The sequence below is a fragment of the Mytilus trossulus genome, unplaced genomic scaffold (assembly GCF_036588685.1).
Source record: "Mytilus trossulus isolate FHL-02 unplaced genomic scaffold, PNRI_Mtr1.1.1.hap1 h1tg000024l__unscaffolded, whole genome shotgun sequence".
Lineage (NCBI taxonomy): Eukaryota > Metazoa > Mollusca > Bivalvia > Mytilida > Mytilidae > Mytilus > Mytilus trossulus.
In genome coordinates, this window is record NW_026963290.1 from 7,667,607 (window position 1) to 7,811,785 (window position 144,179).

The following is a 144,179-nucleotide window of genomic DNA, read 5'->3' on the forward strand; positions in this document are numbered from 1 at the left end:
TGGCCCCATAACAAATATATACTAGTTCAGTGAGAATGAACGCCATACTAATTTCCAAATTATACACAAGAAACTAAAATTAAAAATATACAAGACTAACAAAGGCCAGAGGCTCCTGACTTGGGACAGGCGCAAAAATGCGGCGGGGTTAAACATGTTTATGAGATCTCAACCCCCCCTATACCTCTAGCCAATGTAGAAAAGTAAATGCATAACAATACGCACATTTAAAATTCAATTCAAGAGAAGTCCGAGTCTGATGTCAGAAGATGTAACCATAGAAAATAAACAAATGACAATAATACATAAATAACAACAGACTACTAGCAGTTAACCTACATGCCAGCTCCAGACTTCAGTTAAACTGATTGAAAGATTATGATTTCATCATATGAATATCAGGCACAATTCTTCCCGTTAGGGGTTTAGTATCACACCGTCATAACATATATGAGAAGAACATAACCCGTGTCATGCCAACAACTGGTTTTTGAATATATGTGTTTATTTCCGATGCAAAGACCCTATAAGTGAATCAATATTAACGCCAAAATAAGCAATCTTTAATGACCTGACAACAGTATCGTAATATTAAAACACTTTCAATCTCTTCAATGATGCACATATTGTTACTAAAACATTTACTATGACAATACTGTGTTACAATTTGCAATTGGCATCTTTGACCTAGATACCACAACGTTCATGCTGGCTGTTTAAAACCCCTCCCTCTGAAATATCACATTGCCAGTCGTTTGTTTACTAACAAAAAAGAAGGTCCATGGAAAAGCCTACACAAACACTCTACACTTATACACATCGGACATATACACTATCTTAATTGTTCTAATCAGAGTCGAAATAATTGAAGCAATCTATACTTTATTATAGTTTTAACATGGGTAGGCATTATATTCGTGTTATTTTAGCCCTCACTATCACTGTGACAAAAATAATCACGTATATATTGCTTACTTCTTTTTATTTTTAGCCATGGCGTTGTCAGTTTATTTTCTACTTTTGAGTTTGACTGTATCTAGTAAAGTTCGCCTATCTTTTAAAACTACAATAAAGTATAGCATCCATCAATTATTTCTTAAATAAAGACCCTGTTACAACGACGATTTTAGATGTATATTGTACAGCACCCGTACCACCCCCCCCCCTCAAAAAAAAAATCAAAAATCAAATACCACTTATTTGTTTACGCTTTGTAAACAAAGCCGTGATCTCATTAGTATTAAACATGTTTGACACATGCGCACACTTTTCTGTTTATTTTCTTTTTATATTCATTGTTCATTATTCTTATTAAATATATACATTTAAGAAACTTATATAAACTTTGACTTCATATTGGTAATCAAACAACATATATTTACCCGGTTTTTAGTTTTTAAACTTTTAAAATATGAAAATTAAATGTACAAACTCCACGGGAAGGAATTGGGAGCAACAAAGCATTTTTTTAGGTATTTTCGTACGCTTCGACCTTTTAAAATACGGTACATATTCTACTAGAATCGAAATAATTTGTCTATGTCATGCTCTATGCTCATTTGAATATTAACATGCATTATATTTGAACACATTGAACATCTCGCTAACGCTCAGTGTAAAATATCGACAAATATAATGACTACCTATGTTAAAATGAGAATATAGCATGGATCAAAGGAATTATTTTTAAACAAACTACTCCAAAACTAACAACACCCATAACATACTTGAGTCAAATTGTGCAATATTAAAGAAATACGTAGTTAACGATGCTATAATCTAGTGAATCGATTATAAAGACTAATGGACTTAACAGATAAGAATTGAAACGCACGAATTCTAATAGAAACGATACATGGTACGTTGATAGGGTATATGTATGTATCTCCGGCCTTGCAAATTCGCAAAATGTTACGAATCGGGAATAGGATACAATCGGTCGAGAAGCCAACAAAATTTGTCTCTAGTAGGCATTCTTCCTCAGAGCTCTGCCGGACAATTTTGTGTGTAGGAAACTCAACTTACTATATAAGAATCAATAGTGATTACATTGTTGACCGCTGTACCCCTTTGTTTAACATTTGTACATATAATGACTTTTTGTTTTGTTCACAAATTGTGGTCAATGTATTGAAATTTTATTCGACTGTCTTACACTTGGAAGGTTCAGTTATCTATCAAACCAGGTTTATTTCATCATTTTCTACATAATAAATGCCTTACCAATTTAGGCATATATAAATTGCAAAAGTTGTATACTGGTGTTCAAAAGTCCTAAATCGATTGAAAGAAGACAAACCTGAGTTAAAACCGAGGGAAAACATCAACCATAAGCGGAAAACAAAGGTACAACAGGAACACCGAAGTGCAATAAAAACAAAGCAAGCACACATAGAAACAAACTATTTGATAAAAACTGCTACAATCCCGTACAAGACATTTTAAGAACAAATGGTAGGTTGAACCTGGTTTAATGGTATGTCAAACCTTTCAATTTATGACATCGTAATTTGTTTCTCGGTTTAATGAGAACATTACGTGACATAAATACTGCACACACACGTTAGAACATCATAACAGAAAAACGCACAAACCAATGATATAATAGTCAACACCAAATGGAAACCAAAGAACAACAATGAACATATTTTATCAACGAAAAACACCACATGATATTTAAAAAAACCCAGGGACGCGCTTACGTAACTAACATTCATCTAAATGAACCGAATCTACAACAAAAAGATAAAAAAATAAATACATGAATGTTGGATGTACAAAACAACAAGACACACCTTACAGCAATTCACATTCACACTCGTTATAACAGTAATATTGGGGAATATGACAATGATGGTATTGATTAAGGACTTTCCTTTTTGAATTTTTCTCCGAGTTCAAATTTTTTTATGATTTTACCTTTTATTGAAAGGCAATTTTATGAATATTTGACAAACAATGATACGACATAAAACATATGACAGTTATATTCCACTCGTTTGACGTGTTTCAGCTTTGGACTTTGCCGTTTGATTAGGGACTTTTCGATTCGAATTTTCTTAGTGTTTGATAAAACTGTTATTTTTCTATACACTGATATTCAGACAATAAAAGAATGAAAAATTCTGATGGATTAACATAGACTCCAAACGGATGTGTCGAGAGGATAAGCGTCTCTTGTTGAGCTACTCCATGCTTAAGTTGTATACAGTAGTTTACCGTTAACAGATATGTTCGTGTCTATATTATTAAACCATATAGTATCGGTCTTCATATAGGTACACAAATAGTAAAGTCTAGATTGTTATAATCCCAAAAAATTGACATTTTTACCAACATAACAAGAATATTACAATGTTATTTTCAACATACTAATGACGAATACATGGTTTGTCTGACTAAGTTTCTACAAATCTGTGCACTAACTATTTACAAAAAAATCGCTGTAATGTCTAAAATGTATAATGTTAAACTTCTTGCAAATATTTTTTGGGGAATGGTATGGTAAAGTTTTTAATTTTTATGTTTTGAAAACTTAAAATGTTGCTAGCTAATATAGGTGTGTCTTTATTCGTTCTTTTGTAAACATTAATTTATCAATCATGCATTAAGCTATCCACGAAGACAAAATGTCCAAAGATTATGTTTTGTGTTCTTTTCTAGAAAGTGATTGCTATAAAATCTATGAAAAGTTTTTATAATGGATTGTCAGTAATATTGCAGGCGGTTAGTTGATATAAAACAAACCAGTGATTTTGGATAATTGAATAATTCCATTATAGAACTGTTGATAAGAATTATTTTACGTATGGTCTTATTGAATATCCCGTTTTTTTCATCAGTTTTTCAGTTTTTCAGTTTTGATAAAGTTTTCTCTGAGTGAGTGGATTGTTTGGTTCCTGCAATGCTTCTACCCAAAACTATTTTTACTCGGTTTGAAAAGAATCTGTCCTGTTTTAATACATTTGACATGGCTAAATTGCTATTAAATATTACAACTTGAATTGATTTATGTGTGTGTGTGTTTTGTTTTTTTCAATATTCAACATTGAAGACCAGATTATTTTTCTTTGCAGCTGAAAGTAAACACAGGTTGATAATTATTTTGGAGATCATGCAACCTCGGTTGTTGTAGAAAAAGAAGATGTGGTATGGGTGCCAGTATGACCCTTATCCCTCCCAGTCACAATCTATAAAAAAGGAAACAATAAGCTGTATTTGGCAAAACTTTTAGGAATGTTGGTCCCCATCGCTGTTCAACGTCGTAATTTATTTGGCCTTTTTAACTTTTTCGGATTCGATTGTCACTGATGAGTCTTTTGTAGACGAAACGCGCGTCTGGCGTAGATACCAAATTTAATCCTGGTAGCTATGATGAGTTTATCCTATAAAATGGATAAAAAGTACGCCCCTCAACACGCAGCCTTCGCTACCGAATAGTAAGATAGAAAGAGTGGAATACGTTGGTAGTATTTAAACCGATGCTGTTAAAGAAATAATTCCTTCATGTCATTCTCAGTGCTCATTTTAACATGGGTAGGCATTATATTTGTCGATATTTTACACTGAGGTGTAAAATGTGGTAAAATATAATGGCTTCCAATGTTAAAATGAGCATAGAGCATGACATGAAGGAATTGTTTCGATAATAATAGGAAAAATATAGTATTTTTATAAGTCGAAGCGTACGAAATTACCGTAAAAATGTTTGGCTGTTCCTGTTTCCTCCTCGAGGAGTCTGTGCTTTGCATTTTATATTTGATAAGTTTAAAAACTACGAGCAGGATAAATATATGTTGTTTCATAAAAATATATTATAAAAGAATATGTTAGCTGCCTAAATGTATATATTTTAAAGCATAACGATGGAAATAACGTTAATTTAAACAGTAAGTTTGTGCGCATATGTCAAACATATTTTGTGCTCATTAGAACACGGCTTCGTTTACAAACGTAATAAGGACGTCATATTAGAATTAATCCTGTTGGTCTTTCCAATTCAAAACCGAGTATGAACATGATTTGACTTATTATCTGAACAGAAACAGTTTAATTTTTATGATTAATGTTGTTTATCAGTTATAAAATATAATTCGTATTTAATATAACAACTACTTTATTTTTTCAAAATGTTTTGTATTATGCGAGTCACGTGCATGGGGTACTCAAATTATATTATTTAACTATAACGAAGAAGAGCTATAGCTAATTTCCCATTAGAATAGTAAATTTTATTGAAATAATTAAATAAAACAAGCTCATTAATTTATAACCGTATTTGGAGGCTGGACTTGCATTCAATATCTATCAAACTGACATATTGATTATACGTGCACGTGGTACAGGAATATTATCATCTGATGGATCAAATCTGCGTCACCTGGCCGTTTCATTTGACAAGAGCAGACGACAGGTTTCGACAGAAGAATTTGAAATTTAATATACAAGGTATATTTGAATGGCAATATTCAATGAAACATTATTTTCATCTGACTTGTGAAAACGTACGGTATATGGATTAACAATAATTCGTTTACCTTTGCATAGGTAAATAATTTTTCATGGGAATGGTGTATACTGGAAGGAAATACCTTAAAGTATAATTTTTAATGGATTTTAACTATGTAATAGTGCAATATAATCATGCCAGGGTGACAGACAGACTGCAGGTGGACATTTACACCTGAATATGTCACTTCTTCGGACATTTCTATTCCTGACAATTTCCGGAAGTCCCTTGATAACAGGTAGGTTTTTCTTTTACAATGAAATCAATTATTCAAGAATTCTTTTATTATGCTCTAGTAATGTGCATGTATAATTAAAGCTTTTATTTATAAATTATCATATGTAAATAAACAACTTGTTTTACATAACTGCTACTGGCTCATTACACAGAACAACAACTTATTTGAGAGTAAGATTGTTTTTTTCTAGTATATTTCTAGAATTACCTCTGATTTTATTCTGTAACACGAATAGTAATAAATTTGTCCTTATTGATACTTGAACACTTTTTGAGGACTTTTTGAATGTTTTACCTGTTCAGACAAAATTAACACCTGTAATTGTGTTTTAACCTGCACTTATTTTTTGTTATAATCATAGGATCAGATTCAAAATCACGAATACATTTTGTAATAGGCTGTAATTTTCATACCTATTAACTACATTCCTTATTGTACGAGAGGAAGTCAAATGGAAACTGATTCATACAATATCTTGAATGAACTATTATATCTTATAATTTTAAAAGTTATTTCTGAAAAGGCAAACATGCAAGATTGATTCAGATAAGACAAAATGCACCTAATGTTACTGCTCTTTACATTTGAAAACTAAAATTGCACCAAAATCTTCTTCAAACTGTATAGTAGTTGTTTATTAATTGTTCTGTTTATTGATATTGTATGATTTTTTCTATTAGTATGGATTCCCTATGTTTAAAATTTGCATCGGAGTTCAGCATTTTTGTAATACTGTTTTTGTCATACACATACAAGTTTGTTTAATATTCAGTTGTCAGTTATCGAATTTGTTTTTAGAATTAGTTTATAATTTGAAAAATTAAAAGATATTAAAGGAATTTGCGCTTTGTTCTGTTTTTAATCACATTTGTAACACCCATTTTTAACTAATGCTTGGATTTGGGAACGTAGGCATCAAAGCAAAACCTATTTTTACTTTTGATTTATAAGAAAAATAAAACATAAATGCAAAGTGGTTGAGGTATAAAAAGTATTTAGATATCAATGATATGATTGAATTAATGAAATTTTGTTAAAACACGTGAAAAAGCATTAACATTAAAAAGCAATAAATTAATAAAAATAAAAATTCTATCCTCTAACTTACAATTGATTATTTACCATATGAATTATACACACAAAGAAATCAAGGATCAATTTACTTAACTGAACTATCTGATTCACAAACTATTCTATATTGAAACCAAGATTCACAGCTATAGTAAAATTATAATATGAAATCTTATCCGTAATGTAATACTGCATATTTTAATGAATTGACATTTTTAGCGCAAAGAATGACATATGTTATAGGTAAATAGATTAATGAAACAGATTTTAATGCGCATGACAAATCATTTTTGGATTTTCTTTCATCCGATACGTTTGAGAAACCAAGTATACAAATCGTTTAGAAATCATCAAAATCAAAATGATTCTAACCCCGCCAAATTTCCTAGCATGTAATTCAGAAGTAATCGTTTGTCACTGAATATCATACTTTGTCAGTTTGATGTTTGTACATAATGTTCTCGTTGGACTGTTTAACATTGTTTGGTGCTCTTGGACATTCAATATACTGGACCTAGAACATAAGATTATGACAATTACTGCTCAATTAAGGTTATACGTTCATTTGGATTGAGACCAGTAAAATGCTAGTATTGCCGACCATATTCTCCAGCAAACAAAATATTTTAGAACTTCACAAACGTTGAGTTGTTAAGATACTAATTAAATATCAAGATAAAGGAGAGTTTGTGAACAAATAAACAAAAGCTGCATAATAAAATATACAGCTTTTCAAACACGTTCAAGTTGAACTATGAGCTTTTACTCACCAATTATACCCTTGCATTAAATATTTGATAAGAAAACAGAAAGTTAGTGTGTAATGGATGCGGAATTGCATCACACAGTATATAGCATCTCTGATTTATGAATCCAATCTTAAGCCCCAGCCCCCCCCCTCCCCCCCCCCAAAAAAAGAAGAAAAAATAAACGCCAATTTTCATTAAACGGACAGACGGTCGGAAATAAAAATAAATATACGATCTGAAGCGTTTCATTGACACAAATTTAGAACAAAACGCTTCTTCATACCCAAGTTGTAAATCAAAATGCTTTTGGAAAACACATATTTTAAGATTTTTATCGCACTTTGGGATTTTAATCTTAACAAGAACACACGATAACTCGGACCGCCAACCACTCTGTCCGTGATAACTCGAATTGAATTTAAACCGCCTAATTATTCTGTAAATTTTATTTAAGCACATATAAATACAGAATCAAACTGCACACTCATAAATATAGCATTTACAGTTCACCGTAATTTATACAATAGAACGTAAATTTGTCTTCAAGGTTGGATAATCATATTTCATTTTTATTTATAAAATGTGCTGTATGTTTCTAATTAAAACTTAAAAAGCATCTGAAAATCAAAATTAGTTGTTCGGATACTGTTTCTTCGATGTATAGAATAATGGTATGAGTAGGTTAAACTTGCATGAATATCTCATCAACTGACATAAAACTTGTAAATCGAAAATTTATCTTTCTATTCAGTTTTTAAGTTATTCAAATGTTAAGCAAACAGATAATTTAAATAACCTTTAATACGTGGGCTTATTTTTTAATAAAAATCTCCTGCTGGCAATATCACTCGTAGCAAAGAATACATTCAATTTTCAACTACATTTTAACCGTCCTCATGACGGGAGAAAGTCGACCTCTTTGAAATAACCATTGTTGGCGATACAATGGAACTGTAATTTAACAAATCGATAGCCTTAGAATGTTTAAAATATATTGTACCTGTCTTATATATATATTTTTTTGCATTACTTTCAAAGGAATGGAAAATATTTCAATAACAATGATAGAAAGTTTTTGCCTTTTCGTCAAAACATGTATGACATAATTTTGACTTTGTGACAAAAAGGGTTGTAAGATGAATGAATATTTACAAGTACAGCATATTAAATCCGATGCATGTAATTTACATGACTTAGAAATTCAAAAGATATTCGATGGGAAATATTCCAAATTGTTGTGTTTGATTCGTAATTCTGGATTTATTTCATCAGGAACGCATATAGCTTAAAGTTTGGAATCCATTGATGGGGAATTAAATGAATGGGAACCTTAGTAAACATTCTACTGTTCCTGAGATCAAATTTGACTAAGGAATTTGTCTTATTTTTTTCTTAAAAATAATTACAAAAGTAATCAACTGAAAATCAATTAAGTTTAACATCATTAAATAGTTTGGATCCGTGTTGTTTATTCTTTAATGTTCTGTCTTGTGTCATTTGTACTATTGTTTGTCTATTTGTCTTTTTCATTTTTAGCCATGGCGTTGTCAGTTTGTTTTAGATGTATGAGTTTGACTCTTCCTTTGGTATCTTTCGTCCCTCTTTTATGCATACAAGAATGTATTTTTTTTATCGTCCTTTTTTTTTTTTACATATTATAATATCAAGCAAGGTATTGAATACAATTTAACATATAAAGGACATGTATCAAACAACTATTTATTCATCCCTTTTTCTCGGATGAAATATCTTTATTTTTGTTTTAAATGCAATTCATTGTCTCTATTGTTCGTTGTTTACCTCTTATAGTTGACGTGACTCTTGAGTGGTGGTCTGTTTTCCAGATCCGTGTGTCTCAATCGATTGATGACTTTTGAACAGGGTATACTACTGCTGCCTTTATTCATTTGTTAACGCATTGTTCTTTTAGCGGAATAAATCACCATCCTTGTTTATTTTTGCCAGAATGAAAGTAATTTATATTGAACTAAAACAAGGAGGAGAGAGGACAAACTGTGCATGATAAAAAAAAATCTATGTATAATAAAGGCCTAGGGTAAGAGACAATAGCGTTTGTATGTTTTTGAACCAGTTAGTATAAAATCATCGATGTTATAATACTTATAACCCCTAGTTTTTGGTGGGTTCGTGTTGTTTATTCTATAGTTTTCTATGTTGTGTCGTGTGTACTATTGTTTGTCTGTTTGTCTTTTTCATTTTTAGCCATGGCGTTGTCAGTTAATTTAGATTTATGAATTTGACTGTCTCTTTGGTATCTTTCGTCCCTCTTTTAGAACTCCAGGTTCACTGTTTGTCTCTACAAGACTTATTAAAACAGTTGCAATGCAATATCGAGTCTTGATTTCAAAACATGTGTTTTGTTTACTATTTGTATCTTGATTGGTGTTTTTGGCCATGTCATTGTCAGTAGTCTACATTTGTTAAGACTTGATATAAAATGTCAATCATTCAAATTAGAAATGAATAGCAAAATCAGTGCTAATCAATTATACTCAAATGATTAATGCCACTATAGGAAAAGGCATGAAAATGCTTTCAAAGTCTACAAATCCTAAAATGTAAAATCACAAAAATTCTAAACACCGAGTAAAATTCAAAACGGAAAGTCCCTAAACAAAATGAAAAGCTCAAACACATCAGACAAATGGATAACAGTTGTCATATTCCTAAAATGGAACCGGCATTTTCTTTAACAGATTACTATAATATATTGGAGTTTTTACCCTTGAACAAAATACTTGCATCAGTGACGTGCATTGGGATGCTTATGTATTGGCCTATGTAAAGTTTTATTATCAAATATGTTTTAGAATTACTTCATTAATAAAAATAACTCCGATACGCATCAATTACTATGACCGTCTATCATATTTCTGAACAGCTTGAAAGTAGTCCAAAACTGGCTTAAAGTATGTTGATGTATTGGTAGGCGAAATCTGGTACCTGTTTGTATATTTTGCATTAAAAAATTGATAAAAAAAAGGTATATCAAACTTTTCGGACAGATTTTTCATATGTTATTCAATTAACCTCGTTATTATTCATACCTTTCCTTGTTAAATGTTACTTAAGATGTTGGAAATAAAAAAAATATTTTGTCGACGTTAAATGTAATTGCATTTATGGTACATTTACTATTCTCCAAAAGACCATATTCTATTTAAGTTGATAGATCATCATCTCAGTATGACCTCTTTTAATTTACCTTTCCTGACGACATCGGGCCCTCAGTACAGTCATACCTCTAGCTAAGATAGGATTATATGGACAAACTATAATTTCGTTTCTTCTTTGTGACGATTTATTAACTACAAATTACTTCTTAAAAAAAGGTTCTAAATAAAATATATTTTCATCAAATTTAGTCCTTTTTTCTCTCTATAGAGGACATTTTCAAGACAGAAGATCAGAAAACAAAAGTGCAATATAAACATAGATACAATTAATTAGATGTAAAATGCAAACAAACAGAAATTTATTTAATATGTGTTCTACTCGTTATGGTATGGTATGATCAAATATCAAATCCTGAATTCTTTCTTGTAAAATAAACATACTTTGTGGAATGCTTTTTTGTAAATCGATCTTGCACATGGACTCGGGGAAGAGTGGTAAATAAGATGATTAACATTATTATCATTCGCACCACTTTTACAACATGCATAAGCAAAGGGTCAATTTCGATAAGAAAAAGTTTAAAACATACTCGATATTTGAGATGTCTGAACAGGAAACGAGTAGTTTATAAGTTGTTTTTGTTTAAGTAAAAGTTTATTGTCAAACCATGGTGCGGCTGAATATTGTCGTTTTGATGACAAGCTATGGTTGTTAATGAAACATTAGAACTGAGGCATTACACATAATTCTTAATAACAATATTCACCATGATTATCAAGTTAGATTGATTTAAGTGGTAAATTTGTTCAATTCACAGTTATCGAGACACAATCATAATACTAAAACCTTTATTTATCGTTAACATTTGTTTACTGATTAAAACTTAAAAGTCTCAAAGACATAAATTTTGGGAATTTTGAAAATGATGATATGGACTATTTTTGTATATTTAATACTCAATATAGCAAAATTTGTATCAAACCCGTATATAAAGAGACATCTTTATTACTTTTAATAACTATTATTATATATATGATTAAATATATTAACACCACACTGTTATCGATTTCAACTTTATCAAAATGACTAACCCATGTCGACAGTAGTTTACCTATGCAGGTATAGGGAATATACCAAATAACAAAAATACCAAACTACGAGAAAAATTTGAAACACAAAGTCCCTAATCAAATGGCAAATTAAAACCTCGAGCACATCAAACAAATGGAGAACAACTGTCATATTTCTGAATTGGTAAAGACATTTTCTTCTGTAGAATTCGATAGATTAAACCTGGTTGAATTCAGAAAATGACATTATTCGAAGCTCGACATTCCGGAAGAAGTGTATCTAATACATCAATACAACATAGGACTGGATCAAAGCAATGCTCAGGCAATCAATAACCATGCACATTAAAACAATACGATATAAGCAAAACGAATCACATGATTGCTGAGTCTGTCATTAAATGCAACTGTACATACGTGCAAATCATCAAAGTTGTCTCAATTTTTATAATGCAATTATATTCAACTACAAAATTAAATTAAAGAAAACTTAAATCAAATGTTTGACTCATTAAAAATCCATTTACCATAAAATAGAAATCAAATATTTAGGGCAAATAGAAATCATTAAGAATTTGTATTTTTGTCATAAAAGTACGTGGTTACAAAGAATTATACTGCACATCAAGCCTTTATACATTTATAAATCTATAATGATGCACTGATTTGCAGGATCAAAGCACGGTAGGAAATTAACAAAACGAATTACAATTATTTACAGTGTACATATACATTTGTTATTAGTTGACAACCTTACCTACAAAATCAATTTTCAAACAAAAAGCAAAACCACACATGAATCTTTTATCCCCAAAATGATCAAAGCATAGTAATAAGTAGAAAAAAAACTCAATCATAAAAAATCGTAATCAGTTTGATCGCTCATCTACAAATAAACTTTCCTTTTCATATTTATATTTCAAATTTCACCCCTGAGAATGTTTAATATAGCATTAAATAAACCTTTTAAAAAATCTCATAAAAATGATAGCCTTTTTCTTAAGTTATGAACAATTACTTTGATGAAATTGTCAAAAGAACCCAATTAAGTTCTAAAAAATATATCATTATTACAAAACCTGTAATGGCAACAAAATGTGAATTGTCATAAGCCTAAAGTCACAAACATTTGAAGACGCTTTACTTTTTCTCACAAACTTTGATTTTTAACATACCCAAAGAACGTACCATTGATGACATATTTTTTTTTTACAGATTTTAACACATTGTTAATAAACATTATATACATAACACATTTAATTTGCATTTTTATTGCGATATTTACCGTTTAAAAGTGGGTGTATTTCCTACAACGGAGGGTTATCATGATCGCTAAATCACATACTTTCAGTTTATCATTTTATTCTTCTTGATCTTAGATTGCATTGTCCAGTGGGCAACTCTAGCTTTTAAATAGTTGATTTAATGTTTGATTCCTACTACCCGACTGTACCAATTTAAATTTATTACATGAAAACCAGTCGTGCAGAGTGAAAATCAGTCAAACTCTGTGACGGAATATTACTGTTTAGTTACTGATATGCGAAGTATAAATCCCATTTATTCAGGTATATCAATAAAACAAAAGACGGTATTAATGAAAGATGTCCAGTCTTTCAGTTCATAGGTAGTGAACACAAATCAATAAGGTGGTTGAAAAAAAGTTATATCTGTGACTATATACATTCAGCCTTAGGTTAAGACGAACCAGTCAATAATTGTGCCAATCGTCGAGTTATAACAATGATTAATTTATACCATAAACACGTTTTATTGTTGATTTTAGTATTAAAGAAGCAATTTATTCCATCGCACTATTGCCGATTGGGTTTAGGTGGATTCTAGAATCAACACTTACAGAAGTGCACTCACGAAACCCTCTAGTGAGGAAAAAACCCTATCAGAAATCGATCGCAATCGACTTGGCTAAGTAGGTTGTGATCAATATTAATTCATCTTATGAAAAGATTTTACCACATGTTTAATTTCTAAACACATATTTGATTATTGGCTGTACACTGCTGAAGATATTATGATAGTTACTGCCGGAAGTATTTTTGAATATGGGAGAAGGAATTGCCACCTGGATACCGGATGCATCTTTGTACTTGCTATGTAGACTTATGACAAAGATTCGTTTGTGCATTAGGCTCGTGGATTTAGATTTGAAATTTTCTATTGTGTGTATTGTTTGTTCAGAACAAACATAGATTTGAAACACTGTTTACTATATATTCGTTTGATATGTTTGATATGTATACACCAAGATTACAGTTTACTTGCACAATGAGGTTGCAGTTTACAAACACTGAGCTAAGCTCACTTTAGTTGTTTTGCTTCCATATTAATCAATTTACTCCATATACCAATGCCTAAGTACTGATTAAATACCACTATGCTCCTTTTTATTCTATTATATTTCATTCATGTACAATCTACGACGGATGCGACATGTGAAGCATGATCTGTTTACCCTTACGGAACACCTGAGATAACCCCCAGTTTTTGTGTGGGGTTCGTGTTTATTTTTCTATGTTGTGTATGTTTGTCGTTTTCATTTTCAGTCCAGGGCGTTGTCATTTTGTTTTTTATCTATGAGTTTGAATGTCCCTCTGGTATCTTTCGTCCATCTTTTGTTTTCATCTAAAGGTTCTAAACTGTGTGCCTTGAATGTTGGTTCAGCCATTATTAAAGATATGAATACCACCAATTATTCAAACCATTGGGTTTTGATTGAATCATTGAATAATGTTATAGATAATTTTTATCTTGACTGTAAACAATCAATAATTAAGTGCCAATGATAAATCAGAATGGACAGTAATCTGTTAATAAGATTATTACCTGCCTAGCAACTATATTGACCACTCGATCTATTAAAATTATGGCATACATAACCATATGGTATTACCATTTTTATCTTTTAAGACATTATAAAATTCATATCACATTTTTTACCATTACAATTATGTAGAAATGATTACGTATTTTTTGTAAAGTGTTCGGTATGCAACTAAATCAACAGTAATAATGCAGCTGTGTCCGCTAAAAACAACATTGTGCAACATTGCTGGCATTAGAAGCGATTATTTGTTTTTATATTAAGATTCGCTAAACAATAAAAAGATTGTTGCATACATATTGATAAATGTCATCACCCATAGAGTATTGATGTCAATATTCTATCTAGGACACTATTTATCGATATAAGTGATTGCAATCTTTCTTATAATTAAACAACTTCTCTATTGTGAATGAGGCAGATTATGAATTGAATGAAAAAACGATATGATCAGTTTTGAACTTGTTAGAATTACCCAAGAATATTGTTTAAGGTAAATTGATATTACGTTTAGTTCTAACTTTGGTAAGTCATGGACGCATACTGACACTTATTTTCAGAGTTAAATACAACAATGCAGATTTTGGTCTTTTTTGGCAACTCTAGTTGCATAACTCTTTGTAATTCATTGATGATAACTATCAGTCGGGAAGAGAAAAAAAACTGCTACTTTTTTTAAAAAGTGAAGACTCGCTTTAAATAAATTTAAAAAAAATAAATTTATTCATAATATGAGAATAAAGAATTGCGATATGCTTGCTGGTGAGACCATTATCATCAAAGACACAAACATGACATAGATGTAAACAGATAAAATAAACCGTACAACTTCAAATAAAGAGCAAAATTCATACTATGTATAGTTCGTTAAAGGAACCCCAGCATGTAATGATATGAAACAATCTAAATGAGAAAGTCCTGAATATATCGCACTTACATGTATCATAAATAACGTTTTTGTCTTTTCTTTTTGTTGTTGTGAATAGAAGAAATTGAATATGTTCCGACATTGTCTAATATAAATTGAAAAATCTAAATTTTTGTCGCCTTTAATTCAACACAAAAATAAAAGTGAGAACTTATATATTTCAATTCTCATTTTTCATTTAAAAACTACAAATAATGCTTAAGAAGATGTTTCCATTCCTATTTCTAATGTTATAAGATGTGTTGATTACATATTCTACCTTAATTTCCGTTTAACGGAAACTTTGTAAGGTCTCACGAGATTAACTTCCTTGTAGACAACTATATCATTATTGGCATCCGTTGAAAGTCACATTTATATGTCTCTGTATTCCTGAGCTGCTTTGCACTGTAAATGAGAAAGATGAGGGTGGGGATTATTAATGTCAAGGTGACGATAATTACACGTTGTTTGAAATATGCTAGAAAATGTGATAAAAATTTAAAAAAAAGCACTTTCTAATTTCTTTTTACCTCTATGCGCTTTTCTGGTTTTATTTCAATCATGACCGCACACATAAGAGCCTAGATATGTAGGAACATAATTGTTGAAGAGCCTTAATAATTACCTAAAATAATCTTATAATAGCCAAATCAATCTAAGGTTAACTTTGCTTGAGGGAGTTGAAATCTTAGTTACTTTATATTTTCTAAACTAAACTGACAATTTAAGAAAAATTGGACTCTAATAAATGTTTTATGGAAAGTTAAAAAATGTTGTAATATCCAGTGTCCGAGAACTCATATGCGTTCTTTTCTAAATGTACGGTATATACACATAAATACAATATCCAGTCTTTCTGGTTATATTTATATAAAGTCCTGTCAATCGATCTTCAATTGAAGACCTGTTGGTGACCTTCTGCTGTTGTTTTTTATTTGGTCGGGTTGTTGTCTCTTTGACATATTCCCCACTTCCATTCTCAATTCTATCCAATGAATACGTTTACGAAGAAATGCATCAGTCATGATTTGGACACAGGCACTTTCCCCTAAAATGAGAATTTGGAAAACCTATTGAATAACAGCTAGCAAAACCTTCTACTAATATGACAGTAGCGCCAGGTCTATCGATACTGTATCAAACAATCATAAAAAGTCAAACAAACGTTGAGAGAACTCTTGTGATAATGAAGTCTATGTTTTATCGTGCCATGAGCATAATCGTATTACAAGTGAATTGAAACAAATGCAATACTGCTGACTGTACATAAAGGTATGATGTAGGGGAAGGGATATAGTTTAAACAGCTACGTTTTAACTTTTTACTTTGGAATTTAAAGTTCAAAGTGTTGAATGGTTTAAATTAAACTTTTTATAGACGTGTTATTGATATTTGACAAATTAGGTAGAAATTAATAGGATTAAAGTGCCTACCACAGTGAGAAGATTATCTTGATGGAGTGGTGATTGATTGATGGTCTACTTACTTTAAGATATCTTGTCGCTGAGTGTATAATCGAATAGGAAGTATTTTAATGAGTTCGTCGACAAAACTTGAACCACTATATTAAGAATAAAACTTAACGTTGCAAGGTAGAGTAGACTCGAAAAAGTGTGTCGACCGTTGTGAATACAAAATACAAAAATAAACACACAAAATTGTTAGACTGTTTTTAATTTGATAATTTCCTTTCGTTTTTGATGCGTTTTGTTATTTGATTTTGCCATGTGATTATGGACTTTCCTAATTGATTTTCCTCTGAGTTCAGTATTTTTGTGAATTTACTCTTTCAAAACTATTAAACTTCAAACTATCAAGATAATTTTGAGTTGATGAAAATTCATTGAAAATGATGACAAAAAAGGTGACATGAAATACTGAAAGCACGACTAACATTAAAAAAACCTCTAGAATATAAAGCTCTCATGTTAACCTGGTACTGGTGGGCAAATATTTACATAGCTACGATTACAAAAAGGAGGGTCAATATGTCTGTTTAAGTAGAAATTACTAATGTGTCCAGATATGTCAATTGATCTTGAATCAGTGGCTTTACAAATATGTTTTATGGATATATTCATCAAAGTGTATAAGGTCAAGTCAATACCTGATTTTTGTTATCCATATGGTCAAAACTCTGGTTGTAACCTTAAATAATTAATACAATCATACATGTAAATCAAAGATTATTGGGATTACAAATAGAAGCATTATAAAATATGAAAATCAAAATGGCCGAAAGAAAACTTAAAGAAAGTCTTAAACAAGATATGACTTTTATGTTTTATGATGCAAGCAGGGAAATTTACCTATGCATGTTGAGTGTATATTATTCATTATAAATGCCCCCTTATAAGTAAAATATAAATCAGAAAAGTAATAAGATTGTCCACAATAAGGAAAATATATCACCTACACATCCCTTTTCAGATCGATATTGATTTCACAGGGCCATAATTATAAATCATAAATCCAGAATAAAAACGTTTCCTCGGGCAAAAAATAAAATGCATCGACTAAACTGTTATCGTGATTGGGATGAAGTACATATAGTTTTCACATCTGTTGCACATGAGAAATATATATTGCTATAAAATGTTATGACAAACTATATCAGATATCAGATATAGATTCAAGGCATTACCACTTTGAAACATATGTACAGTTCGTTTGTTTGAACTAGCTATTATAGCACTGTTTGAACTATTCAATTATCAAAAGATTTTTCTTTTGTGTAGATAATGAATTGGTCGTGCAATGTGCTGTTACACCACTGTCCCAATTACCAATTAAGGGAATACTGAAAGAGTTGAACGCACGAACACATCGTAACTCCCGGGACATTCTGTTTATGCCAGTCCCAAGTTGGGAGGCTGTAATTCATTGATTGTCTACGTTCGCCTACTGTCATTTTTATTTTAGTTATTGTCTTGTACATAAATAAGGTTCTTGGTTTTTCGTTTGAATTGTTTTACATTGTGTAATGTCGGGGCCTTTTATATCTTGCCATCCGAAATGGGTCAGGCTCATTGTTGAAGTTCATACAGTGAGCTATAGTTGCTGACATCTTTGTCATTTGATCTCTAGGAGATATTTTTTTCAATTGCAATTATATCACATCTCTATAATTTTGGGATTGGTTCTTGTTAGTCATATAAGTTTAAATTAATTAATCAAAAAACAACTCTTTTCAAAAGGTATAAATCGATTTCTCCAACTAATGATTTAACTGTTTCGGATCGTTTCTTCTTTCGTGTTTTGAACAGCGGTATACTACTGTTGCCTTTATGTGTTACCGTTTTATGTGTGTATGTGTATTATTCTTTTTATTAATTTGTAATAAAAAGAGAAAGACTAGATATGATTGTGAGGAAGCTTGCTCGCGAAAATTTATTTTTGTGCAAAATATTTTATGTTAGTGATATTAAGAATGTCATCATAAAATATGGAATTTCCCAGTTATTCTATAATAGAACTATTTTTTTGTAAATTGCGGAGTTTATTATATATTAATCTATTAGTCACACAGATTGAATCATTACACTTATTAGTTGCACAATAATAGTTATAGGTTTCTGTGATTAGTTTAACGGACATCTGTTGCCAAAGGACCGACTTCATTACACAAATTTACTTTTGTAATTATAAATAATGGAGACCGATTAATTCGTCTTGACATGTAGTTTGATGCAGTAAATGAACCAATTATCAGAGATTATTGCAGTGGTCAAGCCTTTAATAGTTGTAGATATAAATACTAAAGTGAGCTTTTATTTTTAACCAGCTCACTGATTACTCGGTGTAGATTAAAAAGGGGGAGAGGAAGATATCATGGGGACAATCAAAACTCTAAGTCAATGACGAAACAAAACCCTCAATAGAAAACAGAAGTGGGTTATAATTTATCTCATACATTAAGAATTTTTAAGCATTTAACCAAGGGCAAATTATACTCTTATTTGAATATTAGAAATACATTCTATCAATACCAACATTATGGTTTCATTTCAAATAGAATAATTATATATATTTTGAATACTATTAATGAAGACAAGTATGGTAGTGACAAACTAACAAAGTAATGATATTTATATTTATCGTCTTTCTACAGGATGGGCTACGACACAATCACCAGAAAACAGGTTACAAGGACCAATATTCCTCTCAGAACCTCCTAGCTCTCTAGTTTTTGCAAATACCCATGGTGCTCTGGTTCCCTGTACGGCGTATGGAAAACCTGCACCTGCATTAGATTGGATAAAGGACGATGGGTCTGCTGTGGATGATGTTCCTGGATTACTCAAAGTTCTCTCTAATAACACCCTGCAGTTCTATTCTTTTGATGATGCAAGCTTTCAGGACAACGTTCATACACAAACTTACCGATGTCTGGCCACGAACGTTGCTGGTTCCGTTATAAGTAGACCTATGCAAGTTAAATCAGGTAAGTAAAGAAAAGAAAACATTTCTATTCCTGACTACCTTTCATTTCAAATATAGTTAATGCATTCTGTTTACCCTGTTGACATCGGTATAGAAAATACATATATGCATACATTTTTATCATAAAAAAGGGCATGTAGAAACTCATGAGTATGTCAGCTGTTTTCCATTCGATTAATGTGTTTTTTTGCCATCTGTTAACGGACTTTCCGTTTTGAGTTTTCCTTCGATTTCAGTATTTGTGTTACCTACGTTTGAAGCTTAATAGATTAATCGGACCTTTGATATGTCTTGCAAATTTGCCCACACACACCATGCTGGTCTACTTTTGTGACGGTTACCCTTTTCTTGATAACAGACAACAATGCTATTGCTATTAGATGATTACATTCAACGTATTGTTGAAAATGAATATGCTAGTATTGATTTACACTAAAAAATATGCTTATTTTATTTTGAATTTAAAAGCAACATCAATTTGACATATTTATAGCCTCCAGTGAAGAAAAAGATGTTATGGATATAATTAATCGTGACAGAAATATCTAATTTTGCATTATCTAAAAAAAAAATCTTTATAAAAAAAACCTGTTGTTTTTTAAATTGAAAATGAATTCGGTCGATTCGAAAGCACATTGAATAACAAGATTTATTAAGTACATTTTATAGTATAAAATCAAACATCTGTTAAAAGTTTTTCCTTGATACATGGAAGCAAAATTTTTTTTTTTTTTAATATGGCACTAACAAAACAATAAAAGTCTGAAATGAGAACGAAAAAATAAACCGGAGATTGACTTTACGTAATACATGGTAAATGCATGTAACCTTACCAAACAATAAATCTTTAAAAGGAGTTGGAGTGGGAAGTCCTACTGCTCAGCTCAGCTCACCCTGTGAAAAATGTAAATTATCTAGATTCGGTAGAATTTTATCAATTTGGCATTGTTTATTTAGTTCAATTTTAACTAATATGGTGCAGATGATTTTTATTTGACCTCATATAAAATACAATTTAACTTTATTTCCTTTCGTTAGCAGAGCATAAAATTTAAACGTTTGAACTCATTATGATATACCAAAAATGATGTTGATCGTAATAGCCTACAACGATTTTCACCCTTTTCATTCCATATTAAAGAGATTTTTTAATGCAAAAGAGCAATAACATTTATTACATTAAGATTTGTGTGATTGCATGCATGTTATTTCTAATTGTTATTCTACTCTATTTCCTGTATGTAATGGATTTTTCTATTAAACACCATTTTGCTTTTTATTAGTAATGTTTTCTCAAGCCAGTTACACTTGCTTATGTTGTTCCTAATCTTTCAAACGTTTCCTGATAACAGTAAGAAAAACGAAAAGAAGTAAAATGCAAATTCCAATTATGTTTATATTTAATCTGTCCAACGATCCATCGCAAAATCTTGAACATGAAATTGTATCTGTACACTTTATTAAACACTATTTGCGAGTTGCATGTTGTGGTTTCGCTGATAGTGTTTCTGTGAATGTTATACATTGTCTTAGTTTCTTTAATCTTGAACGGTTTAATGGATTAAGTATGTTTTACATTAATGACATATGATCATTTTAACTGACACGTGTCATAACGGAAACTGTTAGAACTTGAATTACTTAATGCGAGTTTTTCGCTTCCGGTTTTTTCGGAGTAAAACGCTACTGAAAATTTATTGCTCAGTTTGTTTGAAGTATTGATTGATAGTTCGTATTTCAAATTACGATTAATATATTGAAGTTCACAATTTTCCTCTCATTTCATCATAATTGTATGAATATTTACATAATTTTATTTCCAATGCAATTTTGACATTGACAGAAAATTCTAATAAATCCCTCACAGGAAACTGGTTTTTGAAAAAACACACAATCGATGTCGTAGCAACATTAATTAAATGAGTTATTAGTTAGTGGAGGTAATTCTAATATTTAAGTACCTTAGCTAAGTACTCATTTTATTCATTATTGTTTTCATAATTCAGTCTCATTTTCTGTTACGAAATAAACCCATTAAATCTTGATAAACTATGTAAATTGCACACGGCGTTGACTGGTACAAAGAATCAAAGGAATTCAGAATGAGTATTGTGGTAATTCCTGTTATGGTATAAAAAATCGGTTTAATCATAAAAAAATTAAAACTTAGCTTGAAGATTTTTTTTATCGTGTACCTCTGTTCTTTGACGGTTTGAATATATAAAATTAAATTAAATCATCATAAGAGCATGAAGATATAAAGTATGTTTGTTTGCATTCTTCTGTGTTGATATCTAGTTTTTCTAGTTGGGTTAAAGACATACAGTACATTTTAAACCGATAAAGATTCAAAGTTTATCTTGAGTTAATTCAGAAACTTGATGAACCAGGGTATATCAAAGAACGTCTCGTCTTTTTTCTAAAAATGTTCAACGGAAGGTACCATAAATATTCCGTATCAACTAAAAAAAAACCCAAAAAAATACATGATGGTTTTGATGTATAGAGTCTGCGTACTGACGTTGTTTATCACATTAATAACGTGTTATATTGTTCTTTTCTCTAACTCTATGGAAATTTATCCCTTTCCGAACCCATTGTATAAAAAAATTTAATCAACGTGTGGTTGCTGGTGATCTCAAAAGATCATTGGATGATTTTGAGGGTCATGACCTTTTTAGCTAACTGAATGAATCAAAATACGATAACAGGTGTTAATGAAATTGACAACTTCGTGCAATGTGAAAGGCACTCGAAGGGGATTTTCGGTTAACGAAAAAAGAAAATGTCTTTTTAATCATTAGAGAAACAGATTCTTACATAGTTACTCGTGGATTAGGCGGCTCGGACTTTAAAATTGATAATTTAACTATCTCGATTGGATAAATCCGATAATCCACTGGTATCAATGTAAGAATCTATATTTATTTGTCTTTGTTCTATCATTAATATTACGTTTACTGTTAAGTTTTGTACGTGTGACTTTTTGTTTCTTTGGTACATATGACGTAGCTCTGTACTTTTAAAGATCCCGCCATTATGTCATTGTACTATTTTAATGCCATTACGGTATAATTCTATTAAAATTTTGAAAATACTTTAAACAAAAACAAAATTATATCTCTTTCTGTCTGACGTCAAACACTCGACTCTACACTAGAGTTAATGCGAAATGTATTACTCGAATAGTGGTATTAACCATATGTGGATTTTTAAAAACTATAAAGAACTTGTTAAATGTTGGTCTTTTTCTGAAAAAAAGTCCTATCAAAACTTTTGATTTTTCAACCCTGTATACCACCATTCCCCATATAAAATTATAATTTTGAAAATACTTAATAAAATTATTTTATATTTCTTAGTTTAAACATATTTTATTTGCTGAATTAAAGCAAAATGGATTAGACACAAGTAAATCATACTATGAAGTCTTCTCCATAAACTTATATTTCTTCTTGTGTGACGTTTACATTCTGACGTCAAACACGCGACTCTTCTTTAGCGTTGATGTGAACCTTGTCATTCAGTCACATGACTTCAAATATTTGAATCCTTTATGGGATGATTTTAAATAAGTTTATAAGTGAGCAATGAATGTATTTGTTAAATTTGATAGTTGCTATTTGAGCTTTAGTTAAATATTTGATCGTTTTGTTCTTATTGAGATTGTGAAACAGTGATGACTGCTGTACCCCTTTTTGGATAGTTTTACTTATTATGTCTGTTTTGTTCACGGATCGTTGTAAACACAATAGTATGTGATGCCCTTGTCATACAAGTGAGAGGTTTAGCTATTAAACCAGGTTCAATCTACCATTTCTACATTTGAAAATGCCTGTACTAAGTCAGGAATGTGACAGTTGTTTTCCATTCGTTTAATGTTTGCCATTTGTTTAGGAACTTTCCGTTTTGAATTTTCCTCGGCGTTCAGTATTTTTGTGATTTTACATTTTGCTTTTGATTTCGTATCTAACAATTCATAGTTATTTTGACTTAATTTCAAATAAAGTTTCAGAAATTTCATGTAAAACTATACCTTATTCTAACTAGTACACTGCGATTTTTTTTAACATACCGCAAATTGCATATTAGAGCGCACTTGTTAGTGTAATCGGAAATTTACTAGTACAAACACATGCAAACCTGGTATGTGAAACAGGACAAATATTCCCTAATATTTTAACTTCATTTAAACAAGGATTCTAAAGGGATTCACATCTTTTATTTGATACCAAAATATATTATTTTTTGACGAAATTACAGCTATGGAGCATATTTCTTCAAAATATGTTCTTCGGTCCGTGCCCAAATTAGTGGTTCTACATAAACTGTAGAAATTATTTATTATACAACAAATTTAATTGCTGTATCAGAAGACGATTATTGTTAAAACAACAAAATTGACACTACATTATTGAGATCATGATTTTTCTAGTTCAAACTATATAAAATTGAGAATGGAAATGGGGAATGTGTCAAAGAGACAACAACCCGACCAAATAAAAACAAAAACAACAGCAGAAGGTCACCATCAGGTCTTCAATGTAGCGAGAAATTCCCGCACCCGGAGGCGTCCTTCAGCTGGCCCCTAAACAAATATATACTAGTTCAGTGATAATGAACGCCATACTAATTTCCAAATTGTACACAAAAAACTAAAATTAAAATAATACAAGACTAATAAATACCTATCTATCTTTTTACAGTTGTTATCCATTCGTTTGATATGTTTGAGCTTTTTATTTTGTCATTTGATAAGGGACTTTCCGTTTTGAATTTTCATCGGCGTTCAGTATTTTTGTGATTTTACATTTTGCTTTTGATTTCGTATCTAACAATTCATAGTTATTTTGACTTAATTTCAAATAAAGTTTCAGAAATTTCATGTAAAACTATACCTTATTCTAACTAGTACACTGCGATTTTTTTTAACATACCGCAAATTGCATATTAGAGCGCACTTGTTAGTGTAATCGGAAATTTACTAGTACAAACACATGCAAACCTGGTATGTGAAACAGGACAAATATTCCCTAATATTTTAACTTCATTTAAACAAGGATTCTAAAGGGATTCACATCTTTTATTTGATACCAAAATATATTATTTTTTGACGAAATTACAGCTATGGAGCATATTTCTTCAAAATATGTTCTTCGGTCCGTGCCCAAATTAGTGGTTCTACATAAACTGTAGAAATTATTTATTATACAACAAATTTAATTGCTGTATCAGAAGACGATTATTGTTAAAACAACAAAATTGACACTACATTATTGAGATCATGATTTTTCTAGTTCAAACTATATAAAATTGAGAATGGAAATGGGGAATGTGTCAAAGAGACAACAACCCGACCAAATAAAAACAAAAACAACAGCAGAAGGTCACCATCAGGTCTTCAATGTAGCGAGAAATTCCCGCACCCGGAGGCGTCCTTCAGCTGGCCCCTAAACAAATATATACTAGTTCAGTGATAATGAACGCCATACTAATTTCCAAATTGTACACAAAAAACTAAAATTAAAATAATACAAGACTAATAAATACCTATCTATCTTTTTACAGTTGTTATCCATTCGTTTGATATGTTTGAGCTTTTTATTTTGTCATTTGATAAGGGACTTTCCGTTTTGAATTTTCATCGGCGTTCAGTATTTATGTACATTTTCTTCATATATAACATTCTACTTTCTAGTTCTAATCGATGACTACAAGACATACAATCTACAATTGACGGATGTTTGGGCTATGAAGGGAAGCACAGCAACGTTTAAATGTGTCATCAATCCTTCTTATGTAAAAGAATACATCAAAGTAGTCGGCTGGACACAAGGAACCAAACCAATTGTACCAGGTATGTACCGTATTGTCTTAGTTAATTAATTTACATAAGTGCTTGCAAATTAATGGGGGGGGGGGGGGATAATCCTCAATCATTACTTCACGATTAATTTTGTGCTAAGTTTGTTTTCGCTAAGAGGTACCATTGACTTTCTTCTTTAAGAATTAGTTTTTACAATTATCTTCCTGTTTATGTTTTTTTACATTCTTTAATCACGTTTACCCCCTCACACTGGCGCTGTGCAGTGGTTGAAGTTTTATCGAATGGTATTATAGTTAAGGTCACGTCTACGGACAAATATCGGCGATTAAGAGGACCGAAAAACATTTATTCAATAGTAGTACATTAATGATAACTTTGTTTAAATAAATACTTTTCTTAAAAAAAAAGTTCTTTACTTGTTCTGTTGTAATAATCAACCATACAAGAGTATAAACGCAGCAAACTTTAAAAAAAAATTCAGTGTTTCAGTCAACTTTCACAAGTATCCATTGAAGTGATTTATAAGTGTTCTTTATTGATATTTAAAGAGTTGCAATTCTAAATACTTAGTGAGTTAGCATGAAAAGGATTATGATTTATTTAAGGTGAACGAGTCAGCTTTTTTCCTGATGGAAAGCTACAAATCCGAGATGTTAGAGATGAAGATAGATACACAACATACAGATGTATAGCACGTAATATACTTACCAAAAAGGAAAAAGTCAGCTCATTTGCATATTTACATGTTCATGGTGAGTTTACATGTTCATGGTTAGTTTACATGTTCATGGTTAGTTTACATGTTCATGATGAGTTTATATGCACATGCGACTGCATCAAGTCGAGACTCTGACAGTCTATTATTCCTTTTTTCCCATTGACATCTAAACGTTTCTCCATTTTTACCTTTGATGAGTTTTTATATTTATTCTAGATTTGATAGTTTGCCATATCATATTAGCGGTTTAGAATTTTAACAACTTTCAATTACCAGTATAGATCATTACTTTATTTCATAAGAATGAGACCTCCAGAGAATTATAAGGGAAAGACGCACGGTTTTACCTCAAAAGGCTTATATAATAGATATATGAATTAATAGATGATTAACTAATTAGATTGGCACAAATATTTCCATTTTAAAACATACATGGTCATCATACGGTCATGTGTATTAATGATAGTATTTGACTTCATTTTATTTTACTGTACTGTGATATTAATGATATCGCTTTTGGTATCGTTGGAAATATCTACATAATTACAAATCGGATATCTTTATTTCAGAACCACCTGCTGGTGGGTCTGCAGCTGAAGTTGATGACTATTCTAAGGTTGTGTCAGTAGGACATGGATCATCAGCAGAATTAGCCTGTGTTGGTCGTGGGAATCCACTACCTACCTATAGATGGAGTTTCCAGGGAAAAGATCTGAGTATTAATAATGTCGTATATGGCCAGAGAGGTGGAAATCTTTTCATCAAAAATGCACAAACAGTAAACAGTGGCGATTATACATGCAATATTTCCAACACACATGGATCAGTAATTGTCAAGACTCAGCTTGTTGTCACATGTAATAGTTACTTAGTAATATAAAGTTAGCATGATCACATTCGATTTTTCAAGGAATACGTTGTTTAAAAATAATTTAAAGATGTTTATTTGTATTTTAGTACTATTTTAATTAGCTTTGATATATTCCAAAATGTATCGTATTTACTTAGCCTGCGATATCAAATTAATATGTGTTTTTAATAATGCAAGTCTATTGTATCATAAATTAGTTGCTTAATGTCTTCAGTGTGTACTGACAATTTATGAACAAAAATGTGAACCAATATAAACAAGATGTTGTGTTTACTTACAGTACCACTGGCGGTGAAGATTGATCCGCCGAATCAAATAGTAGACTCTGGACAACCTGCAATGTTCAACTGTTCTGTGGAAGGCTATCCAATCAAATCGATCAAATGGTTTAAAAATGGTCATCCATTTGTCAAGGAAAATAGAATGACTATACAGGATGACACTTATTTAACCATCAATGACGTCAATAGAATGGATCAGGCTATGTACCAATGTGTTATAACAAACGATAAAGATGGAGCTCAGGGAACAGCTCAACTGTTACTAGGTGGTGAGTACAATGCAAATAAATTTACATCATGTAATGTTAATGTACGAGTAATAAAAGCGTGTTCTTTAAAGACTTCAATTTCTTACAATGAGTTAAACCTGTGCATCGTTTCATTTCATATTAGGTTGGCGAACTTGTAGTGTTATTTTTAGCATTCTATCCACAGAAATAGTGTATAAACTAAAACGGCATACCAATGCGCCGATCGCTAACAGACTTAAAAGTCCATATATTTCGTGTGTGAGTGCATCCCCCGAGTTTACACATAATTAACATATAAAAATATAAAAAAAACTAGGTTTAATCCCACAACAATATAAACGAAATTCTATATTGTAAATCAACTGGAATAATGAACTTTTGATACTTTAAAAACTTGTCAAGTGAAAAAAAATGAAGCTATCAAAGTGGGCTTTATAGTCTTCTTAACGAGTTATTTTATTCTTGTAGCTGCTCATCCAGCATTTGTTGACTTATTTGCTGATCAGTATGTTCAAATCGGACAGAAAACTTCGATTAAGTGTAACGCAGCTGGGAATCCAACCCCTAATGTATCATGGACTTTAGATGGTCAATCCCTACCACGTGACAACGAATTAAAGGAAGGGAGTTTTATGAACGGCCTTGGTGAAGTTATAAGCTATGTGAACATAAGCAGTGTTGATATCAAGTATGGTGGAGAGTACACCTGTAAAGTGTCTAACGAAGTGGGAACGATTTCACATTCGAGCAAACTCAATGTTTATGGTTCGTATTTCTGATATTTGAATTAAGAGAGAACTATCTGTTTTCCCCACTTATAATGGTATTCTTATTCCTATACCATGATCAACATACAAGTATTATACCATATATATATGATTATATAACAGTCAACCAGGAAAACTATTCAAACATTAAGTACAAGTCTGAAATTGACTTAATTTACAATATTTGCTTCCAGCACAACCGATAATTTCTTTATTTTCAAGAAATATACTTATCCTGATATCTATGATAAGTTTGTATGATACATCAAACACATATACCAATACTATATTGTAATGTCGTATCACTACAGGAACTGGTGGATGAATGCAAGTTCGTTCCACAGGGCATCACAAAAGAGATGCCTATCCGCTAACATGATCATACTTTGATATTCATAATATATCTAGTAACCATAAGGTTGCAATATTCTGTTGAATTCCAATGTTATCTGTGCAATGAAATGATAAACTTTAGCTGGTTAAGGCATACTTTGTTTATAACATTGCGTTATATCTCTTGTTTATTAATATTTTTCACATTATTTATATATCGAGCACCTCTAACAAAATATTTGTTGACATGTGCATACGGTGCTTAAACATTGCATCGGTGTCCTGTAAATTTGCGTTTACTGAGTAGTTTTAGATTAACAATCATAAAATCGAGTAGACAAATCAAACCACATCTTCCTCTCGTTAATAAAACAATCAGTCAGAGTCTGGGTATTATTTGAAGAAATGTGAATAAAAAATCACTGCAATGTTACGGAAAATTTATAGTTGCTTTTTGTTACTAAAAACGGTAGAAGTGTTTTTAGACCAGGCATTGCACCCAAAGTTGTAGTATGTGCTGTCTGTGGTGTTCACATAATTTATATTTGTCAGTTAATAAAAGGAATTGTGTGCGTTACCGAATTGCTTTCAGAGCTCTCATTGTACCCAATGAAGTAGTTAACACTATTTGATGACTCTGCTGTTTTGATTTGACAATGAGCAAACTAAAAGGAGACATTTTTATCACTACGAAAGTATCAAGTGTGTGTTTAGATCAAATTGACTTAACCCAGTGAAGAAAACCCTCGAGAGTACACTCAGTCAACGATGAGAAGGGTTTATATTGATTAAATAGAAATTAAATTACATTTTAGAGAGTTTAGATGTGATTAATTTTAGCGAAACTGTAATAAATCTGTCGGAAGAAACATTTAAAATGATAACATTAAAATGAAATTAAATTGATTTTAACACAAACGTTTAAAAAGGAAATGTGTAATTAGATAAACTTCAATATGTAATTGTTAAAATAATCTTATATTGTAATGTGGCGACTAATCTTCTATTTTCAAAATAAACTTAACATTACCATTATACATCTTGATAAGTTAATCTGCTTGTTATTTTATCGAATTATTTTCCTATTTATTGTATTAATGTTCAAACAGATCTTGAGCGATTCTAGTAACTCGAGCTAATTATATTGATAAAATTGATTACGAACATCATTAATGTCATAATTTCTCTCAGATGGCTGCTTTGGTTTCAAGTGTAATTTCAAATTAAAGATAAGCCTAATTGAAATTGATAGCATGGAAAGATAATTCCATCTTATTTTTTTTTATAAAATCCGATACTAGTCATTGCAGTATGTAATTTATCTTCATGATCCATTTTCACTAAGTATACAGCAACAATTGCGTATCTTTGGATGGTAAATGTTTTTTTTTCGAAGATGTAAACAGATCATTTTGAATCATGTTAACACTCACAAGTGATGGAACAGAAAGAGACATTGTATAACACTAACTGTGAAAGAGGGCAACTACAATTTTGTGTAGCTGAAGCAACAATTCTATGAATATACTTATTTGCCTTTATTTTTTGTGAAAAGTAATATTGTTTTATTCTTACCATGCTTTTAGTCATATTTTGTTAGATTTTATCAAATATATTCTTATGGTATCTGTTTAGTTTAGTAATTGAACACCAAAAAAACAAAGTATAAAATACTAATTACAGGTAGGCTATTTATTTGTTAAGATGAAAAAAAATCGTGTATATGTACAACATATATAGACTATGAATATTTAAACTGAAACTGAAATTAATTATAAGGAAACATATTGTGTTTTTTACAGGCATTCCCTGGGTTAGACCGATGAAGAACATTACTGCCACAGCTAATCAACCATTGAGTATCACATGTTACGTTGCTGGTTATCCCGTATCTTCTGTAATATGGTCTAAAGGTATGTTAGTATTTACCAAAGCAAGAGTTAAGTTACTGGTAAGTTGATCCTATGACATGGACTTATCTTGAATTTTCCTCTTGCATTATATCTATTGTAATTAAAGTGTCATCAGTTATGATATTCACAGTTATGCTTTTCATCTTTAAAAGGGTATATCTTGAAATGCAATAAATACGAAAACAATATACATAACATATAGAAATTATATTGCGGATGTCATAGAATACATAAAATCAGTTACCGAAAAAGGGGAATATAAGGTTAACAAATGGTAATGTTGTTAAATGATTAATTTATTTTAAACGACATTAGTATTTTAAAAACATTTTTTCCATTTTCATTTAAGATAAATGTCTTTTTGGAGAACCAAAGATGAAGTGTTTAAACAACAGTGTGTATTCAACACACCTTTCGGGTTAAATTCATTTCACATAGATAAATCATGTGTCAAGATAAAGTATTATTTAACCTTGTTGCATTCGTTAACATTATTGTATTGCTTCTTCAGGAAGAAATTTCAATACTTTCAACACTGATGTAATTAATCAATACAAACGGACATTAATGTATATAATATATTTTGTCTTGTTTTGGTCAGAACAACAATAATATAATCAGGTATTGATGAAAAGGGGGGTCGGTCATAAAACTTAATCTTAGATTAATTGTATACAACGGAATGCATGAAATGAGCAAACAACATTTTAAAATCAGCGACATGTCTGAAGGATTATCACGGCACCCTGGATAAGACAAAAACAAAACATTACGTAAATCAAAATTGTGTAGTATTCTAACATTCAGTTACATTCAAATACAAATTTGACAACAATATAACGGGAAACAATTTGAATATAACTTATTCTTAAATGAGTGCGATTTAGTTAGTGGACAGTATACGCATCTGAAGATACACATGTATCAGCCGACACGGTATTCAAATATTAAGTCTTGTACACATTGGCAATATTCACAGACTATTTCATAAAATGTTATAATTTAATCATTGATTTCATCTTTTAGATGGTACGGCTTTACCACATAACCATTTACAACACATTGTTGGTGGGACACTTACAATTGATAAAGTTCAGAAACGACAAGATTCTGGAAAATATGTTTGTACGGCAAAAAATTCTAATGGCCAAGGATCAAATCAATCTGTTAATATCAATGTAGTCGGTAAGTTCCTCATCTGTATATTCATTTTAACAGCCTTTTTTTATATTTCTGATTGTATACTTTGTTTTCCTGCTTCATTAAAGTGAAATCTATGCAAGAATGAGCATCAGATGTATTAAATGCTCTCAAGTTCAATGGCATTTACATAATGCAATAATTTTATATCAGACATGGTCTTTGATTTGCTATGAACACAGTGACAGTTTAAAAAATTGGTACTACATGCTGATGAAAAGCGACATCATTATCAATGTCTTATTTTAACATCTCTACCGACCTAAACGAAACATAAATCAAAGAAGCCGGTCTTGAAAACAGGCACTCAGATAGGTAATCTTATCCAGCCTGTTACGTCTTTGTGTATGATTTTACATAGCTGCTCATATTTTATATATCCAGACATCGTAAGCAATGAAACCGAATATACTGTGGATTCAATAGTATTTGTTGAATACCAATTTTCATGGATTTCGTTGGTACAGGTGAACCACGAAATTTAATGTTTAACGAATTGATAGTTACTATTGGCTTGTATGCAAACTTAAGGCAAAACCACGAAATTAAATATCCACGAACAGTCGGAAGTTTTCCTTCATGAACGTCGATTGGCACCCACAAAATAATTGAATCCACAGTTCTGATAGCAACAAATCAAATAGCAAAATAATGTCTAGAATATAGCTAGTTACACATTGTATCACCTGGTATCAATTTAAGAATCTACAAATGCCTAGAATATAATTAGTTTTATATTTATTTTAAAGAACCTCCAATGATTGATCCATTTACTTTTCCTGTCAAGAAACAAGGTGACAGAATTGTTATTTCATGCGTAGTTAGTAGTGGTGACCAACCCATAAAAATCAAATGGACAAAAGATGGTCATGTTATTCCACCAGATATGGGCATAAAAATTCAGGTGAATGATATAGATAATTATTACTAAAAAATCATAGTGATTTGTGAATTCTTAGTTTCAGTTTTTGTACAATGCCATAAGTTTTATAATTTTCATACAACTATATATATATATATATATAAAGATTCACAAAGAGGGAATACAAAGATATACATTCTTAGAAAAGAGGGACGAAAGATACAAAAGGGACAGTCAAACTCATAAATCTAAAACAAACTGACAACGCCATGGCTAAAAATGAAAAAGACAAACAGACAATAGTACTCATGACACAACATAGAAAACCTAAGAACAAACAACACGAACCCCACCAAAAACTAGGGGTGATATCATGTGCTCCGGAAGGGTAAGCAGATCCTGCTCCACATGTGGCACCCGTGTTGTTGCTTTTGTGATATCAAATCCGGTAAAAAGTCTAATTCTGTATGTCACATTCATGAAAGGGAAGGAAACATACGTTTGTCAAAATTTGTTTTTCAATATGTCAAACTTTCATCAATCATTTGAAAAATTAAATGAAAACAATAAAATAAAATATATTCACTTGCATATCTATTGATTATATTCATAATTTAAATGATGATTTCAGCTGTTAGATTCCTACACCAGTATGTTCATTATTGGTGACGCCAGTACCAAGCATACCGGAAATTATACATGTCAAGCTAGTAACCCAGCATCTACGGTGACATATACATCTTTACTGCAGGTGGATGGTATGTCATTTATTTTTATGAAAAATATTTGTTTTCATTTTGTTATTTGATAATATTTCTCACAGGACAAAAATGTTCTATGATGAGTTTGCAAGATGACACCAAATTGTTTTCATATTTTTCATACAACACTTTGATTTTTTTGACTTCGTAATTAATTCATGTGTACTATTGAACTTAGAAAATTGTATGATATAAAATATGATAAACATTAGGTATATTGTATTAATAGTAAATATATGATATCTTAATAGTTGCATCAATACATTTCAATTATCTAATATCATAGATGCTATCAATTCATCTTACAAATCAATTTAAATAATTATTTATACATCAAAATAGAAGATCACATAAAATTTAACATAATTCATTTCCTTAGAAGAATGAGAACTGAATTATTGATTATTCAAACACGATAAAAAGAATTTCCACTAACACTGGACAGTACAACACTAATATCAAACCTTGGTTTGTTTATTTTTTACTAGTAAATGAATTTCGAATCTTAAATGGTCACGTATATCCACATCTAACGTCTGAACGTTGTTTATGAACTTCTTTTGTAATAAGGAAGTTCATAACGACATAATGGTTATTATGATCAGATTTCAATATAACGGAATTGTCCAATCTTAATTCATATATATGGTATATCTCTATCTTATAAATAAAGTACAAAGTACACCACTGGTTGTAAACAATGTCCCTTAGAGCTACAACTATTACGCTAAGGTTCACCCCTGTATTATAAGTTGTAAAGGAAACCAGGGGGTTTGATTAGAAAAGTATGATTAAAATTCATCATATTTATATTACCAATTTTTGTTTCAGTTCCACCAACGTGGATAAACGAACCTGAAGATTCTTTTGTTATTTTGAAGAAAAATGTGATCCTTGATTGTCTTACTAATGGAATCCCATCACCAAAGATTTTGTGGAAGAAAGCTTTAGGTATATATAAAACGACAAACATAGCATATACTGTAATTTTTTGTGGTGAAAGATGACTAACTCGAATGTTTTAGATGCATATTCACCTATTACTCATTATGAAGTCATTACGGCTTTGCCACCTGCGTTTATGATGCTGTGATAATTTGACTCATCAAGACCTTATACTAGTAAATAATGTTAGATATATGAAGGTGTGGTGTGAGTGCCAATATCATTTCTATGTATATTTGCTTAAAATATAATTAGGAGATAGCTATATTGTAATTTAAGCTCCGACGGCATCAATTGGTGATTTGATTGTCACTAATTAGATTTACTGGTGACGCGTTAGAGGAGCCAGCAAACGGGTATTTGCGACCATCAAATTAGCAATTGATGTAGTTGGAGATTTGAATACAATGGTTGTCTCCATTTAATGAAACTGATGTCAAATCAAACATTCATAATAAGTTAAACGTCGTCTCTCCTTGCCGTTTTTGAAACAATGTCACAACTTCTATTTATTTGAAGGAAAGTCAAAGATCGAACTGTTGGATAATTCCTTTACAAGACAACGCGGAATCTTTAAATCACTTTTTAAAATGAGAAATTGGCAAATAAAAGACATTTTTTTGTAATTATCGAATAGCATATACATTTAAATACGTTCGTTGAGCAGAAACAATGAAATTACACACCATTGTGTAGTCATTTGTATTCTTTCTTTTGATTCATATAAAAAAATTAAAGATTCACTAATGCAATCAGAGAAAAATTAGAATATTGTCAATTAATTTTCCTACTGTGTGTTTTATTTTCCTACAGGTGATACACTTGGCTCCTATCAAGCATTGCCTTATACCGAAGATACCAATGATAACTCCAGTCGTCTACAGCTGTTGAGTAATGGCACACTTGTAATCAGACATGCTGAAGAGGAGGATCATGGGCATTATCTCTGTCATGCTGACAATGGTGTAGGATATCCTCTCAGTAAAGTTATCTTTCTCACAGTGCATAGTAAGTGTCAAGTAAAGGCAACAGTAGTATACCACTGTTCAAAAGTCATAATTCGATTGTGAGAAAACAAATCAAAAATTGACGCTAGATTATAGCCCACCTTTATTAAATATACGTATTTATTGAATAATACTAGGGCAATATTCTTTACGGGAATTCTGTTTCACTTCGGTTGGCAATGTTTTCTCAGTCAGGGTTATAATCTTATATATCACCCTCTTATCTTTATATTATTGATGCTATATCGATGATAATTTGGCAAATAATTATATATCTATTCGGAAATATCATTAAACCTGAATAAAATGAAATGATTTTAAACATATTTGTATTATTTCTAGTTCCAGCCAGATTTAATGAACCTAGTAAGAATTATTCTGTGATAAAAGGACAAAATACAACTCTAGAATGTCAAGCCGTTGGAGATAAGCCAATGTCTGTATCTTGGAGTTTTAATGGGAAATCGTTATCTTCATCTGCAAGGTATCTACAATCGACTCAATGTTTACTGACTTCCATTTATTAATATTATAAGCCACAATTGTGATCAAAGTAATTGTAAAAAAAGTAGTCATAGTTGTAATTGTACTAGATTTTGTTGTCATTTAGTTGAAATGATAATAAGTGATTAATTACAGAATAAATATAAAATCATTATTTTTTTTCGATTTAATAAAATGCCTTTCATCCCTAATGCATTTTCTTTGGGTTTTTTTCATAAAAGGAAACAAATAGAGAAAATAACTACAAACAGAGGAATGTTATCCCGCTTAGTAATTCGTCCTTCTGGGAGACATGACACCGGATTTTATGTCTGTACTGCTGCTAACAAATTTGGAAATGGCATATTGTCTATGAGACTAGTTGTACTTGGTAAGTATACATTATGATTTTTTTTAACTTTTATTTGTAAAGGACATTGCAATGTGTTTTAAAAATTTCAATTATTTGATTCAAGATTCTGACATAGTAAAGCGTTATATTTTTTCTGGTGTTAGTTAACTTGTAAGGAATTGAACGCTTTAACTCCAAATAGGTAGCTTAACCAAAGGAGAAAAACATGGAAATATATTTATGGGTTAAATTAATGTTATTTTCTTGGAAGAACAAATCATAGTATTTGCTCTAATTTTACAATTCTCCTTCCGTTGTTTAAAATGACAGAATTGCCTTTTTTTTAACTAATAAACAAAGAAAAAACCTGATGCGTTTGCCTATAGAGATCAAATTTCTTGAAAACTACTTATAATGTGTTTTCTCTTCATAGAAAGACCAGAGGTTCCACTTAATGTAACAGTTGTCAGTAAAACAAGTCGTGAAGCAGTGATCCAATGGAAGAAACCATATGATGGAAACACAGATATACTGTTTTATGTGATAGAATATATCAAATCTACAGGTACTATCTATCGTTTATTTAATTTTTAAATATTTTAACTGTAATAACAAGGTAAAAACAAAAGACAGTGAAAAAAGTAAAATCACAAAAATACTGAACTCAGAGGAAAATCAATTTGGAAAGTCCATAATCACATGGCAAAATAAAAAAAAAAAACGAGGCTTATGATGTCAAAGGGATATGCAAACTAGTAAAAATGTTAACAATTTCTAAGCTTTATTGCAAATAATAAAATACAAATACGAACAACAGATAACCAAATAAAACTTATATTCAAATGTTTTAACACTTATAGCTATTTTTTAACTTTCATTAATAGGAACATGGCAGGGAAAAATTCCAAATATAACAGTACCATCTACAGAATTATCAGTGAGTGTACCTAATTTGCAGCCAAGTATGTCATATCTAGTTAGAATAAGGGCTAACAATTCAGTTGGGTACGGAACATCTTCTCAGCCAGTAGACATTGTAATGTTAGAGGAAGCTCCATCAGGTTCACCCAAGGATATAGAAGTGACAGCTTTAGGATCAGAATCCCTGAAAATAACATGGATGGTAAGTGTTTAATGAGTAATCCCTGGAATATGCATTCATACTCATCTAACACCATTTTTATTTTAGGCATTTCCTTTATGTCTCCGATTTTTTTTATATTTTAATTGGACATACTGTGCTTATAGTCAAGGTGAACATGTATTGCCTTCCATTAAAGTTCAACTTATTATAAAACAATTATTATATGCCATTTTAAAACTACACATACTACGGTATTAACGATCTGCTAAGATATTTTAAATAACATTGTACTACAAGAAATGTATTTTACAGCCACCAGCATCGAAGCACATCAATGGTAAAATACTTGGTTACTATATTGGATATAAGATGACAGATAGCCCTGCCAGATTTCTATATATACCAAAGGTTATTGGAAAAGACTTTAAACCAGAACATACATTGCACAATCTTGAAAAGTTTACAGAATACTCGGTCCACATCCAAGCTTATAATGGTAAAGGACGTGGTCCATCTTCTCCAGATTATAAAGTGTTTACCTTAGAAGATGGTAAGTACCGATCATTAATTTACCCATGTTTCAATTCATGTAATTGATTAAAAAAAATCGAAGATTAAGTCAAACAAACCTTAATTTGTAATTCAGTAATGTAAGAAAAAATATATTTTCTCTATAAATTGAACTATTGTATAATACACTGCCACCACTATAAAAAAAACACATTATAAATAAAAACAAAAGTAATATACTGCTGTTAATTTATCATAAATCGATTAAACTAAAACAAACTCCGGTCACAAACCAAAACCAAGAGAAAAACATCACTATAATATATCATAAGGATAAATCATGAAATTAATAATGAACGGTTAATTGTTAAATGAAATTCTGACTTTCAACTCTATATTGCAGTTCCTAGTCAGCCGCCACAAGGAGTACAAGCTACATCTATAAACTCCCGAAGTATTAAGATAATATGGTCACCGCCTCCGTTATATACTCTCCATGGGATACTACAGGGATATAAGATATTGTACCAGCCAGTCAGAGACGATGAAGGTAGGAATCATTTGTCTGAAGTAATACATTAAAGAATGTGTTAAACATGTAAGACTTTTCTGACACAATGTATCATAGTAAAATATATTGATGAATATGTAACAACTAGTAATCGTTCTATATAAAACTGTCTTAGTGTACTTTTGCATCGCAAGTAGACTATTTAAAATTGCAAAAAATACTAACATCATGAGTTACTGTATATTCAGAAATTGCGAGGTTTTTATCATTGCGAAAAATGCAAACACAAAAATTTAAACAGTATTTTTCTCGTATTTTAGTCTATGACAAAATCGCAATACTAAATGCACGCACTATTTTCTGAATTTACAGAATATAAAACATTTGAAGAATATATATTATGTAAGTACAGGTTTATAACATGCTAATATAAATTCGAATTTTTGTAGATGAAAGTGACGCCAACACATTGATAACTGATAATCTGGAAGCTATTATAACAGGATTGTCTAAATATACCAACTACAGCCTACAAGTACTTGCATACACGAGGAAAGGCGTAGGAGTCAGAAGTGATGCTATATATGTAGTTACACAACAAGATGGTATGTTTACAGCAAAATACTACTGTTTCGTGTGGGTTTTTTTTTAACTTCAATTGATAATAATGGAACTCTGTTTTCTCAGTGAATTGTCCATTTGAATTATATTAAGTTCAAATAGAAAATTATTTAACAATTTAAAATAACAAAACCTAAATAGCACTCTTTAAATTTTGGCGTCTGAAGCGCTTTCAATGATAAAAAAGTTATCAAAGGTACCAGGATTATAATTTAGTACACATGATGCGCGTTTCGTCTACATCAGTGACGCTCATATCAAAATATTATAAAGCCAAACAAGTACAAAGTTGAAGAGCATTAAGGATACAAAATTCCAAAAAGTTGTGCCATAAACGGCTAAGGTAATCTTTGCCTTCACCAAATAAAAGCTGTAAGCCAATTATTTAAAAACTAGGATAAATATCAGAATTCATGAAGAGTTGTATGATAAAAAAAGACGTGAAAAAAATGCCAAAATCAACAGATCTTTGCTCGATCGAGGTTGTAAGGTATCAGACTTGATATTTTTTAAATGATTTCAGTTCCAGAACGACCAGCGGATATTAAAGCACTGCCTGTGGATAACAGCAGTATTCTGGTTTCTTGGAAACCCCCTCTTCATAGTAACGGAATTCTTACCCGATATAATGTTTACATCACAGGTGGAACATACAAGGTAAAGAAATATACAATTCAAGTCTTTTGATCAGACTTAATATATCTAAAACATTAGGTTCATCAAATTGCAATCGTTCCAAAAACATTTTTTTTTTCGAATTACCACATTTTTAGATTTTTTTATACAATGTATGCTTAATCAATTTTACCTTTTTATCTTTAGATGAGTAAAATATACTACTTCAGGACAATAAATCGACTGAATGAACCTCTTGACCTTTTAAGACTTGACTTCATTCTAAATTGTTCGTTTGGTTTTTATTAAAATGTCTTTAATTTGCTTGTTCGTTATGTATATTCCCTTTCGTTTTCAACTCCCATACTGATTCTTTTTACACACGAAAATTATATTCTCTCATTTAGGAAAAGACACCAATGAAATTAGATGCTCCAAAACTAACTCTTCTGTTGACAAACTTATCAAGTAATGTGGATTACCTTTTCCAAGTGTCAGCAAATACCAGGATGGGAGAAGGAGAGCGGACTCAAGTAGTGTCTGGGTCAATTCAATCTGAAGGTATGCACAATGTTACATTCATATTTAAATATTTGATATGCAATCTACTACTTTTTATGAATTTAACCGTGATGAATATGTTTCTTATTTCAATTCGCACCAAAATGTAATCATATTGCGTTAAAGGTGTAGAATAAATTCTGAACAACTATAAAGATGTTGTAATACGTGCTGAAGAAATTGAAACTTCAAAAACAGAGTTAAGCTTTGAAACTGAATATTATTTACTAATACCTTATTTTCGGTGTGGTTGTTCAAAAGTATGATTCCTTTCGTTTTCTCTACAGTTTCAGCAAAAATAGCTAGTTTTTCAAGTATGTTGACTATACCTTGGCATCATCCATTGAATTTAACCTGTCTTGCTGTAGGAATTCCATCACCAAAAATTACATGGAAAATCAGGTATGATATATATTCATCATAAATGTTTAATTTTCGGAAATAAATTTTTTTGTGTTATTAAATTTTGCTTTAACAAATGTAAGAAATTATCATAAATTTAGGAATGTATCTCCCTCATGCAAAGCTCTGATTCCTTTCACGGATTTGGCTATATTTTTTCAACCTTTTTAATTATAGCTCTTCGTCTCTTATGTAAGCTTTGGATTTCAAATATTTTGTCCACGATAATCACTGAAGACACATGTATTGTCTAAATGCGCATCTGGTGCAGGAAAATTGGTTCCGTTAATGTTATTATTACAGCGTTACAACTTAAGGAAATGAGTTAAGACAGTGTAATTGTCTAGAAAGTGTAATTGTCACCCTATTTGCACACAGCATCATCAATGAGAAATCACAATAAGATAAAATTTCTCATTCTGTAAAGTTACAAATGAAACGAATATCCTGAAATGTTAACAGTCTTGAATATTAAATAAAACTCCACAAAATATACTCTAACTTTGTGGCTAGATAAAATATCTTAAATAATCGTCATTTCAGCATTTTAATATTTAAACTTTTATATGCAACTTTTAATCTGCTTGTTAGCCAGTAAATACTGCGAAACCGAAATAGATCGTACGGGCGCTATGCAAGAATATGATGAGAAATTTATGAATAAATGTCCAAGAGGTTGACTAAAAAATGGCATCAAAATTTTTAATTTGAACTTAGTCCACGCATACAAGCACAATTGTCTCTACAGAATTCATTTGTTTTCAGAGGTAAAACTATGGTTACTGACAAGAGATTTAAGTTGTTAACTGATGGATCACTGTATATAAACGCTGTCGTAGGATCTGATGCTGCCAATTATACATGCCAAGCAGAAAACACCCATGGCACAGATCAAATAGTGTATGCTGTTAGTGTACAAGGTCAGTTGATTTTTAAATCTTAACTTGTCTTCATAACAATATAATTATAAAAGATTGCTTTGATATTAATGAAACATATACAGCTTAATGATCAACAATGAAGTGAAAAAAACGTTTACGCTCAAAATGTTCCATGTATAATATAGAATTAGTAAGATAAATAAAAATCATGATTTGGAATTGATAAATTAGTATTGATTAAATTTGTTATTTGCTAAACTGTAAGTGGCAAATATATCATGATTTCAATGATTACATGCGATTGAAACATCAACATGCTAATTTAAGGTATGATTACTAGGTGATAAGAAAATAGATGAAATGTTTATTTACATTAGTAGAAAACACTAAATACATAAAATAGTAGCCTAAATATACGATGCGATATTTACAAATGATATTTATTCCTAATTTACATTTAGAATAATTTTGTTTTTATATTTAATGCACTCAGTCAGTAACAAAATCGGCAGTAAGTAATAAAATATCACAATGAGATCATTCTTTTGTCATTATTTTGTCATTCTTATTTCAAAGAAATTATTGATTTGCATGGTGTAACTGTATCATCCTAGACATCAATCATACCTTATGTTTACCTTTGTGTTTTCTATGATTTTGATAGTGCAAATATCAAGACTATTTTCATCATCATTATATGGGCGGTTGTTTTTTAATTTCAAAATGCCAAATCATCTTATCATCTTTTATTTCCTTTTAAATTATCATTCATTATTCGTCAATTATTTCAGTGTTTTTTTTAATCATTGCATTAGTTCACAGTTCATCATCTGCATGAGTACCATGCATCTTGTAAAATTGTTGTAAATCAAACGAACTTGAGTCTGAAAATTGATATTGAAAAACGAATTGAAATTTCTGTGCTAAAGTTCAATTTTCATAAATCTAAATCATTTAACATTATTGGTAACAGAAACCATAGCATAAGATTGTCTAAACATTATTGTAAACACTATTTATATTTATTGTTGTTTCACTCGTTTTAAAATATTCATAAACGTAAATATAAGTGACAAAAGAGTAATCAGACTCACAGTATTTTTTTCTAATTAACAAACGTTAACCACATCAGTTTTGAAATATCGTTTCCATTTTTTACTTGGAAACTAATGTGCTTTATTGCTTCACCTTCATTAAATATTGTTTGCATTTGTACATGAAATATAATTTAATTTACAGCTCCACCTAAGCCCCCTGTATTATATGTTGTTACTGGAACAGCTAGTACAATACAAGTCAGCTGGAAATCGGGCAGTAACGGAGGAAGTCCAATACAAAGTAAGGCATTGTTTTATTTTCGATTTTTGTGAACGAATGACTTACTACTTTGTACACCAGTTAGGTTAATAAATCAAAGTAACATCACACTTTGACGTGTGGCATAACTCACTTGTATTAGACAGAAAATAAAAAAAATAAAAAAACAAATGGCGATATATTTTCATATCTATTTTCATTCATTACATTTTACAATTTAAATAGTGGATTACATACCAATAAGTTATTTAAATGCAATTCAGTGTAAACGTGTAAATTTCCATCTACACCTAGCAAAGGGTAGATTTGTTTACGCTGTTGAGAACATACTGAAATAGAAAGAGATGTAGTTAAGAAAATTTGCTTTAAAACTGTTTTTCTATTTTACAGGATTTTCATTGAGATATAAAAAAGAACATGAAGAATGGAAACATATGGTCTTGGGGTCAAGTAACAGGTCATATACAGCATCACGTCTTTTGTGTGGGACCTCGTATAAATTTGTACTTAATGCTCAAAACAAGCACGGAGATAGTCCTGACAGTAATGTAGTTTCAGCTAAAACCAATGGATCAAGTAAGTTGAGATTGATATAATTCGGAAGTATATTATATACTCATGCATGTCAATTCATCTGTCTCTCTAAGCGACAAATGTTTGTATAATACATTGTTATAGCTCTTTATTGTTATTGTTTAAGACTATTATTGTTATTGTTGAGCTCAGCTGCATTCCTTATGTAGTTTTACATTTCAAATGTTAATTTTAGTTGATTACAATGCCGAGTTACTATACTTTTATTTTATTTATTTTTAAATTAAGTTTAAAAAGTACAAGTTCGTTAATATTTACCTTTTCAGCTCCAATAATGCCAGCAAAGAGTATGCTTCTGAAGTCAACAAATGTCACTTCTGTAGACCTAGACATGACGTCCTGGCTTACATCTGGGTGTCCAATTACATTCTATTCAATAAAATATCAAGTGTGGGGAGATGACAAATGGAAAGAAGTCGCAAACCACATTGACTGGAATATCGTAAGTATTTTACATTCCTCATTACTACATTTTATTGTATGTCAGTTGAAAAAGAATCATTCATCATATCACCAATAGAAATACTTCTTTTTAAAAACTTTAATGGACAATCGTTGAATGTGAATTGAATAATATTTAGCGTCATCTTCCAGACGTATTTCATACAAATCTATTTTATACTACTGACGAATTCTTTAATTTGGACAGAGGCATACTATTTTTGCCGAGTAAATAAAAATTTATATGAACTCAATTACATTGTTATTCTGATAACTGTAGTGTCAAATAATACACCAAGCAACATTCAACTAAGATAAAACACTGAAAGCTCATGTATCTTTTGTGTGACAAAAATATAGTGAATGCCGTCTTTCAGCCAATGATACTAATTTGGATTACGACCTAACACAAACATATGTTTATTATTTTACAGACTTTGTTCCGCGTGTTAGACCTTCATCCGGCTACTTGGTATAAGATGATCGTTACAGCATACAGTGACGCTGGTTCAACAGAAAGTCCAATAGAGTTTGCAACCCTTAACTATCATGGAGGTGTGTATCATTTCTTTTCTTGAAAATAGATGTATCTTTTAATGTACAATGTTTGTATTTGATGCGATACGTCAGATAATTATATTTTATGGTTTGAAAGAGAAGCGAATGATACTAACCGAACTCAGTAGAAAACAAACCAGAAAACAAAAGAAAACAAACTAAAAAAACTAGTGCAAATAATATCATCATAGATACCAGATCTTGAAGGCATAACACTTTGCTCAGTGCTCAGAGCACAAAAATCATATTCGAAAGATTTATGACCGTGAGGCCAGGACTAAATTTAGTATATACGCCAGACGCGCGTTTCATATACAAAAGACTCATCAGTGACGCTCGAATCCAAAAAAGTAAAAAAGGCCAAATAAAGTACGAAGTTGAAGAGCAAACAACAAAAAACGAAAAATTCAAAAATACAATCAACAATACACGGAACACTCCATAGAAACAAAAGACTGAGCAACGTCATTCCCACTTAAAAGATCTTAAGTGCTCTGGAATAATATGTAATTTTCGATGTGTTACTCCTATACAATACGTTGATAAGTTTTATCAAATTATCAGGGATCACAAAAAGCGGATTGGTAATTGACTTATAGAATCCTAAGACATCACCAAATTGATAAACTATCGGTAAAGTAAACGTTCTAACCGTATTTTTTTTATTATTTCAGAACTAATCACTCCTATTTATGTATCTAACAAATATGAGAAAAGATTTTATGAAAAAGAAATTGTGATTATTCCTCTGTGTGCTGGTATCGTTTCAACATGTATACTACTGGTTGCAGTTTTACTTTATTGCAAAAGGAAAAGAGAATTACTCAAACTCAAAGATACATTTAGTAAGTTGACATTTAATATATCCTTATTGTTTATTTGACAGAGCTTCTTCAAATATATATAATTTTATATTATTGTCAGATATGAAAGACAACAAATGGAAGTGTTTAACGACCTTGACTGGCTAAACAGCACTCGCTCGGTTGGTTTTATGAAAGTTCTCGTTTTACATTTGCTATTTTGGGTACCTGTCAAATTAACTATGTGGTACGGATTTAACTCAAAATTTATCTAAATAGAATAACAAACATTGGAAGTAGAAATATCGTTTAATTTGTAAACATTTTTTTGAGAAACACAATGCTGCAGCAATTTACTTGATATTTCCTAAATAGCATTCAGTAAAGACGCTTTCTAAGTTTTTAAAACGTATCTATGAATTAAAAACCCATGTTTGACTTTTTTAAAGCAACTTACTACTTATGTTACAGAGTTATCTTCAAATCTGCGTCGAGACATTACAGCTGAGACATCACTTATGAATGACCTTGACAAAAGGTTAAACTGTGACTACGACAGCAGCAGTGGCAATTCTGAGCCTTTCACTAAAAGAAATGTAAACCTTCTCATGTCTTTGAACTCTGATGACAATTTACTTGAAAACAGTCCATCGTGGTTGTTTAACACGGATACTAGTAAAAGTAATAGTGAAAATGGATCATTTGAAAAATCAGGTATGAAAACTGTCATATTTTCAACAATAAATTGGTTACAGTAATAGATTTTTAAATAAAAAGAATATTCACATAATGTTTGTTAAATTTATTCACGATTTTATTTACGATTATATAAAAACTATTTTAAAGAAGGTTCAAACCCTTTCTTTATTTTCACTTTCTGCTAAATGATAAGAGTACATATGCAAAGTCAGGTTTTTCGTCTTTTCTAATAAGTAATAGTTCAGGTCTGAAAAAGAAATCTCAAGTCATTCAGTTTTACTTATTCTCTTTTATAGACGACGATGGTAACATCAATCCTTACGCAACATTTAATGAAATGAAGCAAGCACTAAAAGAAAGGTCAGATATGGACGATATAAGTCTTGAAAAAGCAGAAGCCCAAAGAGCTGTAAGTATTTCATATTAATTAAAAGCGTGGCATTTCCCAACACAACAAATGTTGGTCTGTGTAATATTTCTCCCATGTCATTAGCCACAACTGCGAGCATATTTATCTTTCAATTAGTTTATAATATGTATATAACGGAATAAAATAAAGAAGCAATAGTATGCTATGCTGCAAATTTTCACCTTTCTATTGATATTGCCGAACATTTAAAATCCTGCATTTAATTTTATTCATTTATTCACATAAAAGTTAGTTATTGCACTTTCTGTCGCTTTTTCCAGTTTTACATTAGGAATTTCGAATGCTGAGATCAAGTGTCAATATGTATTTGAAACTAAGGATGTTGTATGATAGATTTTATTATACTTTGTAATTATTAAATTGATCCTGGGAGGAGCAGGGATTCAAATTTGCCTCATTTTACCCTTTCCCTTACATAAACAGATCAAACGACTGTCACACTCTTAAACGTGTTACAGACATTTCTCATGTTACAATTAGAAACCAACATATTGAATATAGTTATTTTGTTGTCCTGCAGTGCAACTTGCAATTTTATTTTCCTCTTTGTAGATGCTCACTGAGCCGTACGTGCCATTTTATAAACAGAAATCAAAATATCCTGAAAAACTAGCCCCAGTGCCTCCTGTTAAACCTCCAAATATTGACCCAACATCTAATACTGCAGGATATGACAATGAAGGTAAGGTTTGACAATGCAACTGATGTATTTTTTTTTTATTGCAAATCATCAGTGTGATATCTTAAGATTCTTTTTTGTTTTCTTTTAGAAAGTTTTGAGGTTGTATAATAATGATTTGATGACATTAAAGTTCGTTCCCTACTTCAGATTAGATGCTTTGTCGTTTAGATAATTGGAAGTAGAAGAATACTGTTTGATTCTTTTTATTATAACAAAGAAGGATTTGTATGAAGTCTTCCTCATTTGAATAAAGAAACATGTCGGCAAGAAGATGATCAATGAGTTATTCCCATTAGAATGTCGATTGTTTGTTAAAAAAAAGACCACGTGCCCCAAACAAATATGTAGTTGATCAAAAAATCTAGTATTTTGATTAGGTCAATTTCTTAAATTTTGTATTTACAAATTACAACTCAAAGGGGGAATTCCAGAAAGAGGTTTCTACGAAGACTTGGTCGACTCAGCAATATGGTTTTGATTGTATGAACACTTGTGTTATGTAGGTCTGCAATCCATTGATTGACGATCCATAGTTTTTTGTATTTGATTAATTCCAAAACATACAGAACAAACCTATGATTACTCAGGATGTCTTCCTTTGTAAGTGTCGTGTGGGCATATATCAAGTTTCAAAGTGAAGTATAGATACGCAATTTCTATTCCAAGCAGTTTATGTAATGTGATTTATTACATTATATGAAGTCTTTTGAGGTTGAAAAACTATACTTTTTCTTATTAATATGTATATACAACCTACATATCGATATCATCTGTCTCTTTAGTCTTTAAGTCCACGTAAATATGTCAGTGCAGATATCAAATACACTCTTTATTCACTATTATTTACGAACAGTACATCATATTTTTATCATGGATATATACAAACCTTCATATGACATAATCTGTCTCTGTAGGTATGGCTTTGAGCCCACGTAAATATGCCAGTGCAGATCAAATACATGCTTTATTCACAACTAGTCATGGGAGACAACATAACATATACGGAAAAGTCAGGAATACACCACATCATGCATCCGATGATAAAGGTAACACACAAAAGGCCAAGATAACATGTTTAACCCCGGCTCATTTTTGCGTCTGTACAACGTGAGGAGTCTCTGGACGATGTTAGTCTTGAAAGTTACTTTTGATTTTGTTCATTTATATGTGATGGAGTTTGTTGTGACGTTCAGTTTTATTGAATTGAAACGCAATTTCATTTAAGCGTCAGCTCAGGCACACTTCCGGGTTCTTGATGTTCTTGCTGCGTTAAAGACCCATTTGCGGCCTTCGGTAGGGTTGTTGTCTCTTTAGCATCTTTCTCATTTCCATTCTGAAATTTATTATATCAGTTATTTTAAAATTGGGCCTAAATTAATGCAGAAACATTTTCATATATTGTAGTTAGAATTCTAAATTATTACATAAATCTTTCGTTAATAAAAGCCAAATTGGTCAATTTAAATTGCAAGACTAGTAAAAGTCAACTATTTACGGTTAGTATGGACATCTGCAGAATAAAAAAAAATAACTGGGATGTGGGGTAATGTTTAATGAAACAGTTACCAGACAAACAATAAACAAAAGAAGATGTACTAGCTTCTTAAAAAGAGAGGTGTCCTGATAATATCGACATCTGTTAATATACTGGAAAAAAGTAAATAGATGTATCTGTATCTATAAATTAAAAAAACCGTCATTCCAATATTACAAATTGTAATTGACGTCACCAACGCTGACAAGTTATTAAAATTGCAATCATTAGGTTGTAAAACTAAATACGGTCTTTTCAATTCATGCATTAATTAAAATGTGAAAGCAAAAATTTTTTGTTAAAATATCACAAAATTTAACACATTACATTTTTTTTTAACGTATTAGAATAAACAATAGAACAAGGTACTCAACAAGTATTGAGAGAATTATAAGACAAGGAACTAACCTTCAAAGTCTTCAATTATTTTATTTTGCAGCGAGTTTGAGACATAGCATTATATCAAGTGTTACGACAGTATCTTCAAGTCGTGACGAGTTACTGGAGGCATTAGAGAATGCACGGCGGAACCCTCCATCGTCTGTTCTGTATGAATCTCAACAGGATACCAGTTCACAGCTGACTGATAGTCCCGGTGATCCAGGTATTCGACAATTCACCCAATCACCACCTGAACCCAATGAACAAAGGGAGGCAGCTTGCCAATTTCGATCTAAACAAGGTAATATTTTTGTTCAAAACTAGATTATAAGACACACTACAATCATTTAAAAAAGGTGAGTCATATGTATACGAAACGCGCGCCTGGCGTACTAATTTATAATCCTGGTACTTTTGGTAATTATTTAGATATCATATCTAAGTAAAAATTAAAATCGGAAATATACTTAACTCCGAGGAAAATTCAATCGGAAAAACCCTAATCACATGACAAAATCAAATGACAAAACACATCAAACGAATGGCCAACAACGTCATATTCCTGACTTGGTACAGGCATTTTCAAACGTAGAAAATGGCGGAGTGAACCACGTTTTATAGGTCTAAACCTCTCACTTGTACAATGTGAACATTGTGGAGTTTACTTTTACTGTATGATAAGAAAAATTTTAACACGGATTTTTTCAATTGCCGACGTTAAAAAATGTTGGAAGTAGAAATAGCTGGCAAACACTTTAACATAACGCCTAACTCTAACCAAGCATCTAATCAAATCCCTATATCATTTCAGACAAGATAGGACATAAGAAAGACGTAGAACCAGGCGTTTCAGACATTGGAAAACAGTCTACTGTACATCCAAGGAAAACGAGAGGGAAACATAAAACTAAACAACGAGGTCAATTAACAGGAAAAAGAAATGTTTCCCAAAATGTTAAAAGGTATTTCTTCATTTTCTACATATAAGCATTTGTAGATGATTTCGCATAAAAATAGAATAGTTCTGCAACATAACATACTAGTAGCTTCTACAAAAAGAAAAGGCACATTCGTGGGAAAATTTGACGGTTACAACTTATTTTGCTGAAATAACGTGTCGTGATATGACTGCTGGAAAGATTCACACCTTATTGAATCACTTGTCAATATAAATACAATATATTTACGAGAGGATTCTCAAAATACTCGATATTCTTATACTGTGGATCCATTCATATATTGTGGGATGCATATTTTTTTTTTTATGGGTAAGGAAAACACGCGACTCAAAACATCGCTGGATTACACGAATGTATTATTTGTTTGTGGAAAAATGACAGGAGCAAATGATGAAGGCCATGCGAACTCTCTACAATTCCATATTTTTCAGACGAAAATTGATAACAATATGAATTCTCATTTAACCATCTCAATTTCTCGTTGAATTAATTTATCAATTATTTATTTTAGAACGCCTAGTATGGCTAGCACAACGAGTAGTGAAGAAGTAACTTATACATTTGGAGGCAAAGAAACGCCACCGCGGTATAGTCCATCTGAAGGTTACCTCTCATATCCTCATGAAAGTTATCCGGAGTCAGACTATAGCATTAGTAAAAGAGGTATGCAATGTTAATATATTATCTTAATTTAAGGTCAAATTACATTATATGGCAATAATTTTTTTTACTTTGACATTGTTAAGTATTATTTTCATAGAAAATATTATTACTTACTTGAATTTAACTGCTTTACTGCTTTACAAGTAATTAAAATTAGCAATATTTGATTTAAGAAAAGTTTTATTGAAATTTGGAAATATAAATAATATTAACAAATAGTGATGCAAAGAAAGTTTTTACTTTGTAACCATACTTTTTAGTACGTTGCAAACTATCTCAGATAGTGTGTGGTACGAAGTGAATTTCGCTTAGCGTATATTGCGGTATAATGTGTATATTTTGTTAGTAGGCAGATCGACACCTCATACAAAAACTAGATACGATATCAGCTTACAAACACCTGGAACTGATGAAAATAAACCACTGGTGACCACTTTTGCAAGACAGGGTTTCGTAGGTTCGATAGAACAGGACGAGGAAGCTGTTAGACTTCTAGATAGGTATATTCAATTTAAGCATGAACTAACGTACAAACATGTGATCCTGTCGATCTGTTAAGGTTAAAATATTTATTACAATCATATACCATTCCTTTTTCACATTATATCATTTTTGTTTTGATTTGATTTTAATTGTTTTCTATAGATTCGCCAATTCAACAAATTTCTGTCTAGGTATAGGAAGATGTGGTATGAGTGCCAATGAGAAAACTCTCCCTCCAAATAACAATTTATCTATGCATACTGTGGATTTATTATTATTCGTTGGAAACATGTACCATTTTAATGGGTTTCATGGGTTAAGGTGAACCACGAAAATAAATATTCAAAGAATTTTGCATAGGCTTTGTAAACTTTGTAATGCAAAACATCGACATAAAATATCCACAAAAATGTAAGTTTTCCTCAATCTACAAAAAATGATACTTAATTTAATTTGGTAGCTGGGCAATTTTGATTTAAAACGAGAAACCTATATTTTATAGTGAAACAAACCTTTAATGTTATTGTTTGTTACATTACAGGCATTATAGACCTGTAGAAATTGGAGGTGCTGTTATATTAACAGACAGAACAAGGTCATCTGACAAAGGCTACACGGACGATTTTACTATAGTATAAATTAAATGACCAAACAAAATAGCGTATTTAGTGAACAGAGTTTAGTCTTTGCCAGATTATCGGGAATTGTCAACAGATTATTTACTGGATATGCGAATGGTTAAATCGTAAAAATGAGTCCCTAACTCTGTTGCAGAACATGTCTTTCTGTATATATATTGACAATGGATGCCTTGAAGAAAGGGACACTAGCAAAAATGTCATAAGAAGTTATCTTATAGATAAAACGATGGTTAAGCATTTAAAACATTGTGCCTTTGTATATTTGATATGCAAATGCTGGTTCAACATTAAAGATCAAAACACATAATTGTGTAAATATCACGTCAGTATTTATGTTTAGCGTGTAATATAAAATCAGTATATATGTTTAATGTGTAAATATTAGATCCTTATTTATGTTTACAAATATACTTTATATTGATGTTCATGATATTTATAATAACAAGATGCAATGTCAAATTTCTTGTTTTAGTTTAAACATACTTTATTTATTCAGTGTAAGATGAGTTGGACACAAGATTTGTTTTTCGAGACTTTATATTGATGTTCATGATATTTATAATAGCAAGATGCACTGTCAATTTTCTTGTTTTAGTTTAAACATACTTTATTTATTCAGAGTAAGATGAATTGGACATAAGATTTGTTTTTCGAGACATCTTATCGAACTCTTGTCTCACAATTATGTGGTAACGTTTTAGGTATGAATAATGACATTGGGCATTTTAATAATACTGGTAATGTATTTTATTTTCTATTTTATTGAATGATTACACATTAGTATATGTTTGATCATGTTTTGTGGTTTTAAGGAGAGTCAAGCAACTTTGAAAAACTAAAATTTAGATTTTGGCTTTTATTCTTCAAGATGGAATGAAATGTGTTGGAATAAAACTAAATGAAGTAACAACTGTTTCTTTGACATTTTTATCTTACTGTTGCTTCTAAATCATGAACTATACTTATCATCTGGTAACATGATTTTACAGTATTTATCATTATTATTTATAAACTTCTCTGTTAATTTGATGTTTAGGTTTTATCGTTGTTTTTATTTTGCAATTATCCATGACTGATAAGTCTGTAGTAGTATTAGGTACTAGTATTTGCCAAAGACAGACTTCATATATACAGCTGTCAATTTCGTCCTCTTTTGTTAATCCTTATGTGAAGGCGGTACATACATTGTAACACTACAGGGAGACAACTCTGTTAAAATCAGTTGAACGTTTTAATCACGTTCCATTGTTACTTCTCAATGATAAAAAATAGTGTCTGTAAATCTGCTCAATATTCTATTCAACAAATTAAAAATCATTATACCACCTTAAACTTATACTTTAGTGCTGTCAATATTCAATAGTTGTCATTAATTATTTAAATGTTTATTCATTACATATATTAATTTTGGTTTTACTTTACCAATAGGTTAAAGTAAATACCTATTCATTATTGTGCATTTTGATAATGTTTTTCAAGTTTAATACGTCTTTGTAAATACCATTTATTTAAGTTGTCATCAAATACGTGTCTTTGTTTTTTCTAGTCAAATTGTAAACCACTGCCATGTTTTATTTATTTAGTTTTGCTATTTTATTTTTATTTTGACAAAGTCATATTTATTATTTAGTTTTCGTATTTTCTCATGTGAATCGTGATAAGCTAACAGTGCAATATTTCTAAGTTATGTTTACATGTGTGTGTTTTGTATAGAGAAATATAATTGTATAGAAAAAGTGCAAATATGAGTTATGAATGAGGAATTGTGTTTCCTATTAGTGATAATATTTTTGACTATTCCTAATCAGTTGTATATGATTAGATTATTAAAAAAAGCATATGTTTTTGTCTAGTCTAAAATTCGTAAAATATGTAACTACAAAGTTATTACTGTGCGTATAGCTACTATTAGCTCTGCCTTTTGGTAAATTAATAGGATTAAAATTAATAACATTGACAACTAGATACTTGCTTTCACGAGAATCATGCCAAGATTTATGCACAAACGTTAAGAATTGGCTAATCAAATAACAAGTAGTAAATTTACAAATTTAATTCCTCATTTAATTGATAATGCTGTCGTTTCAAAATGACACACAAGTTCAGCAAAGATGGCAGTATAAGAAATAACTCGAATTAATTGATTCAAGAAAAAAAAATGGTAGGATTAAATGCTTTCTTTTGGCGATATAGCCTTTGTGAAATAAACATTCCCTTTTCTCGAACATTCGGTTTTTCAGTAACCTCAAGTTTTATATCTTTACAACATGTCAATTATATAAGAACAGTTTAATTTCAATGTGAATGGTGTATACGGAATGTAAGATGCATTGATACCTCTTTGAAACTGACATTCAGAAGCAGTGCAATGGAATAGTTAATGTACTATGGTGATATGTAATGTGTATGTTATATATTTATGACAGTTACATGTGACGTTTTGTTATAAAATATATTGATATAAAGAGTTGAATTAATTGAGTTTGTTGTCTTTTTTTTTATTAATTATAAATAATAATAACGAATAATACAGGTCACTCTTCTGGCGCATCAAAAGTAAAATCACAAAAATGATGAACTCAGTGGAAAATCTAATCGGAAAGTCCATAATCACATGGCAAAATCAAATGAAAAAACACATAAAAAACGAATGGACAAAAACTATCATGATCCTGACTTAGTACAGGCATATTCAAATGTAGAAAATGGTGGATTAAACTTGGTTTTATAGCGCTTACCCTCTCACTTTGATGACAGTCTCGTCCAATTCCGCTACATTTACAATGATGCGTGAACTAAACAGGCATAATAAATAAAATAGTCAAAATATGGGTACAGCAGTCATCATCGTGTAACAATTTTAAAATGAACAATTTAACAGAACACAAACACATCTATCTACAAACACATTCATTGATTTGCGTGTCTGACGTCAGAATTTTTTTATACGTTACATATAGTTGTCGTTCATTGCAATTGTATACATGGTATATACAAACAACTTTAAAATTTCACATGAGCAATGTTAGCATACAGGGTTAAAAAATCAAAAGTATGTAAGAATTAATTTCAGAGATAGACCGAGATTTGAAATAGTCCAAAAGTTATATAGAATTTATAAGAATCCACAAATAGTTCATTCCACTACGCGATTGAATAATTTTGACGTTTGTGGTTCAATGTATTTTCTTATTCACGAGCATTCACCTGGATAATGTGAATGCGAGTGATACTCGGAAATTCAATGAAACTCTTCTCGACCATGGACTGGTACAACAGGTCCAAGGACCAACACACAATAAGGGTCACACACTTGATGTCGTTATAACAAGAGACAACAGCACGCTAGTGCAAACATCTACATCCATTAAGGACCCATGTCTATTCGATCAGAATGGTAATCCTTCTGGTGATCACATAGCTTTGTTTACATCATTGAAGATCTCAAAGCCCCCGAAACAACGACATACCGTGTCTTATCGCAAATTTAGTGACATCAAAACAACTGAGTTCATACAAGATTTGAGCAGCACTAAAGTAGTTCAAAATCGTGAAGGGCCGGTTGAAAATATAGTAAACCTGTATAACACTGAGCTTAGTTCAATCATCGATAGGCATGCACCATTAAAATCGAGGAACATCATAATGCGTCCTAACACTGAGTGGTATACAGACGAACTCCGCTTAGCTAAGAGAGACCGTCGAAAAGCAGAACGACGAATGCGGAAATCGAATTTGACAGTTCATTGTCAAATATTTCAAGAGACCTGTCTGAAAGCAAGCAAGCAAGCAAGCAAGCAAGCAACCAAGCTTCTCCTTAAATCCAAGAAGGACTATTTTTCAACAAAAATATCCGAGATAGAACATGATCAAAAGCAATTGCATCGTTTGACAAATGACTTAATGGGCAATAGGCGAGAAATCATACTACCTTCGCATAAAGATGAAAAAGTTCTGGCTGACAAATTTTGTGAATTTTTTGTTGGAAAAATAAGTGCCATTCGTGACAATCTCACGGCTAAGAATCATGCAGCAAATTACAACCGTGATCCAATGAGAGCTGATATAAAATTCGAAGGTAAACCATTAAGATCGTTATCGCCAGTTTCAAATGACGAACTTCGTAAAATTATCTTGGCTGCTCCTACAAAGTCTTGCGAACTTGATCCGTTACCAACAAAACTTCTTAAGCCCTTTGTGGATCATTTGTTGCCGTCAATCACAGATATAGTCAACAAGTCGCTATCAGAACAATGTGTACCTTTGTCGTTCAAACAAGCTGTTGTGAGACCATTACTTAAGAAACCAAATCTCGATAAAGAGGTACTCAAAAACTACAGACCAGTCTCCAACTTACCTTTCATTTCAAAGACCCTGGAGAAGGTTGTCGACATTCGACTAGAAAATCACATGAGTTCACATTCTCTACATGATAGTGTTCAGTCAGCCTACCGTACATGTCATTCCACGGAAACTGCACTCTTACGTGTTCATCACGATATTGCCTATGCATTAGATAATAACTGTTGTGCCGTTTTGCTCATGCTCGATCTATCGGCCGCTTTTGATACCATCGACCATCAGATTCTTTTTGATCGTTTGGAATATTCTTTTGGCGTTACCGGAGATGCTTTGCTATGGTTAAAATCGTATCTTATAAACAGAACTCAACGTGTTGCTATAGGATCAGTACAATCTGACGATATCAAACTCGATTTTGGTGTACCGCAGGGCTCGGTCTTGGGGCCGAAACTATATTGTATTTTTGCAAAACCAGTAGGCGAAATTTGTAGGCGCCACGGAATGTCATACCATTCGTACGCAGACGATACTCAGGTGTATCAAATTATAAAACCAAAAGGAGACTGCAGCGATCTATCCAAACGCCTAGAAAAATGTTTGTCTGATATTGGTGATTGGATGAGTGCCAATATGCTTAAACTTAATGAAGACAAGACAGAATTAATTATCTTTGCACCAAAACATCAATTGAAGCATCTTTCAGATTTTCGTCTGACATTTGATGGAACAGTGTTGAGCGACGTTTCTTGTGTGAAAAATCTGGGAATGTACTTTGATAAAACCATCAGTATGGAACATCAAGCCAGTGCGATCACTAAGGCCTGTTTTTACCAAATTCGGAATATTGGTAGAATTCGATCTCTTATTTCAGTTGAAGCCTGTAAGACACTAGTATGCTCCCTAGTAACATCAAGGCTGGACTATGGCAATGCATTGTTGTACGGTACTAACACCAACATTATCAGTAAATTGCAGCGGGTACAAAACACAGCAGCACGTTTGATAACACAAAATAGGAAATTTGACTCAATTACGCCTGTTTTAATTTCGTCACACTGGCTACCCATACATTACCGTTGCCAATACAAACTTATTTTATATGTGTACAAAGCACAGCATGGCAAGGCTCCTAGTTACCTTGAAATTTAATTACGCCATACAAGCCAAGTAGATCCCTCAGTTCGGAAAATAGTATGCTCCTACATCCTCCAAATGACGTTCGAACGAAAAGCTACGGTGAGAGGCGTTTTGACAAGGCTGCGCCTACACTCTGGAACAATTTACCATCGTCTTTACGGAGTGTAAATTCCTTAGATGTTTTTAAAAAGCAACTCAAGACTCATTTATTTCAGACTGCTTTTAAGGATTTCTTGTAGTTTTTATATACTTTTAATTGACTGCATTAGTTTTAGACAGTTTTATATATTTTAGAGTACATGCATTTTTCATTCTTTTATAAGTATCTTATAAATTTTTATTTGCTTGTTTGATTCTTTTAAGATAGTGCTTTGTAATCTATGATTTATGTATTTTTGTATTTTATATATGTTTTAATGTGAAGCGCTTAGAGTAATTTTTGTTATTATATATGCGCTCTATAAATATTGTATTTATTATTATTATTTATTATTCATAATAGAAATATATCAAAATGACATATAGGAATGCCGACAATTGGTTTGAAAATTCTACCTCCAAACTCCGGCATACTGACCAATTGTTCTTCTGTTAGCATGTTTGAAATTTTTGTTTGTCACTTTTAACAAAATATTGCTATGATATCCCAAAGTAATAAATTTATAGCGTATGCCACCATTTTTTATGTTGTAAGGCATTGTGGATTATTTCTTTTGTGCGATTTTTCAATTTCACATGGGAAATTGTGGTATACAGGTAAAAATAAAAAGTTTTGATAGAATTAAATTCAGAAAAAGGCCGAGATTTAAAATTGTCTAAAAGTTCTTTAGAATTTTTAAGAATTCACATATGGTTAATACCACTACGCGTGTAAACAATTTCACAGTATTTCTGAAGACCCTCTTTCACTGCGGACAGAATTTTAGTCAATCTAATGGACAATTCTGTAGTGGAACATGAAGATGAGCCAGCAATATACCGTTGTTTGTACGGAATTCTATGGAGCTTTGGTATCCAATACAAACAAGGTGAGTCCTTCGATTTAGTGTTCAACGTAATGTTTATTGAAACCATAAAATACTTACGATTTGCTAAAATCTGATCCTTGTCAATTTGCATGTCTTTGCATGTGGGATTACCTGAGTGCTCATTTATACCTAATTCTTTTACAAGACATTCGAAGTAACACGATTTACATACAAAGACAATATAATTTGATGCTTTGGTCGTTGAAACAACAACATACTTATCATGAAGAGACGATAGACATTTCATGGCCTCTTTGTCTCTGAAAACGGACTTTGGTCGATCGTTTACACAATTTTTCAACTTGTGAATGCGACGTTTTATCAGAGACCTGATAGTTTTAACGAATAATAGTTATCCCGTACCATTGTAAACTCGTACCAACGTCAACTCGTACCACTTTACAAAAACTCGTACCACTGTTAACTCGTACGAACTTATTTAAATGCATTTAAATGGTGTTTAATCAAAGATCCGAACTGCTTCATATTATATACATGTCTCATGGGCGATCAACCAATTTTTTGTTTTCTTCTAATTATGTCTCATGTGCAATCAAACCCTTTCTTTACCATAGTAGTATGTGTGAAATGTAAAACCGGCTCCTTTTGTTTTCAAAGATAAATATAATAATCAACAAAGAATGTGGAATGATATGGCTACAGTATTAAATTTTTTGCGCAGACAAGATAACTGAAACGTCAGATATTTGTATAACATGTGCCCCTAAATCAGTTTTACTTTCCGCAGCTATTTCACCCACGCGAAGTAAAGCGAAAAAACTTAGACTAAAAGCTGAAGCGAACATGGCGGATTCATACGACGAAAAACAGACATGTTGGAGTGACCTGATTAATTTCCGCAATAAATCAATTGAAATTGGTACCCGCAAATCAGGTTTTTTGGGATATAGATATAGGAAGATGTGAGTGCCAATGAGACAACTCTCCATCCAAATAACAATTTAAAAATTAAACCATTATAGGTTAAAGTATGACCTTTTTAAACCTTCTAATGTTTTTCCTACTAAAAAGGATTTTGTACTATCTGTTAAATCTTGAATGTTATGTTGATAACTTATTCCTGACATATATGTTAAGACAGTAGAGGCTGACAGACCCTTGAATGAAAGGAAGGCAATGTAAAATATTAAATCGCTAAGCGGGGCTGGCCAAATATCATGTAAGTTGTATGCTGATCGAAAGTTTTTAAAGGATTCAATTGCCGTATTGTAGGTTTTCCAAGTTTTTTGTGCCATAGAACTGGTAAGAAGATGATTTAATTCAATTTCTAAAACGTTCAAAGGTGGTCTGGAATTGCTGTTCTGTACTGATCTGCTTCTGGGCAAAGGTTTCTGAAACGCTGAAAATCACAACGGGATAATGAATCGGCTATGGTATTTATTTTACCAGGAATGTGTTCTGCGTTTAAAACAATATTATATTTTAATGTGGAAAAAACTAGATTCCTGATAAGGGACATAACTCTATTCGACTTAGAAGTTCTCTTGTTTATGATAGTAACAACGGCCTGATTATCCACATAGAAAATGATTCGCTTGTTTTTAAGATGTACTCCCCATATATGAAGTGATATGACAACTGGGAAAAGTTCCAAGTAAGTAATGTCCTTCAATAAATCAAGTTCTGCCCATTCTTTTGGCCAACAACTTTGTGCCCATTTTCCTTGAAAGTAAATGCCAAAACCTTTGTTTTGACCCCCTGCACTGTCTGTAAACAGTTCAAGCATATCGTTGGAAGTCCATAAACTATCAATCATGACCGTAACTCCATTATATTGCTCTAAAAAAGAGGTCCAAACTTTAATGTCCTCGCGCATATTACATGATACCCGTTCCCTGTGGTGTGCTTTTCTTATGTTACAAGTAGCATCAATCAATCTTCTGCAAAAAGCCCTTCCAAGGGCGATAACTTGGCATGCAAAGTTGAACAAACCGATCAGGGACTGTAACTGGCGCAAGGTTACCTTTTTTGAATGAAGAAACAGCTGCAAAGTTTGTTTTAAATTAGTCAGTTTTTCCCCAGGGAGCCTCATTTCCATTTTTAAGGTATCAAATTCAATGCCTAAAAAGGTCAAAATTTCTGTGGGTTGAACAGTTTCGTCTTCGGCTAATGGAAGCCCTAATCTGAAAAAATCTTCTTGAATGTTTCAAGTGTTTCCTGACAAGTTGTACTATTTGCTTCACCTCCAAAAAGGAAATCGTCTAGGTAGTGAAGTATATTTGAATTTCCACTGGTAAGTTCCCTAACCCAATGAAGCGCTGTTGAGAACTTTTAAAAAAGCGAACAGCTGATTGAGGCTCCCTGTGGTAAACAACGATCAAAATAATATTTACCTTCAAAAATGAAACCCAACTGGTCAAAATCTGAAGGTGAAACCCTTAATAATCGAAATGCACTTTTAACATCGGACTTTGAAAGTTTTCCTGCTATTCCTATATTTTGTACCAAACGAACAGCGTCATCAATTCCCGAATACTGCACAGAGCAATATTTCTCATCTATAAAGTCATTCACAGAGTTATGTAGGGGATAGGAAAGATTATGAATTAAACGGTAATCTCCGTTCTTCTTTTCGGCCAAAAATATAGGAGAAATGCGTAGAGTTGGCAAAGGTGGGTGGTCAAAAGGACCGGCCATTCTACCTAAAGTAATCTCTTTATTTATTTTTTCTCTAACAAGATCTGCATGAATAGTCACACTTTTTGAATTGTCTGCATTAACAGGTAAACGTGAACCGGACTATTGTAATTTAAAACCAAATCGTAGACCATGTATAAGTTCGTTGGCTATTACTTTAGACGGATAAAATTTTAAAGATTCTTCTACTTCATTCACACAAATAGGGGAGTATCCCAAAGAGTACAACTCGTAATCCTTACCTCTTTTTGCAGGCCCCAATAGGGTGGTTTCCAGAGCACCTGAAACATTTATGTTCAAATTGACATGCTGCCCCATAAGTACATCTACCAAAGTTGTAACCCTTGCACACTGCCGTGGGTCTTTGAACTTGTTCTGGTTTAGTATTTTGGACATGCTGTGATCCCTTATGACCCCCAAAAGAATTAGTATCTGAATAAGCAAATCTTGGAGGAGTAGAGACGTACATAACCCACAACTCCATGTCTAGCTCTGCCCAAGACGATTGTGGACATCTTGCCTTACGAAGGCGGTATTGTTCATCATATATAGCCCAACCTGAGCCATACCCTCTAGATGAAGCTAGTCGAACGTTAAACATGTATTTCATGAACTCTTGACCTTTATTGGGCCATTTTTCTAAGACTATATCCATAAAGATGATGAATGCAGATGTCCACACGTGCAAATTTGTAATGGTGTTCTGTTTTGTGGAGTTATAGTTAATAACCCCCCTTTTACTGAAAGATCGCCATTTAACTGGGAGTCTGTGGCTAAATCTTTTGCAGATTTAAGTAAAATATTTAAATCAATATATTCTCCGGCCCAAATCTTTTCCTTAATTTTACCCGGTATATGGGCACCTACAGAGTCAAATACACTTGATGTGTACACTGGTGTTACACTTTCATGTACGATTTCTAAATTAATACCCTGTGAATAACCCCTATTATGATCACTTAAACCTGTTGTATTGTTAAACATACCGGATGAAGCTATATGTTGCCTAGGTACTGGGTTTTGACTTGGTGGTGGGGTCTGGTCTATTACAGGTTGGTCACTGCCACTGCCACTGGCCACAGAAATACTGCTTAGATCAGACTGGAATGGTGCCGTCTCCTTGTCCGTGCTTTCTGATTGTTCTGGTATGGTCTCTTGTGTTTTCTTCTTTTTATTTAGTGATTGTCCTGGCATCCCCCTAGGTTTTCTTTGTCGTTTTGGTGGTTTCATGTTGCTGCTGTTTAATTTTTCGTTAGCTATGTTGGCAGTTTTGCACTTGAATGGTAACGCATGAATGACGTCACGAAATGACGTATTATTGATGTGATTAAATTAAGAATCAATTAGGATTGATTCCGGAAAATGGAGTTAAACTTTTATTAAAACAGTTTATCCTTATATGATAAACTTAATTAATGATGTATGCAATTTACTTTCACTCAATACCTCTCAAGTCTGTAAAATGTATATAATTTGAAAGTACAATGACCAATTTGCAGCTAATGTTCCCTGTCTATACACCTAATCGCTATTTATTCCATTCCGGATAAGTTCTAAAATTACACAACTTTTTCATTCAGTCGATGATATCTGGGACCCTGTTTAAACCCATTCTGACAAAGTGTCCAGTTCAACTTCTTCCCGCTTAATCCATGCTCTGGCGTAGTCCTCAAAGGAATTCATATTTATTTTGAAGTTATGATTCCAATTGATGTGTTGAGGTTCTCTGAACTTACCGTAGGACCATGAGAAATGACCTTTCGGAGATTTTAATGTTGAATTATGTTTAGATCCCCAGTTATAGCATGACTATAGGGGCTGTAATTATAAGGTGAGTGGGAACAGTCACCTTTTTAATAACTGGTCCTGGAGACGCTGTCTTACATTAGTTTTAATATAAATAATCAAATTGCTCCGGAATATTATATATTTCACAAAATGCATAGTCATTAAACACAGTATAGTCGTCTGATCTATATTGTTACCGATGGTGACGAAGTGTGGAGTTGTAAGACAGGTGATACATGTTTAGGCCAGCTGAAGGAATCCTCCGGATACGGGAATTTCTGGCTGCATTGAAGACTTGTTGGTGACCTTCTGCTGTTGTCTGCTCTATGGTCGGGTTGTTGTCTCTTTGACGCATTCCCCATTTTCATTCTCAGTTTTAAATTTTATGCTGTCGATCGCACGGTCTTGCTGCTCATAGATATCATGCGCCAGTAAGCAGAGAAAACATAACACATGTGATCGTTAGAAAGGCACATTTAATAATGATCGTGAGGCGGTAAACAGTTAAGGGAACTAACCCATCATTCGTACATGTATAATCATGACACATGGAGTAAGGGAGATAATACAGATTAATACATGTGACAATGAATACAATACATTGGCGATGCGATGGTTTCAGCGTATGTGTATTGCCTCGGTACCTTACTGTTGTCGTAGTTCACGTTTCTGTAGCTCAATTTCCTTATTTTGTTATAAATTAATGCTAATAACTATTAAAAGAATGTGATGTGGTACGATTGTCAAAGGGACAGAACCATTCAACAGAGACCTAAAGAACAGGATACTTATATTTCTTTTCGTTTTGAGATTTCTTTCTATTTCTGTTGCGCAATACTGAGTAATTCGGTTTTCGGACTTTATATACTGTTTTACGCGCCCTTTTCATTTCATCGAGAATTCACACACCAAACTTGTTCGACAACTTTATTGACAATGTGAGTGACGAGGAAGACCAACGCGATGTGACATGTACTAACCGAGATTATGAACCGCCTAATCAAACAGACCCAGATAATCATGTAGGATTTTTTGAAGACGCCTTTTCTTTGTTTTCCTGTCAACTGGATACTGCCAACCGTCTGAACCATTATTACAGGAACTCCGTTGAAGAAAAAGCTAGGTCTGATCTTTTTCTTCCACCTAGTGCATCATATACAGAAATATCGTCTAGGAGTAGGAGCACGGCTGGTGGAAAAAGCGTTTACACATCAAGCGAGTACTTTGGTGGAAAGAAAGGAGCAACCCTATTTTACTACTGCAACGAGAAAGGCCATTAGGCCTAACCATGTACCAGGAAAGTAAGCAGATATCCCCAAGAGAAGCAGTTGCAGTGATTCAGTTAAGTACCAGTTTTATAATTAAAACGAGCAAGATAATGAATATGAAAATTCATTCATAAGATAGAAACCCATTCTATTATGGTAGCCTTTTCAAAAAATTTCATTTTTGAAAGATATTTTAATTGCAAACAATTTTGTTCTCAATGTTATTCCTAAAGACTATTTAATACCTTTTTATAAAAATAATTCTGCTTTTACGCATTCAGTATTCGTGGAGCGTAACGGGTAATTAGTAAGCTTTTAGAAACGCGGGCAGCTATTGAATGCCAAGATCAGATTCCTTTTATTTGGTTATAAATCATAGGGCATATTGGATATTGTGGATATTTCAGAACACAACTAAATATCTTAAAAAATTCAGCTTTCACATTTAAATTCTCTACAGCAGCACGAGTTTTCAAAAGTTTTACGTCCTGTTGTCAAGCATTTTCGTTTGCAGGGCCTAAAGAACTATGTTATACTTAATTTGACGATGGCTGGGGAGTAGAGTAGAGTATGATGCACAATCTTTTGAATGTTATCTGATATCTTGTTGATATATTTTATATCCGCAGGTTTATTTGGTTTTTTTTTTGTTACCCAAGAGAAAGGCGTTTGGAAGCTTCTCAAAAATTAACTTTGCTTGGTTTTGAATGTGATATGCATAATTCTATTCCGTATCTTCCTTTACACTCTTATATTTTTTATTATTTGTTTAAAACTCAGCATTTATCCAGAAATAGAATGACCTAGACATTAATATGAACTTGCCGACATTTACAGTAATTGTTTTTTTACTTTGATGATTGGTTTGTATCCAATTTGTATTTTAATTATTTTGATAAAGTGTGCGGTCCATACACGTGTGACCTGTTTTCAGACAAAATTTAACTGTTAAATTGCACCATCTTTAAAATTAATAAGATCAATTTCACATATACTTACCTGTAAGGTCAAGGCACTTTGCTCGTACCGAAATGGACATCATCAGCTGTGTTGCCTTTATTGTGGTCATTTACAATGTAATTGTAATAGGTTTAAATACTTCGTGAAATATTTAATCGAGTACGCCAAATCCAGCAGGTTGTTTCTTAAAGGCTCTGATATTAACTGAATTTCGTTGCTGAGAAATTATCATTTAATATTTCATTCTGAGGTTAGATTTCAGAAGCTGAGGGCAATTATATATTTATTTTCCGGTGATGGGAGTTTATTTTATACATTGTAACTACCCGTGATGGCCTTGATGGTTATTGCGACTTTTAACCTGTTAAAGGTGTTTATAATCTAACAGATAATTTCCCGTGATAGGATTTTGTTTATTTCCCCGTGACAGGATTCTATTTATACTTTGTGATGGGATTTGTTTACGTTCATGTGCTGGGATTTTGTTTATTTTCCCGTGATGGAACTCTATTTATCTCCTGTGGTGGGATTTTGTTTATTTTCCCGTGATGGGACTCTATTTATATCCTGTGATGGGATTTTGTTTATGTTCCCTTGATGGGGTTTCAATTTATCTCCTGCGAAAGGATTTGTCAAATGATCTCCAACTCCGTGACGGAGACCCTTGCAAGAATTTATTAAGTCTTATAATTGGTACCATATGTCATTTTTTTTTTTTTTCAAGTCTGAAATTTTACAAAAAGTTTTTTTTTAATAATTATGAAGAGATGAATATCATTAAGAATTTAAGAATATGTTGTTTGAAAACTGAATTTCATTGCTGAGAAATTATCATTTAATTTTATCGTTCTGAAGTTAGATTTCTGAAGCTGAGGGCAATTGTATATTAATTTTCCCGTGATGGTATTTTTTTTAGACATTGTAATTACCCGTGATGGGAGTTTATTAAGACATTGTAAATACCCGTGATGGGAGTTTATTTAGACATTGTAATTTCCCGTGATGGGAGTTTATTAAGACATTGTAACTACCCGTGATGGGAGTTTATTAAGACATTGTAATTACCCGTGATGGGAGTTTATTTAGACATTGTTATTACCCGTGATGGGAGTTTATTTAGACATTGTAATTACCCGTGATGGGAGTTTATTTAGACATTGTTATTACCCGTGATGGGAGTTTATTTAGACATTGTAATTACCCGTGATGGGAGTTTATTTAGACATTGTAATTGCCCGTGATGGGACATTATTTAGACATAATTTCCCGTGATGGGAGTGTATTTAGACATTGTATTTGCCCGTGACGGGAGTTTATTTAAACACTGTAATTACCGGTGATGGGAGATTATTTAGTCATTATAATTTCCCGTGATGGGAGTTTACTTAGACATTGTAATTACCCGTGATGGAATTTTATTTAGACAGTGTACTTACCCGTGATTGGAGTTTATTTAGACATTATAATTACCCGTGATGGGAGTTTATTAAGACATTGTAGTTGCCCGTGATGGGAGTTTATTTAGACATTGTAATTACCCGTGATGGGAGATATTTAGATATTGAAATTTCCCGTGATGGGAGTTTATTTAGGCATTATAATTACCCGTGATGGGAGTTTATGAAGACATTGTAATTGCCCGTTATTGGAGTTTATTTATACATTGTAATTACCCGTGATGGGAGATATTTAGATATTGAAATTTCCCGTGACGGGAGTTTATTTAGACATTGTAATTACACGTGAGGGGTATTGCTACTTTTAAACTGTTATAGGGTGTATAATCTAATAGGTAATTTCCGTGATGGGATTTTGTTTACGTTCATGTGCCGGGATTTGGTTTATTTTCTCGTGTTAGGACTATGTATCTGCTGTGATGGGATTTTATTTCCGTTCCCGTGATGAGATTTTGTTTATGTTCCCTTGATGGGGTTTCAATTTATCTCCTGCGAAAGGATTTGTCAAATGATCTCAACTCCGTGACGGAGACCCTTGCAAGAATTTATGAAGTCTGATAATTGGCACCATATGTCATTTATTAGTTACGTCTGAAATTTCACAAAAAGTTTTCGATAATCATGTAGATTTGAATATCATTAGGAATTTAAAAATATGTTGTTTGATGCTGCAGAGTTTTCATGATTTTAGCGAGCTTGCAAATATTAAAGTATCCAATTTATCTTTTTCACAAATCTCATCTAGGTTTTATGATAGAAAGTAGTAAAACTGATGTGTATAGACAGGGCAACACTTTTTGTCTTGCGCTAGAACTAACTCGGACTTGTGTCCAGTGGTATTTATATATCTTTGATCTCCAGCGAATATGTATTTAGAGCAATTAAAAAGTAAAACAGTATATACATGTACGTTATGCAAAATCAACAAACCTATTTCATATACCAGAGCAAGAGAGCTATTTTAGATGCTTTGTGTCAAGCTGGTTTCGATAAAAAATAAATTTGAGGAGTGGATGCGCTACTCAGCTCATAATAAAATACAAGATAGAATTTTAAAAGCACACAGTAGATGAAAGTCAGATCTATTAAAAGACGGATACATAAAAGAAAATTTATATAGCAGGTTATCTTATTTATACCAGTCTACACCGGCATATTTCCTTTGTTTTGTCGAACTGTTTGGTGTGTATCTCCTGCCATATTAGTCTTTGTTGTTTCTTTATATAGCATAAGAAATAATTTATGTTCGGACGAGCAAAGCGAGGTAGAACATAAAAACAACTAAATGGCAATGTAAGGCCTTCACGAGTGAGCCAAACCTTTACGGTATAGTTAGCTATGATTAGGTGTAGAAACGTATATTAATATAATGATATAAAACCTCGCCATTGAAGACGCAATAAAATGTAAGTGTGCAATAAAAATCTAAACATGGTTACACAAATAAAAATTTTTACAAATAGACTGAATTATTTACCAAAAACCGCTATCTAGATTGTAAATATGGCGACCAATAGAACGTCATCGTTTTGTAGTGTAAGTGTTCTAGCAGCAATTGAAATTCAAGAATGTCATTTCAAAACTTATAGTAGTGTTAATAGATGCGAAAGATTTCAAAGCGACATTTAAGATCATAAATCGAAATAAGCAGATCATGCTCCACATAAACGCAATTAGATTACCTCATTGTGAGAAGTATGAACTAAGAGTATACACCGCAATATATACCAACAAAACTGAACTTTCTGACAGTTGAATGGTAAATATAACAATGTATGAGAATAAAGACATATATGTGTGTGAAGAACAAGCCATTACGGTAGCTTTTTGAGTCACTTTTCAGAAGTTAGCATTCTAGAGGGGGTAGGAGGGGTCCTGATCCCGAAATCCCGGACTTAAATACACGAGATCCCGAAATCCCGAGGTCCCGAAATTCGAAAAAAAGAATTCCCGGATCCCGAGAGGGCCAATCCCGGAGTCCCGATAAAGTTCCTATCCCCCCTCATTCTAGAGTCAAAGTATCATAGTAATATGATTACTTTATAAAAATGATTTTGATATGACGTTAATTGTATAATAAAAAAAAATTGTATAAAAAAGCAGGCTGTAACTGAGCAATTTAATTGATTCTATTATAAAAGAAACCAGCTAAAAATCTATGCTTTTTTAATACGACTAGAACACACCCGTGATATCGCGGGGACGTGACTGAATTAAAAAAGTATGCGCAAGCCTTATTTTAGTATTAGTATTGTCATCTGATAAAGTCATGCCGATTATAAGATACACAGTTTTCTCTGCTTTCAAATCTTTCTGTTTGAACCCGTCGAACTTGAACTTATCAATTATTGGTAATATTAATTTTTTGGAAAACAAAAGGTCCTAGAATGGAGCATTTTTAAATCATTAGCATTTTTTTATCCGAGTTATAAATAAAGTTGAATTCTTTGATTCGCTGTTTTACGTCATGCCCGCTAACAAATTGAAAACTGTACCTATACGCCTTATTTTTAATCCATATTTTTAGTTTTCGTATTGTTATCTTAGAATGTCTTACTGATTTAAAATACTACAATAGGTAAAAAATTGACAATTTAGTAGTGTCAACCCTGTAATTATGACCCGTGTATATAGCATATTACTCCTGAATACACCGTTTGGAGGTGCGCCTGTCAGATGCGGAAGGTACAGATAAGATAATAGGTAACAGGTAAATATACTATTGGTATCGGTATCGGACTTGACCCGGAACTTCTTAATTATTGGCAATATTAATTAGGTGGAAAACAAAAGGGCCTGGAGTGGTGTAATTTTTAATCTACACCTTTGTACTATATGAGTTATATATAAAGTTGAATTCTTTGATTCGTCGTTTTTACGTGATGACGGCTGACAAATTGGACCTCGTAATTTTAGTATTATAGATAGTGGTCCTGTATATTTTAGTGATGTTTCATTAAATTACGACAAAATACTTTCACCTAAGAAACATTTAACTTATAAAACCTAACAACATGACGTGGGTTGACAAGCTACCATTTTAACCCTGCCACATTCTGTATGAATGTGCTTGTCCCAAGTCAGGAACCTGTAATTCAGTGGGTGCCGTTTGTTGATGTGTTACATATTAGTTTTTGTTCTATTTTTTGTACACAAATTAGGTACTTAGATTTCTCGTTTGAAATTGTTTTACATTTGTCATTAAGGGGCTTTTTATTTCTGCCTATGCGGTTTGGGCTTTCCTCATTGTTGAAGACCATGTGGTGACCTAAGTTGGTAATGTCTGTGTCATTTGATCTCTTGCGGAGAGATGTCTCATTGACAATCACACCACATCTTTTTTTGTTATAAGCAGCTGCATACATAATAATACATTCAGTTCTGATACCCTCAAAATAGCAACACAAGGGCATCCGTGTGAAGCCCCGTCTAGATATATGGAAGCATAATGTGCTTTTTCCATATCTACTCCAAACTTTGTATAATGTAAACAGCAGTGCATATGCCAAAGTACGACCTTCAACAAGGAACAAAATCGGATACTACTATAACAAATAAATTATAGTCGTAATTACATTGTAACCAATACAAAATTTAGTGTGAAATTTCTGTATGTGCCTGTCCTAAGACAGGAGCAAGTTACTTAGTGGTTTTCGTTTGTTGCTGTATAACATATTTGCTTTTCGTTCATTTTTTTTAACACAAATCAGGTTGTTTGTTTTAGAGATTGAATTTGAATGGTATTGTTTAAATCGAAATGATTTTTTTTTTAAATGCATTAAATTCGCAATATCTACAGTCAAAATGAATTATTTTCTTTTTTTATGGAAATTCGGAATATTTTTAAGGCATCTAATTTCTATTGGGTTTCATTTTATTTTATAAAACAGCTTTGTTGTTATTTATATCTGAGTAATTCCGCTTTGACAGATAATCAACACCGAACAACTAAAACTGTTTAAATTAAATATAACACACACATAATATTGGTACCCTAAACCAACCTCGGCATAGTTATGTTTAAAACTTAAAATGCAGTAAGCCTACAGGATATAACAAAAAAATCAATTCTTCTTTTTTTATATTATAGAAACCAAAAACGAATAACACTTACACGCGTACAGTTGTTAAAAATAAGTAATACCAATTTCTTTTGGATTACATATACTTTTACTTCAAAGTAAGCGCTATAGAACCAGGTTAATCCACCATTTTACAATTTGAAAATGCCCCTAACAAGTCTGGAATATGACAGTTCTTGTACATTCGCTTTTGGAGCGTTTTGTTATTTGATTTTGCCATGTGATTATGGACTTTCCGAATTAATTTTCCTCTAAGTTCAGTATTTTTGTGATTTTACTTTTTTAAATCGTAGTAGTGTCTGACAACATAGTGTCATATTCATAATTCACTTAATCAAATGATTTTGATGATCAATTGTTCTAAAATGCCTATTTTGTAAAGCATTTTTCAAATGAAATAAATATCCTAGCAAAAGAAATGAGTGATATATCCAACCATAACCAAAACTGTAAAGTAAAGGGTTGTGCATATTATCGATTTAACTCCAGGCCAAAAAAATGTTGGTTGAACTTGGTTTGGTGGCTAGCCAAACCTCGCACTTTTATAGCAATGTTGAATTTACCGCTAAAATGACAACATTACATAACAGAAATATAGTACAAATAAATGTAAACAATAGGAGCACAGTTATATATACTTCCAAAGTTTACCGGAAGTTTAATAATTAGAAATTCCATTGTCTGGAAAAAGGTCAATAAATTTAGTCACAGGTGTGGTATTCTGTTTGAGGGGTAAATCTCAAGGTACGTGAAACATTTTTTATCTATGAGCACACATTCTTTTCTGATTTTTCATTATCACCTTTAGAATGCTGACCTGACGTTAGGTTCAGAACGGATAAGCGATAATCTGATTGCCTTGATTTTTAGGATTAAAAACATTTAGAACAACTACAAACGATGACAAAAGATCCAGTTTGTTGAACCCTGTCCTTAATGTTTCCCGTGCCTAAATGACTAACTTTATAATTTACTTTCTGTCCTTGTATGCTATTTATGTGTAGGGCAGTAACAAAGATTTTCCACTTTTGTCGGTTGTTGGCAGTTTTCTGTAGTATGCCCCATGTCTTTGGATGTTTACGAGCCTCTAACTCTACAGTTCTCCTCCGTGTAATTTTCTGTCTTCCTCTCTTTCTTTTGATATAAAAAAGAAGATGTGGTATGATTGCCAATGAGAAAACTATCCGCAAAAGACCAAAATGACACAAACATTACCAACTATAGTTCACCGTACGGCCTTCAACAATAAGCAAAGCCCATACCGCATAGTCAGCTATAAAAGGCCCCGATAAGACAATGTAAAACAATTCAAACGAGAAAACTAACGGCCTTATTTAAGTAAAAAAATGAACGTCGATGGTCCAGTGGAGTGCTGTCTATGTGATTTCCTTTCGTTTTTTTTTCGTAAAATATGTCTCAACCATCTCCAGCGTCTTCTCATTATAGTAGTGGCTATATCTACTTGTTGGAATCTGATGAGAGTGTTATTGTTTTAATGTTTTTGTGGCAAAAAGATTCGCGGAATTTGGTATGGAATACAGATAGCACATTTTTGTCGTGGTCTGTCATCCTTCAAAATTCTGAACAATACAAACGTACAGGCAAGACACAACTACTGTAAGGTTTGAGCTTGGTCAGGATGGTACTATATTGATCAGATCTCCACACAGCTTGCCGGTTGTAAAGAGCTGAACTTACCATTGACAATCTATTGAGGTCATATTCTGCTCCGCAATTGGTAGTTTCGGTGCTGCCAAAGTATTTGAAGGTACAACAATGTGGTACATGTAATGTTTTTGATCCAGAAAAACTGAACCTATGTTATATGAATTAGTTTTTCCTATGACAAAAACTAAGACCATATAATTGATATAGCATACTCAGCAGATACAAAGTCATAAATAGTATAATAAGGAGGTGTGGTATCATTGCGAATAAGTCTTTTGTCCATCAAAGTTCAAATGAAGTAGAAGTAGACCAATTATAGACCACCTCTTGAAATGAAAACAAATAAAGGCAACAGTAGTAGACCGCTGTTCAAAACTTTTAAATCTATGGACATAAAACAAAATCGGGGCAACAAACTAAAACTGAGGAAAACGCATTAAATATAAGAGGAGAACAACGACATCTATAATACTAAAATTACGAGGTCCAATTTGTCAGCCGTCATCACGTGAAAACGACGAATCAAAGAATTCAAATTTATATACAACTTATATAGTACAAAGGTGTAGATTAAAAATTACACCACTCCAGACCCTTTTGTTTTCCACGTTATTAATATGGCCAATAATTAAGAAGTTCCGGGTCGAGTCCGATACCGATACCAATAGTATAATCACCTGTTACTTATTACCTTATCTGTACGTTCCGCATCTGACAGGGGCACCACCAAACAGTGTATGCAGGATTAATATGCTATATACACGGGTCATTATCACAGGGTTGACACTACTAAATTGCCAAATTGTTACCTATTGTAGTATTTTAATCAGTAAGACTTTCTAAGATAACAATACGAATACTAAAAATCTGGACTATAAATAAGGCGTATAGGTACAGTTTTGAATTTGGTAGCGGGCATGAGGGACGTAAAACAGCGAATCAAAGAATTCAACTTATTTTATAACTAATATAAGACAATGTTGTTGATTAAAAAATACTCCATTCCAGGACCTTTTGTTTTCCAAATAATTAGTATTTATCATGACCAATAATTGATAAGTTCCAGTTCGACGGGTTCAAACAGAAATATTTGAAAGCAGAGAAAACTGTGTATCTTATAATCGGCATGATTTTATCAGATGACAATACTTATACTAAAGTAAGGCTTGCGCATAGTTATATACTTTAATTCAGTCACGGACCCGCGATGTCACGGGTGTGAACTAGTATTGCTTAAAATATCCGAAATACAGTACATGTATAAGCCACGAAAAGTCAACCTTGATCACAGATCCATGAAAACCTTACAATCATTCCATACACCATTTATAGTTGACTAAGTGGGTGCTTATAGTATCTGATATACTGACTTTACAACGAAAACTAAACCTTGACCTCTGAATCCATGAAATGAGACCAAGGCCCCGTTATTCTGTCATACAGCCATGCAGACCTTGCAAGCAACCAATACACCAAATATAGTTATCATATTATTCATAAGTGAGTATTTCACATGACAAAAAAAAAATGTTTTCTCAAGCAATCACTGAACCAAGAAAACAAGACCAAGGTCAAAGGACACATGAAAGGTAGAAGTCGTAACATAAGGTATCTGAATACAAGGTATGAAGCATCATCGTATTCAACTTCTATCGTCTGAAATGTAAGGTTATATACAAAAAGCTAAGACTGTGGCTGCCAAATGGTCTCTATAATTCATATGTTTCACATTCTGAGATTTTAAAACCCACAGGAGAGACAAAAACCAAATAACTTTTCACATTTTTTCTTTAAACTTTGATTGTTAAAATCAATAATATAAATTACTTTCAATATGCTCTGACCAATTATAAATAGATACAAGATGTGGTATGAGTGCCAATGAGACAACTCTCCATCCAAGTGAACTTTTATTTTGTTTATTGATTATATTTGCTTAACGTCCAGAGGAAACTATGTTATGCTTATTTAGGACTAAAACAAGACTTTACAGGAAATACAATATGAATTTTAGGTAGTCATTTACTTAACCAATTAACATAGCAACATACCAGGTCTTAAAAAGTTAACATATTTGCAATTGATAAGGTCATCTTTACTTAACAGGATATAATGATTAAGTCTCTCTACCCGAAATTTACATCACAGGTAAGATCTAGTAACATTAAAATGTAACACACACAGAAATGGACTAAGCATTAGAAAAAATCCGATGAGAATAACAAATATAACATCAAAACCAAACACATGAATTTGGGATAGAAAAGTACCGTGGCACGTCTTATAGTAATGTGAATTCACACTCGTTATAAGAGAAAACAAACGACACAACGGAAACACAACGTTAAAATGTAACGCACACAGAAACGAATGCCATATCTTCGACTATAAAGGATCCCGACATGAAAAATAGGAAACAATTGAATTGAGAAAACTAACGGCTTTATATAAAAGCATGATTTGCGATGTGGGTCATGTTCTTGATAAGTGATCGCACAGTGAAAAATGTTTGTTGAGTTCAACTTCAGTCGGTCTCTGGAAGGACAGTTGTCTCATAGGCAATCATACCATATCTTTTAATTACTTAAGATAAATGTAAGAATACATAGTGATGGTTACTTGAACATTATGATTCATACTGCCACCAATAAAAGGAAATGTGGGGAACATTTTAATAAGACAGTAAACTAATATAATTAGCCTCATTGAAGTTGTAATTTGTTATGTAAAATGTACAGTCATGGTGACTTATTAACGAGTAAATCACCGTTCATGTGATATTGATGAAAACAAAACAAGAATATACACATGTGATGAAGTGTAGTGTCACAGTTAGATTGTGACCTTTTCGATAACAATAGATTATTTAAGTTTTCATTCAAATTTACAAGCTGATTATCTGCATCAAAATAAAAGTCATAATAATTTAACTACAAGCAGGATGATAATTTGGATCTTCTTAGCAATAACCTCCTTTTCAAATGGATTTCTCGTTGACAAAAATAATCCTGTTGAACCAAATTCTCCAGATCAGAAATATATAACGGCTGATGAATTCAATGAATATGAACAAAAACAACAGCAGAAAATTGACGATGTTATTACCTTGCTGACGTCACACTTACAACATGAGAGTTCCCGCGTAAAACATGACGAGATGAACAGTAGTCAGTCAACAGGACCGTCCAGTGTCTCGTTAAAATGGTTCCAGAAGTACTACACGCTTGAAAGAAATCATGCAAAATTACAGTCCAGTTTCAAAAAATTGCTTAAAAATTATAATGTCATTGAAAACAGACTAACTTCTGTTCTTAACCTGACATCTGATATGAATGGTATACTCTCCAGTCCGCCTGAACTCAGAAATACACAGGACCCTCAAGATTTACATGCGTTACAGGAGCAAGTTAAGGCTATAGGTGCTAAAGTGTTCATATTAGATTCCAACGACATAGCCAGGAACCGTGACATTTTCACACTGTATAACAGAACTGGGGAAGCGATCCGTCTGATTATGGACTTTGAAATACAAACGAATATAGAAATTAAAAACCTTCAACGCATTCAAAATGAGACCATAGAATTTTTTCAAAATGAGTTTGTGTCGAATGGCTCAAATATATCTATTATAGAACTTGGGAAAAGGATAGAGCTGGTTGAAAATTACCATAATTCGACAGTCATTGCGCTCAGTAAACAAATTAAAGAATACCAATCTAAGCAAAATATAACAGAGGAACGGATCATGCAAAGAGTTTCACAAGAAAATGAAAAAGGTAGGCGATATACATTCCATGTAGTGTGTGGTTATACTGAATCGAAAAAAGCTTCTTTGGCTGACATCAAACAACATTTTTTTGTACCTTTGCTGTCCTTTGACAATTTATTCCCAGTTATGTGGTGGAGTTCGTGTTGTTGTGAAGTATTTTATGAAAAGCAAGTCATGGTTTTATAAACATGAAAAAAAAAAGATGTGGTATGCTTGTCCATGAGACAACTCAACACCAGAGACAAAATGACACAGAAGGTTAACAACTGTAAGACAACTCATTGGTTTTTTTTTACTAATGTTTTTTTGCTTCCGTCTTGGTATTTTCTCCCTCTTTGTACGGCGTCAGTGGATCAAGCCCATCATGTATGTCCATTTCCAGTGTTCAATAATAAATGATAAATGTGTTGCAATTCTTTGTTCATTATAATTACATTATTTTTCTTTGCGCCCTAGTTATCTTCTTTTCATTTTTTACTGTTCAATCTATAAAAACAATAGTTCATTATTCAAATAACGAATAATGAATCCCTTTGCGAATTGTGTTTCATCTAAATAGATATTGAGTTTCAAATTATTTATTATTTCAATTAGGATTACATCATGCCATCTTTTAGAACAGTAAGAAGTTGGTTGTTACCTAATTTGAAAGAAGTCGCATTTTCTTAAAAAGAATAGAAAAAGCACTATCAATTATATTTTAAACCTCCACATTATAGTATGTGCTTGTCATAAGACAGGAGCTTGTTTCATTTAAGAATTGAATGCTTCTTTTTGTAAATTTATTGGGTGGTAAAAGCGTTGACCGAAGTACATTTTGTATGAAGTGCAGAAGCGCTTCATTCTAAAACTGTACGCACTGTCAACGCTTTTACAACCCTATAAAGTTTCAAAAAGAAGTATTCAATACTTATAATTACTAGTGATTAATGATTTTTAGCTAAAATCATGAAAACACGATTTTTATACAGTTTTATTTAATTCACCTGTGCTCTTTTTTGTGGGACCTCGTGTCATCATGCATGATAAATTTTATTGTCTGATGCAATTGTTTACGGAATAACATGTTAGCCAATCAGAATAGCGTATTATAATGAAACTTACATCTAATGTAATTATTCGAATTTATTAAGAACTTCTTTTAGTACATAAGTCAATATAATCAAAAAGTCCTCTCATACAAGCATGCTTATTTAATTATTGAAACCTAATAAAAAATCTCATTGTTTGGAATGCCAAATACAGTATTAAGGTGAGAACAAAATTCATGCAATTGCAATTAATATTCATAAATAACATGTTCTATATATTGCATGTCAGAAATTTGAGTCTAAAATATACATTATTTGTTTATTTCAGTTGCTATAACAACTTGTGTTTCGGTTGATGGAGTCGTTCACCACAACAACGCTATAAAATTTGACCAAGTGCGATCACATGTTGGGATTCTGGATATGGCTGCAATAAGAACCACGGGAAAGTTTACATGTGAAAAAGATGGCGTATATCACATATCAGTCGTTATAAATACTCCTACGGATCACGCTAGTTTCTCTATTTATATGAATGGAAATTCAGTATCCAAATTGAGTATTTCTAGTGACAATCACGTGGATACCGGAACTTCCGTTGTAGCCTTAGAATTACAAATTGGTGATATCGTATGGGTTCAAGCAGATACTGATATACATGTATACTTCCATTGGTCTTGTATGACAGTCGTCAAACTTTGATAATTTCATTTTCCATTATATAACTTTCACATCATTTTATTGATTCTTTTCAACATTTCCATTTAAAAAGTAGAATATATATGTAGATTCAATTTAGAGTTACTAATCGAGGATAGCCATAGTCATAAAGTTAGGTAGACGAAATAAAGTTGAAAAAGAATATGGGGATGTTTCAAAGAGATAACAAGACGACCAAAGGGCAGACTACAACCGACAGAAAAATATCGGATGCTTATGACTTGAAACAGAAGCATACAAGCGGCGGGGTTCAACAGTTTTGTGAGATCTCAACCACCACCTATACATCTAGACAAAGTAAAATTATTAAACACAGCAATACCACGTGACTGGTAACAAACTTGACTAAAAGATTTAGATTTAACTAGTTTGAATACCATGTCCAACCAACCATTTTCTTCGGAAGTGCCTGTACCAAATCAGTAATATAACACTTTCAATTCGTTCCGTTGGTTGATATAATATAATGTCTCATTTTGTCATTTTGTGGTTCTATGGGCATTACAGAGTTCGATATTTTTTATATTAATTTTGTTTTCCGTTTTATTTGGCAATGGTTTTTTTTATATTTCTTCGTATAGTGTATAGCTTATTTTTTCCGTATTCTTATTGTAACTTGGACACTGATCTTTGCACTAATGTTTTTATCCTTTCATGGAAAAAAATAAATATTTTCAATTATATCGCGTTAAATGAGTGAACATTTTTTAAAAACGTATCGATTGGACAATAATAATAAAAAATAGTTTTGAAATTTATGATCTGCATAGACTATTGCGGTAAAAATTCCAAACATAAAATTGTAACAGTTGATTATAATATTGTTACATTATTAACAATTATCTCCCTTTATACGAATGGCACGATATATCTCTAAATTCAAAGTAATCCGATTACAACATTCATCAGTCATATAACAACATTGCAATAGAAAACTCATCACAAACCCCATAGAATACCGGTCCCAGGTGCCCTGAAAGGCTAAGCATACCCTGATACACATGTTACACCCGTAAAAGTGTGTATTGTACGTACACGTGCGTTGATAAGTCTCATCTGTTGATGTCTCATTTGGTGGAAAACAGGACGGGATTGTGCCTACATCTGAATTATTTAGAATCTATATACCAATTTAATAATATAAAATCGTGATATATCGCACCACTGAGATTTGTTTGGTATACCAAGCATACTACTCTGTGATTGTGATCTAATATCGCACAATATTTTTTTTTAAGTTACAGAATGGTTATCTTCATTCAAGTTGCATTTTAAACGTTATACATATTGATGAATCGCTGCTCTCATCACATGAAATTTTGTGACCTTGTGTTAATTTTCAGCAAAATGAAAATATCCATCTCATGGCAAAATACTAAACCATAACAGTTCTATAAACAAATCGTGTACATCTTCTTTGTGAATGGGTGTTTCTTCCTGTTCACTTGAACATTCATAGACGATTATATTTTGTAAACTTGATAAACATTTTAATTAAGATGTATTATCTAATATACCGTATAAGGCCCGATAAAGTCTCTTTTGGTTCTCTTACTGACGTATTTCCTTGTCATGAAAACCTTAAAAAAAGGTTTAAGTATGCTAAAATCAAAGCAGACTTTGTTATAAATCTTCTTTGGCTAAAACTATTGCCTTTGTAAACATATAATCGATACCTTAACCGTCGCGGTAACATATTATATTAATTAAATTTATCAATTTGACCACCGTTTTTAGAACGAATGACGTCATAGCTGTCAATGCATTGACGTCATAATGCTGACAAACATTCAAGTTTTAGAACTGAAGGATGTAATTAACTATTGATATCCATCCGTAACGGTATCAACTTGTTTATCAATTTCCTTCATTCTTCTTAATTAGAATATGTCAAAATGCCTTTGCTAAAGATCAAATAAAACAAAATAACAGTAGTTCACCTATGCTCAAATCAATAAACCGATTGAGAAATTCAATTCAAGAAATAAAACAGAACTAAACAAAACAAAACAAAACATGAGCTGCTACGTGCGAGACATATGTGCCGTATAATCGTGTTTTTACACAACCTGCAAAATCCACACTAGTTTTTTTTTAGAAATTCAATTCAAGAAATATAACAAAACAAATCAGAACAAAACTAAACAAAACAAAACGAAACAAAACAAAACAAAACAAAACAAAACAAAACAAAACAAAAAAAAACATGAGCTGTTACGTGCGAGACATATGTGCCGTGTTTCACACAACCTGCAAAATCCACATTAGTTAGGTTGTCATAATTAGTATAAGGAATCAGTCGGTTTTGTTCTAACATGAGCAACACGACGGGTGCTACATGTGGATCTTTGCTCACTTTTCCGGAATATCTAAGATCACCCTAATTTGTTTGCAGGGTTTGTGTTGCTGAGTATTTGTTTTCTATGTTGTTGTGTGTGTACTAATGTTTGTCGGTTTGTCTGTTTGTCTTTTTTTCTTTTTTTTTAGCTATGAAGTCATTTTATTTTCAATTTATGAATTTGAGTGTCCCTCTGTTTTCCTTCGCCCCTCTCTTGTGATTCAGTGGTAGGCAAATATGAGGCAAATATAATATACGATATGACTTTTATTCTGGAGCATATGTAACCAAGCAAGACATGCTCATGCCCCAGGAGCATATGTAACCAAGCAAGACATGCTCATGCCCCAGGAGCACCTGATCCCAATATCAGTTTCCCTACTTTCAGTTTCCTCATAAATATCATATGACTGTCATTTAATGGCAGATCATTCCGTGCACTCTATCAATCTCGTAAAAGCATACCACTAGCCTAGAAACCCAAAGTACATGTGTATGCGTTGAAATTAATTCATCGTCAATGTCTAGATTAGTAGTACTTTTGAGATTGATTCTTTGAAACTAATATCAAATGTAACGTTCATCGAGAATCAATGTTGAAAGGAAGCTGATGTATAATTCGAACCTTAATTAAAAGTAGCGTTTATGCAGAAATTAGTATTTAAAGTAAAACTGATAGTCACCTAAGTCATGACTACATTTATTGTTGTTCAACATCAGCACTACTGTTGGATCACTTTCAAGATCAATAAAAGAATATTTGAAGTTTTAATTATGAATAAGGGACACGTTCGCTGTCATTTGTACAGCAACCAAACAACTTAAAAATCATCTAAAAGCCAGAAGACAGTTTAAGGGGTCGATACAGGTTTTAGTATGAACGGAATAATTGGCATTTAGTGTGCAGCTACAACATATATATAGAAACGATCATTTTAATGATTCTAAAGTTTGATATCATCGAGTCGAAACAACAAAACTTATATTACCATTTATAATTTCCGTGCGTCCGAAGCGATTTACCTTCATGGGGAACGCTGAATTCCTTAACATTTGAAAAAAATATTACGACGTTGCACGAGTACTTTATGACTTACTTTAATCTTTATCGTTATCTTTAAAATACCAAACTTCTGGGAATATTGAAAACATTTTTAATAAAGAACGGAATTGAAACAGCTGACAATTTGGTTTTCTCGTCACGGATGGACATGCAGTTATAGATATTTATCTTTTGTGGCACATAATAAAATAGGGAGATAAATAAGCATTATCTAGCATATGAAAGTAAAACATAGTAATATTTGAATAATACGATATAGTAGAATACAATATATGGACGAAGCATAACATTTTCAATGATAAATTGTTAATTATAATTACAATTCAAGGACATTTATACACTAATAATTTATCCATTAATATCTAATTACTGAGTTTAATCCTTGGGTCTTGTACATTATTTATAGCAATAGTTATCAAAAATACAAGGATTATAATTTAGTACGCCAGACGCGCGTTTCGTCTACATAAGACTCATCAGTGACGCTCATATCAAAATATTTATAAAGCCAAACAAGTACAAAGTTGAAGAGCATTGAGGATCCTAAATTCTAAAAAGTTGTGCCAAATAGGGCTCAGGTAATCTATTCCTGGGATAAGAAAATCCTTCTTGCTTGAACTCTAAAAATTTGGTTGTGTGAACAAGACAAATGTGCATGCTTGAAAATAAAAGACAGAGTGTAGCCGTCACATCGTAAATCTGAAAACCTTTATCAAATTTTGGACATAAACCTTTATTTGTTATTGTGTTGTGTTAAATATTAGGACATGTATACTGTTTAGACATCAGCTACACTTTTTGATGTAATTCATTGTTTCTAACTTTTTAACTCAAAAGTTTCAGAACAATATTGTCCCTTTTCAACAAATAAAACCACTTTAAACGAAATATTGATTATCAATATACTAAATGACGGAATAATATATCACGATATCAAATCATTCTCAATAACGTTGTATTTTTCATTGTTTACATTGATAATTCTATTCTAATATTTTTACAAGTAAACATACACCTTTTGTCGATTCCTTTATAGTTATTTTCTTTTTGCGCCAAAACGTGACAGTATTAATAGTTTATGGTCTTTCTTTCATTTACCTTGGTAAAATCGTGATGTTGTAGAACAATCATGACCTTTTAAACACTGGTCTTTCTACCACCAAAGTCTCTATTTAGTAACCTATTACGCTTTTAACATTTTTTCGTCATAGAGGGGAATTTGATCCTCAACTCATTGCATATTAATAAATCAGTAAATATGATGATCATTCTTCTTTTTGTTTAAAGAGAAATTTTATTATTTGCTTCGTGAGACTTGTTACATTGAATTTATTAGTGTGTAGATTTTTAAAGATTTTTTTTGTCAAATATATACATAGAGATAATTTTTTCAAATGTTAAAAATTAGAAAAGCAGTCAAATATCCTGGGGATAGGATCGTAATTCTTGCGTTTATGCTGTTATTGTCGTTAAATCGACATCAATTTTAATGAGAGTTTATCATATGATATGTTTTGACTGACTTTACATTATCAGCTGTCCAGTCGTTGACTCACATTATCATGAATGATTATTATTTGTCGATTCTAAATCTAACGCATGAACTTGAAATTACTATATTCGTGTCCCAATTTGCGATTAAATGAAAACTAAATATGTAACTTATACTTCCGAATATTTAATCCCTTCTGAGAATAAGCATAAAAATGTCAGCAAATAAAGGAAGTAAACCTTTCGTTAAATCGAAAGTTTTGTGTGTAAATCATAAAGCTTAATCTTATATTTGATAGTCAATATTTATATTGTATAACAAATTGGTAATAAAAATGCGGTAACAATAGGAATGAATAAGTATTTCGCCGCTAACAATGTATATTGGATTTACAGAAGCCTTACAGAATGACGTCAATGTTAAAATAACTGGAATCCGTCAGACTGTTTTGTTGAACACAATAAAGAAGGTAATTGCCCTTACGATCATGAGTTGACTTTCGCGTCATCAATTGATCGCTGTGGAATAGATTATCGGAAATTAATAAAAAGTATATAAATGTCAATTTTCATAAGCAAACGTTTGCGTCCCGAAGTTAAATGATATTCCATACAAATATTTTACAACAAAACAGCATAATTCAGGTGATGAAATAATAATGTAGTTTTGATTGGAGAAGCCTATGAGTGTTCCCATGTATATGTATGATTTATATCAAATATACACAAATATGTATTAATCGTTCATAATGTACAAATAATGGATGAAAGCTTATAACAAAATTCATTAATTGAACTGCCTTTCATTTATATAAGTCATTGAAAAGTTAGCGTCAAACACACTGTGATACTAGTGCTTTTTAATTCAACATCAGGTATACTCAAAACGAGAATTTCGCAATTAACAATTTTTACCATAAAGATGCTAATATACGCAAAACAATTCATATTTGGGATAAAATGCCAGTATTCTTCGAGTCAACGATTTCTCTTTCATATTTCTTTTTTGAACAAGTGTTCAGCACGTTTTAGATTACATAGCTGAACATTAAATACATCTTAACGGGATTATAACAAGTTGAGGCTTGTCAGGATGAATGGTTTGGCATTCCACAGACGAGCACATGAATGTCCTTTTTTTCGTTTGGGTTATGTTTCTCAATTTATTTTAACTAATGCAGTGCTTCGTGGAATGTCTTCCATCTTTTTGTATAGCACATAATTTGTTTCCCCTCCTACAATATATATTTGACTGTCATATGATTTACTTCTTGTTATTTTGTACGATTCAATATTTAAACAGATAAATATAGTGTTGTCATTGCAAAATTAAATAAATACTTCACACTATCTTTGTGTCATTTCATTGAAAGATAAAACATAATCTAGCTACAATCTTTCTTATTTCACTCACTAACCGACATTTGAATTTGAATTGAATATTTGTTTTCTACATTTCCTTTTACTGATTTCAAATGAAAGCAATTAGTCATCACAAAATGCATGATGTCCTGAAATGATTTATTTTCTTCAGAAGACAAACATGACAAACGTGATTCAATTCTCCATTTTGTACCTTTTATGCTGTTTTTTGCCTTATTTGAAGACTCTAAGTAGAAAATTAGATGACTTTTATACTGAAATAGAAGCTAATCTCCGTCCCATTTACGTCATCACCGATGTATCATTACCTAACCTTTGACAAAACTAAATTGAATAGAGTTGTAAATGTATTGATGGTTGCATTTACTTTGCAGGAGAACTTTTAGAGGCATTTTAAAAAGTGTAGCATATAATAGGTTTCTATTCTGCAAAAGATTGATTAACATGCTTGCAATAATAAAAATCGTGATGAAATTTATGTATAGGTGAATTCTTATATGTGTTCTTAATGATATAGAGACTAGGTAACGTTAGAAACAATTAACTAATTGTTTTTAAAGCCACTTGTATACTAAAATAATATACCAATTTTAAGAGTAATAACTTTGGAATAAATGGAAATAGAATTGAAAATCAAATACATATTTTTCTTTTCAACTGAAATAATCAATGAAATCAAGGTTCAGCATGTTTTAAAGTAAAAAGGTTATTAAACTCTAATTATTATTATACATCAAAAAGACATAACTTAAGGACGTACTTAGGTGAGGTTTTGGAATTCGTGTCAAATGTTCGGACTCCTTGGTGTTTTTCCATACTATATAAAATAAAATATTTTCCCCCATAACACCCAATTATTTTTTCATATAAGACTTCATAAAGGTCATTTACTAAAATTTTAAAAGATTCTTGATTTTCATTTTCTTTCTCTTGTTTTGAGATCAAGTCCGAGTCGGCCTTTTCACGCCATATTTTAAATCTCAAATATATCGAATAGAAGGTCCATGACTTATCAATATTATAAGCTTATTTTTATCCATAAAGAATGCTCTACCAAATTAAAGTATCAATTTTAAATTCTTATTTTTTTAATTTTTACCTAACCTCACCTTAGTACATCCTTAAACAAGATCAATGTTTGTATCATCAGTATGGTGTATTCGTTACAAAGTCATAATTGAAATGAACTGTACATTTGAGTTCTGTACAGTATTTTATGGTAATCCCCGTTACCCCTTTTATCCATAATGATAATTATTTGTTTTAAACAAATCAGGAAAAAACTGGAATCTAAGGTTGTTTTATAAATCAAAAAGACCACTTTAGCTAATGATGTAATGCTTTTGATGAAAATACTTGTCTCAATAAAAGTCTCGTTTTATTTTCGTTTGAATGCGGTAAGAAGTATTTTATGGCTAATATTATATGGAGCTGATACGAAAACCAAACTTATTAAATCTTTATTTTTGTTTTTTGTGGGTTTTTTTGCTGACACCTTTTTTTTTTGTATTGATTATGGAATGTTGCTTATCTTTTAGATATATTACATCTTTATTAATTCAACACTCAAGGTGTTAAATTTGTTTGCAAAAGTCATAGAATTAACACAAATTTTAAACTTTAATAAACATAAACGCCTGGTATTAAATGCTCTTCAACTTTATACTTGTTTGGCTTTATAACTGTTTTGATATGAGCGTCACTGAAGAGTCTTATGTAGACGAAACGCACGTCTGGCATACTAAAATATAATCCTGGTACCTTTGATAACTACTATAAGGTTCACTATGAACATAAAGATCACCTCGTTGCGTTTAATGACACTATGTTGTTCATTGTAAAAAAAATATTCATACGTAAGTAGGTTTTACCTTCTTTATTGTTTACTGTTTATCAACTTATATCTGATTTTATATATGACAGGCCAAAACACTAATATAATCTTACATATTGAATGTAAAAATTATATATATTGATGTTTTTGACCCACCCTTTTTTTCACTTATGACATATAAAACCAAAGATTTGGAAACTAGTCAAAATCTTGTGATAGCATTAAACATTTAGCAGATTGAAATGATAGGGTTTTCAAACCCTTTAAACCAATTGAACATTTTTTTTTCAAATTTCAAAGAAAAGGGGGAACAGATATATATGTTAAAATTACAAATGAGACCGATGAGAATTTGAAGTTTCTGAGGTTAAGAATTGATAATATTTTGTATTATATAACCCTGTTGTATCATTTACTAAGAAAAGAAACAAAACCTATAAATTGCAACGAAACAGATTAAACGTTAAAAAGCTGATAATCAGATGACTCTCAAAAACATTACTTGGTAACCAATGATTGAATCTCAAACACCTTACTTGGTAACCAATGATTGACTCTCAAACACAATACTTGGTAACCAATGATTGACTCTCAAACACCTTACTTGGTAACCAATGATTGACTCTCAAACACCTTACTTGGTAACCAATGATTAACTCTCAAAACCCTTACTTGGTAAGCAATGATTGACCCTCAAACACCTTACTTGGTAACCAATGATTCATCCAGATATGATTTGGAAAATTCGTATTAATTATAAATTTTCGGTTTTTGAATTACGATATGTTGTAGTTAAAACACCGATAGCATTTTCTGTTGATGAATTTGATGTGTCGCTTTCAGTATTTCAATTCTTTTTCAGACTTATTCGCAGGAGTGTTCGGATTATTCGCTTGTAGTCAATTCAGGTTCCGACTTCTTTAACACTTCACTGTTTCTGTTATTTCGTTGCTTTTTTTCTTATAGTTGACGTGTTTACTTCAGTTTTAGTTTGTAACCCGCATTTATGTTCTCTCAATCCATTTATGACTTTCGTACAGCGGTATACCACTGGGCCTTTATTTTATCCCTTCGACAAAATATGAAACTACGGTCCAATCTCCCGCAGACAAAGTTGTCATGACCTTTAAAGAATTCGCCTATTTACTTGTATCTCATTTGAACATTAAGCTCTTTCGTTATTATGTATTTATACGTTACCGGCTTTTAAATGTTAAGATTTGAACATAACTGACGAATCTTAAATCAAATACTATTATCGACGTACACAATTCAAAATTTGGTGACTATGTTGATCGCATCTATCTTACTTGGGATAAAGGATACAACAAAAACAGTTATCTCTCTTTTATCTTGTAATAGTATTAAATCATTTGACTTTTCTACACTTTAAACTAGTATTCCACATTCCAAACTAAAAGACAAATGGAAAGAGTTGGTATTGCTTTGTTTTAAAAAAAAAAATTGGCCAACGTAGATACAAGTATCTTGTCTTAGAGATGGATAAATCCTACTTTGTAAAGGATCAGTATTCAAACAAAAATTCTCTGAAACTGACATCATCAAGATGCTTGATTTCTTGATGACAACATATTTGCTACGTTCGGAGGACGTGTTTTTCAACAGACTGTCGGCATTCTAATGGGAACAAACTGTGCCCTTTTCTTGCCGACTTGTTTCTTTATTATCATGAGGCTGATTTCATACAGGAACTTCTCAGGAAGAAAGATAAGAAGTTAGCAATATCCCTAAACTTTACTTTCCGCTATATAGATCATGTTCTTTCACTAAAAAATTCACAATTTGGTGAAGACTATGTTGAACGCATCTATCCCATTGAACTAGAGATAAAGGATACTACAGATACAGTTAAGTCGGCCTCATATCTTGACTAACATCTAGAAATTGACAATGAGGGTCGGTTGTAAACAAAACTTTACAACAAAACAGATGATTTAAGCTTTCTGATTTTGAAATTTTCATTTTTGAGTAGCATCATTCCAACAGCACCTGCTTACGGGGTATATATCTCCCAATTGATACGATATTCCCGTGCTTGCATTTCCTATCAAAATTTTCTTGATAGAGAGTTGCTGCTCACAATGAAGGTTTTAAACCAAGAGTTCCAAATGGTGAAGTTGACTTTAACTTTAACTTCGTAACTTTAACGGACGCCATCACGAGTTGGTTAATCGTTATAGAATAACTTTTGTCAAATGATATCGGATATATAGGTATAGGAAGATGTGGCGTGAGTGCAAATGATGTTCCTTACGTCATTACTACAATCCCATTTCCTTTCATGGATGTGACCTTCCAAATTAGACTATTTATCGGATTTGTTATCACATAAGCAAAACGGCGGGTGCCACATGTGGAGCAGGATCTGCTTATCCTTCCGGAGCACATGAGATCACCCTTAGTTTTTGGTGGGGTTCGTGTTGCTTATTCGTTAGTTTTCTATGTTGTGTCATGTGTACTATTGTTTGTCTAATTGTCCTTTTTTTCATTTTTAGCCATTGTGTTGTCAGTTTATTTTCGATTCATGAGTTTGACTGTCCCTCTGGTATCTTTCGTCCCTCTTTTTTAAGTCTGTCTGATATCTTGACTTACATCTTGAATATGGCGATGAGGGTCGGTTATAAACAAAATTTTACAAAAAAAGAGATGATTTCAGCTTCCTGATTGGGAACTTTCCATTTACTATATAGCAACATTCATACATGCGGAGTACATATCTGCAACATTCTAGGTGTTTTGATTTCTTTATTGTGTAGTGTGTACCATTGTTTGTCATAAAGGAAAAACGATCAATAGACAAACAGTAATACAAAGTTTTGTTTTTTGACTTATGAGATTGGAATTTTTCTCTCTTTCATATAGTTTTGTTTTCATTTTCGCATAAATCCATTATGAATTGTGTAAAAAAAAACAAAGGTACGGGAACTCCAACAGGATAAGCCTTGTGCATTCACAGTGTATGCGCATACTGATGTTCATCCCCGTTCATGTAAATCTATAATCAATATGAAGATCTATAAAATCATTTACAAGATTGATCCTATTGCGATATGTAGAAACAACATTTCAATTTCACATATCTTGCTGAGAAGGGATATAACAAATTAACAACAGACGTCAGTATATTCAAAATAACAATAGTTGAATCGTGCAAAAAAAATGTCATGTGTTGTACCGTTCCTTTGCAATGACGTCAGAACTGGTAATTCTATCATGCTAGTTGGTTTAATTAAAAATTAATGGCAATTATGTTCGTTTAAAAATAGTAATGAAATTAAAGAATAGGGAACCAGTCATGTTGTGTTTCGTAATTGTAATATAAACAGACGACAATGATGCAATTTCCTCACCTGATACTACGATGTTTTTACGAAATGTGCTTTGCAAAATCTATTTGAAATTGAATAAGCAATAAAAATTTACTGTTGACCTTCAAGAAATACGCCATCCTGCAAAATAGATTTTTACGCAGCTTTCCCTTTGTTAACTTTCCATATCACAGCAGGAACATATCCTCCGTCTCGTCATCTTGCAATCATGTATAAGTTAGCTATTACAACGTGTCTGTGACTCAACTTATATGCATCATATTGTCTTTTTTTTTTTTAATATATTGTCTTTTTTATGAACCAAAATAGTTGTCGAATCTGAACAATAATCGATTGTATCAATTTTTTATTGGAATTACTGGATTGAGCTCGCATAACCTGTCAATGCACACAGTCGCCATCTATTTTGGACTCAGTCCATGCAATTCCCTGGGCTATTATTTTTTTTCTGACTTTTCATATTCCCTTCCTATTGAATAAAATACAAGAACCTTTTATATAAAATTACACTTTTGCAAGAAATCTATTACAACATGCATATCATAGATATATTTTTTTTTGCATACAAGCAGAAAAACTGCAACAGCTATACATAATTAGTTTAAAATATTTTTCAAGCCGGAATGTTTAATTCTTTCTTATCCGATTATTACTTTTAAAACCTTACATTTCTAAAAAGTTATTCTTTTTCTTTTTTCTACATTGTTTAGTCGATTAGTGACGTTAACCAAATATAAAACATTTGTAAAAGTTGCTTCCTCGACATTGACAATAATACCACATCTTCTTTTTTATTAACAGACTAATAATAGTACACAACATAAAAAATAAAGACTAAGCCAGACGAACCTGTTACCACACCTAAAACTAGGGTTTTATCATCCTCCTTAGTAATCAGAGGAACAAATAAATGTAAGTGTTCATTTATGAATAATAACTTGTTTAAAACTAATTGGTGTTATACAACCATGCTTTGAAACGCTGCATTATCATAAGTTCTGATTATTATTTTCTCTGTCATGAAGTTTCACCATATTTTACAACTATATTCATGACTTGACTGCGTGATCTTTTGATAATATATTTAAACATGATGCAAGGTTCAGTTGTTTATAAAATGTAATGAAGAAACTTTCATGACCATGAATATGTATAATAGAAAAAGCTAAACCGGAAAGGCAAAACTTGTATTCCAGTTTGTGGAAATAGGCAAAATAGAAATAGATTGCTCATATTTCAATAAAAATAAACCAAGAAGGTATTGTTATAAGGATTGATAATATTGCAATATTTAACGGAGAAAAACATAAATTGGACAATTGACGTCAGTTGAAAAATCACAAAGAAAGCAATTGATCGAATTTCCATAAATTCCCTCAGTTGTTTCGTTTCTTTGCAATGACGTCAGAACTAGTAACTTTATCATTCTAATTTGTTTTATGGAAAGTACTTGCCAATCATGCTAGCTCAATAATGGTTATGAGATTCACGCATATGGAGCCAGATATGTCGTCAACTGTAAAAAATGACGAAAACTATTTCGCTTGCTTTCATTTGCATCAAATTTAAAACATTATGAAATAAAATAGGGGTGAAAGATACCAGAGGGACATTCTAACCAATAAATCGAAATAAACTGACAACGCAATGGTTAAATAAAAAAGACAAACAAACAATAGTGAACAAAATCCAACATAGAAAAATAAAGACGTAGGAAGTTGTGAAGAAAAATATCACAAAAATGGGACATTTCTATAAAGTCAGACATGATTGGATGAATTAATCACTACATAACATGGAAACTATGCTAAGAAAAATAACCATTTAAGCAAATTATAATCTAGTCAACCAAGATTTATTATTTGCACAAAAGGGTGTCATTCGTTTAAGCCTTGAAGGGACAATTTAGAGGCTTCAATGCGCAAATATCGCTCATCCTCCATTTTTGCATAAAATTGGTCCTATGCAATACAATATTTGTTTTTCATGGAAACTGTAAAAGCTTATGTCTTTTTTCTTTCAAAAGCTTTTGGCAAAAATGTTGTTTTCAGTTACTAGCACTGAGGCCATTTAACTGCTGTTGGACTGTTAGTCATCGTTGGTATCGTCAGCTAAGTTGTATTTGCCTCTGTATTAACTTGATTTATAACATATTTCTAGAAATCCCATTTGATTAGTGGGAATTTTAAAGAGACTCATTTCGGAGCCTTTTATGGCTTAGTATACGGTATGAGCTTTGCTCATTGTTGGAGGCCGTACGGTGACCCATAGTTGATAAGTTCTGCGTCATGTGGTCTTTTAAGGAAAGTTGTCTCATTGGCAATCATACCACATCATTTTTATATTATGTCCCTGTTACCTCAGGCAACATTTGATGAATTTGTTTATTTTTTAGGTACCATTTTGTTACGTATATCTAGTTAACGTTTCACATAAATATTCATCCTTTGCATTCAAATATATAGGTGAGAGCGATCTCGGTGAAGGTAAATTCATAAAAACATTTCGGACGAAAGATTTTTTTTAAAACATGCATCATAAATTTTACAGATGTACAGATCCCTCTTTATTTCATTGCCCTTATAGAAGAAAGATCCATTTTCGAAGGCAATATTTTGTACCAGAGGCCAACTGAACTCTTTGTTCATTAATTTGTTTATCTTTTTCTATAGATAACTGTTTCGTCACTTTAAGTTGCTCTACTATCGATTCCCCAAGGCCAATATTCTTATAAGGAAACAGTTAACCAGATTGTCTTTTGTAATCTTGGCATATAGATATTTTCTATAACTTGCAGTTTGTTTCTCTCTACTGTAGTATCCAAAATATCACAAAATGGGTTCATTTACCTTTGAGGGGCAACAAGTCATATACTGAGTGGACTGGCTTAACTTGTACTTAAAAGAGGGACGAAAGATACCAAAGGGACAGTCACACTCATAAATCTAAAATAAACTCACAACGCCATGGCTAAAAATGAAAAAGACAAACAGAAAAACAATAGTACACATGACACAACATAGAAAACAACAAGAACCCCACCAAAAACTAAGGGTGATCTCAGGTGCTCCCGAAGGGTAAGCAGATCCTGCTCGACATGTGGCACCCGTCGTGTTGCTTGTGTGATTACAAATCCGGTAAATGAGCATATATGTTATTCTAGACCATTTAGTCTGATTACATTTTTTCCTCGATCTATTACAGTATTCCAGAGAATAGCCATAAAGCAAAAAAGGAAGTTTCCGGATGGATATTCAAACCCAGATGAGGACATAGTTGCAACGCCATGACTAAAAAAAGACACGATCAAAAGACAAACAACAGTTCACGGAGCACAACGTAGAAAACTACAGGATGAGAGGAACATCGATCAACTAACGCATTTAATTTGGCAGTTACAATTCTATTGGTGAAAGAAAACACCGCTGAAACGTAATTATATAAGAATATATTGATTATTGACATTTTTTAATGTAAGATGATAGTGAATTCAATTGATTTTTACGACTGTAAGACAGGACCAATGAAAATATACTTGAAACGTAGAATCAGCAGCTACTGCTACAATGTCACCAGTTTGCAACTCAGCCGCAACAACGGAAGTACCGGTCGCTATTGTTTCATCACTAGACATGCGCAAGGTGGATAATGAATTTCCATTGATATGAATAGAAAATTGTGCGTTTGATTTTCTGCCGTTGATCACCACAGTTATATGATATAATCCAGGTTTTTCTGCAGTAAAAACTCCAGACGACCGTATTGCTGACAAGTTTAGTATACCAGTGTGTGATCGAATCTCGTCAAACTTGATTGTCTGACCACTATGACGATCACCATCAACAGAAACACACGCTGTTACTGCCACTGAAAAAAAGGAAAGAAGTTATAAAAACTTTCAAAGTCATATGTCGAAAACAAACTGACATTGTCTTGACAAAAAAAGAAAATATTAGTATTACCGTATCTTGTACAGTTGTAAATGGTATACGAAAAAGAATGAATAGACAGTTTCTTACAGTAAATATGTTAGTAACAATTAGGGAAAATTACCTTCTCAAATGAACTACTTGAGTAAAAGGCACGTAAATATTAAGACCATGTGTACATTGGGATTTTTTTTCTTTGTTTGTATGCCCGTTCGGGATTCTTTGGGTTTACTAGGCTTTCCACAATTGTAAAATTTTGTTCAAAAGTTTTGGGGTTTGTTTGTTTCAGTCTTTTTTTTTCGGTGAAGTAATTTGATACGCCAGACGCATTGCATCTACCTAAGCTGGCCAGGAACGGACATAAATTGGTATGCATGCAATCTGCAAGGTCGAGCGGACCGATATTCATTACCAGTAGAGTCTGTACATCTGTCTTTATGCAAGCATTATATACAAAAACTATTTAATAATCGACATTATCAGATGTGACCGTCAAGAAGGATTAAAAGATATAACAAAGATAAAGGTTTTTTGATAAATTTTGTTTATTAAAAAACATTGTTTCTTTCTCCAATTCTACAAAACTTACTAAATAACAACCAACAATTTCATGCATATCAGCAATTAGTGATCTGTATAAAAAACAGTTTTGCTACATGTGACCACGTAATCTATACACACTCAATATAGACTACCAAAAAAGCAAGAAATGATTTGAGATTATAATACTTGATTACTATGTATTACAAACCTTTCTCCTGACTCAATGCCAACTTTTTATCTAATATGTTACGGGTCTCAGTTTCCTTACGGGCTACTTCTAGTAGGGTGTCCGCATGGGTAGCTGTCTCGTTCAGATTATAATCAACTCGCTCATTCAATCGGAATGTTTGAGCTTCCAGTCTATTTAATACTGTTTGCGTTTCCAAAGTTTTGTTATATAAAACGTCAACAGCATTAGATCGTACGCGTTCGTTTGAATCCAGTATATATGTTTTGGCGCCAATTGCACTAACCTGCGATTGTAACGATTTTACGGTTTGCTGAATCGACGTCAGCAAATGAATTGATTCCTTCTGTTGTTGTTTTAATGCTAAAAATTCCGTTCGTGTGATATGCTGATCATGGTCGGGGGAAGATACCATTTGAGTACTAGCCACGCTAAGTAACGAATATATCAAGGACATCAGAATAAACATGTTGAAACGTTGCTTTCTCTCTAGAAAAATCTTCTAAATAGATAACTGATTTGTGAGTTTTCTATATATATAGTTATGTGTAAGAAATTATCATATGTTTACATAATAATTTGCTTTGTAATGTATCTGTTGATATTTGTTCAGATCAAGTCATATACCCGTGTCACTGATAGAGATAAAATGAAGTGAACGTATTTCCCGTACATTAATTCTAAAAATCTTTAATAGAACTGTTAAAATGTACAGCAGACTCATATTAAAAAGAGATAACAACACGACCATAGAACAGAAGACATTAGAAGGTCACCAGCAGGTCTTCAATGCAGCGAGAAATTTCCGCACCCGGAATGAATAGATGTATATTTCAGTAGCATTTATGCACTTCTAACAGTATACTGTTAAGAAATTCAATACATTTAATCAATGGATAAATTGTCAGTTTGCTCAAATTATCAGTTTTGATTCAATTTTGCTTATACTATAGATTTCTTACAGGATTGAATTGCAGAAAAAGCAAAATTAAGTCAAAATCATCTTGCAAGACATTTTAATTCAATATAACATGGCTATACGTATCTGAAAGTTTTGCTTTTAGATCTTGAGGATAAATATAACATTTGTTAATCTTTTTCCGAGTTTATCATGTTTAATACCAATTTTATACTTAATCCTTTTATCCATAAAATAGAGATGAGGGTTTGTTGCAGTCACTTTTATCCATATAAAGCATAAATAAATTTAGAAATTAGAATCAAGTTAGGTTGCAATTACCTCACACGCTTGTTAACAGATTTTATGGGTTTTTACTGATACAAGTTATTTGAGTAGAGTGAAGTAGAATTGACATCTATCATTTACGGCATGTCGAAACTCAGGAAACTTTTTCCCAAGCACCTTGGTTAAGTTTGACTTCTGAGTAGTTTGATTGACACTAAATATTTTGATTTGCAAAAAAAAATAACCCCTGACCCTAAATAAAAACGTGATCAAATAGAATGAAAATGTATGCCTAGATTAAACAAAAATTATCAAGGTATCTGAAAACACCATAGTCTCAATCAATTTACAAAAAACATAATGATTTGACGCAGGACAACCACTGACAAGGTACCTGGTGATGGACAAATAAATAGTATCACAGGGTTTAACTAATATATATCTCAATTCTTTATGATCAATAGACTAACAAAAAAGTTACATGCCAGAAAAATCAGTAAAAGAAAACATTTTATTTTAAACATAGGATTTGAACCAAAACACAAGCAATAACAAAACTGTTAATCAATCATAGCATAGCGAACCTCAGATTGCTCATCGTTTCTGCAAGCAGATATGGTTTCATGTGATGTTACATTCTTGAATTAAAAACTACTTTAAAGGAGATAGACAGTAATTTACTGTCTTGTGCATAGTTTTAATACAGAAAAGAAAAATTTGTGTATTTTTAATATGCTTGTATTATTCTATTCGAAATTATAACGACTGTCAAACATACAGTTACATTCAGATTTATCAAAATTGATTTTGTTTAAGGAAAATTTCTTTTTTATCTTTTTAATTGTGTGGTATACAAAGAAGAAAATCCATGTATGTCAAAGGAGACAAATTGAAATTGAATGGAGAGGTAAGGTTTTCAAGTTTGCTTCTGTATAACACTTAAATATTCATTTTACTGCATTACTTAATATAATAATAAAATGAAATATTTTAACCGAATACGAAATAAGTCATCCGATTTCGAAAGTCTAGAATTTATCAACCAAATAAAAACAATTTGTAACAATTTAAAATATATCAATAGTCCTTCCGATCTCGATTTGAATTAATTAATAGATAAATCACTTAAAGTTTACCTAAATAAGATTTTTTTGTGATGTGTGTCAGAGGTTTAAGATATAAAGTACATCTTCTTATTTTTATATTTTGAAGCATTAACTTCGTAATTCACCATTTAAGGATCTACCCTGATCTTGACATTTGTACTTCTTTTAACAAAAACTATATTTTCCAATCAAAATATATTTTTGTAACTTATAAATGTCAAGTTCACTAAGAGGACAATCGAAAGAGTGTAACTGCTTTCAAATTTTTTTCTCAAACATTTGTCCTTGTCCTTTAACGTATACTAGTATATGAAATTAAGAAGCATTCGTATTTCATCTGGTACAATTTTAGGGTTGTAAAATCTTGCATAAATGATCTAAGCCGCGATATATAGCTTCTTATCCTGATGCAGGAGAAGTCAAATAGTTATCAAAGGTACCAGACTAATAATTTGACACACTCATCAGTGACGCTCAGATCAAAATCGTTAGAAACCCAAACAAGTATAAAGTTGAAGAGCATAAAGGATAAAAAAAAAATACCAAAAGGCACGGCTAAGGTCATCTAATAGATATAAGAAGATGTGGTGTGAGTGCTTACAAGAAAACTCTCAATCCAAATAACAATTTATGAAAGTAAACCATTATAGTTCAATGTACTGCCTTCAACACGGAGCCTTGGCTCACACCGAACAACAAGCTATAAAGGTTCCAAAATTAATCTATATAAAAACGAGAAACACGTATAAAATACATAAACAAACGACAACTACTGTACATCAGATTCCTGACTTTGCATAAAATTGTACAGTCAACTTGATAATAAAAAAAAAATGTATTGTTTTTTTTTTATTGTCCACTTAAACTAAAAACTGACAAATTATTTAATGTATATAGCTGAATTAAAGTAAAACAATTAGTCATTTTTAAATACATGAGTATGTTCAGTATCCTTTTAGTGACGTTTTTCAATTTTGACTTATATTAGTACCCAGAGAAACAGAACGAAAGATACCAGAGAAACAGTCCAACTTATAAATCGAAAATAAACTGCCAACGCACGGCTTAAAATAAAAAAGAACAAACAGAAAAATTATTGTACACAAGAAACAACATAGAAAACTAAAGACTGAGCAACAGGAACCCCACCAAAACTTGGAGGTGATCTCATGTGCTCCGGAAGGATAAGCAAATCCTGCTACACATGTGGCACTCTCGTGTTGCTTATGTTATTACAAACCCGGTATGTAATAACTATGAAAAAATGTAATTTGGATTTTTATAAACTTTTAATTAATTTTCACAACTGTCATACAAGACCAATGGGTATATACTTGGAATGTAGAATCAGCAGTAACTGATATGACGTCACCAATCTGTAGTTCAGCCACAACAACAGAAGTACCGGTCGCAATAAAATCATCACTTGACATGCGCAAAGTAGATAATGTATTTCCGTTTACATGAATAGAAAATTGTGCATTCGCTTTTCGTCCATTGATCACCGCAGATATATGATATAAACCAGGTTTTTCAGTTGTGAAAACTCCAGAAGATCTTATCGAAGAAAAGTTTATTATTCCAATGTGAAATCGTATCTCATCGAACTTGATTATCTGTCGGCTTTGTCGTTCGCCATCAGTAGACACACACATTGTTACTGCCACTGAAATGATAAAAGATGATTCATAAGTACCACAGTGCTTTGTTAAGGTGAAAACAAAAATTTCAACAAAGAAATACAAATCAGTACACTTTATACACCTCAAACAAATGCCTTTGACAAATATCAAGGTCTAATTGATTCTGATCAAATATAGATTAGTAGAGTACCACCATCAACATCAAAGGCTATAAAAATAAATCTGAGCTATCAAAATGAACTGTCACATATTGATCAAATATTTCGGAATTTTGGGTCATCAATGCTCTTCGTACTTAACTTTTTTGTTGTAGCCATTTTTCTCATTTTTTATTCCAGCGCCAATAATGAGACTTTTGTAGAAGATACAAGTGTCTGGCTTTCAAAATTTAAATCCTGGTATCTATGACGAGTTTATGTACAAGATATCTATTTCGGACTATTTCTTTAAAAAGGGGAAATACACGTTAGGGTTAATTTGTGTAAAATTTGGGCTAAAACTATGTTACGAAAACAAGAGAAAATGTCAAAATATCAAAATCAGGGAAATATCATTTGAAACTACAAACCTCTTTCCTGGCTCAATGCTATTTGTTTATTTAGTGTCTCATGATTCACAATTCCCGTACGGGTGATCTCTTGTAAAGTTTCCTCATGGGCACTCGTCTCATTTCGGTTGAGTTCAAGTTGTTCTTTCAATTGCTGTGTTTGAATATCAAGGCTCGTCAAAACTTTCTCTGTTTCGAATGTTTTATTATATAACACGTCTATGGCATTAGCACGCACACGTTCGTTCGAATCAAGGACGAATGTTTTGACAGCAACTGTTTTCACCTGAGTCTGTAACGCTGTAACAGTCTTCTGTAATGACGTCAGTAACTGAAGGGTTTCATGTTGTTGCTTCTTTATTGCCAAATATTCTCTGTTTATGTACGACTGGCTTGGTGTCGTTTGTGTACTTATCTGAATAAATAACGAATACAATAAACATGCACTTAACACGTTATTTGTATACGACATAGCAATTGCCGGGTGAGATTACTGAAGGATACTAAATAAAGTGTGTGGTAGTAAACAGATATATGTAGGGTATCATCATATGATAACAAAATGGAAATATGTTTTTGCTTTGTAATGGACCCGTATCTGATATGTGTATACGTAATCACATGTCTCTGAGCTCACGAGTCAAATTTAATTAAATTTTGTTTTATATCAACTTACAAACCTGCTCATGCATTCTTCATTGTTACTAGAACACACCCGCGAAATCGCGGTCATTAAGAGCGTAGTTTAAAGTATGTAAAGTGTTGTTGGAAGAATTTTGTAAAATATTGACTGACTGGAGAATTTCAGCAAAAGTATCATAAGTCATAGGTTATTGGGGATAGGAAAATGCTTTTTTTTTTATCCCCCCTCCTTTATTTTCAATATTCCCATTTTTTGGTTTTCTATCAATTTAATAGGAACATACATTTAGTATGTTATGAACATTCAAGTAAGGAGCCTGTAATTTAGTGGTTGTTGTTTGTTTATGTGTTACATATTTGTTTTTCGTTCATTTTTTTGTACATAAATAAGGCCGCTAGTTTTCTGGTTTGAATTGGTTTACATTGTCAGTTCGGGGCCTTTTAAAGCTGAGTATGCGGTATGGGCTTGCTCGTTGTTGAAGGTCGTACGGTAACCTATAATTGTTAATATCTGTGTCATATTGGTCTCTTGTGGAGAGTTGTCCCAACATGGCAATCATACCACATCTGCTAAATGGTATTAAAAATTCACATGAATATTTTTAGCGCTTATCTGTATATTATGAACATTCATTACTATATAAATATGGTATATTTACTTTCAATTCTAAGTAAACTAATCGATCCATAGTGGTCATTGATATAGTATATAGACCCTCTCTATTTAATAAACTCTGTGACTGTGGATAGTAAACTTGAAAAATTATAGCAGATAGAATTCTGAAAATACACTTTATTCTTTCTATATGTATGTTCAAAGTATACCGAAAAACACAAAACGGAAGTCTAATCTGACTTAAAATTTCGTTCAATGACGGGACAATATCCGGATGAATTTTTTCTCGTTTTGCTCCAAAAATAACTCAATCTGAATAATCATATGAATGGATGACAAATGGCACTATGCACTGTACCTATAGGACACAGAGGCGTGTTGATCAATTAATTGTGGAAACAAGAGAAGCGACACCCAAAATGAGGTCTTCTCGTTTAATAGTATAGAAGATTCAACGCAAAACAATTATCTAAGAAACATTCGGGCTCGGGGATCTGAACATCCCTTTTTGTTCGGAGGCCTTTTAATATCAATATTAACTTATCATTGAACTTTTACTATCACAAAATCAATGACAAAAGTTCTCCTTTAAATATATGGTATCATTAGCCAGGTTGTCAGCACTTTTGTGCTAAAATGAAAAATAATAAATATGTTAATTTTCTGTAAATCTACTATGTTTAGAAAATGTGCCTTGACGTAAAACCTTAATGTGTTTATAACAGCAGGTATATATTGACATAGTTGTATTTGGAACAACCTTTCACATTTTTTATTTGTAAGCCTCTTTAATTTGGTATTTGATTGGCCTTCAAACTGTTTTGATTCGAACTCCACTGATGAGTCTGATGGATAGTGTGTCTGGCCTAAAAAGTAATAAACTTGGTATATTTGATGAGCTTTTTCATCTAATGGTCTGGAATATCTATTTTTTATCATTTAATATGAAATGAGTAGTGTGAATGGCAAATGTCTTAACTCGTATTTTTTATCAGCAAGTTTCATAGTTAAACATAAGAATAAATATGTTTATTTAATAATAGTGTTTTAATAATAGTTTGATTCCGATGTTCTCGAGTTAAGCTGACAAACTTCACTAATTCTATTTCGGACTTTATTGTTTTCGAATGTTTTTTGGTAACCAAATAATTTCTATGGCTTTTAATATCACTATTATACTCAGAATTGTCTTTCCTATTCTTTCTTTTTGTTCCAACTCTAAAGGTTAACGAAGAAAATCGTTTTGTTCTAGGTAGTATGTGCACAACTAACCTAATTTGAAGCATTTCCGTACCACACAATGTATGAATAATATTTAAAACAAACAAATTATTCTACATCTTGCGAATTTTCTTTATAGACTATATCTCATTTTGATTCAGTTATATGTTCCGGAGTTTATAGATGAGCCAGATCAAATCAGCCTTTGTGTGCGGGATCTTCCCTATGCGTTGAAGAACCCATTGGGCTGTTTTTGTTCTTTGGTCTGGGTTTTGTCTCTTTGTCACATTCCACGTTTCAATTCTCAGTTCTACATCATGCATGATGTGTATGACGATACTTAAATATCAATCAATATATGTTATGCAATAAGGCTTATTTTGTTTCAAAGAAGTCTAATATTACGGATGCAACTCGTGCAATAAAAAATGTCTTACTTGCTCTAAGCAACTGAGTATAAATACGTGGGATTATTGTTGCTAAGACTTAACTTGTTCTACATAATGTGGTGTTGCCATTTGCTTGACCTTTAATTATGACTATATCAATGCTTCTCTTCTAATTTTATTTCATTAGTGCTAAGGATAAAGATAAAAAAGTAACTACAACAACTTGATATTTCCAACTGTATCGAACGGAAAATATAAGCATGCTTATCTAGGATAAAATAACCAATAACGTTATGGTAATAACACGGATTGACGTCATTGTCGAAGGGAAAAGAATTTAATTTGTTTAATGAGAAGATATTTATTTTCACGACCTTGAATATAGATAATCTCCAGTCTGTATGCACAATAATGTACTTTAATGTACATTTACATACTTTTTATAAACATGTTTTTGACATTATCCATTAAATCTAATAAAGGTTATTCCAAGGTTATTCAAAAATGATGGCATTAGTTCTAGATAGGTGCGTCGTTTTTTTTTTATTTCAGGGATTTATAACAGAACATTTACATAAAACATGTTTGACATGTTATTGCAAATTGATTGTTAACTCGATGTCTTTTGCATGTATTTAATCTGCAACTATGAAAGGCCTTTTGGGTCACATTGTTTTGATCCGTTTGCTTGATTGTGTCTGAGCAATCGCACTAGAGCAACACGCAATAGTCCATGCTGGTACCCTAGAGTATCACAAAGCAGTTTGTTTGCATATCTTAAAGCTCGTTTGTGCACGCTGTAGTAAAACGTTGCAACTGAACGGTAAACATGTTTGAGTCCTCCAAAGAATAGTACCGTAAAAAACTGTCATCCCTACCCTTCACTGATAGTTTCATGCATCAATAGTCCTTAATTGCTTAACCAATTTTGATGAAATATGAAATTGCAGTACAATATAAGTTTGTGTATAAGGATAGCTTTGACCGTTATGGAATAACCGTTTCACAAATGATTTCGGATATGTTCCTTACGTCGTAACTACAATCCCCTTCCCTTTCATGAATTTGACCTATCGAATTAGACTATTTACCGGATTTGTAATCACATAAGCAACACGACGGGTGCCGCATGTGGAGCAGGATCTGCTTACCCTTCCGGAGCACCTGAGATCACCCCTAGTTTTTGGTGGGGTTCGCGTTGTTTATTCTTTAGTTTTCTATGTTGTGTCATGTGTACTATTGTTTTTCTGTTTGTCTTTTTCATTTTTAGCCATGGCGTTGTCAGTTTGTTTTAGATTTACGAGTTTGACTGTCCCTTTGGTATCTTTCGTCCCTCTTTTGAAATTGATGTACTTGTGTTTCGTCTCTAAAAGGTTCTGACTATCATCCTCATTTACGCAGGTAACACATGTTTGTTCGATTTCGTATGAAAAACTTTGAATTTGAATTCCGTATGGCAAATGTTGAGTGTTTGAGCTTTTCACAAGATATTCTTGAACAGAAGACATACGCAAACGAAGTGTTTCACTTTGACTGAATCTACAAATACTATCATCAAAGCATTGCTCTATCGAACTGGTCTAAAACTGTGTTGTGACCGGAACAGCCTTCATAATGCAACAAGATGGTTATGTTCCGGACCATATGAGTATCTGGACCATACGCGTATGGTCATGACCATATGGGTATATACTCATATGGTCCGACCATACGCGTATGGTCGGGGTAATCAACACGTATACTTTTAAACTCTTCATTTGGTGTGACCCTTCTGGTTGTAACGTCACTAAAATGTCATTTTATTATTATATTAAAACAACTTATTAAAAAAAACACAGTTTTACACAGTTACTATTACTTACTATTTGTAAGTACAATTATAAGAAGATGTCAAAATCAAATGAACATATTTTAAAAGGAATTTTATTGTTAAAAGTAGTTTACATCACCGACAATGAGCATGCTATTTATTTAAAGATCATGACATTTTTTAAGACATTTTTGATAAGCAAAATATTAAAAGTGTGTGTTTCATTATTTTTTTCTATTCTTTATTTCTATATTTCTATTTTAATCTTTATTATAAGACCGGTAAAATAGCATTAAAGATCTATGAAATAGCCACTGCTTTTATTTAATTTGATCTGTAATATTTATTTTACGATATTGGAGATCTAGAGTTTCTTAAAAACACCGTAGACACATTTTAACTGTCCCAATCGATATCACTGCACGCAGCCAAAACAAGCAATCGCAGAAAAGCTACATGTATGGTACCGTGTGAAGGTCATTCGAAATATACAAAAGTATACACGCATACAATTAGCGTAGAAAACTAAGATCAACTGACTGTGGCATCAATATTTAATGTTTATGTAGCTTTTGAAATGTAAAACTAATTCATTTTTTTTATAAACACATTTGTTTTTAAGATAAAGTTGATTGTTTTATTTCTATTGTATATTTGAAAAAAATACCTATATGGTCCAAATATTCATATGGTCCGGCCCGTTAATGACCAAACGAGTATAATACTCATATGGTCATGACCATACGCGTATGGTCCAAATACTCATATGGTCCGGAACAGTTATATAGCATTTGAACTACTCTAAGGGAGCTACTTTTTGATTTTTATGGGGGACTAGGATGACATTTGAAAACAAGATAGGACAGCAGTTTTGAGTTAAAAAAAAAAAGGCAGGATGAGCAACTAGATCATCCTAGTCCCCAACCCTCATAAACATCTCAAATGGAAGCTCCCTTACGCTCAATGAAAATGTTTGTCATGTGACAATTAGGTCTAAACTTAAAGCTTTATTTTAAGTGGACAACTTTTACTTATCCATTGTTGATAAAAGTAAGTATGATTGGTAACGTTGACAATATATAAACGATCACAGTGACATGAAATCAGACATTAATTAATTTTTGATTACGGTTGTTTTTCTATCAGTTAATAATAGTCATTTTCTACTTATATCAGATAAAATTAGATTCTCATTTGATTATATATTAATGTCAACCATATTTATATCAATTCATGTGAAGTCCATATATAACTCCCCAGGGTTTCTGGGTAAAAATGTTGGACATTTATAAATGTCTTGCCGTGCTAAAATACACCACCCAGTCAGTAACTCGTTTAAAAGGGGTTTTACATATGTTTTTATGTGCTTCTCCGTTTTTTAATGTTCCTGGGAGTGTGGTAATATGTGTTTTATATGACAATAAAAACCCGGTTTGACATGCCATTTTCTTCGAAAAGTACCTGAACCAAGTGAGGAATAGTTGTTTCCCGCTCGTTCCGTTGATCAGCAACGTTTGACTTTGCCAGTTTGTATGTACTTGAGTATATTTAAGTACGGTATTTTTGTTTAAATTGTTTTACTGCTGACCATAACACATTAATTCCAAATTAAATTTTCATAGATTTGTGAGTCAACATTCACGACAGTATCATAGGATCGCTATAAAGTTTATTTAGTAAAACATGATTATTGACTCTTTTTTTCTCTCATGGTAATACTCCTATTGCAGATGAGTGTTTTATTTTGTTTTTTACAATACGTAATGGGTGCTCATGTAGTTTTGTACAATAATTAATGGGTGCTGATGTAGTTTTTTACAATAAGTAATGGGTGCTCATGTAGTTTTTTTTACAATACGTAATGGGTGCTCATGTAGTTTTTTACAATAAGTAATGGGTGCTCATGTAGTTTTTTACAATAAGTAATGGGTGCTCATGTAGTTTTTACAATACGTAATGGGTGCTCATGTAGCTTTTTACAATACGTAATGGGTGCTCATGTAGTTTTTTACAATACGAAATGGGTGCTCATGTAGTTTTTTTACAATAAGTAATGGGTGCTCATGTAGTTTTTTACAATACGTAATGGGTGCTCATGTAGTTTTTTACAATAAGTAATGGGTGCTCATGTAGTTTTTTACAATAAGTAATGGGTGCTCATATAGTTTTTTACAATAAGTAATGAGTTCTAATGTAGTTTTTTACAATAAGTAATGGGTGCTCATGTTGCTTCAGATTTGATTGGTGTGCTTTAACACAGTTGTTTGTACAGACCTTGGAATCTTTATGTTGACTGACAAAACATCGTACGTATATGTATAGTATAAGTATCTGAATAGTAAACTACTAATACATTGTAAAAGTATTGATAGTGGCATATCAGTTTACGAGCTAAGTGTAAATATAAACAAACGTTTACGCCAAGGTGTTGTAATTGAATTAAAGAAAAGTAAATGTGCCTTATCACCAACTATTTATAATGCGCGGCATTTTAAGTACAGCTATCTAGTCAGAAATGCATCAGAATGGCTGAAACGTTTATATATAATCTCCTACTACTGCATAAATGTGTCTTTGACGTCAGAGTATACGCATTGTTAACTTTAATGAAAAAGTATATTTATCATATCTTTTTCCTCACTTAACGATCATAATTCTACGGCAAACGTTTCAATATGATTCTAGACTAACAAAAGCTAATGCTGAACGTGAGTCAGCAGAACTGAACTTGACAACACAAGTCTATTGTTTACGTTAAGCAGCTTATTTCCGTATCATAAAATTCTGTTACTAAACTATACTTTATGATAAAAACAGGAAATGTTTCGTTTTTATATTGAAGAATTGTAATCGGAGGGGAGTGGGCATTATTAGTCGGTATCTTTTCGACTTATTGGTTTTGTTTCTTGTTCTGTTATATTCTGTTCCATTTTTATCAATTGTGTACTTTGACATACGTCAACGTTTTAACATCTTATTTGATAATTTCCTAGTATTTAGCAATTTAAAAAAATGTGTATTATTTGATTTTTATGTTTTGTTTATAATGTAGATAGTTTGAAAGAGAGAGAATAAAAATTATATAGATATAACTTGATAATAAAATCACCAGCTATCAATGTAATGATTGCAATGGGTGATGAATGAAAACATGTTTCACTATAAGAGAATCCCATGGGAGAATAACTGATGTTAACGTACTTTACATTGCTATCTCTTCTTCTCTGAAATAACTAGTTTTAACTAGAGATCCTTTGACGTCATAGGTTTTGAATCAATAGTGTAAAACGATAAAAGAATGTTTGTTTTCTTTTCCATTTTTCTCTTAAGAATGATGCTCTTTACAAATTACTTCATCTGTGAATACCGATTCAACAAATAATGTAAGTATATTGCCAAGGTGGAATAGCTAAAACCTTATCTGATGACGTCACTATCTTTATCTATCAACATGTTTTATTATTTAGTTTCGATTGTTTTAGAACTCTGCTGCATGCTTTCTATTGAAATACAACATTGTTTTTCTTGTTGTTGTAATTTGCAAATTATATTTACATCATTCTGTTCTTTATGAGAAAAGTATAAACAAAACTTTAATGAGACGCATCAACTCCATCAACTCAAAAGACATGCAAAGGCAAACAAACGTTGTTCCTAATAAACAAGTTTTTTTTAATACGGAAGGCTTAACATCTCCCCCTTTTGAATAGGATTTGTGAACAAAACGGAACAATTGATCTTTAGGTGGTAAAAAAAACAAAAACCACGAAAATTAATACCGAAAAAGAACTATCTGGTTGACAATTGGAGGCGATATTATACATAACTAAATATACTTTGTTTTATAGTTGTATATATATCCTTATGACGATCATTATGTGAAAATTTCCGTTCATCTCTTTCTCAAACGTCTAAGCTTTTCCCAATAGCTGCAAGTGTAGGACCCGTAAACAGTACGATGAATCTTTTACTACCAATGATTTGCCTTTCTTTTGTTTGTTGCTGTATTCAAGACCGGTTGGTGGCCTTCGGCTGTTGTCTGCTCTTTGGTCGGGTTGTTGTCTGTTTGACACATTACCCATTTCCGTTCTCAATTTTATGAAGATGTTATCTTGTTCTGGTAACATGATGACATGTTCGTTCTAATAATAGGACACTAGTTTTGTTACATTTGCTGATCCTAAAGCACCTGGATACTGTTGCTGATAACATCCCTTAATAAAGATGTAAATTGAAGGGTGTGTTGATTCAAACAAAGTACACTCCATCACGGTAATCATAAGACCAGGTTAAATGAGTTTAAATAGATTGTTATTATCAATTGATTACTGCTTTCTTTGATTGGCATCCACATTGGAAGCAGTTGATATAGAATATCATATTTTCATTGTAATCTGTGATTAGTATTGCAAGTTTCTGTTTATAATATCTTATCTCTCTTTAGATGTAAACAATGCATTAGAAACAATAATCTAGTCTAGATTTAATCCTGAATGAAAATACACAATTGCCAGTTGATACTTTCCCAATCGGCACTAATCTTCTTGTTAATCAGTGAATTGATTCAACGATACATGTAAGATTGATTCGCAGTGCGTACATTTGTACTTAGTGACAGTGAGTTTACGATCTTTTTATTTTCTAGTATTGTCTCAATGTGTTTATATAATGGCAGGAGGTACCAAGGGGTAAAAAAAAATATACCAAGGGCACAAAAGGGAAAAGATATCAGTCGGACAAAAAGAGAAAAAATACAAATGGAAGAAATAGGAAAAGATACCAAGGGTACTTAAAGAAAATAATACCTATGGATGAAAAAGATACCAAGGGGACAAAAAGGAAAAGTTAATAAAGGGTCAAAAAGGAAAAAGATACCAAGGGTACAAAAGGGAAAAGATATTAAGGCTACAAAAAGGAGAACACACCGAAGGGTCAACAAGGAAAAAAACACCAAAAAACCAAAATATAGAAGATACCAGTGGGCCAGAAAGAAAAGATACCAAGGGAGGAAAAAGGAAAAGATACCAAAAGGGCCAAAAAAGAAGACACCATATAGGAAGAAAAAAGGAAAAATAAAAGCAACAATAGTATACCGCTGTTCAAAACTCGTAAATCTATGGACAAAGAACAAAATCGGGGTAACAAACTAAAACTGAGGGAAACGCATTAAATATAAGAGGAGAACAACCACACAACATTAAAATGTAACACACACAGAAACGGACTAAGTTTAAAAGATATCAAATGGCAAAAAAAAGAAAAGATATCAAAGGAGGGAAAAGAAAAATATACCAAAAAGGGGAGAGGATATACCAATGGAGAAAAAAAAAGTACTACTGGAACAAAAATGAAACGTTATACAGGAGGCAAAGTGGAAAATATAACAAAGATATATAAAAAGAAAAGACACCAAACGGCTAAGAAGGAAAAGATACCAAAGGTCAAAAGAGGAAAAGATACCAAAGGGACAAAAAAGGGAAAAGATCACAAGGACAAAAGAGAAAAGATACCAAAGGCCCAAAAATGAAAAAAACACAAAAGGTCTAGCATGGAAAAGATACTATGGGATAAAAAAAGGAAGAGATACCAAGGAGACAAATATCAACAGATGCAATGGGACAAAAAAGGAGAGAAACCAAATGGCAAAAAAAAAATATCAAGGGGGGAGGAAAAGATACTAAATGAGGGAAAAGAAATACCAAAGGGCATATAGAGAAAAGATACCAAGAAAGGAAAAAGGAAAAGATACCAAGGATACGACAAGAAAAAGACATCAAGGAAGGAGAAAGAAAAAGATACAAAGGGACAAAAGGTAAAAGTTACTAAGGGGGCAAAAAGCAAATATATCAAAAAAAGGGGGGGGGGGGTATATATCAATGGAGAAAAAAGGAAAAGATACGACTGGGACAAAAAGAAAACGATACAAAGGAGACAAATAAGATAATATACCAAGGGTATAAAAAAAGAAAGTCACCAAAAGGACCAAAAAGGAAAAAAACACCAAAAGACCAAAAAGATTCAAAGAGGACAAAAAAGAAAAGATACTAAGTGGACAAAAAGGGGACAATGCCAAGGGGACTAAAAGAAAAATATAACAAGGGTATAAAAAAGAAAAGACACCAAAGGGACAAAGAGGAAAAGATACAAAGGGGACAAAAACATGATGTCAAAGGGCCTAAAAGGAAAAGATACCAAAACCAAACAATGAAAGACACACAAAAAATTGGAAAAGGTACTACGGGACAAAAAGAAACAGAATCCAAAGGGACAAGGAAACAAATACGACGGGAACAGAAAGGAAAAGATACCAAGGAAGGAAAAAGAAAAAGATACCAAGAGGCAAAGGTAAAAGATACTGAGGGACAAAAAGAAAAATATACCGAAAAAAGGGAGGGGGTATACTAAGGGGGCAAAAAGCAAAATATATCAAAAGGGAGGGGGATATATCAATAGAGAAAAAAAGGAAAAGATACTACTGGGACAAAAAGAAAACGATACAAAGGAGACTAAAAAGAGAATATACCCATGTATAAAAAATAAAGACCCCAAAGGACCAAAAAGGAACATACTCCAAAGGACCAAAAAGGAAAAGACACCAAAAGGCCAAAAAGAAAAAGATACCAAGGGGACAAAAGGGAAAATATTTAGAAGGGCCAAAAAGGAAAAGACAACAAAGTGCCAAAAGGGAAAGATACCAAAGGACCAAAAAAGGAAAAGACACTTAAGGGTCAAAAAAGAAAAGATACCATGGGGACATAAGAAAAAGATACCAAGGGTAGAAAAAGGAAAAGATACCAAGGGAGGCAAAAAGGAAGAAATACAAAAGGTCCAAAAATACAGATACCAAGGAAACAAAAAGAAAAAGATACCAAGGGGCCAAACGGAAGAGATACCAAGGGAACAAAAAAAGAAAGATACCAAGGGAGGAAAATGGAAAAGATACCAAGGATGAAAAATGGAAAAGATACCAATGGGCTTAAAAGGAAACGATACCAAGGATACAAAAAGGAAAAGATATCCAGGGAACAAAACAGGAAAGGATACCAAGGGGACAAAAAAAAACAGATACGAAGGGGACAAAAGGAAAAGATACCAAGGGGACAAAAAGGAAAAGATACGAAGAAAGAAAAAAGGGAAAGATATCAAGAAAGGAAAAAGTAAGAGATAACAGTGATACAAAAAGGGAAACTCTTGATGTTGCGTATGATTAGTATTGCATCTTTCATGTAATCAAAAAACACCACTCTCATCATTTGCCCATTAAACGAAATGTTTCATTACAGATTCAACCTCGATATCAGTTACATTAGAACTATGTAATGTAGGAAACGTGTCTGGTGTCAACATTTAATCATAGAAATAGGTTCAGAGGTATCAATTACATTATAGATATGTAATGTAGGAAACGTATCCGGTGACAACATGTAATAATATAAATAGGTTCAGTGGTAGCTTGACACATAAAATCGAGAATGTGTCTGGAGATCAGAAGTAAACGTGAAAGTATGCAAGATGCTCTCAAAAATCAAATTTTAAGGAAAGTACATCTCTTTATTTGTATTTCGATCGAGAGAGAGAAAAAAAGATAGAGAAAAAGACACTGATAAGTTCTGCTCTATCTATAGCTTATATCTGTCTGTATCTGTATCGTTACGTCGAAGGTACCAATACTGGCTTTTACTCGACGGGAGAGAGAGCGCATATTGACGGCGTTGGAAGCTGTTTTGAAGCTCTCAACTGACTTGGTGCACACTATTGCTTCTTCCAGTTGGTTCCAATGAGTAACAGTCTTGACAAAGAACGAGTTCTTAAATTGTTCAGTTTTACAGTTTGTAGTATCAATTGCCTTTGAGTTGTTTTTAACTGAGTTGGTAACTATGTTTGTGCTCTCAAAGTCTATGTTGTAAATGTGTGTCTTGGTTATTTCCAAGTAAAAGAATATTGTTATTTATTGTAATAAGAGAGTTTATATAAGTTGACAGAAGTTAGTTCTAGTGTTTAGTATATCGAATGAGTAATTAACGTACGTTTTACTTTATGTTATTAGTTGTATCGATAACGTCGTATATGGCGCAACTTTGTCATGTATTGTTCAAAACGTTACCGTTGGGTCAATATTTTAAGCGTGAACCCAAAAGTGTTCATTTGCGAGCTCTTAACTGGAACAATTAACATGTCTAGATTTAATTATGCATAAGATTGTATTATTATAATCATTTTGAGTCGAGGACTCCTATATTTTATGTAAGCGTTTTACGTTATGTTTTTCTTCCTGCTTAGAATATTTACTTCCGGTAATTTGAAATAAATACCAGTGCAACGTCACGTTCGTTAGTCTTTGCTGTGCTTACGTTTGGCTTGCAGCAGGGCTCATCCCGGGGGGTCCTAGAGGTAAGAAGCAGCGCATTAGCTGTATGCCTTGCATTTTATTTATATTGTCTTTGAAATGTGTAAGATAATCCCAGTTGACCCGTACGAAAATACACGAGAAAGATTGTTATTTTAGTAGCTTCGCCCCGTATGTTTATTATATATATTATTGTTGGAATATTGTACTTGTATGGAAACATTTCGGCTGTTTAATAAAAGTATCATTTTTACTATTAATCATTTATTCACGCTACCAATGATGAGAATTTACAGACAACAGTTTGGACGTCCGTATTTATTTATTACCCCGTGTATTTACTAGTTTTATGAGTATTCGTATTTGCTGGCTTTATAACTATATCAAAACATAACAAGAGGCAGAAATTACAACAGTTTACAAAGCGTGTAGGTTTGATTGTCCTTTTGGTTTTGCTTTTTACCAAAAATTCGTCAGGTTTGATAGCTGGGACCAAACCCTCAACCACTTTGTACAGAAATACCAGTCTTTGGCTTGTTCTTCTGGACTGTAGGTTTTCAAGTTCCAGCACTGTTAGCATTTTGGTGACCGATCCTTCTTCTCTTGATTTATAGTCCCCTGTGAGGAAACGGGCTGCTCTTCTTTGGATTCTTTCTAATTGGTTGATGTTGTTTGATGTATAAGGGTCCCATACAATTGCCCAATATTCCATCGTAGATCGCACCAATGAAATGTATGCTGTTTTCTTGCAGTCTTTTGGGAAAAATCTTAGGTTGCGTCTAAGGGAGCTACCATTTGATTTTTATGGGGGGGCTAGGAAGAAAAATTTTGTCCTGCATTTTTTGTTAGCTGTAATCTCAGTCCTGCCTTTTTATTTTTCACTCTGTTCGGTCCTGCCTTTTTTTTTTAGTTTATCCTGACTTTTTTTTACCTAAATTGTCGTCCTGACTTTTTATTTTTGCAAGTGTCTCATCCTGCCTTTTTTTTTACCCAGAACTCCTGTCCTGCCTATTTTTTTCAAATTTCATCCTAGCCCCCCCATAAAAATCAAATGGTAGCTCCCTAAGAAAGCCTAGTGTAGAATTCGCTTTCTTAGTTACATATGAAATGTGAGTGGTCCATTTCAGATCGTCCGATATCTGTAGTCCCAGGTATGGATTGTGTTTGACCTGTTGGAGTATGTGCCCATCAAGGGTATAGAACCTCTGACATTTGTTCTTAATGCTCAGGATGTAACATTTCTTTGCGTTGAAGCGCATACCCGTCTTTGGCCCATTTTTCTAGGCTAGCCAGATCTTGTTGTAACAGTGTGTGGTCTCGTTGAGTTTTTATATTTCTGTATAGCAGACAATCATCAGCAAAAAGTCTAACAGTTGATTTTACTGAGTCCGGGAGATCATTGATATGACAGAGGAAGAGAAGGGGTCCGAGTACGGTTCCTTGTGGCACTCCTGAGTCCACTGTAACTTCTTCCGATTCCTCTCCATCAATGACAACCTTCACCCTTCTCTGAGTTAGGAACATTTCTAGCCATTTATTCAGTGGTCCTCTCACACCATATTCGTCTAGTATGTGTAGGAGTTTGTTGTGTGGCACTGTGTCAAATGCTTTTGAAAAGTCCACGATAGCAACATCAATTTGGTTTCCAGCATCATGTGATTTCATGAAGTCGTGCAGTGTGACTAGTAGCTGTGTCTCACACGAGTATCCGGATCTGAATCCATGGTTGAGTGATGTAAGTACCCTGTGCTATATACATGTACTTTGAGATAATTGTCTGTTTGACAGAGGACGAAGTCTGTCAGGCCGTCATGTCAGTATCACTTATATTTATTCTTAAATTAAGTCAAAAAAGTAATTTTAATTTGTATCGATAAGGAAATCATTATGTTGTTTACTTTGTTCAAATGAATTTCAAAACTTGTATACAATAACCAGAAAAGTAACTCAAATTTTAATACTAAAAGTCACTATCTTCATAATTCACACCTCAACTATAACATTACCAGATTCATATTCATATATACGGAATTGCCTTTTATGTGTGTCATGTTTATATTGTACAGTGTATTTTAGAAAAATTCTAAAAAGCACCGGCTGCTAGAGTATAAATCTGCCAGTTGATACGATAAACTAGATTATTTATTTCCTATTCCAGTGAAATTGAAGTCATCCCATCGAAAATTTATTGGACGTAATCAAGAGTCAGTTGATCAATAAGAAAAATAAGTTCATATATGACAACGAATTTGTTTTAATTTTTGTTACTAAAAGCCCGTTCTCTTTTCTTTGAAAATAAACTACCGCATTATAATTATAACCAAATGTGTACTTACACGAGATACCATATGTGGAGCGGGATTCGTTTACCCTTTCCAATTACCCGAGATTAACCCTGTTTTGTTTTGTCAGGTTCGTGTTGTTCTAATATTTTGAGTTTTTTAGACTGTAGTTTATCTTTTGGTATGTTTTGAGTTTTTTCAGCTAATATGGCGTTGCCATTTTCTTTTCGACTTACAGTTTGAATATTCCTGTGGTGTATAATCAGTGCAAACAACAAGGAAAGCATATTGAAATCATGTTCTAAAGTGTCCTTTTTAGGTAACGTTCCCGTTTTATTTTTAGATTCATTTGATTAAAATAATATTCATATATACATGAAATCAGAGACCATAGACACGTCGGCGTGTGTTTAATCTTCTTTAATCTTCATACAAAAATCAGGTGAGTTTTCACTGAATCTGCATTTGTTTCCTTTTTCATGTTGACGAACTATAAAGAATTTGTTTTAATTAAACAAGCATAATATTCAACCTCTTTTACGGGTAGCACTTGCCTAATATTAAATAATCAAAGGCACAAGATTGCAACAATTTGTATGTTTTTCTATGATGTAACCATACAGGAAAATGCTGGAAATTGATATGAAGTTTGAGAAAACCCAGAATAGATTTCTGTTCCCATGTAAAATTCAGAACAACTTCAAACATTATGATTTTAACATTGACTTTTTTTCCTGTAGCTGAATGGATGGCTAAACACTTATTTGCGACCTGTTGCAATGTTCTGTCCATGTCTATCATATGTCCTATTTTATCTTAACCAATACCATGTTCCTCCCTTCACTCAAGACTCATTACTTTGCAAAACTAACCGTATTTGTTTAAATTGTGAATTTGAATTCATGTAATATTTGTCACAGGAGGTTATGCAAATAAATCATATATTAATTGATAATTTTACCTAAAATATGAATATATAAAGCGCAATCTACATTCTTTTAATGTCAATGCTATTACCTTTAAAAAATGTAATAATTGCCACGTGCTTCTCCCACACATGTCTGTCTACAACATGTAGCTTATTGTTCTATAAAATTATGCACTGCTGATGTCGACACAAAACGCATCTTTATATAGCCCAAAGTTTTATCAGTGACCTTTAAGGAATCTTTATCCACAATTTCTGATTTTAAGTCATCATTAAACAAATAAATAAGTTATACAATCGTCAGTCAGTTTATTTTTTCTCAATGTTATGTAATAATTGCGCCAATTATATTAGAATATTATATAAAAGAAGAAAAAACACTCTCATTGACATGTGTACTAGTAATGTGTAAATATATCTTTGGTTATTCATCAGATACCTATATTCATGTTAAAAGTGAATAGATTAAGTGCTGATAAAAGAGAACTCTGAGTTCAGTATTTTTGTTATTTTACTTTTTAATCCCAACACATATGCTTAGATAATCGTCAGTATCAGTTAAGGTTATAACATCGTAATGACTGTTTGTCCTCGTTGTTTATGGGATAATTTCGAGTCTCAATTAAATTATCATTCAATTTAATAACGTAATAGAATCCGGAAATTTTCCACTGTGGACTTTCCGTTTCTGTATATACATACAGCTGTTTATATGGAGTGTTTATCTCACAGTTGATACGATATTTCATGTCTTCCATTTCCTATTATAATCTCTTTAAGAGGGCATTTGATGACAAGGAAACCATAAACACAAGTGTTTCAACTGGTGAACCTGAAGTCAATATTTCGGGGTGCCATCATGATTCGGTCGACTGTTAGTATAAAATTGAGAAAGGAAAAGCGGAATGTGTCAAAGCGACAACAACTCGACCATAGAGCAGACAACAGCCGAAGGCCACCAATGATGAGTCTTATGTAGATGAAACGCGCGTCTGGTGTACTGAATTATTATTCTGGTACTTTTGATAACTATTGGGACAGGCGCAAAATTGCGACGGGGTTTAACATGTTCATGAAATCTCAACCCTCCCCCTATACCTCAAGCCAATGTAGAAAAGTAAACGTATAACAATACACACATTGAAATTCAGCTCAAGAGAAGTATGTATTTCACATATTTACACTGTTTTCCAATTATTGCAGCCACAAACAGGCCGTCTTTACACTATTTGTGACGACAACTTGTTTTTACATGTACAATGTAGTAGATGTATTTTAGCAAAACGGATAATGAAAAAATGTATCCAGCCTGTAATGTGCGTCATGCGATGGAATAATAATAAAAGAATAGCATGCTGTGATAGGACCCGCAATATTTGATCAATACCAAACTGATCTAAAGACAAAGTGACGTCAAATATATCGACGTAATCCCTGAAACCAACTTAACGAAATTGCATTTCCTTGCCTGTCTGAGGTCAAATCGCATCATTTGTAAATCTAATTGTAACCTTGATTTGTCATTCTTATGTAGCGTTATTTGTGTCGAACATAGTTGGTAATTAATTTCAGCGATATGTGTGACGTCAGTATTTCGATGAGATTGATGATAGTTGTACTGACAAATTGATGGTATATGTTTTTTTGCTTGCATATAAGTCCATATGCAACTAACTGAATGCAATAATAATATTTACAATTTGCTTTCTTGTTGTTTAATTTTTAATTTGATAGCATCCAATATTTCCCATTGAATGTGATGCACACAACAATCAGTAGTTTTTTTTATTTTATTTTTTTTACAAAATAGTTTTGCCTTCGATTAATATATATATAATACAATCTACATTCTTTTAAGGTCGATGATATAACCTATAAAAATGTTATAATTTCAACGTGCTTTTGCCACACATGTCTGTCTACCATCATGTATATCAATGTTAAATTATCACAAGTGCTGCTGATGTCGTCACAAAATGCGTCTTTATATAGCCCAAAGTTTTATCCATGACTTTTAGGAATTTATTTTTATAATTTCTGAATTCATACATTTTTAAGCACGTACATAAAGGCAACAGTAGTATACCGGTGTTTGAAAGTAAGAAAGCGATTGAGAATAAAACAAATGCGGGTCTACATACTTAAAACCGAGCGAAACACATGAACCATAAGAAGAAAACAACAGGAAGAACAGGAACATTGAAGTGCAACAAAAACAACCTTCCGAGGGTATATTGAGAAAACTATGAGCTGCCAACGAATTTGAGGTACAACTGCCTGTGTTTACACATAACAAAGGAGAGGATCACTTCGACACGTTCAACGCCCATTTATAATTTTGAAAGTTCTGCACCCGAGTTCAAATGGGGGATGGCATTTAATTAAGCAAGATGATGCACTTACAACACTAAACAGGATCATTATAGACCTTACTGTCCTATGTCTATGCTTTCTTTTTACTTTCATTTGGATTTTGCTTGCACTTTGTCGACTGAGCATGAGCGAAATTTAAAAGACAAATGTAGGAAGTACAATAGTTATCAAAGACACCAGGATTGAAATACTACATGTATACGTCATATCGCACTGAAATTGGTCTTTACTTTAGTAGTTTGCATATAACCTCACAGTTAAAAAGATAGTCTTTGGCTTGCGTTTCATATCATGAATGTCTATTCCCGAATGTTGCTTACAAGTCACGTATTGAACAAAGGGATCTCAATGATAACGTTAGCGTCATCTTTTTTTCGAATTTAAGTACGAAATCATGATTTAGACGACTGTCACTGAATCATTGCTGTAGATGGCTACTTATATATTCTAAAAACAATGAAAACAACACGTTTAATAATTTCAATGCTTCCGAAGCGCTTATCTGTATTTACCTTCATCAGGAAAGCTCAAAGCCAAATATTTGAAATCCGAGGATGTATAAGTGCCGAAACTGTGGAAGAGCTATATGACAAAAATACCTAAAAAATATCTAAAGTCACATTTACCTGTGGGAGTTGAAACTTTAGTTTCTTAAGGATTTCAAAATTTATAAACGGACAAATTAAGAAATGTTTTTTAAATCATGTCAGTATCGAAGTACTGACTACTGAGCTGATAATACCCTCGGGGACTGATACTCCACAAGCAGAGGTATCGACCCAGTGATGTAAAAAATAATGAAAACAACACACAAAATTTAACAAATTTTAACTTTATTTACTTCTTCAAACGGATACGTTCCATAAAATATCAAGTTTAGAATGATTGTTTTCTAAGCAAAATTATGCATGTGTTTATTTGATAGAACACAAATTCCAAAACAACTTAAAACGTGTTCTTTAACCAAAAAAATAATTAATTTGACACCTAATGACACAACTTTTTTTAACAATTCTTTGTTAAATGTTCGAAAATCGGGTTATTCTAACCGCAGTCGGCAACTCAACTTGCATGTCTTTTGCTTGATGGGCCAATTTTCAAACTTAATCGCTAGTGGTATTGTTTACGTTTATAAACAATAGTACATCATGTGTTACATTTTTATCACTCCAAAATATATATTACGTCGGTGTTAAATATTCCGAGGTAAAAGGCACTGACTCTGCTAAAGAATAAATGTTTTTGTACGTTGATGTTTTTTTCACTGAATAACCCTGATTCACAAAGGTTTAGTATAGCTAATAGTCTACGAATCATAGATTAAAGAGCAAACTGTTGTAATCAAATTAGTATTTATTCATCACAGTATAACGAGAAAGTTACAGTGACGTCAGACATTACCAATCAAAGAAATCATAACGTGACCTAATACCATTCTATGTTGTCATTAATGACGTCAGACATACCAGTAACTAATCAATGTCATGATGTATGTATGACTATGTACTAATACGGAATATTATAACGCGTCCTAATACCATTCTATGTTGTCGTTAATGACATCAGATATACTAGTAACCAATCAATGTCATGATGTATGCATGGCTATGTACTCATACAGAAAATTATAACGTGCACTAATATACCATTCTGTGTTGTCGTTAATAACGTCAGACTTAACCAATCAACGCAATGATGTATACCTGACTATGTTCTTATACGGAATATCATTACGTGTACTACTAGTAATACCATTCTATTTGGCGTTAATGACGTCAGAAATTCTAGTAACCATTCAATGCCATGATGTATGCATGACTATGAACTTATACAAATATATAATAACGTGTACTAATACCATTCTATGTTGTCGTTAATGACGTCAGACTATAATAATCAATGCCATGACGTATGCATGACTATGTACTAAAACGAAATATTATAACGTGTACTTATACCATTCTGTGTTGTCGTTAATGACATCAGACTTAACCAATCAATGACATGGTTTATGTATGTCTATGTACTAATACAAAATAGTATAACGTGTACTGATACCATTCTACGTTGTCGTTAATGACGTCAGACATAATAGTAACCAATCTATGCCATGATGTATGTATGACTGTGTACTAATACGAAATATTATAACGTGTACTAATACAATTCCATGTTGTCGGTAATGACGTCAGACTTAACCAATCAATGCCACGATGTATGCATGACTATGTGCTAATACAGAATATTATAACGTGTACTACTAGTAATACCATTCTATTTGGCGTTAATGACGTCAGAAATTCTAGTAACCATTCAATGCCATGATGTATGCATGACTATGAACTTATACAAATATATAATAACGTGTACTAATACCATTCTATGCTGTCGTTAATGACGTCAGACTATAATAATCAATGCCATGACGTATGCATGACTATGTACTAAAACGAAATATTATAACGTGTACTTATACCATTCTGTGTTGTCGTTAATGACGTCAGACTTAACCAATCAATGACATGGTTTATGTATGACTATGTACTAATACAAAATAGTATAACGTGTACTGATACCATTCTACGTTGTCGTTAATGACGTCAGACATAATAGTAACCAATATATGCCATGATGTATGTATGACTGTGTACTAATACGAAATATTATAACGTGTACTAATACAATTCCATGTTGTCGGTAATGACGTCAGACTTAACCAATCAATGCCACGATGTATGCATGACTATGTGCTAATACAGAATATTATAACGTGTACTAATACCATTCGATGTTGTAGTTAATTAAACAAAGTGCATTACAAAGAAGTAATTCTGTAGATGATGCTTATTGTGTGTAATTACTTTAGGCAAACATAATGACGTCAATCACTGCTGTTAGCATCTATCAATATTGTAAATATTATCTGATGATTTGCAAAATCGGATGATGAATAAAGATAGGTGGGTCATCATTTGTTCTTTCAATTATATATTACTTTATTTGTATTGTCCATTCGGTTGATTTTTGCTTGTCTCTTTTAAGACGCTATCGATTTTAAAACTGACTGTGGATTTTTTGTAAAAACATTAACGGGACCAATTTTCCTGCACCAGATGCGCATTTCCAACAATACTTGTCTCTTCAGTGATGCTCGTGGCTAAAATATTTGAAATCCAAAGCTTATATAAAAGATGTAAGCTTGGCGATTTATATATTAAAATTTAACTGTCTGGAGTGGAGAAATATATAAATACACTTGTTGTGTCACGGAATAGAAGTTCCTTCATAATATAAGTTCCAAATGGAAAAACTATTCTGGAATATTATTTCCACAGGAATAAATATTACAGTAGATGTTCCTAACGGAATAAATAGTATAGAATATTTGTTCCAACAGGTACAGGTATTATGACATTGTTTATAATAAAGTTTCCACTGGAACTTCTGTTAGGTGGAACAAATATACGTTGACAGTTGCATTGTAAGAAACTATATTTAGTATTCTTCCAAACACTCTTCAAATAAGTTTTTTTTAAACTATAATACGCATTAGAGTAAATATAAACCTTCAATAATACAATCTATGATTAGATTCTAAGTCGCGCGAAAATATGTCAAAGTTAAAAAAAAAAAGAAAAAAAAAAAAAAGAAGGACTTGCATTTATGTCAAACAATATATTCTTTTTGTTTTATTATGATAGTGGTAGAAATTTGACCGACAGTTGTAAAACTAAATGTAGCTATATGAAGCTGATGCATTTTATATCCGTGTGTTCTGTCATACATGAAAGAGTTTAAGTGTTTAATGTGAATCACCTGTTTAACAATGTCTTTCTGCAATTACATTGATGTGGTGTTTACAAAAGAGAAGAAACCAGTGTTAAAGCATTAGACGAGAAGCAACCAGTAAATGAACTCTTAAAAACACACTCAAATATTGAAATAATCTTTCAGAGAAAGAAAACTTGAATCAAGATGATCAAAGATATCGATAAAATATTTACTTTCATATGCGATTAACCTTCTTCAGATGATTCTACAATTAAGAGATTTTCCAATATTAAAAGCACTCAGCTGTTTCATTAAAAGTCTTGTATATGCTGACTGCATGTTTAGAAACGTTTTAACTGAGAAAAAAAACTATAAAGAAATTCATTTTATGATGTATTTGTTTAAATATCTGTTCTAATAAGCTTCTATGGAGGTATTTTGAAAATCCGTCTTGTTTTTGGCATATTGAAGAAAGAACCCATTACTTAGATTTATTTACTTGTAGTGGTATTGTGTACTTAAAACTTAGATTATCCGTTTGTATTACTAGTTCAAACATAAGGAGATATGGATTGATTGTCAATGAAACAACTATTCTCCAAAGACCGATTGACGTAGATGTATGCCACCATTTTGCTAATTCCATTTTTGATTTTAATTTTGATTTCATGTATTTAATGAACATTGTCGTTAATTACTCTGCAAAATTTAAAATTTCAAAGCAAATAAAATTTACAACAGCAAATTTAGGAGTAACCAAATGGCACTAAATATTGATCGACAACTAAAGATTAACATGCGTTGTTCAACACTATACTACTTTTAAAAAAACCCATACACTTCCCAATAAAAGATAATTGCAAACAAAATATCTTGATAAGTTTTGATCACATACTTTGGTTTCACTTATAAAAAAATATATTAACTTAATAATTGACTTTCTAATCATATTGAAAGAATTTTAGTTCAACTACTCCTACATTATGGCTAAAATTGACACTTTCATCTCGAGGAACACACACTTGTGATAAAGGATACTACAGATGCAGTAAGTCAGCCTCATATTTTGACTTACATTTAGAAATTGACAATGAGTGTCGGTTGAAAACAAAACTTTACGACAAAAGAGTGCATTTCAGCTTTCCAATTGTAAACTTTCCATTTCTATGTATCAACATTCCAGCAGCACCTGCATACGAGGTATATATCTCCCATTTGATACGATATTCCCGTGCTTGCATTTCCTATCATAATTTTCTTGATAGAGGGTTGCTTCTCACAAGGAAGCTATTAAACCAAGAGGTCAAAATGGTGAAGTTGAAATCACCCCTTCGTAAATTTTACGGACGCCATCACGAGTTGGTTAACTACGGAATAACCGTTTCAAAAATAATATCGGATATGTTCCTTACGTCGTAACTAGAATCCTCTTCCTTTTCATGAATGTGACATACCGAATTAGACTATTTACCGGATTTTTTATCACATAAGCAACACGACGGATGCCACATGTGAAGCAGGATCTGCTTACCTTTCCGGAGCACCTAAGATCACCCCTAGTTTTTGGTGGAGTTCGTGTTGTTTATTCTTTACATATTGGCGTCCGTTAAAGTTACGAAGGGGTGATTTCAACTTCACCATTTCGAACTCTTGGTTTAATAGCTTCCTTGTAAGCAGCAAACCTCTATCAAGAAAATCATGATAGGGAATGCAAGCACGGGAATATCGTATCAATTGGGAGATATATACTCCGTATGCAGGTGCTGCTGGAATGTTGCTACTTAGAAATGGAAAGTTCACAATTGGAAAGCTGTAATCATTTCTTTTGTCGTAAAGTTTTGTTTTCAACCGACCCTTATTGTCAATTTCTAGATGTAAGTCAAGATATGAAGCCGACTTAACTGTATCTGTAGTATCCTTTATCTCTAGTTCGATGGGATAGATGCGTACCACATAGTCACCAAATTTTGAATCGTTTAGTGAAAGAACATCATCTATATAGCGAAAAGTAGAGTTAAAGGATATTGCTAACTTCTTATCTTTCTTCCTAAGAAGTTACTGCATGAAGTCAGCCTCATAATGATAAAGACACAAGTAGGTAAGTAGAGGGGCACAGTTTGTTCCGATTGGAATGTCGACAGTCTGTTGAAAAACACGTCCTCCGAACGTTACAAACTCATTTATCAAAAATAAACTTACAACATCATGGCTTAAAATAAAAAAAGACAAGCAGACAAATAATTGTACACAAGAAAAAACATAGAAAACTAAAGACTGAGCAACAAGAACCTCACCATAAAGTCGTCATTGGTGCTCCACATGTGGCACCCGTCAAATTATCTGATAAGTCTAATTCGGTGATGTCATATTCGAAGGTACAACAATTGAATAATATCAATTAAAACTATCAATCATCCAACTCGTGATTGCGTCCGTAAAATTATCTTAGTAATATCATCAACTTCAACACTGAACTCCGAGGAAAATTCAAAACGGAAAGTCCCTAATCAAACGGCAAAATCAAATGAAAAACATATCATAACAATGGACACCAACTGTCATATTCCTGACTCAAAAAGCTTACTTCAAAGCAGCAACACTCTAAGTTGCAGTTTGTTAATACATCTGTTTCAAAAACACGCCCCTTTTATGGATATGTATAATATTCTCAGATATTTTGTTTTATGTGTACGTACTGGTTCCCAGATATGTTCTTTATGTTTGATATCATAGAGATATATCTTGTGTAGGTTACCAGTATATTAAAATACTCATGGATAGCAGCGTTCGTGAATACTTGAAAACCCAAAGTGAAGGGAGGGGTAATACATAATGTTATTGTAAGTTTTAACTCGTAGAAGTTCGGAGCATATGAACTTTAAAAATTTGCCGCACAGCCATATCCGCTTTGGATATAATGTTGTTTTTTTTTGGTTAATCTGCGGGAACTTTTAATTTTTTCTATAATTAAAAAAATGCATCTCTGCTATTTTGTAGTATTGTCATTCGTTGGTTTCGTAACACACAAACATTCAGAAGGAGTCTTAAACTAGAAACTATGTCAATGTCCATGCGCCTTGAAATGATTAACAAACGATTGCTGTTGTTTTTTTATTTTTTTATTTTTGTGGGTTATTTTATTTTGCATTGCCCAATTCGTAAATAATGTTATGACGTTTCTGGTTTAAATAAATAAAATTTGACTTCTTCTAATGTTTGTCAGTATTATTATAACTGACTTAGTTATCCTTAGTTCAGCAATACGGAAGAAATATGAAAAAAACTAGAATATGTTTTTATTTAGCAAGCACAACCTTTTTATAAAATTATAAAGTTGTTTTTAAGAAGAAAATCTGAATTGAGCACGAATTTGCAGATTTTTTTTAATTTGTATTGTTGTTATAGTTTTTTTTCCAAATAATTTCGGTTTTTTTTTCATTACAACTTTTAATATTTTTGTATTTTCGATATTTTTTGCCCCAACCATCACTGGGTACATTATTTTCAGCGGGATTTTCTCGCTGTGTTGTATATACAAAATTAGGTACTGGTATCTATGATGAGTTTATTTGCAACCACTTGGTCGATGCCACTGCTGGTGGAGAATAATTTTACCAATGGTATCACCAGCCCAGTAGTCAGCACTGTTTGTGCTGACATGAATTATCATTGATATGATTATATTTATAAATTTAGAATTTTTGAAATACTAAGGCTTTCTACCTTAAGCATAGATAACCTTAGCTGGATTTGGCAAAACGTTTAGGAATTTTGGTCCCCAATGCTCTTCAACTTCGTACTTTTTTTGGCCTTTTTAACTTTTTTGGAATCGAGCGTCACTGATGAGTTTTTTGTAGACGAATCGCGCGTCTGGCGTATATACAAAATTAGGCTCTGGTATCTATGATGAGTTTATTTGCAAACCCATTGGTGGCCTTCTGTTGTTTTCTGTTCTTTGGTTGGGTTTTTATCTCTTTGACAATTTTTTTGACAATTTCCCATTTCCCTTCAAAATTTTTATTAGACCTTAAATAATCTAGATGTTTGGTTTTTTTATAAAGACAACACATTTGGTACGTGAGTTTTTTCAACCGACATTCGGAATTCCCATGGTAACAAACTCTTCTTCTCCCTTTGTCGACGTGTTGTTCAATTCAGACGAGGCTTCTCATGTTTTAAAGATAGGAACTACCATTATCCTGTAAGTTAACGTGGCACTATGAAATGTTGTCCCTCCACTGTTCCTGAATTGTCACTTCATCAAATTAAACTTATCGCATAAACTGTACACTTATTATACGTAATATGACGAGTGCCATTCGTGGAGCAGTAAATGTTTTCCCTTCCGAAGCACCTAGGGTCACCACCGATGTTTTGATGGGGTGCATGTTGCTTAGTCCTTAGTTTTCTATGTAATGTTTAATGAGATTGTTTGTCTATTCTTTTTTTTCTACGGAGTTTTAAATGTTCCGTTTGTATCTTTCTACTTTCTTTTAATTCTATTTAGATCTGTAATGCTATTTTAAGGAAAGATTAACACAATATTTTCTTTGATATTCCAATTTATATTATAAATATTTGTGCATCGAAAATGGTTCTTATATCTTCAGATCTGTCTATGACCCTTGTAAAACGTTTCCTTTACACAGCCTGTACATTTGGAGGTGTTCGCCTACTGAAACGTCACATGTTTTTTTTGAAACGCCTACTTAAACGTCACATGTTTATTGGGAAACGCCTTTGTGTTCGCAGTTTTATATATGGATGACACTTTCCTAGATGAAATTGTTTTGATTTAATAATAGTTTTAACATTTCATGATTATCACTTTGTACAAACATGTATATAGGATGTGAAAATGATATGATATGATATAAGCAATCAAATTATCAGCTTAAATAGGGTGCTAATTATTAATGACGAATAGTTTGACAATTAAATGTTTTTCTACTGACGTTTCGTATATCATTTATTTTCATCTGCCAGTTATTCATTAAATATGACGAACGCAAAAAGGTTATTGTTACGTTGATCTATATGTTTCTTTATAATTTATATTAGGAACCTCCATCCTAGAATTCCAATTTTACAATAATTAAATTTGGTTTTTTTATTTGTTATAGTTTCTGCATTTTTTATGTGTTTTGGGGTCACAAAGTAGGAACATTTGTTTAAATAATACATACTGCATTTGTATTCTAAAGGACAATACAACGTTTGACATCGTTGGCGCATCTAAATTTGAAAATCCTTGAATAGGCACCAGGCATACCAACGTTTCCATCGATAGCTTCGTGTTTGAGGGAGATGCGTAATCACAACTACAATAAAGTAACCATTAATGTGGTCGTGCTTGTTTCAGCTGGTAACGTTATTTGCAACTAATTCAAAAAGGTTGTAGCAAAGTTGAGGTTTATTTATGTGTTGAATCATGACATCTTTACTAAGATTAAGAATACCGTAAGTCGTGTGTCTGCCTTAAGATTTTGACATGATCATTTCATTTTATATTTTAAACATTTATTTTCAGATTTCTAAAACTTCCAAATCGATAGAATAGAAGAATTTCTACGTATGTATCTTGAACATTTAAACAAAACAAAAATCCTCAAAAGTTATTTGTTATGTGTTCAGTTTTCTATGTGTGTTAAACAATGTAAAATATTTACAATTATAAAACGAAAAGTGTGCAATATTTGGTCAAACTAAATCCATGTCTACCAATAACCAATAATAGATAATTTGTTGAATCATTAATATGACTACGGTAGTATGATTCTAGTTTAGTAATATATTTTTTTTAAAGGTATACAAACAATTGATTTAAGTCAATACAAAGACAAGTGAGGTTTGATAATACTGTCAGCCATAAATCTCATTGACACTATTTGTTTTTTATTTTTATTTTTTAATCCTTACATCTTGTATTTGTTATCATTATTATTATTATCATCATTATTATAATTGTTCGTTTTATTCTATAAATGAACTAGCAAAAATAGCAGATAAAAAAGCATAGTTAAGCGCTATAAAAGCAGGTTCAATCCACCATTTTCTACATTTGAAAATGCCTGTACCAAGTACGGAATATGACAGTTGTTGTCCATTCGCTTGACGTGTTTTATCATTTAATTTTGCCACTTGATAACAGACTTTCCGTTTTGAATTTTTCTCATAGTTCAGTATTTTTGTGATTTTATTTCCTGATTTTCTATAACACTATTATTACTATAATTGTAATAATTATCAAATCGTGAATATTTTATATTTATGCATATAAAATAAACTCAGCATAGATACCAGGACTAAATTTAGTATATACGCCAGACGCGCGTTTCGTCTACAAAAGACTCATCAGTGACGCTCGAATCTTAAATTTATGCATATTGTTTTTATGGGGGAGCTATTGTACTGTTCCAACCTTTGCGTTGGTAAGAACGCAATAGTAATTACATTTGCGAAACTTGTCCCTTTTACCTGCGTAGCAGTTGTATAGGTGCAAAAACATTAAAACATGGATACTTTTACGTAAACAACCAGCACAATATGGTTTCAGTAATATGCCTACATAACAAATCTTCAAAAAAGGGTTAACACGTAGGTAATTCCCCGCTGCTAACTTTCAATAGTATACATGTAGCTTTTTAAACTTGTTAATTGATGTAACATTCCACTCGTTTTCATTCGAATGACACTGGTCTATCTTCAGTAGATGAAAGCGCTTCTGGTGCACTTAATCATATATAAGCCTGGTGTCTTTGATGATTTTACAACATTAGGACTATTAAATTGCTGGTGAATGTTTATCCCTCGAAGGATTCAAAAGTCCAGTGTAAATACTCCGGTGGTGATCTCATTCTAACATTTAGTGTTCATACAATTTGTAAAACAATTTTAAACATTAAGGTCTCTTTACATTACAGAATTCAACCTCACCGTAATAACTATTATATTGTAGTGATACAAAGCATGTAACTCTGGTTTGCAGTTTTATATTATATTAATACGTGTAAATATATTTTTATTTATTTGTATAACTATATATTCTAATATTCGAATGTAAGTGCATTGCAAGAGCATGGTGCACGCTCTTCTGTAATAATTCGTTTTTCTAATACATTGGATTTTACAAGCCATTCATTTTTATCCGCAATTGTTGCAAAACGGTCTTGAGATATTCCTGGGATGCAAATATCACAAATTGTCGGTATTTTTCATTTGTTATTGATTTATATATTTCTCACGACTTAATATTTTTATATCATTTATCTATGTTCTTAAAAAAATTTCATGAATATTTATTGATGAAATTCATATATAACCAGCGATAAGGAATGTGAGTTTGTACTCTATGATATCCGCGTAATAATACGAAATACGTTCGGTTAAAAGTCGAAAACCCAAGTCAAGTGGGTTGAAATGTCTGCGGCTACATAACACTGGAATGCCTTCACGGTCTTACACTGTAAAAAGAATCTAGCTAAATATCAATATTTCATAAACGGAATTATACAGAATCGAATGATCAACAGATTTATGATCACCAAAAGTGTTAATGTTGTCATAAACATGTCACTTAAAGAAAACGATTACATAAACAAATGCTAGACCATGTATTTTCAATCGTAGAATAAGTTCTCATATAATAAGAAAAAGTAGATCCAAATTGATAATTAAATACTTATTTTCGTATGGATATAATGAAACAATAATATGAACACATCATCATCGTAATTAATCAACCTAAATATGACTTCATTGATCAAAACTAATTTTCATTAAAATTAAAAGTTTGAACATTTTTGTAATTGAAAGTGAGAAATCCAGTCTAAAGTGGTATATTTAGTTTATAGTGCGTAGGCTGAAATTAGAAGTATCTCAATATCCATTTAGTCAAACCTGCATGGGATCTTTCTATGTCAGAGATTGGTCAAAGTAATTGGGTTTTTTTTTATGGACACTTAAAAATCGTGGATAAAGCCGTTCATGAAAACCAGGGAAATCGGTACCACACGAATAAAAGTACTTTCACAGTATATCTGTTTTGGGCTGTTAATCTAATATTGTCAATAAACCGGAACTATAAACAACTCTTATGCAAGATGAGGTTTAGTCAACTATAACACCAGGTTTAACCCACTATTTTCTTGCATGTAACAAGTCAGGTATATAAGATTTGTTTTTCATTTGTTCCGTTGATTCACCAGTATTTATGAACTTAATCTTTTTGTATTTTCTTTTGAGTTCGGTATTTTTGATATTATCTATCCCATTGATGATTCTCTGTCACTCATAACACCCACCTTTACATAATTGCTTACATGTCATATATCCCAGGGAACTTGAAATTTAGAAGATTAACCGTTAATTTAATGTATGTTGAATATTGATTTTTTTTCTCTCATTTATATTGACATAGAAGGATGCTTTAAAAAGTAAGTAAAATCCCCAAAATATTGATCTCCGGCGAAATTCAAAACAAAAAGTCCATAATCAAATGCAGTTGGCAAAATCTTAATCTTATGAAGAAAGCGGTGGTGGATTAAAGATAAATATCTCACTTGTATGACTAACGCATCAATTTCCATTATATTGACCACGATGTGTGAACAAAACAAACGGGCATACTAGGTTAAAATGTCAAAAATAGTGGTACAACAGTCAACATTGTGTTTCTTAATCGCTATAAAAACAAACAAAAATTACAACAATGAAAGACAACAATCATAGCACAATAACATAATAACGGGGTGTATCAAACTAAAATCTTTAAAAAATGTGATGTTGTCAACTTTCAAAATATCAAGTCCCATTTGTCAGTAGCTACACACCCTATGATCGATCGCATGACGTTTATATACTCAGTTCATATATGTTAAACATGTATAATTCCATACTATACGGACTGTATTCCTTACAACAGAATTATAAGAAGAAAGACTGAAATGGCCACATGATTTTTTTTTTGAATTTAGAAATTATAGGTAACTTATGACCTTCTAGTATAACAAAACCAATGTTTAACTATAAAACTGATGATTTGTTTTTTTAGAATTTCAAACTAAACACCAATGTTAGAAAAATACTAGAGAGTGTCAGAATAAATAAAAGCCAAATAAAACGTAAATGACAAAGAACGGACACACAAATAAGTCCTAATTGAAAACAAATACTATCACTCCTCAACTGGAAGTACTTATTGCTATACATGACGTGTACTATAATCATACTGGTTCTTTAACTGAAATAACTTGAAAATTTCAGCATGAATTTATTCCGTCTCACCGTAATGAAAATATATCTTCGTATAAATCTTGAATATCATGACTTTTTGTAAGAATAGACCTTGGTTTTTTCTTATTTTTTTAGTTTAAACGCATTTGTAATTCGTAGTTCATAGCCCCAAAAATTACTAGTGTAAAACCATTCAAACGGGAAAACCAACGGTCTAATATATATAAAAAAGAGAAGCGAAAAACGTTTGAACTACAAAAGTATACATGTACAGAATGGGTACATCGCGTTATTTCTAATCTTAAGCCAAAAAATAAGATAGTTACGAGAAATAATAACACTGCTGCTGATAATAAAAAAGAACTTTTTCAAATAAAAAAATAAACTAATGAAATAAAATGTGTTCTAGGTTTTAATGATGTTGGAATTTTATTGGAATAATGGGTATGAAAGATTCGACTCAATTTTACATATTCATTAAATCGACATAGATAAGAAAACAAGTACATTTTTCGCAAAACGAAATCATGAATCATGTTACAGATTTCAGTGAAATCGACCTTTTTTTTTTGCTCATATTTCGACCGTCTGCGTTATTGGGTTATGATAATCTTTGTATTCTTGTCTTTCATTTTTGCTTATGTGCTTTGTTTATATGCCTTATTGTGCTTTGTTACGTAGTTGATTCTTTTATAGTGATAATGATTATAACACAATGTTGACTGCTGTATCCCTATTTTGATATTTTTGCCTATTATGTCTGTTTGGGTTTTTTTTCACACATGGTTGTCAATATAATAGAATTCAATCCAACGGTCATACAAGTGAGAGGTTTAGCTGGCTAGTTTAATCCACCATTGTTTACATAAGAAAATGCCTGTACCATGTCAGGACTATGACAGTAGTTATTTATTCGTTTGATGCGTTTGAGCTTTTGATTTTGCCATTTGGTTAGGGACTTTCCATTTTGAACTTTCCTCTAAGTTCTGTATTTTTGTGATTGTACTTTTTCCTAGTTTTAAAAATGCTTTGCTGACATAATCCTGTATTTTTAATGAATTTAACAATACCACTGATGGATCTACAGTCCAGTAGTCAACAATATGATGCTGACATGATATATTATAGATGTGGCCATTGTCTGCCATTTTACTGATAATCATTCGAAACACGAATGTTCATCTATCCCCAGAAGGCTTTACTAAAATTCTTGTTTTGAATGCTATGGCCTTCTTACTATTTTGAAAAGAACGCTTCTATTCTGACCTCTAAAAAATAGGTGTTTCGTTTTTTTTATTTATTCCTTTACGGAAATTCAATTTTTTTCTTAACATTCAAGTACTTATCAATAAAACTTAGCATCTTTTGTTAAATTTATTAAAACTCAAGGTCTTTATATTTTGAAAAAAGTCTCATGGGCTTTTTTAATAGCTTTTTTGGTTACATATCTTTTTCTTTTATAAAACTAATTTGTTTTCCAACTATTTCAACTGTTATGAATTTAAATTTGTTTTGAAATAAATCACAGTTTGAATTTTATTTACGCATTTTAACAGTTATCTACTGACGTGATTGTATATTTTATTAAAGAGATAGAAGGTTAATGTTATCTTGTTTGCCTGACAAATGATCTAGACATGTTTACAGTATAGTAACAAATATAACGCTTTTAATACCATCTAAAACAAAGATATTATACTGATATAGACTGCACTTTATTTATTGTTTATGCACTAATATTTTCATTTATCTTTATTGTCTCAAAATTATTTTCACTAATAATTGGATTTGAGCGTGTGTTGTTAAACTTGATATGTTTAAAAGAGAACTCTACGAACACATGTTTCGACATTCGAGGTGTTTTTGTCTGTACAAATATGTTTTAATTCAATTGATGACACTTAAAAAAACATATTATGTGTCTGTTATTTGTACAATACCGTATAGCGGGTTATTTTAGCGGGTGTAAAATTTCGCGATTTTCATTGAATAAGGTATGCGAAAAATTTTGGCGGTTATTATTTTGGCGGATTCAACATTTTTAACATTACCTTTGCATGTACACTTTTAAATTGGCGGAATTTATTTTGGCGATTTTGTTCCATCCGCGAAAATAAGCGAAAATTTACACCCCGCGAAAATAACCCGCTATACGGTAGTTGGTTGATGCAGGAAAAAATGTTTTTCGAATCCTTTTTTCGTACCTGTATCCATCAGGCTATCTGGATCATATATAGTCGCTGCGCCATATTAGATTAATTTTCTACGTGCATGTTCACATTGAAAGAGTGTGTTCCTGACACAAAAACGTCTCCAGAAGGCTATGAAGGGAAAGGGCCATAAGTTTTATGGTCACAATTCAAAATTTATCGACCAATACGATGGATCTGTGTCTAAACTTACTTGCGAAATGTGAAATAACTTGACTCACATCTAGAAAATTGACAATGAAGGTCTGAAGAAAACAAAACTTCCGATAGTGAAGTTTCTATTTCTATTCAGCAGCTTTCCAACAGCGCCTATATATAGAGAAAATTCTTAAAATTGATACAATATTCCAAAGATTTAAATTTCTATCATAATTGCCTTGGAGTGTTGCTTCTTACATGGAAGCTATTCATTGAAGCAAGGTATCCTAGTGATTCAGCTGAAGACAATCCTACGAAAATTTTACGGTTTTAAGTTTCGATAGTTGTGTTGACCTAAAATAATGGTATACAATTATAAATTGCTACCAAGCATTTATTAGACTATCACTTGATGTGTACCGCCGCTGGAAGACTAAGACTTACAGGCACTGAGAATTGCCATTTCACGATGAACGAACAACTAAAAATTGCTCGCACGTTGATCTTCTTACCAACTTCAAGAAACAAGGTGAATAGAAGACCTTTTGCACGTCTGCACGTGAAATAAAAATGACAAAACACGTTGCACAAAAATAACCCTTTACCACCCTCGTTATAGATTTTCAAGTATTTTAGGGAAGAGCATAGTGCGTATGTAACATTTCCACAAGAACTGTTTGTCCAGAAATTAGATAAGAAAACAAGGGCTGTCGTAAACACTTATTGTTGTAAAGCATTTATCATTTTTTGTTATGGCATTTCCATGATATGTGTCATGCGTATTTAAAATATGATGTGTACTTTTATAACATGATATATTTGTCTGACCTCAAAGTGAAAAAAACTGTTTGTACTTTTTTTCTCATTTGCTGTGTTCAATCGTTTGTCCGTTGATTTCTCACAGCTTTACGTAAAAAGCATCTGCTGCATACCTTAAACATGATTTCATACGACAACACCTTTCTTGACCAATTCAAAAATCAAAATCATATCTAATCATCTAAGGGAATACGATACAGCTTTGATCACATGATGATTTTTTTACAGAAATTTGCAAACAGCTTTTTTTCAGCGAAGTAATTCAATATGCGAAAAAATAATATACCTTCTTGTGCATAGGGATCGAAATTTTAGAGATTTATTTAAAATATTGTTTATTTTTACATTTCTATCAAGTTTGGATAGACATACCTAACTTTTAGTTACAAAAGATAAATACAAGTGGATTTTTGTATAATAATTCTTATGGGTTGGGTTTTTTTATCAATGTTTCACGATTTAAAAAATAAGGATATTTATTTTTTGCTGTATGCTAATTTATCTAATTTAAAAAAAAAACAATGTTGACTTTTTTTTGAACATTGGTACAAATAATCTTCATATGTAATCAAAACAAATGTCAATTAAAAAAAATAGGGTTCCGTGGACTCGTTTGCAAGTCAGCTAGAGCAGTACATATCAATCGAAAATTGCATCTTTTTCCGATACATAATTTCACAGTTTGACGTCGCAAAAGTAAAAATTTACGTTAACAACGTCATTAACTTACCTGTGACTATCGTATAAAATGAATGCACTCGTTTACATTAAATGATTTATCTGGGGGTGGGGGGAATACTTACTAATACTGTTTGATTTGTTTAAGAAATTGTACATTTGAGACCAAAAGTTTAGTGACTCGGAAAAGGCATTAATATTTTCGAACCTTATAAATAAAGTCAACAGTAGTATACCGCTGTTCGAAATTCATGAATCGATTGAGAGAAAAAACAAATCCGGGTTACAAACTAAAACTGAGGGAAACACATCAAATATGAGAGGAGAACTACGATACAACAGAAACACAACGCTAAATTTTTACACACACAGAAACGAACTTGTATAATATAACAATGGCCATTTTCCTGACTAGGTAAAGGACATTTTAGGGGGGAATGGTGGGTTGAAACCTGGTTTTGTGGATAGCCAAACCTTGCACTTTTATGACAATGTTAAAAGTAACACTAAAATAACAATAGTACATGGCAGGATTACAATACAATTAGATGGGTGAACATACAGGACAAAGAAACACACACATAATAGCTATCAAAAGGTTCCAGATTTATAAAACAAACGAAGCAAACCAGACATTCATACAAGATAATATCTGAACAAGGCAAATGTTTCAAATGGACTTACAGCCTTAGTTTAGTCAAATCAACTGTAAACTGAAAGCGTATATAGCCAAAACGTTTCATTCAAATCGCACAAGTACCGAATCACGCCTACTTTACATGTATACTGACAGTCCATAAGTGAACGTAGCGGTACCGATACATTCACGGTATTTGTGTTAACGTAGACACCGATTTAACCGTGCATGGTACAACATTCTTGAATAAATATCATAGATTATAATATTTTAATTTCCCAAATTACAGGGCACATAAGGGGCATAATATCAGTTACAATTGATTGACATAATTGGTAATTGCAACAATAAACCCCACAGTGTACATGGTAATGTATATTTACTATATTCAATAGTCTTACTATACAAAATCTTGGTATATTGGCATAGTCAAAATCGGAGCAAACAACAAAATTGTGAATAAAAGAATAAAATTACATTGTATGCATTTAAATTCAAATTATTTTACTATTGTTTTATATATGATTTGTGATCTCATGTCGTTCACATATTTCACTAAAACTTTATACATTATTTTTAAAGTTTACATTTTTGAAGATTTTGAAGAATTCATGATAACCAAATTTGTGATAATACTATAAGAGCATTTCAGTACTGATGAATCATGTTTTACAGATTGGTGTCAACCAGACACACAGTCCACTCAGATAATTATCAGCTATATTACGAAAATTAAAATAGTTGACTTTCGATTACTTTTCTTGTTAAAAAAAAAAAAGGAAACGGATACTTATTTATATGCATTACTTAATATAAGATCTAATGTCAAATTGTGAAAAGCAAAAGACTGAATTTGATTTATACGAAGTCTCTGCACACTTATTAACCTCCTAGTAGGGGCAAAGGGAAGTGCAAGTAGATGTCGTTTGCCAACTTCCGTTTACGCACATGTGCAGGAAATCTTCTACCACACTTCCAGTATTATAAAATTGCACTTTAATTTACAATACTGAGGTATATTTACATCCGATGTTTATTAGGACTGAATGTTTTGTACTTAATAACCTTTATATATATGTGTTTATATTCCAATTTTAATATGAATATTTCATTTTAGTGAGTCAGATCATATGTTGTTGTGATGAAGATTTAAATTCCAGCTTTCCTAAAAACAACTATTCAAGTTATAAATTAAAGTTTACTACCAAAATATATAGAATTCGACTAATAAACGACTATGATCATCGGCTAACATGAAGGGAGTTGTATTCAAAGTAGGATGTGCTTATCTGATCAGAATATCTGATCAGAACATCTGATATATTTCCTAATTTGTTATGAAGAATGTATAGTTCGAAAAATTGAGTTGAAATTATCTGAACGTATATACTTCTTTCTTATTTGTCTGTAAATCAGCTTCACTTCTTTCGAACGTTTTATGAAATCTAGATATAAGTGTTTTGATTCAGTTATTTTTTAGCACCCTCTAGTTATCAACCACGAACAAAGAATATGTACATTAGTTCAAAACTCATAAGTCAAAACACAAACTGATAAATATCCCAAAAAAATACTAATACGCGTGGTCTGCCAAACGTAGTGAAACAAGATACACGGACAGAGTTTGCATTTCGAAACCATGCATTCAAAGCTATTAATAAAAATCGATCACCGAAAACCGACAGTAATAAACTACCTTGAACACAATTAAGTGAACACTACGGCTGTGACGAGGCAGAATAGGCAACAACCAGAAAACTTAAGAAAGAAAAATCACAAAAATATACTGAACTCCGAGGAAAATTCTAATCGGAAAGTCGCTTATCACATTGCAAAATCCAAAGCTCAAGACATCAAACGAATAGAAAACAACTGTCATATTCCTGACTTGGTACAGACATTTTCTTATTAAGACTATTTCAAATAACCAAAGCTCTGGTCATTAATGATTAAAAATAATAAACAGTTGTTTGGGTGGGTTTAAATTTTACTTTTATTACAAATTCAAATGACTCGGAATTCCTAGACATGTTCGTTAAAGAACAGGGAATCGACACAACACAGTGATAGGGTAAAAAGTAAAATCACAACAATACTGAACACTGAGGAAATTTCAAAACGGAAAGTCCCTGATATCAAGTCCCTTATAAAATGGGAAATTCAAAAGCGCAAACACATAAAACAAATAGACAACAATTGTGTGCACTCATAAAGTGTTTCCACTCATGAACATGTATTAGTCATTCAAAAGGAGAGTAAAGAATAACCTGCTCCTCTCTCCTGTGCTACCAATGTAAAGGAGCTGACTGGTTATTTTGTTTGGTATTGACAATCTTTGGTGGCTCGGAACAAAAAAATAAAAACATATACATTCAAATCAAAGTGTTCACATGCAGGTAGAATGTCTTAATCGTCACTTTAAAACCTCTACAACCTCTACAGTCTTCATCATACATTGATTGATCGTAAAACTGTCTTTTAAACTTGTTACTGACATTTTACTGTTGTTATCTGACTTTTGTATTGCTTTTGTCCGGTACTTGGCTCTGGCGTAACTTTGAAATCTTTTGACGGGTAAATGCAAGTAATGCTTAGTATTCATTTATTTATTTATTTGTCTTGGATGTTCATACATTTTTTTGCACTGTATTCCTGTCATAAAATGTTGTCATTTTAACGATATATTTACCATGCCATAAAACATGAGGTTTGGCTAGCCACATAACCTTGTTCAATCCACCATTTTTACTTAAAATGTCCTGAACCAAGTCAGAAATATTGCAGTTGTTATCTAATAGTTCGTGTCTGTGTGTGTTGCATTACCGTTTGTTTTTGTTGCACTTTAGTGTTCTACTATTCCGTTGTTTTCCTCTAATAGTTGATGTGTTTCCCTAGATTTGATTTGTTACCCGGATTGGTTTTTTCTCAATCGATTTATGACTTTTAATCAGCAGTAAAATCCGGTTGCCTTTATTTATTCTGTTGACACACTTGATTTCTAATCGTTTGGTTCCTATTATTTTGAGAGACATCTGCTTATACCTGAGATTAAATAAACGTCACTACACTGCCTTTACATCTAAAACATAGCTGAACTAGTTTTACTAGCTGCCTTCCAAGATATTAAAACCTTTCTCAATAGAACCAAAGATTGAAGTGAAAAAGTAGCTGAGATCTGGTGTGTTCATCAATCAGTCATTACAATATGCAACGCTATGCGAACTTTAATTTTCTAATAAAAAGTAAAATCACAAAAATACTGAACTCAGAGGAAAATCAAAAATCACATGGCAAAATCAAATAACAAAACGCATCAAAAACGAATAGACAAGAACTGTCATATTCCTGACTTGGTACAGGCATTTTCAAATGTAGAAAATGGTGGATTAAACCTGGTTCTATAGCGCTAACCCTCTCTCTTTAATAACAGTCTCATCAAATTCCGTTATATTTACATGATGCGTTAAATAAACAGTCACAATTAATAAAATAGTCAAAATATGGGTACATCAGTCATCATCGCATAACAATATTAAAAGGGACAATTTAACAGAGCTAATTGTTTACTCTTATAAATTTGACGGATCACTCCCTTTATCGAGAATATCTCGTGCGCACCAAAGAAATAATCATCATATTCAAACAGTCGGTATTCCAATGAATACGACTTTTGCGTTCTTACTTACCAACTTGTTTTTTGTTCTAATATGAAGACGAGTTGAATATTTAAAACGCAAAAAGTCGAACAAAAACACAACATACATTATATTGATATTAGTATTCTAATACAAACATTTCACGCTTTGCATTTAATATTTATAATCCATTCAAGTATAGAGACTTATTTCTTTGCCAAAGTCAATAAATATTTCGTTTTAAACTCTCTTGTTAAAATTGACCTTTCTGCACTGCATACTCTACACTATTAATGCCGTTGTTCGACCGCATTTTTGATCTATAATCTCGAGCATAGCTGTGGGATATGCAAGCTATCGGTTTTAAAGCGAAATTAAAACAGAAAAATAATATTTAAACAAGTAATTTGCCCTGGTCAATAAAACCAGACCAATATATATATATATATGAGATGGCACAATGTATGACTTACTAAGTGTTATATGTTAAATTCGCGGTAGTGTTCGGTTGGTTCTTTATAGAAAAAAGTAAAATCACAAAGTACTGAACTTAGAGGAAAATCAATTCGGAAAGTCCCTAATCACATGGCAAAATCAAATAACAAAACGCATCAAAAACGAATGGACAAGAACTGTCATATTCCTGACTTGGTACAGGCATTTTCAAATGTAGAAAATGGTGGATCTTTATTAGCTTTATTTACAAAACGTTTCGAAATATTGGAATACTTTTCTTCAATCTCGTACTTTATTTGGTCTTTTTAACTTTTTGATTTGAGCGAGACTGAATAGCCTTTTACACACGAAACACGCTCTGGCGAACAAAATTTTAATCCTGGTAAAATAAAATGTATCTATGATGAGTACATTTTCTCATTGAAATATGTGTTTTTGTCATATTGACTGATGCGCGCACGTTATTATAATGAATACAATACTTTCGTTACTATAAACCTTTAAACACAAGGATTCTCCTAGTATTTTTAACTAACACTATAGCACATTGTGTTATTTATTTTATCTTGTTAATCATGTTAATCAAATCGCCGAATTGAAATTTTCAAATAAATACAGCGACGCATATTAGAGCGTATGAAGATGTGATTAAAATACCCCACCCCCATACCGTAAATAAAAAAAAAGTGTTAGCCTCCAATAACAGTGTGCATTCTTTCATGCGATAGTATTTGGTATTAACTAACTTTTATTTAGAGTTTTGTTGTCATTAATATAGATCTTATAGAGTGTTGTATTTCTTATTAATTGGTTCTGTTGTTGACTGTATATTATCACCATGAAAACTTTATTAAACTTTGTCTGTGTTCTTCTAAGATTAAGTGTAAACAACGACCTACTTTTAACATCGGATTGTCAGATGGAAAGACAAATGTTAAGTCGTTCTCTTAAAATGCTCACCATGAACTTTCATTCGAAAATAACCATTAACCATGTACAATGTCGTTTGTGGTTAGAACACGATGATTTATTCAGTGCTATTGCACTGGATTAATATGTAAACCAACACTGTTTCTTAACCGTTACAGAAGACATGGTGGTGAAAAAAATTGCAAAGGACCATATGGGCAATAAATAACACAAGCCGACTAAACAAGAAATAAACAAACAAAAAGTAAAATAACAAAAGTACTGGATTCAAAATGGAAAGTCCAGAATAAAATGGTAAAATCAAAGGATAAAACACATCAAACGAATGGACAGCAACTGTCATATTCCTGACTTGGAACAAACCTTTTAAAATGTAGACCATGGTGGATTGATCCTTGTTTTATAGCGCTAAATCTCTCATTTTTATGACAGTCGCATCAAATTCCGGTATTTTTACAACGTTTTGTAAGCAAAACAGACAAAATCGGTAAAAAAAGGTCAAAATATGGTTTAATAGTCATCACTGTGTTACAATCTCAAGACAAATAAACAAATACATTATATTTTGGTTTTAAAAATCATGTAAAAATAGATTAAAATCATAACAGATATCCTAATAATGATTGTGGCAAACTTTTGTTTAATATTGGCACCGTATTTCAAAATTCCAGGTGGTCATATTGAACAGTAACTAGGCAACAAAGTAGAAACACTTCGTCGGCACCTCATAAGGAACATTTATGCCATATTAGATTTCATTCCATTTAGTACTGCTAACTTAATTGAAAATCTGGACCTTAATGTTTTCTCTTATTTCAAGATGTAATTCAAGATGGCAAAAGACACCCATACTACCTTAATATATTGAAATTAAAGATTTTTAATTGGATTTTAAAATTTCATTGTTGGCAATGTATAAACATAAATTGATATTTTTTTAATATTGAAGCAGGAAATATTTATAAAAAGAAGACTGTTAAGCTTTCGGCACTTAGAACACTCAGGCAAAATGATAACTAGGAGTGATGCTATTTCATTCGAAAGGGTTGACAATATTATATAGGATTATTTTATTTGTTATATAATCAACGAGCTTTAGTGACACACTCCCCCCCTAACGACTGATCTTTAAACTTTGTGGTGATGACATCAATTAAGGCTGAATATTACCATGAGCGGTTTGTGAACAAACCAAATACGAAACAAAATTTATAAACTATACTTCCACCATTTGCTTTTTTTTCTTCTCTTCAAACTTAACTTCACACATGTTTATGAATGAGAAATGTATTACATGTACTCTGATTAATTGGTAATCGATTACTTAACGTCCGTTGGTCTTTCCGGACTAGCAAAAAAATATCAATTAACACAGTGAGATGGCTAGACCAGACTGACATAGCTGACCATGCGGTATGGGCTTTGGTCATTGTTGGAGGCCGTACGGTGATCTATATTTGTTAATTTTCTGTGTCATTTTGGTCTCTTGTGGAGAGTTGTCTCATTGGCAATCATATCACATCTACTTTTTTATATTGACATATCACACAGGGATCCTACAGAAGATTGTTGAAGGGGTTTTTAACATGAAAAGAGTGAGGCACTCAATTTGCCATACAAATCGTATTTACCGACCTCATTCAAAACGGACGTTGCTGCATCCGTCACAACCAAACGGGTGACCCAATTAAGCAAATGGTTAATTGTGGATTTGGAAAAATCCCGGTAAATCCAATCATAATACGTTTTGGGATTCCAACTTCTGAATGCGATCGTACTTCTCTTTCAAACGTTACGTTTCAAACGTGTTTTTCTTCTTCAAAAAAGCTTCAAAACAGCAAAGCAGTCACGATTTGCAATTAATGCATTCGAAGCTTACCTATGATTCTTATATCCGTCTTCACTACACTTGTTCCTGGTGAAGGTTATTTAGAAACACGTGTAGTATACACAGAGATCAATATCAAACGGGTTTTTTTTTAAATAAGCTTAAAAACAGCAAGGCGGTCACGACTGGTTATACATGTACTTTCCGATTGTGTCTTGTGATAAGTGTGTATTACATGATATAATTAACCGCAATTATGACAAATATGTTAATTGAAGTTACAACACGATAAGGATACTCCAGAAAAACGTGACTTGCGCACTGAAATTTGTATCCTACGTCTATAGTACGTATCTTTATAATCATTATTGCATTTTTCCCTTTTTGTAAGCGGAAATTCTTATTGTTGTACTTACTTATTGGCTCATTGTATTACATAAAGGAAACTCATATCAAAAATTGATTAAGTAATAGGACTTTAAATGTAAGCCCTTTGATAATCAATAGTTTTAAAGTTAATAATTGGAACAGTCTTTTTTTCATTTTATTTTGATGTATTAACGATTTGCGCCAATTGAAATAAAACTAAAAATATCCGGAAATCAATAGAGGCTTTTAACATTTTTTTAATTCCCAATATATTTAAATTGCCATGCCTACTAGCAAGTTCCTAATGTATCACAAAAGTATATCAAAGCAGTATGGTACAATACACAGAACTTGCATTTGTTTCTGACTTTTCTAAAAAGTTGTCAAAGTATCGCCAATGGTATCAAAGGAAGTATATATAGATTTCAAAGGTACCAGGATTATAATTAAGTACGCCAGACGCGCGTTTCGTATACATTAGACTCATCAGTGACGCTCATATCAAAATATTTATAAAGCCAAACAAGTACAAAGTTGGACAGAATTTAGGATCCTAAATTCATAAAAGTTGTTCCAAATACGGCTAAGGTAATCTATACCTGGGATAAGAAAATCCGTCCACCAGCAGTGACAGCTACCCTAGTTATCAAAGGTACCAGGATTATAATTTAGTACGACAGACGCGCGTTTCGTCTACATAAGACTCATCAGTGTGTGTAAACACAAAAATGTCCTCTCTGTTCTTAATATAATGGGACCTCGTTGAATTTCCCTAGCCAACACATTTTTTAAAATTTGGCTTTACATCCAAATTATTTATGGATACATTGATAAGAATATATTTCAAATACACACCAGAACCAAGACCGGGTAAGTCAACATGGTAAGCGTCTCCTGCTAAGGACACATCACCTGCCATACAAATCAACACTCAGTCATTATACCATGATTTGACGACTATTTTGAAATCTAAATCTAAAGATTTCAGACTTTATACGTCGACCAGACGTGATATTATGATTATGCATCAAGTTTAGAAAGTTGAACCCACGCTCAACAGAAGCACATACACACTTTCACAGGTCATTGAAATCACGTTTTTTTTTAAATTCACTAGTGAGTTGTTGAGACAAATATATCATATCATATCAGTCAACCAAATCATGCTGGCTACCGTAAAACTGTTGACTTGTCGATTTAAGTTTTTCTTCCTCGTAGCTCTTTTGGAGCATTTTTGTGTAAAACAATATAACAATCGTGCAATTAAAGTATGTGTACCTTCAATTATATTTTTTCTAATCAAAAACGCTACTTAATGACCTGTGGAAGTGTGTATGTGTTTACACATCGTTGTCATTCAATATAATTGAATTTTATGCGACTGGCATAAAAGTGCGAGGTTAAGCTAGATAAAAAAACATTCAATCCACCATTTTCTACACAAGAAAATACCAGTACCAAGTACGGAATACGACAGCTGTTATCAATTTGTTTGATGTGTTTGGGCTTTTGATTTTGCCATTTGATTAGGGACCTTCCGTTTTAAATTTAGCTCAAAGTTTGGGATTTTTTTTATTCTTTTATTTTTTGTGCTTATTCTTTAATTTTAGGTGTAGTGTTTTGCAGACTTTAGTTCGTTTTCTCTGAACTATGAAATGTTCTTTTCTTTTAGTTATCTTTTTTTTTTTATATATACATATTTTATTTCATGTCTTATTTGTCAGTTTATTCAAGTTATTTTCCTCTTTCCATAGACAAGGTATTGTGTAAATCCAAATAATTATGACGTCTTCACAGCATTTATTTAAAATAGCCTTTCAATACCGTCAAAATCATGATAATTGTTTGGACTAGTATTGTTAAAATAATCGTATGATTTCAAGATTACATATTCGTTACAAAAATACGTCATTGTTTGTGATGTCCTGTGCTGTCGTTAATAGAAGAGGGACTAAAGATACCAGAGGGAAAGTCAAACTCATAAATCTAAAATAAACTGACAACGCCATGGCTAAAAATGAAAAACAGAAAAATAATAGTACACATGACACAACATAGAAAACTACTAGAAGATGTGTGTGGTTATTGCGCGGTTTACTGGTTGTAACGACAATCATATTATTTACGTGTAGTTTTATCTAAGCTGAGTGTTCTTGCGATTGTTTGTGCTGTATTTCTGTCACGTAGTGATATCATTTTAATGATATTTTGTAATGCTACACAACAAGTAGGAGGTTTGGCTAGCCATAAAACCAGGCTCAACCCATCATTTATTTTCTTAAATTGTCATGTACATGATCAAGTCAGAAATATGACAGTTGTTATCAAATAGTTCGTTTCTATGTATGTTGGCGTTTGTTTTTGTTGTATTTTAGTGTTTATTGTTCTGTTATTTACCTTTTATAGTTAAAGTGTTTAGCTCGGTTTAAGTTTTTTATTCGTATTTGTGTTCTCTCAAAACGATACATGACTTTTGACAGCGGTATA

At 32.1% G+C, this 144,179-nt stretch overlaps 5 protein-coding genes and 1 pseudogene across 8 annotated transcripts; 3 read left to right on the plus strand and 3 right to left on the minus strand.

Moving 5' to 3' along the window:
* Nucleotides 1-5,357: 5,357 nt before the first annotated feature.
* On the plus strand, nt 5,358-54,388 carry LOC134699101 (cell adhesion molecule DSCAM-like). Of its 4 annotated transcripts, none has more exons than XM_063560791.1 (39): nt 5,358-5,747; nt 19,639-19,971; nt 25,669-25,827; nt 26,403-26,549; nt 27,085-27,372; nt 27,667-27,936; nt 28,387-28,683; nt 30,821-30,931; nt 31,958-32,116; nt 32,881-33,035; nt 33,625-33,751; nt 34,586-34,705; nt 35,513-35,707; nt 36,049-36,190; nt 36,432-36,580; nt 36,975-37,106; nt 37,426-37,664; nt 37,938-38,175; nt 38,539-38,685; nt 39,096-39,251; nt 39,791-39,924; nt 40,290-40,443; nt 40,731-40,845; nt 41,611-41,765; nt 42,220-42,237; nt 42,966-43,064; nt 43,434-43,619; nt 43,904-44,079; nt 44,513-44,633; nt 45,311-45,481; nt 45,911-46,153; nt 46,435-46,547; nt 47,121-47,250; nt 48,165-48,296; nt 49,224-49,466; nt 49,977-50,127; nt 50,636-50,787; nt 51,137-51,287; nt 51,812-54,388. In XM_063560791.1, exons 1-39 carry the CDS (start codon nt 5,690-5,692, stop codon nt 51,906-51,908), a joined length of 6,363 nt encoding a protein of 2,120 aa, XP_063416861.1. In that variant the 5' UTR covers nt 5,358-5,689; the 3' UTR covers nt 51,909-54,388. The 4 variants fall into 4 exon arrangements, with proteins under 4 accessions (XP_063416861.1, XP_063416863.1, XP_063416860.1 ...); XM_063560790.1 differs by having other exon boundaries at nt 5,359-5,747; nt 51,134-51,287; XM_063560793.1 differs by lacking the exon at nt 42,220-42,237.
* A 6,886-nt stretch (nt 54,389-61,274) lies between these two features.
* LOC134699084 (uncharacterized) lies at nt 61,275-62,445 on the minus strand (annotated as a pseudogene).
* A 12,739-nt stretch (nt 62,446-75,184) lies between these two features.
* LOC134698991 (uncharacterized) lies at nt 75,185-77,822 on the plus strand. Its single transcript, XM_063560678.1, has 2 exons — nt 75,185-76,035; nt 77,388-77,822. Exons 1-2 carry the CDS (start codon nt 75,201-75,203, stop codon nt 77,759-77,761), a joined length of 1,209 nt encoding a protein of 402 aa, XP_063416748.1. The 5' UTR covers nt 75,185-75,200; the 3' UTR covers nt 77,762-77,822.
* Nucleotides 77,823-92,710: 14,888 nt separating this feature from the next.
* Nucleotides 92,711-94,422, minus strand: LOC134698989 (uncharacterized). Its single transcript, XM_063560677.1, has 2 exons — nt 93,919-94,422; nt 92,711-93,105 (listed from the first exon to the last, which is right to left on the minus strand). Exons 1-2 carry the CDS (start codon nt 94,364-94,366, stop codon nt 92,729-92,731), a joined length of 825 nt encoding a protein of 274 aa, XP_063416747.1. The 5' UTR covers nt 94,367-94,422; the 3' UTR covers nt 92,711-92,728.
* A 3,020-nt stretch (nt 94,423-97,442) lies between these two features.
* On the minus strand, nt 97,443-98,871 carry LOC134698909 (uncharacterized). Its single transcript, XM_063560588.1, has 2 exons — nt 98,401-98,871; nt 97,443-97,855 (listed from the first exon to the last, which is right to left on the minus strand). Exons 1-2 carry the CDS (start codon nt 98,849-98,851, stop codon nt 97,479-97,481), a joined length of 828 nt encoding a protein of 275 aa, XP_063416658.1. The 5' UTR covers nt 98,852-98,871; the 3' UTR covers nt 97,443-97,478.
* A 9,867-nt stretch (nt 98,872-108,738) lies between these two features.
* LOC134699086 (histone-lysine N-methyltransferase, H3 lysine-79 specific-like) lies at nt 108,739-110,009 on the plus strand. Its single transcript, XM_063560771.1, has 2 exons — nt 108,739-108,869; nt 109,511-110,009. The coding sequence occupies exons 1-2, from the start codon at nt 108,739-108,741 to the stop codon at nt 110,007-110,009; spliced, it is 630 nt and encodes a 209-aa protein (XP_063416841.1).
* The last annotated feature ends 34,170 nt before the right edge of the window (nt 110,010-144,179 follow it).

What these genes read in the sequence shown, in the direction of transcription:
- LOC134699101 (XM_063560790.1), top strand. Translation starts at nt 5,690, where the DNA reads ATGTCACTTCTTCGGACATTTCTATTCCTGACAATTTCCGGAAGTCCC. An exon ending in TGCATATTTACATGTTCATG is followed by an intron (nt 26,550 to 27,084) that starts GTGAGTTTACAT and finishes TCTTTATTTCAG; the next exon opens with AACCACCTGCTGGTGGGTCT. An exon ending in AGCTCAACTGTTACTAGGTG is followed by an intron (nt 27,937 to 28,386) that starts GTGAGTACAATG and finishes TTATTCTTGTAG; the next exon opens with CTGCTCATCCAGCATTTGTT.
- LOC134698991 (XM_063560678.1), top strand. Translation starts at nt 75,201, where the DNA reads ATGATAATTTGGATCTTCTTAGCAATAACCTCCTTTTCAAATGGATTT. An exon ending in TTCACAAGAAAATGAAAAAG is followed by an intron (nt 76,036 to 77,387) that starts GTAGGCGATATA and finishes TGTTTATTTCAG; the next exon opens with TTGCTATAACAACTTGTGTT.
- LOC134698989 (XM_063560677.1), bottom strand. Translation starts at nt 94,366, where the DNA reads ATGTTTATTCTGATGTCCTTGATATATTCGTTACTTAGCGTGGCTAGT. An exon ending in GGCATTGAGTCAGGAGAAAG is followed by an intron (nt 93,106 to 93,918) that starts GTTTGTAATACA and finishes CCTTTTTTTCAG; the next exon opens with TGGCAGTAACAGCGTGTGTT.
- LOC134698909 (XM_063560588.1), bottom strand. Translation starts at nt 98,851, where the DNA reads ATGTCGTATACAAATAACGTGTTAAGTGCATGTTTATTGTATTCGTTA. An exon ending in AGCATTGAGCCAGGAAAGAG is followed by an intron (nt 97,856 to 98,400) that starts GTTTGTAGTTTC and finishes TTATCATTTCAG; the next exon opens with TGGCAGTAACAATGTGTGTG.
- LOC134699086 (XM_063560771.1), top strand. Translation starts at nt 108,739, where the DNA reads ATGAGGGAAAAGAAATACCAAAGGGCATATAGAGAAAAGATACCAAGA. An exon ending in AAGATACAAAGGGACAAAAG is followed by an intron (nt 108,870 to 109,510) that starts GTAAAAGTTACT and finishes ATATATCAATAG; the next exon opens with AGAAAAAAAGGAAAAGATAC.